The 144,179-nt window shown below is 42.9% G+C and overlaps 2 protein-coding genes and 1 pseudogene across 2 annotated transcripts; all 3 read left to right on the top strand.

Annotated features, from left to right (window-relative positions):
- The first annotated feature begins 24,428 nt into the window (after positions 1-24,428).
- Positions 24,429-75,896, top strand: LOC142853859 (mitochondrial adenyl nucleotide antiporter SLC25A24-like). The gene is made up of 10 exons (XM_075979012.1): positions 24,429-24,721; positions 34,716-34,842; positions 42,324-42,411; positions 49,240-49,351; positions 56,876-57,034; positions 61,067-61,219; positions 70,334-70,441; positions 71,287-71,454; positions 72,761-72,908; positions 74,112-75,896. The coding sequence occupies exons 1-10, from the start codon at positions 24,539-24,541 to the stop codon at positions 74,285-74,287; spliced, it is 1,422 nt and encodes a 473-aa protein (XP_075835127.1). The 5' UTR covers positions 24,429-24,538; the 3' UTR covers positions 74,288-75,896.
- LOC142853860 (transcriptional enhancer factor TEF-4 pseudogene) lies at positions 26,943-27,890 on the top strand (annotated as a pseudogene).
- Positions 75,897-83,157: 7,261 nt separating the features above from the next.
- Slc25a24 (solute carrier family 25 member 24) lies at positions 83,158-122,191 on the top strand. Its single transcript, XM_075981574.1, has 10 exons — positions 83,158-83,471; positions 98,823-98,949; positions 103,517-103,604; positions 108,446-108,557; positions 110,578-110,736; positions 112,214-112,360; positions 113,980-114,087; positions 116,278-116,445; positions 117,468-117,618; positions 120,097-122,191. Exons 1-10 carry the CDS (start codon positions 83,289-83,291, stop codon positions 120,279-120,281), a joined length of 1,428 nt encoding a protein of 475 aa, XP_075837689.1. The 5' UTR covers positions 83,158-83,288; the 3' UTR covers positions 120,282-122,191.
- The last annotated feature ends 21,988 nt before the right edge of the window (positions 122,192-144,179 follow it).

The following is a 144,179-nucleotide window of genomic DNA, read 5'->3' as shown; positions in this document are numbered from 1 at the left end:
GCCTTGAGTTAGACCTGGAGTCTTGAAAGAAGTGTGAGAGCTACAGAGGCAAGGAAGGAAGGAAGGCCGTTTCTGAGACAGGAAGACATGAAGTTTAGAGAGAAGAATTTATGTGAGAACACAAGAGAAATGACCTGTGAAACTAGAGGAAACAAAGATCGAGGCTTGGGGAATCCAGACTTTATTTGTCAGTTTTAAAGCATTCGAACAAAGAAGTGAACAAATTGTAGACTCTCATTGAGGACGTTAATCTGAGATGGAGCCCTTGTTTAGCATGCACAAAGCCTGGGGGTCTATTCTGTAGGTGCCTGTTTATAATCCCAGAATTTGGGAGGTGGAGGCCAGAGGCTGAGAAGCTGAAGGCCATCCTCAGCTACATAGTGAATTGGAGGCCAGTTTTGACAGTATTTAATATATGATGGGATGGGCAAAAGTTAAACATAGGGACCCATTATAAAGTTAGTTATCCCAACAGGGCAGGCAATCCTGCACTAGGAACTAGTAGAGACTCACAGAGAGGAATGGGCTCATGGAAGGTTATTGTAAAACTGCAACCAACAGGATCAAGGGGCCCATGTGTATAACGATGGAATAAGAGAAGGCAAAAATTGACCCAATTTTTATTATTTATTTATTTATTTTTACTAAGTCTTCTTGATAGAGTGTGGTGGCACTTCCAAATACAGAAGGAGAAACAGACTTCAACAGGCAAAATATATTCTTACAAGGAGGAAGCATATTTACATTGCATTCTGGGAGAGAGCGAGAGCGAGAGGGAGAGGGAGAGAGAGAAGTACACTGAGGACATCATCTTGGATCTTTGCATTCTAATAACAATGAGTGACGTGGTCACTTCTATTTAATGTTGTTTCTCTTATTACTTAAGCATATTTATGACCTCATATTGATGGGTTGGAGAATGCTTCCTGCAGCCTCTACTTGACCTTCCTTGTTAGACAGTGTTTGAAGTATATAGATTTTCTTACCTCATACAAGCTCTTTAACCAAGGAGATTCTCAAAATAGCACAAAAGACCTCTATTTTTAACTGCAAAAAATTCTCACCCCATGAAGGACTTAACGCTTTAGCTCAGAAGCTCTTTGAACGTTTAAAACGAAGTACTTTTTAGATTAATCTGATATTGTTAATAAGTTGAAGATCAATAGCTCAGAGGCAATTACTGTCATGAAGTGAAATACAGCTTCCCAGCTGGACTGTTTTTCTAAGAAGTATTGGTTTCAGAATGAAGAGAAACAAATGTAAAACAAGAGGTGTTTTTAAAATAGGTTTTCAAACAACAGTTTGCAAAAATGGCTATTTTACTCTGGGACTAAAGAGGTGAATGAAGAAGACTTGATTACAAGTGAGTGCATTTGCAACACAGAATGTCTCAGGCGATACTTTATGTCCTATTTATTATGGTTTACATTTTGAATCTGAAATTACAGCGGCAATATGCGGTTTAGAAGAGTATTTATAGAGTCACCATTAACTTCCCTAATTTTATTATTGTAATGCTAATTAATTAATTGAGTATGGCTGTTTTGCCTGCATGTGTTTTAATGCCATGTGCAAGCAGTGGCCCCAGAGGCCAGAGGAAGGCGTCAGATTCCCTGGGAATGAATATCCATGAGGCTTCTGGGAGTTAGGTCCTTGAAGACCAGCCAGGGCTCCTAACCCCTGAGCAATCTCTCCAGTCTCTAACTTGCCTAATTTCAAACTCTCGTTCAGATCTTAAGGGCTAGCTTGGTAAACAGCTAGCTGGGGACTGTTAGGTTGAGTGAGGGATGGGGAGAACCAGGCTTAAGGTAGATGGAGACCCAGAGCATCGGTTCCTTTCTTTGGCAAGTTTCAAAATGCTGACTGGGAAAAGTTGAGAGGTTGCGTGTGGGAACCAGGAGACTGAACACTTGGCAAGTCGGTTTGCTCAAAAGAGAATGTAGCAGGAAAGTGGTGGCCGAGTCGCGAAGCAAAAACAGAACGGCAAGATGGACAATTTTTGCCTGTCTGGAAAAAGAAGCACAAGTAAATAATTGATTTGGAAGCAAGTTTTGTCAAAAGCATGCAATGTTCGCTTCTACTTTTAGCTTTTTTTTTTTTTTTTTTTTGTGGCGTCTTTAGCTCGTCTCAGCTAACAAGTACCTTCATTTGAAGAGCCTCTTTCCGGGTTACATTTCCTGCCTTGCATTAGTGTGACAAGCATGGGTCAGAACAATGTCCCTGCTTCCAGATAAGTGTCAGTAGCAGGGGTGAGGGGCTGTGCACGCTAGAACATTTTCAACGTGGCCCGCTTGTCACCCCTTGCTTGTGCCATTTCTGTGTAGCCCTGGCTATGTAGGGCCTGGTTGGCTAAGATTTTAAGATTTCCTTTACAAGGGCGAGAAGGCTCCTTTCCTCTACCTCGTCAGTTTAAACTCTGGGAAGTCTAGTTCTGGGATGACATAACATTAGCAAGCGGTTGTCATACCGTGGGTCCCAGGCATGGACGTAGCCTAAATACTCCATGGAGCCATTGGCTTAGGCTTTCAATGAACTAGACATGAGGTCTTCCATCTTCCAGATGAATAAGATGAGAGACACAGAGGAGGTAACTCTACCAACATCACCCAGCCACTAAGTAACAGGAACTCTGGGGTTTCCTAAATTATGTTCAAAACTGTAATTAAGGCTTCATGCTCAGGTATTTACAAATTCATTTCATTTGTCTATTCATATAGATATGAATATATATGTACTATGGAGAGAAAGAGATCTTAGATAGAGTGTGTTAGTTCCCACTCACTGGCAACTCAAAGAAACAGGAGAGGACAAGGAAAGCTCCTGCACTAGTGAAGCTTCCGTCATGAGATGAGGTAAGGTTTAAACACACAAATAACAAACAGGAAGATAGCTGATCTCAAGGAGCGACAAGCACAATGAAGAAAAGTAAAATAGGGTAAACTGAGGGTCAAATGGTGTGTGTGTGTGTGTGTGTATGTGTGTGTGAGAGAGAGAGACAGAGAGAAAGAGAGAGAGAGAGAGAGGCAGAGGGAGAGAGAGCAAGGTCCTCTTTTAGATAGGTTGGTCTAGAACGCCTTCTCTCTCTCTCTCTCTCTTTTTTTTTTTTTGGAAATTTTGTCCTTATTAATAAATAGTACATTTTTTTTCTCCCAAGGGGCTTTAAAGGGGCAGTCAACATAAACAATGAGCAAATTATGCAAATCAATAACAAGAACAAATAGCATCAGAATAACAGAACCAAAGCCCAAACAACCAAAAACAAAAACCAAACAAAAACTTAAGCTAATCGGCATTCTCTCACTGCAGACTGAGTAGCACAGACAGACTACAGGCTGTGCACTGCCTTGGAGACATGGCAGCAAGGCAGTCACCAATTCAAACAGCTTTTTTTTCAAAAATTATTTTCAAAAAGAAAACAAACTATCTTTTTTCATTATACACACCAATCCAAGTTCCCACTCCTTCCCCTCCACCCATTCCCCCCACATACCCTCCTACCCCATCCCCATCCAATCCTCCTAGAGGGCAAAGCATGGTGTTTAGGGAGGGTCTAAGGCCCTCACCACTATAAATAGGCTGAGCAAGGTATCATCCAAAGAGAATCGGTTCCCCTAAAAGCCAGTAGCAAAGACCCTAAGCAATAGAGGAGAGGGGCCCTGATCTTGACTTGCCCTGTAGTTAGACTGATGAATATCTTATGGTGATCATAGAACCTTCATCCAGCAACTGATGGAAACAGAGGCAGAGACTCTCATTGGAGCACTGGACTGAGCTTCCAAAGTCCAGTTGAAGAGTGGGAGGAGTGAGAATATGAGCAAGGAGGTCAAGACCATGATGGGTACACCCCCTGAAACAGTTTACTGAGCTAATGGGAGCTCACCAACTCAAGCAGGACCGGGAAGGAACAAGCATAGAACCAAACTAGTCCCTCTGAATGTGGTTGACAGCTGCGTGGCTGGGACAGACTGGGGGGGCACTGGGGGGCACTAGAAAGCCTTCTAAGGAGTGCCAATGCTGAGGGCAGATGTGTTGGGAGAACATTCTGGGGAGGCACTCTGGGCCATGCAGTGGCAAGTGCTGACAGCAAGGCAGGAACCCTCTGATTGTTTTCAAGGAACAAAGGAGCAGAGGAAGCAATTGAGAGAGTGGTGGAAAGAAATGAAGTCAGAGAGACAATGTGAAACAAGTTTAAATTTTATTTTACATTTTAGGAAGCTGTGCAAGGGTTTTGAACAAGGCTGTGCCATTTTCTGATTGGTGTTTCATTTTTCACCTAATTTTAATTTTGGAACTAAATATGGTACTTAGGGAAGCCATGCCAGATGGTCTGGCACTGTTATGGTAAGCAAATATATGGTGTGGTAAGGGAGAGAGACACAATGGTTCATGTCCTCTGGAGAGAGGCAGTTCTGAAGAGGTGAAGGCAGTGAAGGATGGCCTGAGGTGGGCGACTTGTTTGCCGTTGGGGATATGGTGATGTCGAGCCTGGGCTGCTGCCAAGGGTCATGCCCTGCCGCATCCATGGTCTGTGTTAATGTCCCAGGCTCCTGATACCACCGAAGGCCCTGAGGCTAGGGCTGCACAGAGTCGGCCCCGCCCATCACTGGCCGCATCACTTGGGAGCGAGGGTCCTCGCACACCTTGTCTGGGCAGCACTGTAGAGCTGACTCTGTTCTCGGAGGCGTAGGCAAGCTGGCCCCCGAGGGTGCGAGAGTGGGAGAGCTGTCTTCCCCCTGCCCTGTCTGCCATGTGGTGGCATTTGTGAAAGAAATATGCCGTCCCCTCCTTCCTCCCCACCTGTGGCAGGCAGGGCGCTCTGACCCAGCCCCTCATCAACTGCAGCCAGCACTCAGGAGAACGGGGCAGCACAATAGAGCTGACCCTGTAGATTGAGGTGCGGGTGAGCCAGAGCCCAGAACATGAGTGTGGGAGATCTGGCCCTATCCGTTATCTGCCAAACAGCGAGCGGCATGGGTGAGGAAGAGATGCCCCTGTCCCTCAATGCCTGTGTCAGTTGGGAGAGCTGACCCGGAGGACGAGTGAGGGAGAGTGGGCTCTACCCCTCGCCAGCAGCAGCGCTTCTGAGAGTGTCCCCTGCACCTTGCCTGGACTACAGAGTAGAGCTTGCTCCAGGTGGTAGGAGTGGAAGAACCAGCGCTGAGGGCATCCAAGCAGGAGAACTGGCCCTGCCGCCTGTTGGGCAGGGTGAACTGGGAGGAGGGGGTGCAGGAGAGCTCATCCTGGTGGTGATGAGGATTGGAAAGAGCTGGCAGGTGGACTTTGAGTTGGCCCACCCCAACATCCACACCCTCTGGGATCTGCTGGAGCACACGAAGGGGCTGGTCCTGCAGATCTAAAGCTGCAGGATCTCCGTGACAGGGCAGCAACAGGATGTCCTAGAGGAGCCCCAGTGAGGGCCCAGGATGGATAGCAAAAGTCAGAGGCTTCGAATGAACCCTGTGACTCATCGCAGTGAACCCTTCCAAGTAAAGATGTGGACTAAAGGGTGTGCTGTGTGACTCACTGTGTCACACTGCAGCTTCCGCGATGAGATTTTTATCCGCCCCTCCCTTTCCATATTAAATGTTATTTTATTTTTTGGGGGAGATTGCAAGGGTAGAAGGCAGATACGAAGGGATGGGGAAATGAATGGAATCGAGATACATGATGTGAAAGCCACGAAAAATAAATAAAGTTTCTAAAAAATGCGGTGGCTGTAGTTGCCTGGGTTTTATCTGGGTTTCTATCTGGTCCTATTGATCTTCATGCCTTTGTTCTGTATCACACTATTTTTGTTATCATCTTGGCCCTGTTTTACTTCAAGACGAGGTCTCTGTAAGTTGGCCAACCAGCTTTGAACTTGTGATTCACTTGGCCTAACCCCAGGAGCAGCTGGGGTCACCGGTCTAAGTCATTAGTCCTGGCTTGAGGTCACCTCACTGTAGGAGACCAGAGGAGATTGTCTGGGTGAGAGATGGAGGTGGCTTAGACTCGGCTACTCAGGTATAGAAGAGAAAAGGAAATGGTTTTTCTGAAAGAAATTGTTCCCTTGTAGCATATTAATCTTTGAGATCCTTTATTAAGAGCCAAGTAGAGACTCTGTCAAGGTATTTGAAATGGAAATCTATAACTTTACAGGGATTATTGGAACTGGGGATAAAAATGGAAAGATAGCAATGTACTGATGCAATTAAAGGTCTGGGGCTGTGTAAGGTGTGACAGTGCACACCGGTAATCCCAGCATGCAGGAGACAGAGGCAGGTGACTGTGAGTTCCAGGCCAGCCTGGGCTACACAGTAAAAAAGAAAGAAACACAGAATGAAAGCAGGCAAGCCTAGGCTAAATACAATCATTTGGAGGCAAATGTAAATAGAAAATAGAGTTCATGACTTGGCGAAGCACTCAATATTCTCAGATCTTTCTTCCTATCACAAATAATTGTAATTGATGATCATTGTCTATCTTTATCAACTCATCAGTGTTTAAGATGGCATTAATCTAGTTCTGTAATTATTTCTTTAGTGTGCTGGTTGGAATAGTTCCTTTAAAAATATTTATTACTAGCCAGGTGGAAGTGGTGCATTCATTTAGTTCCAGCACCTGGGAGGTAGAGGCCGTTGGATCTCTAAGAGTTCGAGGCTAGCCTGGTATATAGAGCAAGGGCTACACAGAGGAACCTTGTCTCAAAAACTCCCCCACCCCATATTATTTCTGTACATGTGCCTGTGTGAGTTCATGGGTGTCAGGTCCCCTGGAACTGGGCTACAGAAGATTACTAGCTTCCATGTAGGTGCTGGGAACTGAACCCAGCTTCTTTGAAAGAGCAGTATGAACTCTTAACTTGCTGGTCCCAACCCTTTAGTCCCTAAAATAGTTCTCTAAAAAGAAGATTCAGTGGCTTAACACAGGAAGTGTTGGTTTTAACCAACAAGATTGTTTCTGGTACCTTGACTATGCCGGACACCCACCCCCTAACATTAACTCAGACCACTTCCCTTTTGTGATTATATACTCCTCTGAGTCCCCAGAATCCTCTTCATGAAGTTGATCAATGGAAAAGTTGAATGGAAGATTGTACATGGCAGGATTTAACAGTCCAGACCTGGAAGTTGTCTTTTTCTACCAAATTACCTTGGCTTAGAAAGGTTAAAAGGCTGCATCCAACTGCAAGGGATGCTGGGAAATGTGGTTCAGCTATATGCCCAGGAGGAAAATAGAACCTTCTAGCAAGTAGTTGACCACTCTTGGGCTATATGAGCACAAATTAGTAAGCACACAAATATTACTTGGATCAAAGTTTGTAAATTGAAATAGTATATATGAGTAAGAATGGGCAAGGCCAGGTAATGTTTAAACTGAGACTTCACAATAAGAAAACAGAAGGTAGTGAGCAGAGGATACTGTAGGAACATGTGAATATGTACACCTTGAGGTAGGAGAGAACATAAGGAATCCAAGAACCTACTAGAAGACCAGGATGGCAGTCTTAGTGTTTCTTTCTTTCTTTTTCTTTTTCTTTTTTTTGGTTTTTGGTTTTTTGAGACAGGGTTTCTCTGTAGCTTTGGTGCCTGTCCCGGAACTAGCTCTTGTAGACCAGGCTGGCCTAGAACTCACAGAGATCCGCCTGTCTCTGCCTCCTGAGTGCTGGGATTAAAGGCGTGCGCCACCACCGCCCGGCTAGTCTTAGTGTTTCTATTGCTGTGAAGAGACACCGTGACCACACTACCCCTTATAAGGAAAACATTTAATTGTGTCTGGCTTACAGTTCATATGTTAGTTCATTGTAATCATGGTGGAGAACTTAATGGCATGCAGGTATACATGGTGCTGGAGAAGTAGCTGAGAGTTCTACATCTGAATCCACAGGCAGCAGGAGGAGCGAGACACACTGGGCCTGGCTTGAACATCTGAAATCTCAAAGCCCACCCCATTGACACATTTCCTCCAACAAGGACACACCTCCTAACAGTGCCACTCCCTATGAACCCATGGGGGCCATTTTCATTCAAATCATCATAGTGGCCAAGTACAGGAAGAGTGGTATGAGAGGAACTGGACAGGCAGGCAGAGCCACACCTATTAAAGTGTTAGTCCTAATAGCAACAGCAAGATGCCTTATGACTCGTGTTTCTAAGAGGATATTGAAACAGGACTGCTTCTGGCCCAACTTCAGTGGGAGGCCTCAACTACCCCCATGTTCCACAGTGAGTGGTTGAGCCAGATTACCTGTTTGCTGGGCATGTAGCTCAGGGGCAGAGTTCTTACCTAGCCTATGGGTCTTGGTTTAGTGAGATACAAGATAATGAAGCAAACTCACAACCTAGGGCTGTTGGTCCTTGCTCCCATACCCCTCTTAAGGCTGCACACCTAGTGTGCTGAAGCTGAGGTAGGAGCAGACAGCTGAATTTGGGAAGACTTCTATGGAAAGAGTCTTTATAGGTCATGAGATTGGGGAAGGGCCACAAGTGCTTTTGTTTCGCCTCAGGCCTGGCCATGAAGCCTTTATTACAACCACGTGAAGGGTTTAACTAGTACCTTCTAAGTCACAGAGGTATGGGGGAAATAGTTTACTGGGACTCAAGTAAGGAACTGCTTGGAAAATAACAGCAACCTTTCACTGGAAGCTCAAAGGAATGAGATTCTTTGTAGCAGTGTACAGTTGGGGGCCTTTAAAGAGTGATCACACTTAAGAGGCCTTTGACCCACTGTGGACAGCCTTAGCAGAAAGTGCCCAGCTGTGCCTGAGGCTTTGCCACTTGGATGGAACTTGTCAGGGGACATTGCAGAGAAACCCCCAAACTGCTCCCAAACTGTCCTGAGGAGCTTTAGTTCACGTCTAGGGACCCAGGGCAGGGAGACTGAGTTCTAGTCCAGCCCAGGTTATCATAAACCCTGTCTAAGAAACAGGTTACCCCAAGAGCACGATTCCACTGCTTCTTCTGTGGCCAGAGTGCATCAAAGCTGTCAGATAGCTGTGCCTGTTCTGGGAGGCACCCCTGGCCCTTATCATTCCTTCCACCCCTTGCTGGTCAAAGGTCAGCAGAGAGAATGAAATGGATGAGAGCCAGAAGGGAGGAGATGGCTCCCACCACAAAAGCCACCAGTCCAAGCAAGTTTGGGTGGATATTGGAGAGGAAGCCTTGCTGAAAAGGAAGTTCAGAGTTTTGAGCAACATGCCAGGCTGGGCATTTTCACTATTGAAATGATACTACTTTAGGACAGGGTGGAGGGGGAGGGGCAAAGACTTGCCCTAGCTGCTGGGAAAGAACGTGTCTTAGTGCTGACTTGAACAGGCTAGGAGGAGCAAAGCTGTTTGCTGTCTTGCGTGAGCTTCTGCTCCCATATAGGAGTTACCTGTTTTAAGCAACCCCCAGGTTGTGGTGTGGGAATCAGTTTAGAAGACAGCAATGGTGAGTTAGGGGCTGACCACTGAATCCTCCACATTCTAGGAGGATTAGTCTCTCTTCTCTTGCCATGACAAATACCGACACAAGCAGGACAAGCAGGAAAGACTGATTTTGTCTCATCGTTCAGAAGGTCTGCGGTCGGCTGCCTCTGTTGTTTGTGGACTGTGATACACATCACGGCACAGGGGAACACAAGAGCAAAGTTGCTCACTCTCTGACCACTGAAGAGCAGACCCAGAGAGAATGACCCACAAAGGACTGGATGGTTCTTACACACTTGGGTCAGGTCTCCTTTAGTATAATCCTTGTAGAAAACACCCTCGCAGACAACCCAGAAGTGTTCTTTACCAATATCCTCAATGCTTCTCAATTAAATCAAGTGTACAATCATGACTAACCAAAACGCTCCCTGTGTGACTTGGGGCAAGTTACTTATCTTCTCTGTATGCTGTTTCATCAGCTTGAAGTGGGAATGGACTAGAATCTCTTACGGAGCTGTAAGAGGACTAAACGCAGCAAAACAGGTAAAGTACTTAAAGAGTTCCTGAGCCATAGCAAGAATTATGAGGTTTTCATTATTATTTTTATTACAAAAATTGCTGTATTACCAGATCAGATGTGAGATAAGATTGACGTGGACTACCTTTAAGCACAGAATGTGAAAGGTTCAGGACGTATTTCTGAGTCATAGTCAGCAGGAAGTGGAAGGGAAAGTGAGGGAGAGGGAGGATCAGAATCACTTCCAGGTTTCTGGCTGGGACACCAGGATGGACGGAATTGAGACTGAGGAGGATGGGAGCTGGATGCTGACCTCACAGAAACCCCAAGTTATGGATGCTTTATAAAGGCCTTGTTTCCACAACACTGCAAGAGTTGAGGGTCAAGTTCTAACATTTAAACTATGTAAGAGAAGTGATCTTTCCAAAAGTTGTTTCTCTGTTTTAGAAAATTGAGGGCCAGGCTTAAGTTTATATAGTTAAATTTATATATGACAAACAGACTTTTTTTTTTTCAAGAATCAAGAATGCCAGGGGATAATAATCCTTGAGGACTGAGCACTGTTAGAGAAAACAATGGTACAATATTAATTCTCAAACTGTGGCTGGAGAGCTGGCTCAGTTTGTAAGAACACAGGCTATTCTTGCAGAGGATCGTGTTTGGTTCCTGACGCTCATGTCAGGTGGCTCACAACCACCAGCAATTCCAGCTCCAGGAGATCTGGTACCTTCTTCTGCGTCTATGGGTGCACATGGAAGTCACACACATGGAAGTCACACACACACACACACACACACACACACATGGAAGTCACACACACACACACACACACTCACACACACAAAATAAAAAAATCTCTAAAAACCCTAACACTATAACATGCCTTCTCCTTCTTTCTTTTGTTCTCCTCTTCCTTGTTTCTTTTAGGTGCTGGGGATTGAACCCACAGCCCCTTGCATACCCGGGATCTACTACATCCTGCAAAGCACTCTTACAATTTGTTAGTTAATAAGCATAATAAACAACATCTTTAACCTATACATTGGGGTCTCTTATACAACCTTTAGGCCAATTTTCAAAATCCACAAATCTACAGTCCCGTACGATTCCACTTACAGGAAGTAGCTAAGCGGTCAAACCCATGGGTGCAGAGAGTAGAAAGGTAGTTTCTAGGGCTGGGGAAGAGGAAATGGGCAGGTGCTGTTCTCTGGGTAGAGAGTTTCATTTTCTGAGGTGAGTAAGCTCTAGCTATGGAAAATGTGTACTACAAACAGAATGTTTTGTTAATGAGATGGCTATCATGTTTATGTTCTTACCACAGTAATAAGAATTAATGATACAGCTTCTCGTGGGTGTGCTAACAACAGGCTGCTGAATCTCAGCACTTGAGGAGCTGAAAAAAGAGGACCAGAGCTGAAGGCCAGTCGGGGCCACATGAGACTGTCTCCAAAACCAAACCAAACCAAAATCAAAATCAAAACATTCTCAGTCTCTGGTATTCTAAAATTTCACGAGGGTAGGGGGTAGAGCTCAGAGCTGACTTGTTTGCAGAGTACACATGTGTCCTTGGTGTGATTCTCGGCACCACTGGAAGAAGGTTGGAAGAAAGTGCAAAGTTAAGCAGAAAGTGAGCGTTTATGTAGGAAGAGAAAGTAGCTCACAAGAAATATAAGTGGGACAAGGCTGGCCAGCAAAGCCCTGCGTATTAAAAACTTCATAGGATAGTCTGGAGAGATGGCTCAGAGATAAAGAGCACTGGCTGCTCTTCCAGAGGTCCTGAGTTCAATTCCCAGCACATGATGGTTCACAACCATCTGTAATGAGATCTGGTGCCCTCTTCCCATGTGCGGGAAACATGCAGGCAGCACACTGTATACATAATAAATAAATCTTCAAAAATAATTTCATAGGATTTCTGGAGGCATATCAATCCCTGACTTCAAACTCTACTACAGAGCTACAGTACTGAAAACAGCCTGGTATTGACATAAAAACAGATAGGAGGACCAATGAAACTGAATTGAATCCACACACCTTCTAACACCTAATATTTTACAAAGAAGCAAAATATATCAAATGGAAAAAAGAAAGCATATTTAACAAGTGGTGCTGGCATAACTGGATATCAATATGTAGAAGAATGAGAATAGATCCATATCTATCACCATGAAAAAAACTCAAGTCCAAATGGATCAAAGACCTCAACATAAAACCAAACACACTGAACTTCATAGAAGAGAAAGTGAGAAGTATACTTGAACACATTGGTACAGGATATCACTTCCTAAATATAACCTCAGTAGCACAGCCACTAAGAGAAACAATTAATAAATGGGACCTCCTGAAACTGAGAAGCTTCTGTAAAGCAAAGGACATGGTCAACAAGACAAAACAACAGCCTATAGAATGGGAAACGATCATCACTAAACCCCACATCAGACAGAGGTATGATCACCCGAATATACAAAGAACTCAAGAAATTGAACACCAAAAGAACACATAATCCAATTAAAAAAAATGGAGTACAGACCTAAACAGAGAACTCCCAACAGAGGAATCTAAAATGGCTGAAAGATATTTAAGGAAATCCTTAGTCATCAGAGAAATGCAAATCTAAACAACTCTGAGATTCCATCTTACACCTGTAAGAATGGCCAACATCAAAAACACTGATGACAGTTTATGCTGGAGAGGATGTGGGGTAAAGGGAACACTCCTGCGTTGCTGGTGGGAGTGCAAGCTGGCATAGCCCCTTTGGATATCAGTGTGGTGCTTTCTTAGAAAATTAGGAAACAACCTTCCTCAAGACCCAGCAATACCACTTTTGGGTATATATTCAAAGGATGCTCAACCATGCCACAAGGACATGTGCTCAATTATGTTCAAAGCAGCATTATTTGTCATAGCCAGAACCTGGAAACAACCTAAATGCTTCTCAACCGAAAAATAGATAAGAAAAATGTGGTACATTTACACAATGAAGTACAATACAGCAGAAAAACATAATGACATCTTGAATTTCGCAAGCAAATGGATGGAGCTAGAAAACATTATTTTGAGTGAGGTAACTCAGACCCAGAAAGACAATTATTATATGTACTCACTCATAAGTGGTTTTTAAACATAAAGCAAAGAAAGCCAGCCTACAAATCACAATCCCAGAGAACCTAGACAACAATAAGGACTCTAAGAGAGACACATATAGATCTAATCTACATGGAAAGTAGAAAGTAGAAAAAGATAAGATCTCCTGAGTAAATTGGGAGCATGGGGACCTTGGGAGAGCATTGAAGGGGAAGGGGAGAGGCAGGGAAAAGAGCAGAGAAAAATGTAGAGCTCAATAAAAATAGAAAAAAATAATTTCAGGACATGTAATGTGCTTTCATTTGTCTTGATTGTCATTCATTATTTTTATATTAAATGACATTATTCATGATAATGAATGGCATTATTCACTATAATGGATGGCTAGCCTAGGTCTCTGAGTGTCAAAACCCACCAGCCAAGCAGAAACACTAACATTAGACACAATATGGACGAGAAACAAACGCGTGTATTTTCAAATATTGAGACTTGGAGGCTTCTTTGGTAGTTAGCGTTGCCATGATCACCCTTCCCATGTACGTGGCTATTGGGATAGTTTTCCTGCTCCCATGAGAAAACAGACCTACAAACTTTTCCGGAGTCAGAAACTCTGGAAAGCTATGGATCAATCCTGTTAAAGATGATCCACAGTGAGATCTCAGGAAGTCAAGCAAGCAAAGGAGAGATTAAGATAAACAGTATTGATCTGTTTACCTTAATGGTAAATCATGGCATTCTGTAACTCGAGATTATTTGTCTGTCTGTCTATCTATGTATGTAGCATCTGCCTATCATTTGTCTATAATTTTTTTTATAAGAAGCTAGTTCATGGGTTGGGGATACAGCAAAGGCATGTGCCACCAAGCCTGATACCCGAGTTCAGTCCCCAGGACTGACATGGTGAAAGGAGAGAACCAATTCCGGCAAGTTGTCCTCTGACCTTCATATGAGCACTGTGACACCCACCCTTAGTATAAATGAATAAGCAATAAAAAAATTTTAAGTGTTAGATAGCACGCCTTATGTACTTATGCTTTTAAAAATTCTTCTGTGGGGTTTTGTCTGTTTATCTTTTGCTTTAATTTCTAGGGGAGAACACAGGCTGGACTGACTGTAAGCCTTCCTTTGACTTTTAAAATTTCAAGTCACATGCTGAAAAAATTTTTAGTTTTTTTAATGTGTATGGTTGTTTGCTTGCATGTATGTTAGTATACCACGTGAATATAATTCCTGGAGAGGTTGAAGAGGGCATCACACCTCCTGGGACTGGAGTTCTAGACAGTTGTGGGTTGACATGTGGGTGCTGGGAGTCAAACCTGAGTCCTCTGGGAGAGCAGATAATTGCTCTTAACTACAGAGCCATCTCTCCAGCCCCTCTAAGGTTTCTTCTTTTGGATTTTTGTTTTAATATGTGTAGTGAGGTCAGGATAAGGGGTAGTGTTATCTCATTCTAGTTTTATGGGCAGAAATAACTTTACAACCTTTTCGATGAACACTACCTAAAAGTGTTTAATGCTTATTTTAGATTTATTTACTTATTTTTGACAGAGGGTCTCACTGTGTCGACCAGGTTGACCTTAAACTAATAGAGACTAATCTGCTTCTGCCTCCTGAGTGCTGAGATTAAATGTGTGTGCTCAGCTTAATTTTTTTTTCTGACTCTGTGGATGACTTCTGATGTCTCTGGATCATACTGTTTACCTTAATCTCATGGTTAGTAGGAACACTACTATCCCTAGGAGCTGTGTACATGGGAAGGGTGATCATGCAACACTAATTACCTAAAGAAGCCTCCAAGTCTCAATGCTTTAAAATATATGCGCTTGTTTTTGGTTCCTATCATAGTCTAATGTGAGTGTTCCTGCTTGGCAGGTGGTTTCTGACATTCAGAGACCTAGGTTTCTCCCATGGGGACTGCTAGCTTCTCCTTGGGCCTTGGTGCCTTCTGCTTTTGGCTGGTCAAAAAGCAAACCGTAGTATAAAAAGGATCCTCCCTCCCTCCCTCCCTCCCTCCCTCCCTCCCTCCCTCCCTCCCTCCCTCCCTCCCTCCCTTCCTCCCTCTCTTCCTCCCTCCCTCCCTTCTTCTCTTCTGTCTTTTCTTCCCCTCTTCCCTACCTCCTTTGTTTTACACTGGGGATCGAACCTAGTACCTCACGTGCTAAGCATGAGTTCTATTACAGTTACTTCCCCGGCCCCACCCTTGCTTGTGATGTCATACATCACATCTACTCACATTCCATGTAGTTAGATGCTTCATGTGACAGAGACCAGAGAATGAAGGTCCTGCCCTGGTGGTCACCTCTCAGAAGCATCAGCACTAAGGAATGAGAAACACAAATTCTTGGTGGACAGCTAGCCTCTGCTTTCACAGAGACTAACTCTGCGCTGTCTGCACTTCAGAGCTAGAACACTGGAGCTTTAGTTTGTGGGGGTGGTGGTGGTGGTGGGGAGAGTTTTAGGACTCCAGAATGCAAGAATAGAGAGAATTTACTTGGGACATCTGTTCTCAGTACTTCCACATTTTCATTCAGGATGTTCAGTTTCTCTTTTGTTCTTCTTTAACCCCCTTCCCCCTTTCCCGTTCTTCTTGCCTCAGCCTCCCCAGTAGCTGGGAAGGCAGCAATGCACTGGCCACAGATGGCTCAGCTACCTAAAGACATTTGTTGTTGTGGATAAATTGGACTGTTGTCTTAGCTCTCTCCAGTTCCCCAAAATGCCTCCACTGAGTTTGCTTAAGCATTCTGGGCCTCATTTTAACAAAACAGTTGGCAAACAGCTCCCTGTTGTTGCCGTTATTTTAGGAATCTAAAAAAGACACTGTGTGCGATCTTCATCACTCAGTGGTATGTTTTAAAACAAATCATTACTGTAAAAAACTTTGCTCTCTTCAGGAAATGATGCACTGCTTCCTTTTTATGATAATAAGACATCCAACTGATTTCAGAGACATGTGTGGCATAATGTCTTGGTTAAGAGCAAACAGAGCTCATTCACTAAATATGACTAAGTGTGTAGTGGACTATAGCATCTAGGTTTCTGTGAGAACACTTTGATGTCTCCATGGCAACGATGCCCGATGATGCATTTTCAGAATGCTTTGCTTTCACTGCGTGTCCCGTGACTGCATTTTCCTCTATCGTCTGTATTTTCATGTCTTGACTCAGTTCTATCTAAGAATTGGGAAAATGTTTCTAGGGTAATATGAATCACGATTACATTGGAATTTGGCTCCCAAAACTTCCTTTGGATAAAATTCTTAAGTGGGGACTGACTGTGGTGTCTTCTACAGATGAAGAGTCAGGAAATGATTGTTTTGAGGTTACTTGGGTTATTTTCAGTTCAGTGTATGCTATAGGTTTTAACTTTATATAAATTTGCTCTATTTTTTTCTGTAGCTTATGAGACAAGGTAAAACACTCATTAGCTGGAAGCCTACTTGAGGTGTTCTCTGCAGCCCTTTCAGTAAGGTAAAGGTAAATTGTTACAGAAAAGACTTGTGGGACTCTACTTAGAGCAAGGATTTTTGCTGTCTCTTCCTCTTACAGAATCATGACTAATCCTCCAGGTTTAGTGAAAATATATACTATTTCTGACAACGGATAGCATTAATTTTATATTGTGCATGATGTATATTAATTATTTTGTAAGATGCTTGGAAACCTCTGTAAAACAGGAGCAAATACTATGAGCACAAGAATTTAAACTAGAGTAGAATCGGAGCGAGTGGAGGCACATGGCTTTCCTTCTGCCACTTGGGAGGCAGAGACAGGCAAATTTCGATGAATTTAGGACCAGCCTGGTCTACACTGCGAGCTTCAGGTCAGCTGGAGATAAACAGTGAAGACCCAGTCTCAATAAATAAGTATATGAATGTATAAACTACAAACCCACTCATTTGAGTTTATGTTTGGATGCATTTATTCTGAATATAAAATACTCATTTATCCTCATTATTTCCATCAAGGGAAGCATAGTTTTCCTATTTGTTATTTCTCTGAAGGAATATGAAAAACCTTTACTTCATGTACTAGGTTAAATAACGAGTTTCCTCAATGCCAATGAGCCAATAAAGCCAGGTTTGTGGAAACCAGAAAAGGTCTAGGGGTGCATTCGCCCTCAGAGACTCCAGCAGGAAGCAGTTCTCACAGCCTTCATTTTGATCTTCTGGCCTCTTTGAACCCTTAGAGTAAATTTCTGTTGCGTGCAATCACCCAGTTCCTGGTAATTTGTTGTAACAAATTACTCAGGAAACTGCCTTAACTCAAATTAAAAAAAAAAAAAACCAAAAAAAAAAAAAACCCCTCTTTCTCTGACTGTCCATAAATTCAGGAACAAGTGGGTGTTCCATAAACAACTTCAGCCAATAGCCTTCCAAACCAAAGGTAAGCAAGAGGGACTTCCGCACAACTCCAAATGACACACTCCGACAGGGAAAGGCCCTCCCCCCCAATGATTTAACACAAACACTTCGCTACAGTTGTGTTTTGAAACATTAGGGCCATGTGGATATTGTTTATCTGAAATATATCCAAAGGATCTGTTATAAGGGAGGGTTATCAAACTGCAAGCTGCAGAGAGACTCTGACCACAGATAACATGGGGCTATCCGTCTTTGAACAGCCGCAGGTGGCTTGGTGTTCCTGTCCCTTGGCTTTTACTTGATCATTAACTTGGAAAGGCACCAGAAAGACAGATAAACTACAACCTTTGTGAGAAAACTGACGCAGTGCATGTCCTCAGCCCATCAGCTTTTTAACACAGAGGGAAAATGTAAAAAAATAATAATAAATAAAATAGTAAAAAAAATTCAAAATGTGTTTTGGCAAATCATGAATGAATTTTAATAGAAACATATTTACATACTTTCTGTATTTATAGCTAAGATATGTCATTGATTCTGAGGGAAAAGTCATTGAATGAATTCTATGTACGGAAAAATGTCTGCATGGGGGGGCCACAAAGGAACTCTTAAGCTGTCCTGATGCTTTGCTGCCCTCTACTGTCAAAACTTCAAAATTACACCTAATCTCTATCCTAGGCTGTTTCTCTTTTCTTTTTCTAGTTTTTTCGAGACAAGGTTTCTTTGTAGTTTTGTTGGCCCTAGGCTGTTTCTAAAGGGCAATAAAGTTAAAAAATTAGGAAAGATTGCTCATTTGCTAAATCTATAGTGTTGGGAGCAGTGAACCCCCAAATCCTGAACAACTTGTCCCCTGCTCTGAGTACCTACAGCTGCTCTGAGCACGAGACCCTCAGGAGTTCCTGATGGCAGGAGAGTGGTTTCTGGTGCGTTTGGCTGGATGCTATCCCTATATAAGCGGCCCCTGAGCACAACAAAGGGGGCATTCTGGCTTCAAGGATGACCTGTGTCTCTGTGTGTCTGTGTGTGTTTCAATCTTCAGCCATTTGAACATGCTGTAGGGAATCATATTAGTTTACCCTGAAATACATACGTGTGAGTGTATGTGTATTTCATCTGCAGTAAATTGTATCTTCCATGTGTAACAGAGAAGCTGTACCCATAAACCCTCAACAATATGGTGATCTAAGAAAAGGCTTGAATAAAGACACTGTCAGTTGACATGCTGCTATGGACAATGGAAATCTCCTAAGGCCCAGCCCCTAGACGAAGATCTACAGGCAACTAATGACTGCCGAGACGAAGAGTCAGCTTTCCCCGATGATGAGCCCCTAATTAGATATCCAGTATCACGCTCAGACATAAAATAATGCACGTATAAGCAACACCAAAGGAACAAAGCATGTGGTATTTATTTAATAACTCATTATATATATGCAACAATAATAATGAATAAAGAAGAGTCAATGAGCTTGAGAAGGACTCAAGGGGGTATAGGAGGAGATGGAGGGAGGAAATGAAGTAAATGCAGTATCCATATGCAAAATTTAAGTCAAATGTCCAGAGTGTTAGAGTATTTATCATGTTTCACTACTTTTCTGTTAAACTGTGAGACTTATTATTATATCCAGGTAATAGGTAGGCATAATTGTATAAAAAGTAACATTTATTAAATAATGATATTTTAAAAAATGAACCTAAGGGTTGGGGATTTCAGCATAAGGCCCTCAGTTCAGTCCCAGAAAAGAAGAACAATTAAGTAGATGATGGATTCCTGTTATCTAAGTGGGAACAAAGAAGAAATGAGGACATAGTAATAAGACAATTACTGTTGCTATGTATAAATACTAATTTATAGGTTATGTGGGTCCCTATTTAGAGTCTTTGCCTATTTAATAAGTCATTTGTCTTTTCCTTACTAACCTATAGAATTCCTTATGCTTTCTGAACACCACTATTTTCTTAGTTGCAAGTAATTTTATTATGTTTGTGACCACCACCACCACCACCACCACCACCATCCATCATCATCATCATCATCATCATCATCATCATCATCATCATCATCATCTCATGGTCATCATCATCATCATCTCATGGTCATCATCAGTTCATGTAGCCCAGGCTGGCCTGGAACTCTTTGTGTAGCTGAGGATGATCGTGAACTCCTGATCTTCTTGCCCACATTCTCTAAGTGTTGAGATCATAGGCACGCATCATTACACCTAGTTTATGGGGCGTGGTTTGAATCCAGTGCTTTGCGCATGCTAGGCAAGCACTAACAACTGAGCCACTTCTCCAGCCTTTATTTTTCATTTCTAGAATGACTTAATTTACTGTACAGATACTATCAACTTCACCAAATCTTATTTTATGTTTTCTGCTTAAAACATTTTTGTTTATGATTTTTTAAAAACTCCCTTTTCACAGTGAGATCACAAAGCTATTCTAGATTTTCTTCAGAACATTTTAAAGTTTCATTATTCCATCCTTTATGTCTTCTGGAATTTACTTTTGTGCATAGTATGAACTAGAGTTTATTTAGTCTTTGACTTTCTACAACTGATTTCTGCCCCCCACCCTTTTCACAGAAAATGCGGGTTCATTTTTTTCCACATTCTAGGTACTGTACCCAGTCCTTATTTTCTGTTTTACCTGGGTTTTCATTAGCAGTTGGCATTTTTCTGCAGCTTTCTCATCCTAGAAGCAACTTGTCATGGTTTCTTTTTGTTTATTTATTTTACTTGTTCTTCTCTAATGCAATACCTATGATTGCAGCTTTCCCTACCTCACTCCTCCCAGTCCCCCATGCTACTTCTTCTCTCCTCCACTCCTCCAGAAAAGAGCAGGCATCCCAGTGATATCAACTGAATATGGCATAACAGTTACAATAGGACTAGACTCAAACCCTCATGTCAAGGCTGGACAAGTCGACCAAGTAGGAGGAAAGAGGTCTCAAGGACTGGCAAAAGAGCCAGAGACTCCTTCACTTCTGTTGTTAGGAGTCTCCTCAAAACCACCAAGATGAACATCCACAGCAGACGATAATCCACCCCAACCCCAGATAGGGTTTCTCTGTGTATCCCTGGCTGTCCTGGAGCTTTCTTTGTAGACCAGGCTGGCCCTGAACTCACAGAGATCTGCTTGCCTTTATCTCCCACCCCCAGTACTGGGATACTGGGATTAAAGGCATGTGTCCCCACTGTCCCAAGGTTTCCTTCCTTCCTTCCTTCCTTCCTTCCTTCCTTCCTTCCTTCCTTCCTTCCTTCCTTCCTTCCTTCCTTTTCTTATTTAAAATATTTTCTCATTTTACATACCAATCCCAGTTCCACTCCCTCTCCTCCTCCTGCTCCCTACACCTTCCACCTGCCCCACCCCCATCCACTCCTCAGAGAGGGTGAGGTTTCCCGTGGGGAATCAATAAAGTCCGGCACATCACTTGAGGCAGGACCAAGGCCCTCCTGTCCTATGTCTAGTCTGAGCAAGGTATCTCTCCAAAGAGAAAGGGCTCCAAAAAGCTAGTTCAAGCTCTAGGAGTAAGTCCTGGTCCCACTGCCAGTGACCCCACAGACAACCCAAGTCACACAACTGTCACCCATATTCAGAGGGCCTAGATTTGTCCTGTGCAGGTTACCCTGCTGTCAGTCTGGAGTCAGTGAGCTCCCACTAGCTCGTATCAGCTGTTTCTGTGGGTATCTCCATCAAAATCATGACCTCTTTGCTCCTCCCTGTCTTCAACTGGACTCTGGGAGATCAACCCAGTACTTAGCTGTGTATCTCTGCATCTGCTTCTATCAGTTTCTGGATGAAGGTTCTGTGATGACAATTAAGGTAATCATCAACCTGATTACAGGGGAAGGCCAGTTCAGGCTCTCCACTATTGCTTAGGATTTTAGCTGGGGTCATCCTTATGGATTCTTGGGAATTTCTCTAGTGTCAGGTTTTTTGCTAGCCCCATAATGGCTTCCTCAATCAAGATTATCTCTTTCCTTGATCTTACCTCTGTTCTTCCCCCATCTCAACATCCAGTTTCCTTATGTTCTCCTCCCCACTCCCCTTCTCCCCTTCCCTTCTGTCCCCTCTTTTCTTCCACCCCCATGGTGCCAATTTTCTCAGGAGATCTTGTCTATTTTCCCTTCCCAGGGGATCCATGTATGTTTCTTTTAGGGTTCTCCTTGTTACCTAACTTTTTTGGAGTTGTGGATTATATAGCTGGTTATCCTTTGGTTTATGTCTAATACCCACTATGAGTGAGTACATACTGTGTGTGTCTTTCTGGGTCTAGGTTACTTCTCCGAGCATGTTTTTTTCCTAGTTCCATGCATTTCCATGCAAATTTCAAGATGTCATTGCTTTTAAGCACTGAGTAGTACTCCATTGTATTAATGTATCACATTTTCTTTACCATTCTTTGGTTGAGGGGTATCTAGTTTGTTTCCAGTTTCTAGCTATTATGAATAATGCTCCTATGAACATAGTATGTGGTCCTTGTGGTATGAATGTGCATCCTTTGGGTTTATGCCCAAGACTGGTATTATTGGGTCTGAGAAACCTACATACTGATTTCCAAAATGGTTGTACAAGTTTACATTCCCACCAGCAATGGAGGAGTGTTCCCTTACACTGCATCCTCTACAGTATAAGTTATCATTGGTGTTTTTTAACCTTAGCCATTCTGACTGGTGTAAGATGATATCTCAAAGTCATTTTGATTTCCATTGCCCTGATGGTTAAGAATGTTGAACAATCCCATAAGTGTCTTTAGGACATTTGAGATTCTCCAGTTGAGAATTTTCTGTTTAGTTCTTACCCCATTTTTTAAACTTTTTTTTTTTTTTAGCATTTTAATGTCTAGTTTTTTTGAGTTCTTTATATACTTTGGAAATTAGTCCTCTGTCCGATCTTTTCCCATTCTGTAGGCTGCTATTTTGTCTTATTGACTGTATCTTTTGCCTTTAGAAGCATCTCAGTTTCAGGAGGTTCCATTTATTAATTGTTGCTCTCAGTGTCTGTGCTACTGGTGTTATATTTAGGAAGTGGTCTCTTGTAACCATGCGTTCAAGGCTATTTTGTTCTTCCTCTTCCATGAGGTTTTTTGTGACTGGATTTATGTTGAGGTCTTTGATCCATTTGGACTTGAGTTTTATGCATGGGGATAGAAATGAATCTATTTGCATTCTTTTACATGTTGACAGCCAGTTATGTCAGCACCATTTGTTGAAAATGCTTTCTTTTTTCCATTGTATAATTTTAGCTTCTTTGTCAAAAATCAGGTGTTATTAGGTGTGTGGAATAATATCAGTGTCTTTGATTTGATTCCACTGGTCCACATGTCTGTTTTTATGCCAATAGCAAGTTGTTTCCATTTCTATAGCTCTATAATTGAGCTTGAAGTCAGGAATGGTGATGCCTCTAGAAGTTTCTTTCTTGTACAGGATTGTTTTGGCTATCTTTTTTTTCCATATGAAGTTGAATATTGTTCTTTCAAGGTCTGTGAAGAATTGTGTTGGAATTTTGATGGGGATTGCATTGACTCTATAGATTGCTTTTGGTTAGATTGATATTATGTGGATCCTACCGATCCAAGAGCATTTTTTGATATCTTCTTCAATTTCTTTCTTTAGAGACTTAAAAAGTTCTTGTCGTTCAGGTCTTTACTTCTTTGGTTAGCATTACCCCAAGATATTTGTAACACGAGGGCCAGGCTGCTTGTTGGGGTTTCTGTCCCGCCGTTTAGTCCCAGAGAAAATCACACAGAGATCTCCACAAGTTATAAAACTGATTGGCCCATTAGCTCAGGCTTCTCGCTGCGTACATGCAGACACAAAGAAGAAAATAAAACTAAAACAAAGAACTGGACCTATTATACCCTGCTGCTAGCTTTCAAAGAACGTGATCAGAGGGCACAAAGCTTCACAGAAATAATGACTGAGCTATCTTTCGCTCAAGTGCATCTATGGCAATTCTTCAAGGCTTCATGTTTAGAAGATCTGGGCCTCACGAAGGAGTCTGCGAAGGGGGCATAAGAGAGAGAGAAAGAGGAGAGGCAGTATCCTGTAGTGTCCCAGAAGACAAAGGAGATGTTTCAGGATGAAGAGTATGGCCAGCACGGTATACACAAGACCTGGGTAAATAAACCCAAGCCTTTAAAGTGTTCACTGAGTTTTGTGATGAGGAAGTTCAATAAAGCAGGTGGTGGTGGCAATGGCTGAACGAGACCACAGTCTCTTTAAGAAGAAAGTGAGTGCCAGGCAGTATTGGCACAGGCCTTTAATCCCAGTACTTGGGAGGCAGGGGCAGGTGGATCTCTGTGAGTTCAAGGCCAGCGTGGTCTATAGAGCTAGTGCCAGGACAGGCTCCAAAGCTACACAGAGAAACCCTGTCTCGAAAAACCCCAAATAAATAAATAGATAAACAAGGAAGAGGAAATGGGTTAATAGGAAATCATTTCTTCGGGAGAGCAGAAGAGGACAGGTATGAGGACAGGCTCCTCCCTTCCTTCTTCAGACCAGGTAGAGCGTGTCTCCACCCAGTCCAGATGCCTACCTGCCGGTCTTCCTTGGAGTGCGGGGTGGCTTTAGGGCAGTAGATCCCAAACGGAGAAAGTCCCACGAAACACAGCAGCTTCCCTCAGTCTCCGCATCTGAGAAACAGTAAACAGCGAACGAACGGCCACAAACACAGTCATGGCTCCCAGGGCCAGGCAGCAGCTATGGTACTGCGCATAACGGTTATTTCGAAGAGGTTGACAACCTGTGTCGCTGGGCTGTATCGTTCTTCGTGAAGAAGCCCACAGGGGAGAATCGACCCTCACACCTCGACACTTTCTACACTCACTTTCCACACTTCCTGGGAACCGTGCTGCCCTTAGCGTCCTTTTGCAGGACTCCACACTCACAGCCTCTTCCCAAGGCGGCTTTAGGTCTGGGTGGTCACAGCCTCGGGCGCCCCAACGTCCAACTTCCGGCGAGGGAGGCGCGCGCACGCAGAGTTCAGGTTCCCACCCTGCACGCGGAGTCCAGGTTCCCACCTGCAGCGCTCCCGGTTCTCAAGGTTCCGGGGGTGGGGTGGGGGTGGGGGTGGGGAGAACCGTGGCGCTCGGGGCTCAGGCGGTTGCTGCTGGCGCGGCCCAGGTGCCGACCTGCGACTCTGTGCGGTGGCCCCAGCGGTCGTGGCGGCCGCAGCGGGGGTCATGCTGTGCTGGTTGCGGGGCTTCGTGCTGCCCTCTGCGGCCTGCCAGAGTGTCTATACCCAGTTGGCCTATGAGATCCTCTTCGAAGACCTGGACCGCAATGGGGATGGTGTGGTGGACATCGTGGAGCTCAGAGATGGGCTGAGGTACTGGAATTCCGCCTTTGATTCCAACTCAGAAAAGGTGAGCCACGGAGGGAGAGCATGTGGCCCTGCGCATGCTGGAAAGACTTTGTAGCACCGAGCGGACCCAACCTGCGACCCTGGCCCTTTCAGAATTTTCCAGAGCTTTCCTAAGCTTGTGGAGCAGGAGTGGAATCCCCTTTTGAAAGGATTCTTTTTTTAAAATATTTATTTATTTATTTATTTATTTATTTATTTATTTATTTATTTATTTATTTATTTATTTATTTATTATGTATACAATATTCTGGCTGTGTGTATGTCTGCAGGCCAGAAGAGGGCACCAGACCTCATTCCAGATGGTTGTGAGCCACCATGTGGTTGCCGGGAATTGAACTCAGGACCTTTGGAAGAGCAGGCAATGCTCTTAACCACGGAGCCATCTCTCCAGCCCTTTTGTTGGATTCTTCATACTGAATAACACAGCCACAGTGAAACGTCATCATTCTCAAAATAGTCGTTATCTGTAGTGACAAAACCGCCCTGGCATTTGAAGGAGATTCTGGGGTTCTGAACATTTCCTGTCCAGAAGGGTCAGGACTGTGCTAGCTTTTGTCCACAGTAAGCCTGTTGTTCTCAAGGGGCTTTCAGCCTATGGGAGCTTGTCTTAGGAACTGTATACAGATGAATATCCCAGAACTGGTGTCTTTGACTTAACAGTCCCCAAATCCAAGGCAAGCCAACAGACTTATATTTTATTAGTATCTTTCATAAACTAGGATTTTTATGAAAACTAGGTCCACCATCCCAGGGCCCATTTCTAGTCTCCTGGCCTACAGGTGCTCCAAGTTAAACACACTAGTCAAAAGATTTGTGGCGTCAATTGCGAGAGAGTAATCTTTCTGGGTCTGGGTTAACAAAGTAATTTTCTAAAAGACAGTTCCATCCATTTACCCGCAAAGTTCATGGGTTCGTTTTTCTTTATGACTGAACAAAATTTAGTTGTATATATGCGTCACATTTTCATTATCCATCCATCCATTGCTGGACATCTAGGCTGTTTTCATTTCCTAACTATTTTGAACAGAGAGGTGACGAACATGGCCCAACAAATGTTTCTGTGGTAGGACATAAAGTCCTTTGAGTATATACCTGTTGAGTAATATAACTGGCTCATATGGTAGATCTATTTATAGCCTTTTGAGGATTCTCCCCTGACACTGATTACCATCCTGGTGGCTTTAGTTTCCAGTCTCACCAGTAGCAAATGAGGGTTCCCCTTTCCACTCAATGTCACCAACAGTTGTTACTTGCTTTCTTGATGATAACCACATTGATTGGGGTGCAATGAAATCTCAATGCCATTTTAATTTCTATTAATTTGATAGTTCAAGATGTTTAACACTAATGATTTCTTAGCAATATGCATTTCTTCTTTTGAGAACTCTGTTCAGTTCATTGCCCTATTTTTAAATGGATTTGTTTGGTTTCTTGAGTTCTTTGTATATTTTAGACACTAATCTTCTATAAGATGTATAGCTGGCAAAGATGTTTTTTTTTCCTACTCAATAGCCTGCCCCTTTAGTTGCTTAACAGTTTGCATTACAGAAGCCTTTTAATTTCACAAAGACCCATTTGTCAATCATTGACCCTAGGTCCTTCTTGAGGGGTCCTATTCAGAAAGTCTTTATTCTAGCCTTAAGTGCACTCCCTAATCTGTCCTCTAGAAGGCTCACTTTCATGTCTAACATTGAGCTCTTTGATCCATTTGGAATGGCTTTTTGTGCAGGGGGAGAGATAAGGATCAAATTAAATTCTTCATGTATGTGTCTATGGGAAGAGCAGCGTTTATAAGACCTTGTTCTGGCCCTGCCCAGGCCGGGAGGCCCAGATGGGGAAACCGGACTAGGGCCCCCCTGGATGATGGTGGGGCCTGGATGGCCTGTGAGGAAGGCAGCGAGGAGGGCACTAGAGGCAGTGAGGGTGTTGGAGGTGATGTGGGCCCTAATGCAGAGGGTGTGTGGAGCCCAGACATTGAGCAGAGTTTTCAAGAGGCCCAGGCCATATACCCTCTGTGTGGCTGATGCAAGATCATCTTGTCAGATGAGGGTAAGATGTATGGCCAGAATGAACTCATTGCCCGTTACATCAAACTGAGGACAGGGATGACAAGAACTCACAAGCAGGTCTTGAGTCACATCCAGGTTTTGGCTAGAAGGAAATCGAGAGAAATTCAGTCCAAGCTGAAGGACCAAGTCTCCAAGGACAAGACCTTCCAGACGATGGCTACCATGTCTTCGGCACAGCTCATCTCTGCACCATCCCTCCAGGCCAAGCTGGGTCCTTTTAGCTTTTCCAGTTCTGGTCCAGGAACTCTGGGCCACCGTGGAATATTCCAGACGTGAAGCCATTCTTCCCAGACACCATTCTCTGTGTCACTGAATCCTCCATCCACTGACCTACCAGGGTATGAGCCGCCCCCAGCCCTCTCACCCCTGTGCCTGCCTGCTCCATCTCCCCTAGCCTGGCAGGCTTGGGCCCTGGGCATTGTGTGCCTGCAGCTGGTAGAGTTCTCAGCCTTTGTGGAACCACCGGGCGCAGTTGACTCGGTCCAGAGGCATCTGTTTGTCCATATCATTCAGCAGTGTCCCAGTCCTAGAGCGCCGCCCCCGGAGAGTGTGGACGTGCAACAGATCTATGACAAGTTCCCCAAGAAAAAGGGTGGCCTCCAGGAGCTGTATGACCGAGGGCCACCCCATGCATCCTTCCTGGTCAAGTTCTGGGCGGACCTGAATTGGGGCCCAAGTGGCGAAGAGGCAGGGACCAGTGGAGGCAGCGGTTGCTTCTATGGAGTGAGCAGCCAGTATGAGAGCTGGGAGCTCATGACACTTACCTGCTCCTCCAAGGTCTGTTCCTTTGGCAAGCAAGTGGTGGAGAAGGTGGAGACAGAGCGGGGGGGGGGGGGGGGGGGAGTGGCAGCTGGAGGATGGGCGCTTTGTGTACCCCCTGATGCGCTCCCCATGTGTGAGTACCTGGTTAACTTCCTGCACAAGCTGTGGCAGCTGCCCAAATGCTACATGATGAACAGTGTCTTGGAGAACTTCACCCTCCTCCAGGTGGTGATCAACAGGGACACTCAGGAATTGCTGCTGTGCACTGCCTACGTTTTTGATGTCTCCAACAGTGAACACAGAGCCCAAGACCACATCTACCTCCTGGTCAGGGACTGATGGGGCCCCCACTGTTGGTTGTCCTCAGAACACGCCTTCCCAGGAAGGATCCTTTGGCTCTCCCTGTACCCCTCATTTGGAGAGAGGGCCATGATAAAAAGGCCTGATTTCAAGATTGAGCAAGGGGGGCTGGCTCCTATTAGAGGTTAACCCCAAAACTTGTTGAGCTGAATGAGCTGACCTTATAGGGAGCATTTGACAGGGCATCAGGGATTGGGGACAGGTGAGCACTGGTCTCTCAGTTCTATAGAGCCCCTCTGTGCTCTTCTGCAGAAGGGAGCGGGGCAGTGTGGGAGACATTACTCATTGCCTTGTGCCCTTCCTGTTTTCCACCCGCCCCATGTCTGCCTCCCCCCCCCCCCACCCTTTCTCTGATCTGGGATGTCACAGACTGAAGATAACGGCTTCCCACCTGGGGGCAGAATGAAGTAGGACCTGAATTTTTTTTAATATAAGGAGATATTTATACACAGTGTTAAGATGTGTTATCTCAGCTAGGGCAAGCAGTGGGGTGGGACTTCTTAATCTCATCCCTATTTTAAGTGAGCCTCAGACCATTCTGCCACCTTCCTTTCCCCAAGAGTGATGGTAATGTTCCGAAGGAGAATAAAGCTATTAAAAAAAAAAAGACCTTGTTCTGCAGAGCTGAAAACCCTGTAAGCAGTGGATAACATTCCCCAGGTCTTGTAAACTGGCCACTTTTCAGTTTCAGTATCTTGGTACCATGATGTCAGCTTCTAAAAACTTAGTCTTCTGTACCCTAGCCCTAAAGTTTGCTATGTGGAATATTCCCAAGCCTCCAAACATGTCAGAACATGCTGGGCTGTTGCTTTTCTTTCTCAGTGATCTGAAATTAAGCTAAGTGCTCTTAATCAAGAAAGTTGCATTATGTCAGGGAAATTGAATCCTTCATGTGATCTTCAACCTAAAAGCTGTTTTGTCTTCTACTTGGTAATTCCTAAATGTCTGGTGAAGGCATTAATTTACAGTATCTCACTGTGCTAGGGCATTTCAGGATAATTTCGCATGCTTGGATAGCTCTGACTCAGTAGCTTTGGACCTGAGACTCAGAGACCAGAAGAGAACATAATGGAGACACTAGACAAGTACTGTGTGGTTTTCTGCTTGCTGCTAGGCCTGTTGACTATAATATACTTCTTTCTTTTGGGCTGGTTCCACTTCCTGTTAGCAGGTTTCCTCGGCAGGTACTCCATGATTCTGGTACCTCTAACATCTTGGATTCTCCAAGACAATCCAGGCTTCAACTTCACAGCTTCATGGAATGGCTTCTCTACTAGGTTTCCATTCAGGGACATTGCTGACACATGCCTGACTCAGTGGCTTTCCTTAGGGACAAATTCCATAACCCCTTTCTTCTATCCTTAACTCTCAGAACCATATGGCCAAAGCTGCCAAATTCTGCTACTTGCTGAAACTGAATCATGCCCCCTTGTTCAGTTACTCTTCACCAGCTTTCTGTCTTTCACTGCCTAAGCTTGGTTGTCCTGAAACTTGTGCTACAGACCAGACTGGCATCAAACTCGGGGATCTGCCAGCCTCTGTCTTTCCAGTGCTGGGATTAAAGGTGTGCACCACCACGCCAGCTCTAAACTTGTCTTTAGTTCCTTTTCAAAAGTTGGAAACTTGGCCTGGAGGGATGGCTCAGCCGTTAAAGGCTAGGCTCACAACCAAAAATATAAGAGTTCGGTTCCCAGCACCCACGGCTGTCCCTCCAGGTACCAAAAAAAAAAAAAAAAAAAAAAAAAAGTTGGAAACTTAACTGGCTCTTACCCTGGGGTCACTTCATTTTTTAAATCTATTTATCTCCTTGAACACAGGATTTAGCTCTCTTCTACTTCCTGGTGCCCCTTTCCTCCTCAGATTGTACATTTTCTGCTTTTCCCTTGCACCTTTTCATTATGAGTGAAAAGTAATAACAACCGATAGAGTTCATACTAGACTGTTTTGAGATTTCCTCTGCCAACACAACTAATCCAAAACTCTTCAATTTAGTCTCAGACAGATTTCTTCAGGCAAGGTAAAAAACCAGCCATCGTCTTCATCAAAATATCACAAGAACAGTCTCTAGGCTACATACTAAAGTTCTTCTTCTCCTTTGAAACTCAGCACTACTGTCTTCCATGGTCCTACTAGGATAGCTCATTAAGCCCTCACTTAACGCATTTAGCTGCTTTCCTGATTCAAAGTCCCAAAGTCCACATTCTTTCAAACAAAAGCATGGCTAGGTCTATCACAGCAATAGCCTGCTTCTGGTGCCAACTTCTGTCTTAGGATTTTATTGCTGTGAAGAGACATCATGAGCATGGCAACTCTTCTAAAGGAAACCACTTACCTGGGGCTGGCTGACAGTCAGTTATCATCACGGAGGGATGCATGGTGCTGGAGAAGGAGCTGCCAGTTCCACAAACTGGACTGGCAGGCAGCAGGAAGTGACTGAAACACACTTCTCCAACAAGGCCACACCTCCTAATAGTTCCACTCCCTATGGACCTATGTAGGTCATTTTAAATCAAACTACCACAGATTGTGTTTCTTAGAAATGTAACATTGAGTACTGCCTCTTTGTCAAATTGGAGCTGTAGGTTTGGGCTTTTGGCTTAGTATTTGTCTGATATGTTAGGTCGGGGAAATTGAGTTACTGTGCTTTTTCAAAATGCAGGTGTATTGGACTCTCCTTGTCTGGTGTCATTGGCAGGCATTTTGGATGAGTCGAGCTACTCCTTGACTTTCTGGATCGAACAATTCCAGTCTCCATGATTGTTTGTAATCAAGGGAGTTGAGCATTTCTTTTCTGGGTAATTATTGATGGAGTGTGCCCTGTGGCTGTGTGTATAAACTAGCATCTATGTAGAATCAGGTTACATTTGATGCTGTGTTTCTGAGGGCAGCCAGCTCAGTTTTAAAAGTGGGCATGGGGTTGACTGATGTTTCTAGTTGCCTATTAAACCTGGCAGGAACAGAGAGATGACATTAAGATTTACGTGCTCGTCCTTATACTCTTGGACCCAACTTCCCTTTTTTGGGTTTCTGTCTTACTGCAAGTAGTCAGCCATGTTGCTACTCCTTGTGGCCTATGTGCAGTTAGACTTGGATGGGCCTTCCAGCAACTATGTTAGAACGCTAGGGAAGCTAGGTGGCTACCTCTGGTTGTCTTTTGTCTTATAGGAGCTTGATGGGGGAGAGTCTTCTGTTTTGTGTTAATTTCATTGGTTAAATAAAGAGACTGCCTTGGCCCTTTAATAGGACAGAAAATTAGGTAGGCGGAGTAAACAGAACAGAATGCTGGGAAAAAGAAGTCGAGTCAGGCAGTCGCCATGATTCTCCCACCCGACACTGACACAGGTTAAGATCTTTCCTGGTAAGCCATACCTTGAGGTGCTACAAAGATTATTAAATATGGGTTAAAGCAAGATGTGAAAATTAGCCAATAAGAGGCTAGAACTAATGGGCCAAGCAGTGTTTAAAAGAATACAGTTTCCGTGTAATTATTTCGGGTAAAGCTAGCTGGGCAACGGGAAGCAGCCCGCTGCTGCCCTCATACTACAGGAGCTTGTCATGAAGAGATTCTATCTGGCCTTATTCTGACTTCAGTGAATTGGGAGCGACATCATGCTTTAAGTGAGACTGTTGTTCTAGTTCTTATCCTTCACTTCTGCCAATTATGTTTTAGACTTGCTTCTAAATCTTAGGGGTTTCAAAAAGATGTTCTGGTATGTATTGTCAATAGTTAAGTTTTCTGGTGTGTGTGCATGTGGTGGAGAGGAACCTAAAACTTTATTCTGTGATATTGTTAATATCACTCTCAAAGATTTATTTTTAAAGTAAAACTTTGCATTTCTGCCATACGTAGAAAGCTAGTAGATTACAAATAACCATAAAATGGACATTTTAAAAGTTGTATTTTAACATTTTGTTTAAATACCATATTACCTGGTGAAGTTGAGACGTTTACTCTGGTTTTAAGAAATTGGTAAGTTTTGAGGCATTTCTCATGATATAGTCAAGAGGGAATGGTACGTGAACGTCAGTGTTCTGTTTGGGTCAAGTCCAAGAAGCATTATCCAAGATAAAATTTAGGCTCTCTGCAGTAGGGAGGTCCAGCTTCTGATGGACTGAAACTTGCGGCTTTGCAAAAGCCTCCTTTTATTGTTACACAAATTTTTCCTCTAGCAAGTCAGTTTCTGCATACCAAAACTTTTTATCTGGAGTTGTTTGAATGATTTGCCTAAGCAATTCTCAGCTACAGATCTCCTGGTTTGCCAGGTCCTCTCAAGACTCAGTTTTGCAAAGGCTCTGAAATTCTTCAGGAAGAACTCAGAGAAGAATCACTGACTTTAAACAAAAGGTAGTTCAAAGCCTAGGTGGTGTGTCTCTAAAATTCAAGCCAGATGCAGTGGCTCTGTGGAGCAAAGACTAATTTTCTCAAGCTGTGATTGAATACTGTTTTCATGTGTGGTGGTTTGAAAGAAAATGGCCCCCAGAGGGTGGCACTATTAGAAGTATGGCCTTGTTGGAGGGAGTGTGCCACCATGGGGGTGGGCTCTGAGGTCTATGCTAAAGCTACATTCAGTGTAGACTCAATCTTCTTGTTGCCTTTGAATCAAGATGTAGAAATCTCAGCTCCTTCTTCAGCACCGTGTCTGCCTGCGTGCCGCCATGTTGCACTGTGATGATAATGGACTGAACCTCTGTAAATGTAAGCCACCCCAATTAAGTGTTTTTCCTTTATAAGAGTTGCTGTGGGCATGGTGTCTCTTCATAGCAGTAGAAATCCCAAGATATCATGTGAGCACCATATACATTCTGCTTAATGGAAACCACTAACCCGAAGCATTAATTTGAGATATTTCTTGTAGCATTTCTCCCCTCTTTATCTTTTCTTCCATTCATTTCGTTTTTAGCAAATTGTGTAGTGTAGGTGTTTTCCTGTGCTGGCAGCTGCTCTCAAATAACCACTCAGAGTCTTAATTATAAATGCTTGGCCAATGGCTCAGGCTTGACACTAGCTAACTCTTACATTTTCAGTTAACCCATATTTTTATCTACACTTTGTGACCTTTTCTCAGGACAGCATGCCCTTCTTTCTCCTCTCTGTCTCTGCTGGTAACTCCTGACTCCACCCTTCTTTCTCCCATCATTCTGTTTGTCTCTTCTGCCTAACCTTATTCTGTTCAGCTATTGGCCAGTCAGCTCCTTTATTAAACTAATCCCTATGACATATTTACAGTATACAGAAGATCATTCTACAGCAGGATATAGATGAAATAATCTTATAGCCATAACTTTCTTAGGACTAAATGATCAATACATTTTGAATGTTATTATCACCATTAATATTACTATATTTTTATAACTAACATCTATTTTATCTCCATGTAAATATTTCACATATTATAGAAATGTTTACTCCTATTTATCTGTTTAGCAAATGTTTTTCCTTGTGGATCTCAGCGCAAGCTGTCTTCCTTTCTGAAGGCTCTCTGGAGAGGCTCAGCACTCTCACTTCATTTACTGTCTCACACTTGAATTTCTCGCATTATTTTACCTAACATACTACCCGTGGTTATGTGAGTCAGCTTTACTAGTCTATAAGTTGCTTCAGACCAGAGACCGTAGCTTTTTGTCTTTTTATTACCAGTGGTGTATTGTGTGCAGTATGTGTGTGTGGTGTGTGATGTGCGGTGTGCTCAACATGCAGTGTGTGGTGTACAGTGTGCAGTGTGGCAAATTTGCACTGTGCAGCATATGGTGTGAGCAATGTAAGGTGTGTGTGGTGTTCAGTGTGTGCTGTGCAGTGTGATCTAGTTTTCAGCTCATAGCATTTATTTTCAAATTCAATAAATAATAAGTTTGAGATATGTAATCTATTAAAGGCCAATATTTCATACTTTATGCTAGACATTTGATGATACAAAGATGAATAATATATGGTCAGTGTGGTAAGAGTCTTCTGGGAATATACAGTTTTTGTAACATACTGTTTTTGAAAGATTTATTTATATTTACATGTATAAATCTTTTATGTGCATTTATGTTAAGTGTACTGTGTTTGTATCTGGTGCCTGTGGAGTCCAGAGAGGATGCTAGATCCCTTGGAACTGGAGTTACAGGAGGTTGAAAGTAACCATGTGGGTGCTAGGTACTGAACCCAGGTCCCTGGAAGAGCAGCAAGTGTTCTTAACTGCTGGGTCATCTATCCAGTCCTATAATGTTAACTTTTTTATTTTAAAAAGCTTAAGGACGAAGCTGGGCAGTGGTGGCACACACCTTTATTCCCAGCACTCAGGAGGCATAGACAGGCGAATCTCTGTGAGTTTGAGGCCAGCCTGGTCTACAAGAGCTAGTTCCAGGACAGACTTCAAAGCTACAATGAAACCATGTCTCGAAAAAAAAAAAGTAAGGACTTAGTGAGACTCGAACATACATGCTTACTTCACAAGGCTAGGTCTTAAACCATAATCTGAGGAACATCAGAGTTTCGTGTTTATCACAGATTTTATGTTGTCTCTGATGGCAAAGGCTCTATACCTTTGTATCCTTAAGCCATTGAGGTGTGTGTAATTGAAGTAAATATTTACTAATAAATTTCATATTGATTTGAGATGACATGATGGCTCTTGACTTCAGTACTGCATGAATCTAAAAAAACTGAATAATTGAATGTGTTTAGGCTTACATTAATGACTAAACACTAGGGACTGGACACTTATAATGGAAACCATATAGTGTGAGTGAAATGAACTAATGCTAGCATGGCATAATGGGGTCACATATACTTGTTGCAATGAGTTTCTTCTCTTGTAGACCATTTTTCAGGCTGCAGATTCCAATGCTGATGCAGGACTAGATTTTGAAGAATTTGTACAGTACCTTCAAGACCACGAGAAGAAAATGAAACTGGCATTTAAGAGTCTGGACAGAAATAATGATGGTGTGTGTATGTATTCCCCACAGTTAGCTTGATATGCATAAGTACTAGTGCTAATGAATAATTTTACTAGCCTTTTTAATTTCTTCCTACTGTCAGATCCAATTTATTATTTAGCAATAATTTTTATATTACATAGAATAATATAATTGATGTCTTTGGGTTTCTTTAGCTATGATAAAACACCAGAACCAAAAGCAACTTGAATTTCTTCTTTTTTGTAGGAAATTCTTGAGGTTGCAAATCTCACTGTATAGCCCTTGCTGGCCTGAAACTTGCTATATAGACCAAGCTGGCCTTGAACTGACAGAGATCTTCCTGCCTTTGCTTCCTGAGTGCTGAGTGCCTTGTCCAGCACATTCATATATATAAAACAATTCCTCATGTTGTGCTGACCCCCAACCAGAAATTTATTATTATTATTATTATTTTTTAAATATTTATTTATTATGTATACAATATTCTGTCTGTGCGTATGCCTGCAGGCCAGAAGAGGGCACCAGACCCCATTACAGATGGTTGTGAGCCACCATGTGGTTGCTGGGAATTGAACTCAGGACCTTTGGAAGAGCAAGCAATGCTCTTAACCTCTGAGCCATCTCTCCAGCCCCAGAAATTTATTATTATTATTTTGTCTGGTTTTTTTTTTTTGAGCTTGTCCTGGAACTTGCTTTATAGACCAGACTCCAGGCTGACCTCAAACTCAGAGATCCACCTGCCTCTGTCTCCTGAGGAATGCTGGGATTAAAGGTGTGTGCTACCACTGCTCAGTATAAGATTTATTGTTGCTACATCATAACTGTAATTTTACTGCCAATACGAACTGTAATGTAAATGTCTGTTTTCTTAGGCAGCCGCTGTCAAAGGGTTGTTCAACCACAAAGAGGTCACGGCCCACAGGTTGAGAACATTGCTATAGCCCTTCTTTTCAAGTTTAATTTATTTATTCTTTGAGACAGAGTTTCATTGTGTAGTCCTGGCTGGCCTTGCACTCACTATGTAGATAGAGATCCGCCCGCCTCTGTCTCCTGAATACTGGGATTGAAGGTGTGCTCCACCATACCTACCACATCTGATATCTTATATCTTTAATTAAGATAAGTCCGCTGTATACTCCCTCCAAGACTCAAGGGAACATGGAGGAAGAGAAAAGCAGAAAGAGCAGAAAGGCCGGAGGATGGGGAGATGTGTGGAATGACATGGCTGTTAGGCTCATGAACTCACAATCACTGGTTACCTGCGCAAGAGCTGCTCATGATTGGCCTGTCAGCCTTTCCTAGTGAGGCCCACCCCTCCTTAGGGTCGTTGAGCAGTTATGGTGGCTAGGGGAAGAGGCGTCACTTTTTTCAGTGATGTAATTCTTGATAAGCTGCTCATGACCTCCTACTCATGTCTCACAAACAACCCTAATTAAACTCAGTGGGTCACATGGAAAAAGACATGGAAATAGTGGAGAATTTCTTGGGAAGAGAAAAAAGGTTTCATTGGGAGAGGGGGGTTAGAGAGGGTGTGAAAATTGCTAAAATTTACTATGCACATATATGAAACTGCCAAAGAAGAACAAACTGACAAAAACAACAGAAGGGAGAAAAAGTTTATCTGTTGTACGGTTGAAGGGTACAGTCCATCCTGGTGGGAAGCCTGAGGGTGGGGCTTGAAGCAGCTGGTCGACAGAGATGAATGAATTCCACACACACACACACACACACACACACACACACACACACACACACACACCACACACCACACACACACATCACACACCACACACACATGTATGGATATGTAAGATCCATCTATGGAATGGTGCCACCCACAGTGGGCAAGGGTTCCCTTCTCAATTAATACAGTCAAGATTATCTCCCAGGTATGCCTAAAGGGTGATTCTAGGTTCTGTCAAGTTGACAGTTAACACTGCTATTTAGAGGTCAATTTTTACATTTTGATCAGTTTCTTAATTCCAAATAGACTTTGTTTCTTTCTTTGTTTCTTTTTTTCTTTACATGAACTTGCAGTCACATATGTATAGTTTGGTGTTCAGTGTTCCTTTTAATGTTATATTGTGTTTTCATTTCTTTAGCAAACATAATTTTTAGTGGCTGGGAAATATTCCAGTTGTGTGGCTGTCCTGGAAGGAATGAAGATATTCTAGAGACACCATGTCCCTACTCCCTTTGGTTATCAGATTGTGGAAATAATGAATCTCAGGACACAGGGTTTTCCAAAGGAGTGTTCTGCTGGGAGAAGGAAAAGACTGGCTCGTTGGTTCCCCCAGAAGGAACCTGGAAAGAGACTTCACACAGTTTCAACAGCCTTTCATGTTTATAAAAGAGAGGTGGAGCTGGGACCTGAGGATGGGTGACCTTGACCAGGACTGTTTCCTTCCTCAGACCTCTGGTGCTTTGTTTAAACCTGAACCATGTGTAAAGATGGACCTAGTGGGTGGTGGATCACTGGGCCTTCTTGTTCTTCCTAATATGGTCATACTTAAGTACCCCCTTTTTTCTGGTTTTCACCATTGTATCTTTTTGTTTTCTTATTTTAATTTATCTTTACTTTTTATGTGTACATATGTGTGCTTGTGTGGATATAAGTGTGTCTGTTCATGGGTACAGGTGCCCATGGAGGGCAGATGCTTCAGATCCCTGGAGCTAGAGTTCCAGGCAATTGTGAACAGCCTGACATGGGTCCCCTGTAAGAGCTGTATACACTCTTAATTGTTGAGTCATCTCTCCAACCTCATTTTGTTTTTAATTATCTTACTGAGGACAAGTGGCCCAGTGTGACTTACTAGCCTGGCTGTGACCCTAACAACTCTGGTAACAGGATGTGGATCATCCAGTCATTCTCATATTGTTATTTTTGATCATTTATAAACAGTAGTGCAGTCATTATCTATATAGGTTTTCAGACCTAGTTATATTCTGGTTAATTACAGCTGGTCATTTGCTGGCCTAAGATAGATAAACTCTAGTGTTGTTGTGGAATTTTATTCTGTTCTTGACTGCTATCACCATGATCATTTGTGAAGCTGAAAACCCTCAGATAATTAGTGAGGTTAAAATGCTTTTAGGAAAATATAGTATTTCTATTGTCCCTGTTATGATTAATCTTGGTTACCAACTTGAATTTTAATCTGCTAAGAGACATGCCTCTGGACAAGTCTGCGAGGGGACTTTTTGGAAGGATTAACTGTGGGAGTGATGTGTATGCGGTAGTATATGGGTTGGGTTGGTGATGGTAGAAGGCTTGGGGGGATACACTCCCTAGAGGGGGCAGCACTCTTCAGCAGTGTTCAAAGTATAAAGAGTCTGAGTAAAGGAAGTTCTATTTTTTTTTTTGCCTGTGAATTCATCTACTCTTGTTGTTACTGCTACTACCATCTTTTGCTGACATTGGAACACAACATTTGGTTTTAATGAGAATGACCCCTCTAAAGTACATATATGTAAAAAACCTGGTCCCCAGATGGTGGAAGTGTTTGGGAAGGATTAAGAGGTGCAGCCTAGTGAGAGAAGGTGTCTGGTGGTGGGCTTGAGTTTTCAAAAGACTTGCTTCATTCCCAGTGTGGCTTTCTGCCTCTTACTCGTGGATCAAGATGTGAGCTCTCAGATGTTCCTGCCGCCATGCTTTTGCTCCACCATCATGGACACTAACTGTCTGAAACCACATGCCTTATTAAACACTTTCTTTTGTAAGTTGCCTCAGTCATGGTGCTTTATTGCAGCAATAGAAAAAGTAAGGCAGCCCTTAAAACTGAACTGAAGACAGTTCAGACTCTGGGAATTTTCTAGCCCTAAGATGAGACTGATGAGCTATTCAGCCTCGTGGACTGAACACCTATGAAATTTTAAGCCTCTCCACCATACAGATAACCATTGTTGGACTACCCAACTTGCACAGACCAGTGTAATAAATGTTCATTTAATAAGTTTTGTTCATTTAGAGAACCTTGACTAATACGTCTGTTAATAAACCTTGGTAGTTGAAAATGCTCCTGAGGTAAAATAAATTTGACACCAAGAAGAAATTCTCAAGTTGATATATTAGTATCATGCTCTAAGTCTTGATAAGTCAAACTGGAATATTACAAATTAGCCCCCAAAGACCTTCAGAGATACCATTCTAGAAGCATTACTACTTGCCCTACTGCTTTTGAGGGTGAACTGTTACAGGGAACTGTGGGTGGGATCAACCCTTTCTGTCCTGAGTTGGTTTTTGATCATGATGCTTCATTATAGCAATAGTAACTCTAGTGAGGATGGTGGTTTACGTAGCAGATTATCAATCTAAAAAATCTAACAGATGAGCATAGTATTTGCAATTTGTTAAGTAAGGATTAGAGTTTATCATTTGAAGAAACTTCAGTTTGTATGCCAGTAAAATGCCTTGTTTGGGTCTTGGGAAATTTTATTTTTATGAAGAAAAATTGTGACTCTGTATGAAAAATGTCTTTGTTGGTGGATTAAATAATACCTCACATGTATATAGTTTCTCATGTATTATACAAATGAAAAGTATGAGTAGATTACTGGTAGCATTTTTGCTGTGCAAGAATGTTCTTGTATACTGTTAAATTTGTCACTTATATTGGTTTAATAAAATGCTGATTGGCTAGTAGCCAGGCAGGAAGTATAGGTGGGGCAAAGACTAATAAAATTATGGGAAGAGGAAAGGCAGAGGCAGTTACCAGCCAGACACAAATGAAGCAAGATGAGAATGCCTTACTGAAAAAAGGTATTGAGCAACACGACATAGACAAGACAACCAAAACAAGAATTATGGGTTAATTTAAGTTGTAAGAGTTAGTTAATAATAAACCTGAGCTAATAGGCCAAACAATTTATAATTAATATAAGCCTCTGCTTGTTTCTTTGGGACTGAATGGCTGCCGGACTGGGGTAGGAGGACAGAAACTTGTGTCTACAGATTTTGATGTTGTTGATATAAAGAATGATACATATATTCAAGAATTATTAGGGCCAGTGAGATGACTCTGTGAGAAAGGTGCTTGCTGTGCAAACCTGACAACCTGAATTTGACCCATGATTCCACAGTAGAAGAAGAAAACTGATTCTTGAACATTGTCTTTTGGTCTCCACATATATGCCGTGGCACTTGGACATGCCTATGAACCTCAACATTGACCAACATGGCACAGTAGCCCTAAGGGTGCAGTAGTGACACACAGACCTTGGCAGTAACCAACAGCTCTCTTATTGGACATATGCCCGCTCAACATGAGGGAGATCATGGCTGGTACTGAGACCCTAGCCAATTACACAGGGCTAGTGAAGTCATGGATCTTGGAGAACCTGCAACTGCTGCTTACTAAACCAGCATGATCCCTAACAACATTATAAATATTTGTCCTTATACCCACAGAGAAGTGTAGTCTTCATTCCTCATCAAGGAAATTTCTCTTTGCAACAGATGGAGACCATTACTGAAGATCACAACTGATCAAAATGCAGAGCTGGGAGTCAAGTCCCAAGTGATATCATCTACAAAACAACGTCTGCACCTAAGGTTCAGGGATCATTGCTGAATCAGAGGGGGCAGAAAGTTACACCTATGAAGTCTCAACATGGCTGCCTAAACAAGACCTGAAAAAGGACGACAGCAGTTTTATACCAATGTGGAAAGAGGAAAGCTCAAGAAACTTCTACCTTAGACAAAGAGCAACAGGCAACTAAGGAATTCGGAGAGCTAGACAAATAGTCTTCCCCAGAGAAGGGCATACCAATTGGTTATTCAGGAACAAATGTTTAGCCTTAAAACATACACATACATTTTTAGCTCCTTTATCGAAAATGAGGTGTTCATAGGTTTGTGGGATAAAGTCCGGGTCTTCTATACGATTCCATTGGTCGACTTCTCTGTTTTTATGCCAGTACCACCCTGTTTTCATTACTGTAGCTCGGTAATAGAGTTTGAAGTCAGGGATGGTAATGCCTCCAGAAGATCCTTTATTGTATAGGATTGTTTTGGCTATCCTGGGTTTTTTGTTTTTCCATATAAAGTTGATTATTGTCCTCTCCAGATCTGTGAAGAATTTTGATGGGATCTTGATGGGGATTGCATTGAATCTATAAATTGCCTTTGGTAGAATTGCCATTTTTACTATGTTGATCCTCCCAATCCAAGAGCAAGGGATGTCCATCCATTTTTTGGTATCCTCTTCAATTTCTTTCTTCAATGCCTTAAAGTTCTTGTCAAATAGATCTTTCACTTCCTTGGTTAGATTTACCCCAAGATATTTTATGCTGTTTGTGGCTATCGTGAATGGAGAAGCTTCTCTGATTTCCCTCTCTAAAAAAAAAAAAAAAAAAAAAAACATACACATACAGGTAACACTATGTGAACTAATGAGGCTGTATTTATATATTTAAGAATACATGCATATGTAAATTTATAGACATATACATACACAAATATATATTTATTATAACAATTAAAAAGAGGCCATATATTTGTGAGAAAGCAGGGGAGCGTATATGGGAGAGGTTGGAGGGAGGAAAAGGAAGGGAGAAATGATATAATTGTATTGCAATATTAAAATAGAAAGAGATATAATAAAAGTAAAAGAATCTGATTTTACTTTGGAAAATAATATGTGTTATATTTGTGTTCTATAGTTTGAGGAGAATATGGAATTTTTAATTTTCCCTTCACAGCTACTAGCAATGTGAAAATGAATTGCATATTAGGCATATTGTATACACACACACATATGACACCCATACATATACCTTGGTAAAACCAACAGCTCTCTTATTGGACTTAAGGCCTACTTAACAAGAGGGACAATTTAAATTATATATATATATATATATATATATATATGTATACATATATACACTTATTTATATACTTAATTACATATTATATATATAACTAAACTCTCTATATATACATACACATATTATTTGAGTTATTTAGCACAGTACATGTTTCTGTTAAAAGAGCTTGTTTCTATAAGGATCTTTTAAAATATTACTTTATAAATAATTATTTATTCTTGTCCCCGGAGTCAGGTCTTCAGCACCAACTTTTCTGTCCTTCATTTCAGTTCAAATAGGTGCAAGAGTCAAATGTGTTATGATATGTAATGTAGTCTTTGGGGCAGATGTGGTTTGGCGTTTAGAGTAACGCACTGCGCCTGGGATATGTGATGTCCCAAGTGATGTCTGTGCCACGAGCTAGTATGACAGTTATGACTATCAATGTTTTCTTCCTGAAACATGAATGTTCACACTTAATGAGATAAATCACTAAGTAGAACTTGTCTCAATTTAAAGAGACTTTTCTACCAAATGTAATCTTGGTGCCAACCTTTTGTAGTTTTTAGGCTTCGAGTTAAGGGTATGAGAGTAAAGATCCACCAAACTCAGGCTTCTAAATCAAAAACAGCTGCATTCTAAGGATATTTTGCTTTTGCCATCTTTTCAGATACTTAACCTGGTCTCTCTCACTTTTTCAAGGAGTTATAGACGCTTCAGAAATAGTCGCTGCGGTGCAGTCCTTGGGGATCTACATTTCTCTCTCTCAGGCAAAGGACATCCTGAAAAGGTATTGCTATACATGTGACATTTCAAGCTCCTTCTCTCATTTTATAGGGACAGTTTAAAATCAAATGAGTTTACTTTTATGAGATGATTGAACATGTGTTTCTTTAGTCTGTATGTGTGGTATATTGTTTAGTTTTCTCTACATTAATTCATCTGCTTTCATTCTTGTGGTAAACACATTGAATTTTTCTCTCATGGGGGTCTGTGGAGGGTACCCCAGTTGGCAAAGTGCTTGTTGTGAGGCATGGGACTTAAGTTCGATCCCAGCATCCACATAAAGTCTAGGTATGGTGACATGCTTGAGAGTGTGGAGACAAATTAATTCCTGTACCTCTTAGCCAGCCAGCCCAGCCTAGCCAACAAGTCCCATGGCCTGGTGTGTGGGTGTGTATGTGTGTGTTGTGTGTGTGTGTGTACTTGACAAAAGCTAAAGTTATCTGGGAAGAGGAGCCTCCACTGAGAAAGTACCTCCATCAGATTGTCTATAGGTAGGTCCCTGGGGACATTTCCTTGATTAATGATTAATGAGGGAGGGGTCAGCCTATTCAGGGGGTACCACCCCTGGGCAAGGTAGTTCTGGGTTATGTAAGAAACCAATGATCAAACCATGGTTTGTAGGTCAGTAAGCCAGTGTTCCTCCACGGCCTCTGCTTCAGTTCCCCACTCCATGTTCCTGTCCTTGAGTTGAGTTCCCTATATGATGGGCTATAAACTGTGTGATGAAATAACCCTTTTCTCCTCCAGTTGCTTTTGATCATGGCCTTATAACAGCAATAGATACCAAACCAAGATGCCCCAGATCTCAGTGAGGGATTCTATTTTAACACAAAGAAAGAAAGAAAAAGAAAAATGCCAATGAGGTAGATGACCCCTGAGGAATGACATCAGAGGTTGGCCTCTGGCCTTCAGATGCACATGAATTGAATGCTCATGCTCTCTCTCTCTCTCTCTCTCTCTCTCTCTCTCTCTCTCTCTCTCTTTCTCTCTCTCTCTCTCTCTCTCTCTCACACACACACACACACACACACTTTGATGCATGAAATCTGCTAAAATTTGTTCATAATTTTTGCAATTGTTTTCATAAGAGAGATAGTCCAGATCAGCCTTTCTTTGCTGACTCTCTTAATTTCACCTTTTTAGGTTATATTGACTGGAATGAGTTGGGGGTGTTTTTTGTCAAGCATAAAATAGAATTGAATTACTGTCCTAGTTAACTTTCCTGTTGCAGTGAGAGAATAGCTTGACAAAAGCAACTTAAAGGATTCCAGCAACCAATCACATTATATCCACAGTCAGGAGCAGAGAGCCATGAACTAATTCATTCATGCTTGTACTCAGCTCTCGGATCACTTGCCCAAGAATGGAGCTGCTCACAATGGGCAGGTCTTCCCACATCAATAGTCAAGATAATCCCTCCCAGACTTCTCAGAGGTTAACCTTATCCCAGACCGTCCCTCACAGGTGTGCCCGGAGGCTTGTCTCCTAGGTTGACAATTAATTGACAATTAATATTAATCATTACAGTTATTTATTTCTTAAAGGATTAAAAGAACTTACACAAAACTAGTTGAGCCTTGTGTTTTCTGTGTGGGAGGATTCTAATTAAATGTCATTAACATTAATAGAACCAACCATTCATACTTTCTAATCCTTCTTGAGTCAATTTTAAAAGTTGTGTTTTTAAAGCTGTATTTGTGTGTGTGTCCTGTGAAAATCAATGTACAAATTCAGCCCAATACCTGTGAAAAATACCGAATCCCATTTTCCATAGAAAGAAAAGCATATTAAAGTTTATGTAGAAGCACAAAAGACCCTGGGTAGCCAAAGCAATACTGGGCAAAAAGAACAGTGCTGGAGGTATCACTGTACCTAATTTCAAATTATAATACAGAGCCATAGTAATAAAAACAGCATGGCACTGGCACCAAAACACACAGGAGATCAACAAAATAGAACAGGGGACCTAGATATAAGTCCAGGCAGGTACAGCCATTTTTTTTTGACAAAGAAGCCAAAGTACACATTAGAGAGAAGACAGCCTGTTTGGGTGTTGGGCAAACTGGATGTGCTGAGAATGAAACCAGTTCCTTCTCTCTCACCCCGCACAATAATGAACTCCAAGTGGATCAAAGACCTTCTGAGACTGCTGGAGGAGAAAGCAGGGAAAGCACTCCAAGATAGAAGCGTAGGTAAAGACTTTGTAAATGGGACTCCAGGTGCTCAGTAAGCAAGGGCAGCGATCTACAATGAGACCATATGTAATGAACAGGCAAAGAGAAGAGATAAGCCAGAGGAGAATTGGAGAAAATCTTTGCCAACTGTACTCCAACCAAGGATTAAGATTCAAAAATGTATAGAGCTCAAACCATTAAACAATAAAACAAAGAACCCAATCAAACACTGTGGGGTTGGGGAGATGGCTCAGTGGGGACAGTGCCTGCTGCATGTCCTCAGAACTTGTGTGAAGCTAGTGGAATGGCTCAAGTCTGTAATCTAGTAGCAGGGTGGACAGTCAGCTCTTGGGTGTTTGCTGCCCACAATCTAGCTGAGACACTGAGCTTCAGGGCTAGAGTCTGTCTTAAAAAGTAAGCTGGAGGCTGGACTGAGGAAAGGCATTCTAGGTCAGCTGTAGGTCTCCACACATGCTGCACAGAAGAGCTCACCTGCACACACATGCTTGTGAGATCACGGGCCTCTGGTGAAGCTGCTGTTGTTTTGCTAAATGGGTATGATGTGTCTATCAGATCGCCTTTAGGTAACTGGTTTATGTCTAGCAAAGGGTTACTATTTCTGTCAGCTTTTGTCAGAGAAGCTTCTTTTTGCAGTGGTCAAAGGTAACTATCAAAGTGCTAGGAATAAGTGAGTGTTGGGTGCTCAGCCATAATTGGGACATCAATATCACCCCCTAAAAGGCCCAGGTAGCATCACGATAGAAGAAGAATGTAAGAGCCAGAGGAAGATGGGGAGAAGTTGTGTGGAACATGACTTAGGGCATGGTGTGGTCTGCACTTCTAACTTAGAGAATCCGTGATTCCCTACAAGATTGCACCATTTTAGGCTCATCAGGATCTTGGGGCCCCACCCCTGACGGTTTATACAAAGTTTCTGGTTGACAGGGAAGGGGAAGACCTTTTCTTCAGTGGTACAGCCCCTGTAAGGTGCCCATGCTCCATTAAACAAATCCTCACCCATGTTCCTGTAAGCAAACCTAATTAAGCACATTAGGTCTCTCTCCCCCCCCCCCCCTCACACACACACACACATGAACACTACACACACGACATGGAAGTGTAAGTTCCTCATTGGGAGGAAATCAGGAAGTTGGGAGGGGAACAAGAAAGTATAAAGGGGAAGTGAATTATGATCCAAAGACATGTACATGTATGTAAATTTCATAATGAAACCCATTATTATGAATAATTATGTACCAATAATAAATATATAAGAAGCATATAAATAAATAAATAAATAATATTTCCAGGAATTTATTAGTTTCACCTAAGTTTTCAAATATATTGACATGTTTGTTCATTGTCCTCTTTTTTTCTACAACTGAGATTTTATTGATTGAGGAACATTGCACAGACCAGACATTTCAGTTCTTAACACATGAGCCCCAACTCTGAAGTCATACACTGTGTTCATGTGCCCCAAACTCTGAAGAGCCATGTGCGTTTCTTTATGAACAGTTCAGTGATGTTCCAGCCTCAAACGTAAGATTTCCCATAACAAGGCAAATGCTCAGCATCTTCATTTCCACCAACTCACAGTTTTATATTATATGCGGCACATATTAAAAAAATCTCCATCTTGCAGAGCAACAGTTAGGAAAATGAACTGCCATTACCAGAGATGCTGTGGTCCTGACTGGGCCGTGAGTGACTAGTGGATTTCTAGGAAACGGTTCTGCTAGAAACGTGAGACCGGATGTAACTGAAACTGTCTCAGACATAAATGCACAGCCGAAACTCCCAATTGCAGTTTAGTATGCTTGGCATTGTAGGATGTAAAGCTAGCCCCTCCATGGGATGTTAACTGTCCCCGAGACTGTCACAGCCTCTCCTGATTCAGTACCCCGCTATCTTCTGTTGTAACAAAAAATAAACAACCCTGGAATGATTTCACCTCATAAAATATCATTTATGCTTACAAAAATGGGCTGATGTGGATCTCCCCCTTCCATTTAAAAATGTTGCCAGAGCTTCTAAAAAACTCACATTTGCTAAATAGTTGATAACAAAATATTCCTCTGGATTGAACAAGAAGAGAGGTGGGGATGTGTGTATGTATGTATGTATTATGTATGTGTGTATGTATGTGTGTGTATGTATGTATGTGTGTATGTATGTATGTGTGTATGTGTGTATGTATGTATGTATGTATGTGTGTGTATGTATGTATGTGTGTATGTATGCATGTGTGTATGTATGTGTGTATGTATGTATGTATGTGTGTATGTGTGTATGTGTGTATGTATATATGTGTATGGCACACGTGGCACCTGTGCATGTGGAGGTCCAAAGGAAACCTGCAGGAGTCTCTGTTGTACTTATGAGCTGTCACATGCATTTTTTGCTTACCATTATAAGTTAAATTTGCTTTAAGTAGTGTATGTGCTTTTTATTTGTGGTTTTCATTGTTAGTACAAATTGCTGCATTATATCATTAGTTCATCAATTTCCAGATTTCTGATATTGTAAGATTAGTTTTCGGTTTTGGTGGTAGCACCGGGTATTACACCTGTGACCTCACACATGTTGGGCAAACTCTCCCACCGCACTGTACCCAGGAACAAAAGTGCTATTGCAAGTGCCTTTTGTATGTTCTGCAAGAACTGGTGTGCCGACTGACGCTCTCACTCCTCCCTTCTTCCTAAGATAGCACAGCCACAGACTTGCCAGCAAGCACACAACCCTCAGCACTTTTCTTTTGGTTTGTTTGAGATGAGGTCTGGGTAGCCAGGCTGCCCTGGAACTCACTCTGTAGCTCAGAATGGCCCTTGAAACCATTGCTCTGTCTCAGCCTCAAGAACGCTGGAACTGCCAGTAGGAGCCACCGCAATCATTTTATGGTCAGGCCAATGGAGTCGTTGGGGCTTAGTTTTTGGCCAGTGATACAAAGGGGCGCATATATACAGAATTCCACTGTGAGTTCCTGCTCCCTGGGAGCTCTGAGTTGCACATCTGTTTGGTTCTACCCATCCATTCTCTACGTAGGCTCCTACTTCTCTGCATACTACTGCCTGGCACCTATCCCCAGCCAGAAACCAGTTTGGTGGGCGCTTGGCTCATCTGTTTCCCTTTTCTACACAGGACCCAGTTCTGCCCACTGTGCCTGCGGACACTCATTTCCTGCATCTTGTCAGAGCATGAATGCTCACAGAGGTTTTGCTGGTGCTGGACATTAGACAAAGCTACTTGTCAGGAGAATGAATTTTTTATTTTTACAAAATTTCCATTTAGAAAAATATCACTAAATTTCCCCCCACCTCACTCTACATTTTGCCCAGACACACTTAAAAAACATTTTGAAGATGAAGTTTTAATTTTTGTTATTGTGTGTGTGCAGACACACGTGTGCTGTGACACCTGTGTGGAGGGTGGAAGCCAACTCTCAGGAGTAGCCTCTCTCCTCCCACTGTGGGTTCCAAAGTGCGCTTTCCCCATTGAGCCATCCTCTCTGGAGACGCTTGAAGGCCAAGGGAACACTGAGTTTTAAATGGTGAAAATGGAGTACTAGGTATAAAAAATGAGCTTGTGTAGAAAAGCTTACTTTAAAGTTGATTTGAAAGCCAACAAGGAAAAAGAGGGATAAAGGCAAAAATAATCCTAGTAGATCCAAAAGATACAAGGTTATTCGGTCAGATTTATTGACTTAGTCATTCGATTGCTCAGTACTAGAGATATGCATATGGCTTTAAAATAATCTTTCTATCCAAGAAATATGAGGAAAATCTGAGAATTACATTCAAATAAACAAAAACAATATATAGTGGATTTTAGTGGAGGAGCAGTCTACAAAGCCTCTGCACTCGTGTGTGTGTGTGTGTGTGTGTGTGTGTGTGTGTGTGTGTGTGCTCTCCTGCTTATGTGTATATGTGCATGTGGAAGCCAGCCAGGTGCTGTTCCACAATGTTTCACAAGTTCCATCCACCTTTTTGTTTGTTTGCTTGTCTTTTGTTTTTGTTTACTTTTTGTTGAGATGGGAGTCTCCCAGTGGCTAGAACATTCTGGGTATGCAAGGCTGGCACACCTGGCTTGTTTTTGCATGGGTTCTGGGGACTGACTTTAGCTCTTGTGGTTGCAAGGCAAGCATTTTATATGCTGGGATGGCTCTCTAGCCCCTGATTATCAGTGCTCTTTGGGAATAGACAATTGTCAAAAACAAGAAAAGCCTGAAAACTGCTATAATCAAGAGGAGCTTACGGAGGAATGATAACTTGATAGAGTGTTATATCTCAGTGTGATACTGAGGCTAGAAGAACACTAGTTTAAAATGAAGGGCATCTGAATGAAGTATAAAATGTAGTTATAAATATTGTGCCAGGCATTAGTCATGAGTTAAAATAAACTACAATCGTGTAAGTGTAGCTAATAGAAGAGCATAGGGGTGGGGATACAGAGAGCGGTCTGTATTATCTTCTCAATTTTTCTTAAAGTCGGACATTGCTCTAAAAGGCAGTCTGTTCCTTAAAAAGGGAAAAGGAAAACACGTTGACATTGATAGAACCCCAAGGAATGACTTCAATAACAAACAGCCCAGGAGCGTTTGGGTACTGAGGAGCGGTGCTGCTGTAAGCCCTCTAAACCCATTTAAAATTGTGTTTCAGCATGGACAGCAACGGGTCAATGACAGTGGACTGGGATGAATGGAGAGACTTCTTCTTCCTCCACCCTGCAAAAAATATCAGCGAGATCATTCGTTTCTGGAAGCGTTCCACTGTAAGGTTACTCTGTTTTATTGTTTTTACTGTCATTTAAATGTTGTAGTTGTAAATATCATTACATAATCCCCATGATAGTTTTAGTCTCAATGACTAAAGATGTGTTATTTACTTTTAATGGTATTCTACTCATTTAGTAAGGGATGTTAGTATTTTATGTGCAAACACAGAAGCCATAATTTGCTTGTGTTACAATAGTGTTAATACATGTAGTTGCTTCATCCTAGAAAAGGGAAAAATATCTGTTTTCCTTTCTTTTTTACACAGAAATAGATTGCCTTTTAGAGCAATGTCCGACTTTAAGAGAAATTGAGAGGATAATATGGACCGCTCTCTGTATCCCCACCCCTATGCTCTCCTATTATTCATATGCTCAAGTGGGTCATTCGGCATGGGGAATATAAAATTACATATTAAGATTTCAGAATTTAGAATAAAAAAGGAACAAATATACAAACTGTCTGCTCTTTTAATTAATTGTTTGTTTTTTTTAAAGAAAACAAACTATCTTTTTTTCATTTTACATACCAATCCCAGTTCCCCCTCCCTCCCCCTCCTCCCATTCTCTCCACCTCCCCAATCCACCCCATCCACTCCTCAGAGAGTGTAAGGCACATTGCTTTGGAGAAGGTCTAAGGCCCTCCCTACTATATCTAGGCTGAGCAAGGTATCCATCCAAAGAGAATGGGTTTCCAAAAAGCCAGTACAAGCAGTAGGGATAAATCCTATTGCTGCTGCTAGTGGTCCTACAGTCTGCCCAGCTCTACAACTGTCACCCACATTCAGAGGGACTAGCTTGGTCCTATGCTGGTTCCTTCCCTGTCCGGCTGGAGTCGGTGAGCTCCCATTAGCTCAGGTAAACTGTTCTAGTGGATGATCCCTTCATGGTCTTGATCTCTTTGCTCATATTCTTACTCCTCCCACTCTTTAACTGGACCTTGGGAGCTCAGCCCAGTGCTCCACTGTGGGTTTCTGCCTCTGTTTCCATCAGTTGCTGGACAAAGGTTCTATGGTGACATTTAAGATAGTCATCAATCTGATTACAGGGCAAGGGCAGTTTGGGCATCCTCTTTTCTATTGCTTAGGGTCTTAGCTGGGATCATCCTTGTGGATTCCTGGAAATTTCTTTAGTGTCAGGTTTCTTGTTAGCCCCACAATGGCTCCTCAGTCAAAATATCTCTTGAGTTGCTCTCATCTCTGTTCTTTCTCCATCTCGACTATACTATTCTCTCAAGTTCTCCTACCCTCTTCCCTTCTCCCCTCTTCTTACCCTTCCAATCTCTCTTCTCCCCTCAACCCCATGCTCCCAATTTTGTCAGGCAATCTTGTCTATTTCCCCTTTCCAGGTGGATTTATATATGTTTTTCTTAGGGTTCACCTTGTTACTTAGCTTCTCTAGGATCATGGACTATAGGCTTGTTATCCTTTACTTTACAGCTAGTATCCACTTAGGAGTGAGTACGTATATACCATGCTCATCTCTCTGGGTCTGGGTTAACTCACTCAGGATATTTTTTCTAATTTCATCCATTTGCATGCAGATTTCAAGATGTCATTGTTTTCCCCTGCTGAGTAGTACTACAGTGTGTAAATGTACCACATTTTCTTTATCCATTCTTTCATTGCGGGGCATCTAGGTTGTTTTCAGGTTCTAGCTATTACAAATAATGCTACTATGAACAACATAGTTGAACAAATGCCCTTGTAGTATGATTGAACATCCTTTGGGTATTTGCCCAAGAGTGGTATTGCTGGGTCCTGAGGTAGGTTGATTCCCAGTTTTCTGGGAAGCCTCCATACTAATTTCTAGAGTGTGTGTACAAGTTTACATTCCCACAAGCAATGGTGGAGTGTTCCCCTTACTCTGCATTCTCTCCAGCATATGCTAACACTGGTGTTTTTGATCTTAGCCATTCTGACTGGTGCAATATGGTATCTCAGAGTCATTTTGATTTGCATTTCCCTGATGGCTAAGGATGTTGAACATTTCCTTACGTGTCTTTCAATCATTTGAGGTTTATGATGTCATCTAGTCCAGAATTTCTCTGTTTAGTTTTTGTCTGGACGACTTGTCTGCTGGTGAGAGTGGAGTATCAAATCCACCCACTACCACTATGTGAGGGTCAGTATGTGATTTAAACTGTAGTCGCATTTCTTTTATGAACTCGGGTGTCCTTGTGTTTCATGCATAGATGTTAAGAATTGCAATGTTCTCTTGGTGTACTTAGCCTTTGAATATGTGGTGTCCTTACCTATATTTCCTGATTTGTTTTGAAGTCTATTGTTGTTGTATTTTCTTTTCCTCTAGCCCCATGTTGGAATGCCAAAATGTTGTTAGATTTTACTCTTTTATTCTTTTGGCTTTTTGGGGGGCCTGCCACCCAGCTCCCAAATAAATCACACATGCACACGGAGTCTTATTCTTTCTTATAAGTGCCTGGCCTTAGCTTTGTTGTAGGAGGTAGCTTGTTTGTTTCCTGGCTGCCCGGCAGCTCAGACCCAAAATAATCACACAGAAACTATATTATTTAAATCACTGCTTGACCAATTAGCTCTAGCTTCTTATTTGCTCTTAATTTAACCCATCTCCATTAATCTGTGCATCACCACGAGGTCATGGCCTACCAGCAAAGTTTCAGCGCGTCTGTCTCTGACAGTGGCTCCATGGCTTCTCCCTGACTCCTCATCCTTTCTCCCAGCATTCAGTTTAGTTTTCCCCACCTAGCTAAGTTCTGTCCTATCAAGGCGGTTTCTTTATTCACCAATGGTATTCACAGCATACAAAAGGGAATCCTGTATCATAGCTTGACTTGTTTCTAACCAGCTTTTCTTAAATTATCCAGTATACCTTTTGCCTCTGGGATTTTTCCTTTCCTTACTTCTGTGTATCTCACTTTCACTCTTCCTCCATGGCTGGCTGGGTGTGTAGCTGGCCCTAACTTTTCCTCCCCTTGTTCTATCTTGATCCTTCTCTCTCTCTCCCATATTTCTCCTCCTACTTTTTCTCTCTGCCTGTCAGCCCTGCCTATCCTTTCTCCTGCCTTGCTTATTGGCTGTTCAGCTCTTTATTAGACCATCAGGTATTTTAGACAGGCAAGGAATTACAGCTTTACAGAGTAAAACAAATACAACATAAAAAATGCAACACATCTTTACATCAGTAAACAATTTTTTCAGAGCATAAGCACATGTAACACACTTTAAAATAATATTCTACAGCAGTCTATTTTGTCAAATATTAAGATGGTGACACCAGCTTGCTTCTTAGATCCATTTGCTTGGAATATATTTTTCCATCATTTTACCCTGAGGTCATGTCTATCCTTGATGCTAAGGTATATTTTTTGGATGCAGCTGAGAGAGGGATCCTATTTGTATCCATTCTGTTAGTCTGTGTGCTTTGCTGGGGAATTGAAGCCATTGATGTTATTTCATTGGTTAATAAAACAAGTGGGCCCTCTCCCTACAACAATGCTAAGGGAAGACTGCTTTTATATTTTATGTATTGAAGAATTTTTTCAACACAACCTAATCAGTCTATGGCTTCCATATTTATTCTTAATCCAGTACCACTTTGCTCAGATATCAAACTTCCATTGATAACTCAATATTCTCAGAGTTAGTATTGAACTGTTTTTGATGCTCATGGCTCTATAGTGTCACCAACCTGGTAAAGTAAACCACCCTTTTTACTTCTCATCTTTTTTTGTTTTTGTTTTTATGTTTGTTTTTCGAGACAAGGTTTCTCTGTAGCTTTGGAGCCTGTCCTGGAACTAGCTCTGTAGACCAGGCTGGCCTCACACTCACAGAGATCTGCCTGCCTCTACCTCTTGAGTGCTGGGATTAAAGGTATGTACTACCACCACCAGGCCACATAATTTACTTTTAAAAGCCCAATTAACTTGAGGGTTTTTTTTTCTGTTTCAAAAGGCTTTATTTCTACTTGGTCCAAGACTTGAGAGGGGCTCCAGGGCGTTACAAAGCTGCCTAGTGGCTTCTTGAGAGGTTCGGGTGAAGGTCCTGAGGCGGGCTGGTGCAGAGCAGAGGTGGGGGCCCCTCGGAAAGAGAGGCCTCCTAGTCATGCTTGAGAGTGAACCGCTCAAAGAGGTACTCGCCCAGAGACGCCTGGGGCCCAGCAGCCAACCTGTGGAGATCAGGTGATTGCCCATCTTCTTGATGACCTTCACCTCCTTATCCAGGAAGTGGTTTTCAAGGAAGTCACAGAGATGAGGATCTGTGCGGGCAGAGCCCAGGGAATGAAGATCCAAGAGGGCCTGGTTCAAGTTCTTTTCCAAAGCCAGGGCAGCTTCCATGGCCTCCTGGGTTTTACCCCACTTATCTTGAGATGGCTTCTGCACATCCTGAAAGAGTGCGCGGCCTCCGCGATCGTTCTGCAATTTGAGGAGATGCTCGGCACCCTTGTGCTTCTCCTCGGCCAATTCGCGGAAGAAGTGGCCTACACCCTCCAGAGCCACATCATCCCGGTCAAAATAGTAGCCCAGCGAGAAGTAGGTGTAGGAGGCCTGCAGGTGCAGGTTGACCAGGCGGTTCACGGCAGCCTCCACTTCGGTGGAATAATTCTGACGAATCTGGGAGGTCATGGTTGAGACGCAGTCTGGAGCTACCCACAAAGAGACGATGCTGGCTGGTCCTGGGAGCAGAAGGCGGCGAGGTGATGGTCCTGGAGGCTGCGGCTGCAGATGAGGAGCGGTGGAAGCTAACAAAGGGAGGCCCTGGGTCTGTTCCATCCAAACACTGTTGAAGCAAGACACAGATCCACGGGATCTCCGAAGGCTGCTCTTGAGTTTTTAATGATCTTTATTTTTCTACATAGATTTTATAGTTTCTTGATTCTGGCTATTTTAAAAATAAAAATTGATTGTGATTTTATTTGTCTTAATGTGGTCTGCTGTAACAAATGAACACCGGCGTGGTAGCTTAAGCAATGTATTTTCATCTCAGCTAGAGCCCTGAGCTAAAGGTGCATACTCTCATAGTCTGGTTTTTAGCAGAATCTTCTTCCTGGTTATAGAGGGATATTTTTTCCCTCACAGGTTGAAAAAAGATGTCTGGTAGTGCATAGGTGTCTTCTTAAGACATACATTTTATTCTTGAGGACCTTAGCTTTAAGATCTAGTTATGTTTCAGTGAACCCCAACTCTATTATCTAATTATCACACTGGGGTTAGGATTTAAGTGTATAAAACGGGGGGGGGGGGCACTAACATTCATCCTATTGCATTCTGCTCTTTAGTTCCAAATTTCACATTGTCACATGCAAAATAAATCCCACTCTTCCCACAGCTTCTGTTCTTAACCTGTTCCAACATCACCTTTAAAGCCCAAACAAAAGTGTTCTCTCAACAGCACCCAAACCGGGTATGGGCTCATGTTTCCAAGCATCCATCAAAGGCTAAGTGTTCTGTTTGGCTCAGATATTGCTTAAAACTAGAGGAATTTCATAGGTAAATCACAGTTTTCTGGGTTCATTAGAACCTGGACTCCAAAGGTGTTTAGGTTTGTGCTCCGTGGTCTATTATTTTGACACCTTCATTTTCTCTCTCTTTCAGTCATCTCTTACTTTCATTTCCTTTTCTAATTGGCTGGTCCGTGACATTAGGTCATCTCTAGATGGATCAACCCAATTTTCTACATGGAATGAAACACTATAAACTCAAAACTTGAGATTTAGTCCTTTCTTCTTTACAAACGACCTAAGAAATGATGGGTATTTCAAACTCTTGAACCCATCATCATTTTCTGCTTTCTAATCAGTAACTATCTAAACCCTTTAAAAAGATGTCAGATCTAGTGTAAGTATGTGTGCTCACACAGTTTTCTCTTTGTACTGGATAGGTTCTGGAAAATGTACTCAGATCGTCAGGCTTGGTGGCCATCATCTTTATCTGTAGAGCCATTTCACTGACCGTCACCCCTTTATTTTATTTTAATTAATTTATTTTATTTTTTGTTTTCTTTTAGTTATTTTATTTTTTTAAACATCTCTTTCTATGCCTACTTATAATCTTCTGGTTCTTAGAATAAGTAATATCTTCAAGCATACCAACATCCCTTTGGGTAATCCTTTCTTAAATAGAAAGATAGTATAATATGAATCCCTCTGAGATCTATAGAAAGATAGTATAATGTGATTGCCTCTGAGATCAGGATTCCTGGATTCAAGCTGGTGCTTTGGGGCTTCTAGTTACCCTGACTATAAGGAATTCTTTTCTTTCATCTTAAATTTATAGTTTTTTATTTTTAAAATGCTTTTTAACTTTTATTAGTTCTTTGATACTTTATGCAATGTGTAGTGATCGTATTTCCCCCTCACTGAACTCTTCCCGTGCCCACTCTGCTTTCCTTAACCACCCACCTCTGTCTCTGCTTTCTTAACCCATCAAGTCCAATTTGCACCTCCAGTGTTTCTGCAGGATTTCCTTAGGACACTTTTATTTGTCGCCATTGTTGTTGTAGTTATTGCTCTGTATTGTCCTTGATTGTATCTTTTCCTATCTCTCTTATTCTAGAAATAAAAATAACAGAGCTCCTTAAATGCTAGAGGCAGAAACCAACTTCTCCATGACTGTCACTAACACAAAGCCCAGGGCCTGTCTTGTTGACACTTACTTCAGCAATGTTTATTGAGCACACTTATCTTCAGGAGCTAAGATCTAGGTTTCCAGCAGTACACAAGAGAGACCAGATTGTTGACTTTGTTTGGATTACTTTGTAAAAGAGTAGCCAAGCAATAAACAGAAATAAGCTAATCAATCAAGATCATGCTGTATTAGACAGGAAGCTATTGAGTAAAGAAGAACTCTTTGGGGGCAGAGGAAGATAATTTGAGAAGATTCCCGAAAGAGCATTAATAGAATGAATAAATCCAAGTGGGGAGGCTAAGAAGAACAGTATCTTCTCTGTCACACCAATAGGATAGAATCTAAGTTTAGTTGGCATTCTTCACTGAAACATGGTGCCTTAACACTTTACAGTCTTTGGAAAGCAACATAAATTATGTTGCTAAAGGTAAAATTATTAAATATAAATTCATTGTAATACACATATTTAAAGAGAAAATTGATCCACAAAAGATCACTGAGAAAAGTAAGTCAGAGCATGTAAGATGTTAGTCCTGCCTCCTGACTTATTTATTCAAATTTATTCAGTATTTATTCCTCACCTAGTGTGTGGCAGACGCTGGGTAAGTGGCTCATTCCCCGCTCGCAGATTTACGTTGTTTTCATGGAAGGGATTATTCAAATGGTTTGAGAATTATTTTAAATTAATAGCTAACTTAATGAAAATTTTATTTTAAAACAAAATTTTATTTTATTCAAAATCATCTGAGTCTAAGCATTGAGTGGTAAGCAAATTATCAATCTTCAGTATAGGAGCTGATTTAAAAAACCAAAGTTGAAGTTTTTGGTCTGCATGAAAAGTTTTTCTTGATCTTTGTAGAAAATTAAACTTTTATTTCTCAAGTGTTTACAGTTCACTGTCTAATTCTTTTACTTATCAGATAATTGACATGGGAGAGAGTATAAGTATTCCAGATGAATTCACAGAGCAAGAAAAGAGGTCTGGAGTATGGTGGAAGCGGCTAGTGGCAGCTGGAATAGCAAGTGCGATAACACGGACATGCACGGCACCTCTGGACCGCCTGAAGGTCTTGATGCAGGTACTTCGTGTGCCTTGAAGGGACATGGAGCCCGGGATAACTAAGATGCTAATTTTAAATGTCTGTCAGATTTCATGGTATCTCTCATTGAATTTTATGCTTTTTTGACAATGTAAATTATTTTCTCTTTACTGTTAAAATATCTCTTTATTTTGTTCAAGAGGCTCCTATGGTGTTTGGAAAGATTAATCTTGAATGTCGGTTTTGGATTAAGCTGAGCCTAGCAGATTAGCAGAGCACTCACCCAGGTGGTCTCTCAGGGCATTTGCACAGGATTAACTGAGGAAGAGGAGTCACCTGATGGTGGGCAGCACCAGGGCATAGGCTGGGCCTCTGAGGAAGGGAAGGAAAAGGGGAGTAGCTGGCCAAGCAGACATTACCTCTCTCTGCTCCCTGCCACAGAATGGGAATTCCACTGCTTTGCTGCCATGAATGAAACCTCTGAAGATGTCTTTCTGTGTGTGTGGCTGCTTGCTCATAATGGGAAAACGCTACCTAATACAATACTTGAATTAATTTTAACTTAAAGTAACAATAGATCCACCCTATTAGACTGTTTTTCAGAAGTATAACTAATCTATTCTCTAGTAATTAAAATTCATAATTATAATTCAATACTTGCTGAATTCTTTGCTATAAGAATATAAAAATCAAGAAACAATATAGTGAATTTAAATTTGTAATTAAAATGATATATCTGGGTATTTTATTGCCCCTTGTTGTTTTGGTGATATTAGTAACCTTTGGTGATGAGTTGTAGATAGTTATTATAGTATACTATGATAATCGCATAAAATTGTAATGTTATCTAATTAATAACTTTGCAATTTATTCTTTAATTTTTAAAAATCCACTACTGTGCTTAAATGTTAAATTTATATGCCATTTTTAGAAAGTACAATGTGTTAGGAGGATATTATTTTGGATTATGGGAGCTTTATTTATTCATCCCATATCTATTTAGCAGAATATGTTATGTATTGGGTCTTTAATGGGCATTAAGTACTGTACACAGTTAGATACACTTTTTAACATTAGAGAAATTACAATACATCAGGGAAATATTTAATTAGATAATAAATACTGAAATGCCATTATATAACAACACAGAAAACACACTAGTACTATGGGAATACCAAGGGGGAATAGATACTATTTTATTTTTCCTTATTATTTCTCTGTAGTAAGATTTTATTTGTATTTTAATAAATAATCCTTGCCTAAAGACCAGAACGCAAAACAGCCACACTAGTTCAGCTGTACAGATCAGGCAGTGGTGACACATATCTTTAATCCTAGCAGCCACCCTAGAGGTCAGGTGGTGGGGTGCACACCGCAGGATGAGACAGGAACTCGCTCTCTTTCAGTCTGAAGATTCTATAGAGGTAAGAGCTCTCTACTGGCTTGGCTGCTTTGCTTCTCTGATCTTAGGAACACCGATATCTGTCTCTGGGTTTTTATTATTTGTGCTACATTTCTCATATAGATCTAAAACAATATCTTGGTTAATTTATCCAATAGAAATAAAGGCTTTAGTTTAATCATCTAAGTATGGGGAATATAGTTTAGTACGTGGTAATAGGACAAGTAACCCATTATCCTTCTGCGTCCTTGATTCCATAGCCAGGAAACTAAGTTTGGACAATTGTTAGGAAAGACAGAATTGAAAATGTTCTGTTACACATTAAAGTAGAAAACCCAGTTTCTCCAGTACCTGGGTCTGAAAGAAAATTTTAAAAATTACGTGTAAAGGAAAAAATATGGACATGCGCAGTGCAACACAGAGGAGACATGGTTGATCTGTGACAGAGATGGGAATAGGGCCAAGGGGGAAAATTAAGAAGAAAATGGTCTTGTGTGCTTATTACATGTTAGGTGCTAGAAATGCAAAGACGAAAGAGCATAGTTCTTATTTTCTGAACATTACAGACCTATAACTCTGTGATGATAAGATATTGAAAATAGCAGTTGTCACTTGAGAGGTTTTGCTTCATACACCATGGGAAAGAATATTGTAGGTACACCCAGGGAGGGGTGATTAGATCTCTAAGGCTCATTGGGTTAGGAGGGTGGAAAAGCATGCGGCCACATTTGCAGTGAAAGTGTTTGCTGGACATGGTGGGCTGCTGCACAAGACCTGCCTAAGATCAAGCCAGCCCAAACCATAGCATGGGCGGGCAGGCTCCTACCTCTGAGGAGTCGTTGGCAATTGATGGCTGCTGCGAGGGGAACAGCCAGCTTTCTCCAAGGAAGGGGCCCTGAGAGGAGGTGGTCCTAGACCCATGGGCACACATGCAGCGTCAAGTGGACATGGTGGATTAGAAATCACAGGAAGTTGAGAGGGAAGGTAATCCAGGGAATGGGGAGGAGGAGAAGGGGCTGAAATGATCAGAACACATTATGCATGCATTATTATCAAACAAAGAAATCTCAGATTAAAAATATAGATCAAATGTGGGATAATGGAAAGAATAAAAAAGGGAAGAAATAAAGCCGAGAGTAGGAAAAGGAAGTGAAAAAGGAAGAATAGAGACTATGGAGGGAGAGTAGGTAAGAAGTGAATTAAAGTCAGGTGTGATGACATGTGCCTGTAGTCTCAGCGCTTAGGAAGTGGAGGCAGGAGAGGCAGGAGTCTAAGGTCACCCTCAGTTACATAGCAAAGTTCAGGCCAGACCCTGTCTTTCTATCTCTCTGTCTCTCTCATGCACACATATTTTTTTAAACCATAAAATGACAGGAACATTGAAGGCAGACATACAATTTCTGACCTGTAATTTCCACAACTCCCTTTGTTAGGAATTGAGTAACAAAGTGCCACGACCTGGCATGAAATCAGAAACGTATTGTTGTAGTTCTTAAGGAGGGTGCTCAGGAAGTGCTCCTGGTGCCTCTCCTTGACTTGGATTAGGCCATCTTCCCCGTCACTTCATATTGCCTTCCTTCTTGGTGTGCTATGTCTCTATGTCCAAATTTTCCTTTTATAAGGATAAAGGTCTTATTAGATCAGCCTGATTAATCTGCAAAGGCCCCCTCCAAGTAGGACCAGAACTTGAAGGAATAAGAGTTAGGGCGTCAACATATTTGAGAGCTACAATCCAATCCACAATGCCCTGAAGCCTCCATGTATTCACCACTGGAAGTTTGATGTATTTTTCATCCAATTCTGTTTTCAATGCACATTTCAATGTGCTCTTTAATAATCTCAGGGTATTTTTGGTAACAGGCACATACTTTGCTCATGCTAAGGGTCTCTGATAATTGAATTAGAATTCTGTCTTCCATAAATTGTCTTTATTTTTCTTTGATGTTTTAGATTATAGTAGTTCCTGTCTCTGGGGGAAGTTTTCCCATCGGTTAAACCCTAGAATACTGTATTTTATCCTATACATATATACACATAATAAAGTTTAATTTATAAATTAAGCATAAGAAGAGATTACCAGCATCAATACTAAAGTGTAACAATCATAATACTATACCCTAATGCAAGTTATAGGACGTTCATCCTCTCACTGAAGAAAGCACTTTGTGCTGCCTCTGGCATATGCACATTGCAAACATCATGACTGCCTAGAGTTGGAGCCTTACTGGAGTGAAATAAGGGATACTTGAATATATGCACTATGGTAATACTGTAGCTGTAGTCTGATAACGGAGATAGCTCCTAACTGATTATTGGGTAGTTCGAATACACCCCATGCATAACACTGCGCAGATACAGAAGAGGTGTATCTGCAAGGCAAGGTGGAGTTAAATTGTGGGTGATTTCATCATCTATGCTGAGCAGCCTGCAATTTAAAACGCGTGAAATGTTTGTTTTTGTGATTTTACTTTCTTCAAAACATAAGATGTAAAACATTGGATGTGTGATTGGGGGCAAGAAAAACAGTAACATTGCTTTTATGTGACTGCAGAAAAATTAAACTGCTCTTGAAAGTTACGAATTCTATAGATTTAGTTATTTCACCAGCAATGAAGTAATTTTATATTAGCAGCAAAATAAATGTAAATAACCTTGCCACTTATTTCTAGGTTCGTCATTCAAAAGTCAGTAAAATGGGATTGGTGAATGAGTTCAAGCAGATGATAAAGGAAGGTGGCCTTTTCTCTCTGTGGCAAGGAAACGGTGTGAATGTCTTTAAAATCGCACCGGAGACAGCACTCAAGATCGGGGCCTATGAACAGGTGAGGTGTTATTGACTATGGGGTTTTTAAATGATCATGTTTGAAATTTGGTTTTTGAAAAGTTTAGACTTTTGTGAAAGAGAACACAAGTGTATGTAAGCAATAGTTGTTGGTGCAAATATTACTGATTTTTATTTCCATTTGGTCACCTTTGTGCTTTCTGATTACTATCAGAGTGCCTCTGTAGGCTGCATTGTGTTATTTTAGCAGGCCTGTGACTAGTTCTTTCAAGTTAATTGTCACAGCATAAGAGGCTCATAATTTTTTTCTTAGAACAATTTGAATGTTTTTCAGAGATTTCAGTCCATTTGTTAATGAATCAAAAATTAATCTTCCTATTTAGTGAAGACAAAGTTGAGAAACATGCACTGAATTTCAAAATTTTTTAATCTTATTTAGACTTTTGCTTTTCATTAAATAATTTACTTTGAGACAGGACAATATCAGTTTTCAGATATTGAAGTTTACTTGGGTTTCATAAGAGTCTAAGGATGCTTTCTGTGCCTCTCAAGCTTTTCCTCTTTATTGTAAATTTTAGAATAATTCTCTCCTCTTTTAAGTAAATGTTTAGCTATAGGATGAAAGTGCTTCTTTTGTAGGGCCTTTTCTTCATGGTCTGTGTGAAAACACAAAAGATTGGTGCTGTCCTTTCTTAGGGCGGATGGCTGAAGAGCAAGCAATACATGAGAAGGACACTGGACTGGTTTGATGCTTGTCGTTAGAACACACAGCTCTTCCTAGAAGGGGATTTGCTGATCCATCCGACGATACTGTTTTTATCAGCTAGTGTACACCTCATCTGTTAAAGACCTTTTCTAGGTGATAGAAATGTAACAAACAAAAACTAACACAAAGGATTCCATCTATCTTTGTGGATTTAAAAACAACAACAATCAATGAATGAATGAATGTACGTCAGGTGTTATCAGTGGTTACTAGGAAAATAGAGGAGCAAGGCTGGGAACTCTTTCAAGGAGTTTGGCCATGAAAAGTAGAAGGGGAATGGAGTGGGAACCAGAGGGATAATGAGCCCAAAGAGGGGGGGTTCCTATCACTGGAAAAAGCCGGTGCTTCTAAAGAGACCCAGTGAGGAGGACACTACAGAGCCCAGAGCGGGTATGCGAAGTGATTGTCCTCAGAAGGAGCAGAACTGTGGTAAGAGACTGGAGCTGGTGCTCAGGAAGACTTGGAGTTGCCAGACCCTTCAACCGCAGTCCCGGGAGAAGCACAGCTGAGCAGGTCCAACTACACGCGGGTTTCTCCTAACTTTCTTCTCAATGCTTCAGTTTCTTTGGTTAAAAGGGGGAGGAAAGGCACATTGGAGGCTTGAAGGAAGAAGAGGAAATATCAAATACTAAGAGAGTCACAGTATAGGAACAAGGAAATGAAACAAGACTGTTGGTAGCAAAGTTCAGTTGAACAGTCATGAGTATAAATTTATTTGTATCAGGCAGCAGAGAGACCCAGGAAGTCTGAGTTACAGTATCTTTTGAATTTTGGCAATTTCTTGTATTTCAGTATTTGTCATGTGCCTACACATGAGCTAGGTTACACTGGAGTCTGGGGGTAGATGAGAAAATAAATATATATTAACTCTCTGCCCTTCCAGATCCACATTCTATTAAAAGTCCATGTTGAAATTCAGGGATGCTTCATCTAAATAAAAGTACCAATTTAAGAGACAAAAATACTGTGTTGCAAACATAAAAAAGTCATGTCCGGTGTGTGTTCATGACTGTTCCTGGGAATGTCTATGCTGTCATTTATGAATAAAAAGAATGTTCTGGACTCTGTGTCATCAGCATACCACCATCACTTCTTAAGGGGGCGCACAGTGACACACAGGACACTCCAGGTAATGGTGTTACTACCCAGGCCTTTGACTTCAGATGTCTAGTCTGTAGCCCTGATGAGCTGGAAAGAATCACAGAGAAGCAGAAAAGGGCATCCTTTTCCTCTTTGGTGCCAACTTCTGCTGAGTGACAGACAACAGCCTACTTGGTGCTTCCTCTCTTTAGGCCCCATCCTGCCTCCTGCTGGCCTGTCCAGGGACTCATTGCCTTCTAGAGATGATAAGAATGAAGGGGATGCCACTGAAGGTGTGGAACACGTTAGCTAGTCCTGTTCTCTTGTACTGAAAATCTTGTTTTCTTGCTGTTGAGAAGCCCTGTCTGTCCCCCAGCTAACCCTCATCCATCTCCAGGTTCTCTAGGAGGCCCCCTTTTCTCTTGAGCTTCATTGGAGGATGAGTGTGGAGTGAGGCTGGGCCAAGTGAGGTGCAGTGATTTTCCAGAGACTATATTTTACATTTTGCACTCTGTGTGAAGTCCTTAAGCCAACATTAAGCCTTCTATAATTTCTCCCCATTTAACATGTCCTGGACACTTACTGTTGGCCACTTGACAATATACAGTTTCTTTATTCGTTAACTATTAAAAGCAACACATAGACAGAAGGACCTCCCACGCCAGTTGTTCACATTTTCTCTCCTTCTTATGTTAAATCTTTCTAGAATCCATATCCTGCATTTACTTTTTTTTTTCTTTCTGCTCTATTCTGCTGGTTGCTTTCACCACTTAATATAAGTCGGAGTTAGGTTCAGTGGTGTGTGACTGAAATCCTCCCACATTTTAAGGCAGAAATTCATCACTTTACTCACACATAGAAATCCGAGGAAAGTCAGTTTACAGAGAGTCAAAGATGCTCTATAAGCAAAAAGAACTTCAGTCACTCTGGTTCCCTATGTTGTATTGTGTCTTCTGTGTTGTAGTCTCCTTCGTCATGAGTCTGAGATGGAGCTCCAGTGGGCACATCTAACTTCCAGGCAGTAACTAGGGAAGGGATCAAAGATGGATACATCCTTCCCTTCTAGGACACTTTCCTAAAGTAATGCGGAGTACTTCTGCTTTCATGCCCTTAGCTTAAACGGAGACAAACGAATTGGTGTAGCTGGAAAGGGATTTGGGAGTGTAGTCTTCAGTTGTGGAATGGCTAGCTGCAAATGAGCTTATTCTTAGGACGAAGGGGAGAGTGGATATTAGGATACAACAACAATCACTGTCAGTCAAGTTCTGTCTTTTCCTTTAAGAGTTCTTTTAAAATATTTGTTCAGGAAAAACTGCTTCTTTAGAATACGGTGCACAAGCTCATTTCCAGAGCAGTGCCTATTTGTTTCTGAATGCCAGTGGGTGAGCTACACAGTGTCCTTCTGTAGATGTGAAAACATAGGCCAGTAAAGAGTCACTTCTTACTGAAGTAATATTTAAAAGAGTCAGAATTAGAACCCATGTCTTCATGTTTCAGTTTCTTTATCACAATTACTGTGTATTAAAGAGGTGAATTGAGGTTCAATGTAAATTAAATTAGATACCATCATTTGTCCGTAATTAAAATGAGACTATGTAGAACAGTAGGTCATGAACTTTTAATGTAGAATTTGAGTTAAAGAAGTTAATTGATTAATTAATTTGTGTGTGTGTGTGTGTGCACGCGCGCGTGCGCGTGTGCAGGTTTGCAAGGCCAGGGCATGTGTGTGGAGGTCAGAGAACAGCTGTCAGGAATCAGTTCTCTCTTACTCCCTTGTAGGATCTGGAGCACTAACTTGGGTTGTCGGCCTATAAGCAAGTGCTCTACCCACTGAACCATCATGCCCAGTTTGAAGTCACACTTTCTACTTTCAATTTCTAGCTCTACGGCTTTCTAGTTATGCAAAGTAAGCTAAACTATCTCACCTGTCTGTGCTTTCATTTTCGGAAGCAGAATTTGTGTGTCTCCCTACTTTGAGTTGTGCTAGTGAAGGGTCGCTAGATGCCTGAGTTATTGTAAGCAGTGTTGGCACTGTTGGATTCCTTGGGTTGCGATTTTCCTTCTATTACTTTCTGTAGGGCTGGATTCGTGGCTACGTATTGTTTAAATTTGTTTTTATCCTGGAATGTCTTGATTTCTCCATTTATAGTGAACGAAAGCTTGGCTGGGTATAGTAGTCTGGGCTTGCATCCATGGTCTCTTAGCTTCTGCAGTACTTCTATCCAGGACCTTCTGGCTTTCATTGTTTCCATAGAGAAATCAGGTGTAAGTCTGATCGGTTTACCTTTATAAGTTACTTGGCCTTTTTCCTTTGCAGCTCTTAGTATTCTTTCTTTAACCTGTATATTTTGTGTTTTGATTATTATACGGCGAGGGGATGTTTTCCTTTGATCCAGTCTGTTTGGTGTTCTATATGCTTCTTGAATATTCAAAGGAATATCTTTCTTTATGTTGGGAAAGTTTTCTTCCATAATTTTGTTCAAAATATTTTCTGGGCCTTTGAGCTGTGACTCTTCTCCTTCTTCTATTCCTATTATTCTTAGATTTGGTCTTTTTATTGTGTCCCATATTTCCTGAATGTTTTGTGATGAGAATTTGTTGGCTTTGCAGTTTTCTTTGATCAGAGCGTTTATTTTCTCTATGTTGTCCTCAGAATCTGAGATTCTTTCTTCTATTTCTTGTATTCTATTGATTATGCTTGTTTCTGTAGGCTCTGCTCGTTCACCTAGATTTTCCATATCCAGCTGGTCCTCAGTTTGTGTTTTCTTCCTTGCTTCCATTTCAGTTTTCAATTCTTGAACTGTTTCCATTACCTGTTTGATCGTTCTTTCTTGGTTTCCCAGGGTATTATGTACGTATTTACTCATTTCTTCAAATTTTTGGTTATACTTCTCATCCATTTCTATAAGGGCATTTTTCACATGTTGCTTAAGGGACTCTACAGCTTTCATAAAGTCAATTTTTTCCACTTCTTCTGTGTTATGGTGTTGGAGACCTTCTGTTGTAAGATCGTTGGGTTCTGGTGTTTTCATGTTGTTTTTCAGATTATTGGGTGAATTCTTTCCTTGGCGCCTGCCCATCTCCTCCTATCGATGCTATCTAAGGGGTCTTTTAAAACTGGTTCAGGTTCCCCTGCTGGCCAGGGGCTCCTCTTACAAAATGCCCTTGCTCTGTTTCCTGGTTCCTGCCGGGGGCCAAGATCCCTCTCACCCCTCAGAAAGGTCTTCAGGAATAGGACCTGGCTCCTCCTTTGCCAGGGACCTCCCCAACCGAAGGCCTACCTCTTTGGTTTAATTGTAGTGGGGCGATCTGTTCTTGGTGTTGCGCGCGGTCCCTGCAGCCTGCTTCTGCTGCTGGGACGGTTCCCGCCGCCAGCAGCCTGTGTCCTCTGCTGCCGCTCTGGTCCCAGTGGGTCCCCGCCGGCTGTGCTGGGCGTCCTCCGGCCGCGCTCCGCCGCCCGGTGTTCCGGCCGCGCTCCGCCGCCCGGTGTTCCGGCCGCGCTCCGCCGCCCGGTGTTCCGGCCGCGCTCCGCCGCCCGGTGTTCCGGCCGCGCTCCGCCGCCCGGTGTTCCGGCCGCGCTCCGCCGCCCGGTGTTCCGGCCGCGCTCCGCCGCCCGGTGTTCCGGCCGCGCTCCGCCGCCCGGTGTTCCGGCCGCGCTCCGCCGCCCGGTGTTCCGGCCGCGCTCCGCCGCCCGGTGTTCCGGCCGCGCTCCGCCGCCCGGTGTTCCGGCCGCGCTCCGCCGCCCGGTGTTCCGGCCGCGCTCCGCCGCCCGGTGTTCCGGCCGCGCTCCGCCGCCCGGTGTTCCGGCCGCGCTCCGCCGCCCGGTGTTCCGGCCGCGCTCCGCCGCCCGGTGTTCCGGCCGCGCTCCGCCGCCCGGTGTTCCGGCCGCGCTCCGCCGCCCGGTGTTCCGGCCGCGCTCCGCCGCCCGGTGTTCCGGCCGCGCTCCGCCGCCCGGTGTTCCGGCCGCGCTCCGCCGCCCGGTGTTCCGGCCGCGCTCCGCCGCCCGGTGTTCCGGCCGCGCTCCGCCGCCCGGTGTTCCGGCCGCGCTCCGCCGCCCGGTGTTCCGGCCGCGCTCCGCCGCCCGGTGTTCCGGCCGCGCTCCGCCGCCCGGTGTTCCGGCCGCGCCTGTGCTTTCATTTTCATAAATGTTCCTTCACTTAAAATATAAAGGATAAGGATGTGACCGTGAAACCTGATGGATTATTGGGTGCATAACCTGCTCATACCAGTGTCTGACACAAACGTTAGTGAGCATTTGCTATTTTAATCCATCCCGAGTTGTTTCTTTAACAACTATAGTTTAACTTATTTGTCACTGAGGAAGACAGAAAGACCATATGACAACCATAGAAAGAAATGTGTATGACACAGACACATAAAACATGGAGCAAATGTGCTGCCATGTCTTCATCATGCCAGGAAATGGTTGAGAAATGTCTAAATAAAATATTATTAGGTTCTCTCTCCCCAGGTTTAGTAAACTTGACTAGGAGGTCGTAGACGTCAGCATGTACTCCAGTCCTCATGCCTATGATCTGTTACAACAAAAACACCCACCGGATATTGGCGAAAGTAATAGACTGGGTAACTTATAAAGAAAAGAGATTGGCCTTGGAGTCCAAGATCAAGGGGAAAGCTTCTGGAAACCTTCAGGTTGTACACATTTGTGTAGTTTCTCTGATTAGAACCTGCAATACTACACTGAGCAGAAATGTCAAGAATGGGTGTTTTTTGTCTTGTCCTGGATCTTGGAGGGGATGTTTTTACTTCCCCCATTGATTAAGAGGTTGTCTCAGTCTGTCTACATCCATTGTAGGCTGCTATAACAAGCGTAGACACTGGGTTACTTATAAAGAAAAGAGATTTGTTTCTAACACTCTCGAGGCTGTGCAGTCCAGGGCTACTAACCCTTTGAAAACCTTCAAGCTACACAGTCCTGTGTTGGAAGATGGGAGGTCAGAAGATGCATGCGAAAGAGAAAGGCAAGAGAGAAGCTACCTAGCTTCATTCCAGGTCACTTTAGCCATCTTTGGTCGACTCTGGTTATAACTGGGTTCTCTTATCAAGCCATTGATAAGAGCGGGATACCTGTTGCCCTGTCACTTCTTAGAGGGCCTGCCTTTCTGTTAATAATGCTGCCGTGGGGTGATGGTTAGTTCTAATGGGCAACTTGTCACAGTTTAGAATCATCTGAGAAGGTCTCAATGAGAGATTGTCCAGATTGGGCTGTCTATGGTAGCCTATGTGTCTTGATCTCCTTCGTCAGTGTGGGAAGACTCAGCCTGAGACTAGACTGAGCACTAGGCATACATGCATTTCCCCCTCTCTTTCTGATCTTTACTGTGGATGGTACTGGCCGCTTCAAGCTCCTGCTGTTTTGACTTCCCTGCCATGATGGACGTATCCTGAAACCGTGAGCTGAAATGAACTTGCTCCATTCGGCTGCTCCTTATCACACCAACAGAAACCAAACTAGAACAAATGGCAATTAAATTCCACCATGAGCTGAGGAGAGACCACTCAAGTCAGAGTTAGCTGACAGCTTTTTCTGTTTGACCTTTATTGAATGGAGAAAAGTTCCTCCTATACCTATTTGAAAAAAATGTTACCCCAGAGTTTTAATCATGAATGAATGCAACTGTGTTCAGTGCTTTTTCTATCTATTTAGATGATAATGTATTTTTTCTTTTAAATATTGTACCACATTGATATATGTGCGTATGCTAAACCTTTGTCTTTGATAAATACCACTCCCTCCTAGTATCTGATCTTTTAAGTGTGCTCTTAAGTTTGGTTTGCTAGTGTTTTATTGAGGATTTTCTCATCTTTATTCATTTGGGATACTGCCCTCTTGTTTTGTTTTATTATGTGCTTGACTTGGATCAGTGTGATGCTGGCCTCCAAAAGTGAACTTAGGAGTATTAGTTTATTTTATTTATTTATTTTAAGAGTGGAGAAAGAGTGACATCAGTTCTTCAAATTAAAGCCTTCTGACAATTGGTTTTCTTTTGCTCAGAGAATTTTGAGTGGTGATCCTGTTTTCTATTTTGATATTGGTCTGCTCGGGTTTCCCATTTCTTCTTATTTCAGGCATGACTTTATTTTGGGGATAAGGTTTTGTAGTTTATTGGTACTAGTTCTTCCTACTAGTGTCTTATAATTATTTTTACTTCTGTGATGCCAACTGTAATGTTCCCTTTTAAGTTTGATTTTAGTTTTATTTTAAAGGCTTTTACCACCCTCCTCATTGTTTAAAAACTCAAGATGCAATCTTGCTGTGTTTTGAAGCTGCCCCAGCATGCCTGTAGCTGGGATTCCAGGTGCACATTGCTGCATTTAGCTGCATGGCTCCTTTTCAATGGCACTGATCTCTTAGCACCTTTCCCACGTTCCCCCCTTTTCTCGACAGTCTGTAGATTTTCTTAATCTTCCCACTCTTCTTACCACCCTCACCTCTCCCACCCCAGTTCTTATGGCATATTTGGCTAAAAGTGGCTAATGCACACTGCAGCCTAAATGCTACTGCTTTGGAATTTTCTCTGCCAAATAAAGTACTCTGTCTCTTTTAAAGTCTGACTGGCAAAAATCCCAGGGCATCCTAATATTTTTTACATGTGTATGCCTGCATGTATGGATGTATGGATGTATGTGCATCGTGTGTATGTCTGCTGTATGCAGTGGTCAGAAGAGAGTGCTAGATTGCTTGGAAGTAGAGTTAAGAAAGGTCTTAAGCACCCAAGTGGTTCCTGGGAACTGAGCCCAGGTCCTCTGCAAGAACAGCAAGTGCTCTTAACCACTGAACCATCTCTCCACTTCCACCCTAATTCTTATATCTGGTTAACACGGGTGGTCTGTAGGCTAACTCCCAAGAGTCCTTATACGCTTTCCTGTCCTAGTCTTCCTTACTACACTCCTTGTAACAAAATGGCCTATTATGTTGTTCTATTATCTAGTCAGCAAACACACTGTCTTCTGCGTATAAAGCAGAGTGCTAAAAAGAAATAGAAACACAACTTCTGTTTATGTTATTTGCATGCTCCTTATGATATAACACATTCAGGAATAGACTTAGGTAATTTAATGTAGCTATTGAACTATTCCATAGGAAAAAATAAGAGAGCTGAATAGAGGGCTTTAACTTTAACTTTAGTTAAACAGAAACTAAAATTTAGTATTGTACTAGGTTGTGTTAATATTCAGCACCTGATGTATATTCTAATGTAATTTTATACTTTTAAATACTGTTGTAAAACTTGAAAGGCATATATTTCAGTAACACTATATATTTCAACATTTTTATTTATACAGTATAAGAAACTTCTTAGTTTTGATGATACTAATTTAGGAGTTCTTCAAAGATTTATAGCTGGCTCCATGGCTGGTGCAACTTCCCAAACCTGTATTTATCCCATAGAGGTATGTATTATTATAACATTTTAATAAAAATCATGCTTTTAATGCAACTAACAATCAGAAATGACTTCCAGTTCATTATAATAACTTTGTAAGATTTGAATCCTGTATAAAGTATCAGTCTCAATATACTTTGCTTTCTTTAAGACAAATGGTATTATAGATAGACCAAGAAAATACATTTATCTGTTTATCACTTAGTAGGCAAATATGAATTGTATGCATGCTAAACTTGTGATATTTTGCTACGTGCCATGTAGGATCCAAGGGAGAATCAGATGGGGATTTTGATCATGTATTCCATGATATATAAGGGAAAATTAAACATATAAATTCATATCAATGATCCAAATTGAAAAAAGTTGTAGAAGACAGCTCAATTTATAGTGCTATGGGAACTCAAAGGGGAGAATTTATTTATTTCTAGTTAAGAATTCCTTGAGAGACATGAAGAGAAAGTGTGACCACAGCATCGGCTTTGAACATGAGGTTAGGAAGAAAGTAACTCATTTAACAAAGGAAAGGAAGTTTTAATAAACAGACACTTAGCCTTAGACTGTTCATTTGTTTGGAGTGTTTTTTATCATTGTTGTTTGTGTTTGGTTATTTGATACAGTATCTCACTCTATAGCCCAAGTTGTCCTGGACATCACTATTCAGCCCAGGCTAACATGGAGTTTATGGCAATTCCCTTGTCCTTGTCTCCTGAGTGTTGAGATTACAGGAATAAGCCACCAGGGATTCTATGATTTCTGTAAAATTTGTGTGATATAACAGACCTCACAAGATTGCTACACAAGTCCAGCGAATCTAATCAATACACCTTTATTATATTCTTTCCCACCCAGGTGATAAAGACCAGGCTGATTTTAGGTAAAACTGGCGAATATTCTGGGGTTGTTGATTGCTGCAGGAAGCTTCTGAAGACAGAGGGCATTCAGGCCTTTGGCAAAGGCTATGTTCCCAACCTGATAGCTATCATACCATATGCAGGCTTAGATCTTGCCATCTTTGAGGTGAGTTCATTTTTGACATATGTCATTATGCATTGTATTTGATAATGTTACACAAGATTTTTATTCTGAAATATAGATATGGTGTTGAATGAAATAGCTTCTGATTAAGAATCAAATTGAGTGTTTTTATTTGCTTTTCTCTTAGACATCTGGTAATCTAGTCATTTTTGCTTTTTTTTATTTCCAATAAAATGGTAGTTTTAAGCCTTGGGTGTGCATCAGAATCACTTACTTGTAGATCTTTAAAAGAATAGACCCCCTTGGTCACATCCTGAGGTATTCTGATTTAATTATCGCAAGAAGGCCTGGTGTAGTTGGAATTTACTTTGGGCCGCCAACCAGCTCACAAATAAAGATATGGAGACTTATTAATTGTGAATGCTGGGCCTTAACTTAGGCTTGTCTCACTAGATCTTTTAACTTAATTTAACCTGTTGATTTAATTAGTTTAACTACATTTATTTATATTTTTCCTCAGAGATTTTTTTTTAACCTTTCATTCTGTATATCCTGCTCTTCTGCTTGCTCCATGTCTGTCTGTCTGGCCCCAGGCATTTCCCTGGCATCTCTTTTTCTTTCTTCCTTCCCAAGCCTAAATTCCTCCTCCTACTTACTCTCCTTGCCTGTAAGTCCCACCTATAGTTCCTTCCTTGGTATTGGCTATTCAGCTTTTTATTAAACCAATCAGGTGCCTTAGGCAGGCAGGTAGAACAGCAACACATCTTTCCATAATTAAACAAACGCAACACATCTTCTTGACATCACTAAACAAATACTCCACAGCTTAAACAAATGTAACACATCTTTCCATAGCCATACAAATGCACCACATCTTTGCATAGTTAAACAGATAATCCATAATAGCCTGGGATTTGGATTTCCTAACTGCCCAGAAGAATCTGATGCACAGGTAAGGTTGAGAAAACAGAACTATTCTTGCATGGTTGTAAAGATTAGAATCAAGGAAGAAAATAAACATGGGTTAAACATGAGAGCCAGCCTAGAAGTGAAACCCTGACCCTGGTACAGTGTTACCAGGCAGGGTCACGGGCATTTCATGGTCAAGCCCATGCATCTGTCTCAGGACAGATCTGACAATGGCATAAATACAGTATTGTGTTAGTTCCTGTGAGAATATCCAGAATTTTTGCTCTGGTCTTTAAAACCAAAACAATCAAAGGAAAACAAAAGCAAAGCCAGGCAAAACCGCATAAGAAACATAGCCATCCAAATGCAGAGCAAGCTCAGCTGCTAAACTTTATTCTACTCAGAGCTGCAAGGTCAAAGGTCCTCTCTTCTTCACCAGCTTCTGAAGAATTACTGGCTGGAGCACTGCTCAGAAAACTCTGTGAACCCTGGCATCGCCATCGTGCTGGGCTGCAGCACGATGTCCCACACTTGTGGCCAGTTAGCCAGTTTCCCCCTGAACCTCCTCAGAACTCGCATGCAGGCAGGTGAGTTTTCTATTGTTTTAGATTAGTGAAGTCATCACTAAGGTAAGAGATCTGTTTGAAATAAGTTTGAGTTGATGATTTTAAAGGCAGAAAACCCATAGAATTGACGAATAAAGGAAAAGCTAGCCGATTTAAAAGACTAGATCTGAATTTATTATTATTTTAAAGATTTATTTGTTTTATTTTATGTGTATGAGTGTGTTGCTTACATGTATCTACATATACTACGTAAGTGCAGTGGCTGAAGCAGCCAGAAGAGGGCAATAGAGCTCCAGGAGCTGGAGTTGTAGCTGCGTGCAGCCATGTGGGTCCTGGGCACTGAACCTGGGTTCTCTGGAAGAGCAGAAAGTGCTCTTAACCATTGAGCCATCTCTCTTGGAACCTTTTGTAAGTTTCAGTTATTTTTTTCCCTTCGAAGTTCTGTCTGGGGCCCTCCACATCTGCTCCAGTTACTGATGGTCTCTTTAAGACTTTACTTAGGAAGTGCCCTGTGGAACAATGGAAAGGGTTTCTTTGTCCACAGAGGCAGTCGCTCTCCTTGGGTTGCTGCCACTGCTGTAAGTTGGTTTTGAACTCTGTACTTCAGTCTGCTCAGGGAGTTGATATTAAGCACTGTGTGTTTTCTTTTTCTTGATGAAATGTTAGAGATTTAGATTTTAACAAATAAAAATCACTTTTTGAAAGATGAAAAGGCAGCACAATGCTATTACCTTCTTGAGTGTATTAAGGGGTCTCGCAGTGGGTAATATGCTTTGACTTTTTCCTTCTCCCCATCTTTCGCAGTGAGGCTTTGGGTACAACTTATATTGCATTTGAGATGGAGAATTTCTCTGTCCAGTATCACTCATGCCTTTTTCTATTAAACTGCCCTTCAGTCCCCTTTCCAATTGAATCTGTGAAATGTCTCATAGAAGATTTTCAAGTTGTTGTAGGGACCTTCTGTAGTGATGAAATCATCTACATCTCCGCTGCCCAGATGTAGTGACTACCAGACATGGGAAATGTACTAATATGACCGAGCAGAAATTTAAGTTTACTTAAATAGCCACGTGTGTAGTTACTACCCTATTGAGCAACATTGGATCATTCTATATATGAGTATCCTCTGAAATGATCGCAATTTCTATAAATTCCCATTACCTTTGGGCTAGGTTACTATGTAAATATTAAATATTGAATTATACTGTGCTTTAAAATTTATAGCTATCATGGAAAAGGAAAAAATACCTATGTTTCAGCTCATTCAAGAAATATACACTAAAGAAGGAAAGAGGGGATTTTTCCGTGGTTTCACCCCTAACATCATCAAGCTGCTTCCTGCAGTGGGCATCGGCTGCGTGGCTAATGAACTGGTGAAACTGTTCTTTGGACTAACCTAGAAGTGCAAGGTCAAGCTGCTGCCGTGCTGTAAGCCCTACGGTATAAGATAATCCTGGGCTGTAAGGTGACCTTACTTTTTCCTGAAAGGAAAGAAATATTAACTAATTGTAAAATTGCCTTGTCTTTATTTATTATAAAATATACAAATTAAATAACAACTTTGATAGAGTTCTTTAATAACTTAAACTCCTTTATTATCCACAGAATTCTTATTTTATACTTCCTGTTACATTGTCCTTAATTCTAAAACCAGGTTTTGAATGGGTGCTAATATATCATACGGTCACATAGGAAACATTTGGTAAGCTATGAGAATTTTCACTAGCATTCTCTTTTTAAGTTAAGCTTGAACATGTTTTACACAGTAAAGCAAAAATCAGTGCATCTAAATCTGACATTACAATTAATCCCCTCAGCAGAATGGATAATCCACTTCATAATTCCTTCTAGATTGTTGTCGATTTGTTGCTTCCCTTGCTAGCCCTTTGTCCCTTGAGCTTCTGCACATCCCATCCCACTCACCCCCCTGGAGATGGTTTTATCCTTCTAGACATCTTTGTAGACAGAACTGCCTCCCTTACCTAGCCTGGGGGATCCCTGTCTATGTGGGTTCCATAAACCTTGAGGATGAAAAGCTGGCTAGCATTTCTTAATTGTACCCGTTTGTGTCCTCAAAAGTCCCCACTCACTTCAGCCATCTCAGGCGATCCAACTGAACCAGTTGCTGGAACTGGAGAGGGGTGGGGCCTAAGTGTAAGACTCAGAGCTTTATCCCCAAAGTTCCTTTTCTGAGTCATTGCTTTTTATTTGCACAGTGAGTGGGAGCACCAGGGGTCATAAAATTGACTGAGCAACAATGCTATTATGAGCTTACATTTCAATTTTAAATAAGCTGTCTACTGATGGAACTCTGTTAATAGTTGGTTAGTTCTGGTTTCACTTTTAACTTCACTAGCAAATATCAATTGTATAGAATGCCCGGGTTTACTGTTTCAGTTTCCTACATCATGCTATGTGCTCTGATCACATTCAACAATAAACTCGGGTAAAAAGTGAGCAAAGGTCTTGAGTAGACATTTTCCCAAAGAAATTATTATAGAAATGACGCAATTATTTTGTGCAAAGAAAAGCAACTTGACATTCCTGACCACAGGGAAAGCAAATTAAAACCTAAATGAAATTCCATTTTACACCACCGTGATGGCTGTTATTGAGAAAATCTAAGAGAACAGCAAGTTCTGGTGAGGATGCGGAGAAACTGGAGCCCTGTGCACTGTTGGTGGAGCACAGTGCCATTGCCGTGGAGGACGGTTCCTCAGGAGATCTTATCCCCCAAAAGAAGGATGGTTGTGTCATCTAGCAGCTTATCCTGTTTCAAAACAGTTCAAAGCAGGGGCTCAAGGACCTGCTTGCTTATCTATACTCAGAGCAGCATTGCTTGCAATAATGTGCAGGCAACCTGGAAGTCATGTACGGCTGAATAAACTATGGCACATGCATGTAATGGAATGCTATTTCTCTCTTTAAAAGAAAATCTTGATACACATTTCAGTATGGATGAACCTGGAGGATATTATACTAAGTGAAATAAATTTGTTACAAAGTATAAACACTGTGTGTTCACTTACATAAGGTACCAAGAGTGATTAGGTTCATGGAGGCAGGTGGAATGGTGGCTACCCGTGGCTTGGGAGAGAGAGGTGGCAACTGGACTTACAGATGGCTGTGAGCTGCCACACCCAGGTGCTCTGGAAGAGCAAACAGTGCTCTCAACTGCTAAGCTGTATTTCCAGCCTCTGACCCAAATTGCTGATAGTGTTAAACTCCTTTAGGGATGAGCACATTGCTTTCTGTCTCTCTGGACTAGCTCCCTGGGCAGGGACTTTGGCTAGGTTTCTTCTTTGTTGTCTCTCCTATTTGGAGGTCTTTGGGTGATACTTAGCAGACATTCAGTGAATGAGCAACATACCCTGGAAGGGACATCTGCTTACACCGGTTTTATATTCGGTTGAAGGCAAGGGTTATTATTCCATCTCTTGTTAGCAGCCTTTTTCCAACCTTAACTACAGCTTTTCTTCTTAGAATGTTGATTATTATTACAATAGTACCTAACTCTAAGATGATTCAGGGAAGTTGTTCATATAAAATAATTAATGTTATTGTACTTCTTTCTCTTACCTTTTATGTGTTCTTGCATGTGTGTTTACATGTGTGGGTGTGCATGTGGAGGCCAAAAGGCAACATTAGGTATCTTCCTTAATCATTCCCCACCTTATTGAAATTTTTATTAGATTGTGTGTGTGTGTACACGTGTGCGTGCCCAAATGACAAGGCATGTGTCACTTGCTGGGGGTCAGTTCTTTCTTCTCATCCTATGGGTCCCAAGGAACGAACTCAGGTCACCAGGATTAACAACAGGTGTCTTTACTTGCTGAGCCATCGCCAGGACTCTCCACCATATTTTTTTTGAGACAGAGTCTCTCATAACCTGGAGCTAGCCTATTCATGCAAGATTGGCAGGTAGCAAGCCGAGAGATGCCCTGTCTCTCTGCCTTACAGCACTGGGTTATAGGTGTGCTCTGCCATTTATTTATTTATTTATTTACTAACTAGTCAATGCGGGTGCCTGGGGATTGAACTCAGCTCCTCATGCTTAGAAGGCAAGCATTTTACTGACTGGGACATCCTCCCAGCTCTCCTCACCCCTAATCCTGTATTACCTTGTAACTTAATGTGCTATTAATTTACCTTCTAAAGCAGCAACACTTCCTAGGAGCTTACCCTGCATCACTGTCCTGGACTGTGATGAAACTCTAGCCAAGAGTTGCCTTTTCCCTCTTCTGTCATTGTTTCTGGCTCAAGCATAGTCAGGCCAAGTCCTGGCTACTCCCAGTGACTCTTTGAACCTTCTCTCCCTCTGGAGAGAAGGGGGGCAGGCTTGAGAGTTAGGCAGTAAACACAGCTGAGCGTGTCTCTGAATAAGAAGATGATGGTTACAGTTCCCCGTGTCTGCAGAGTCATCTCATACACTGGGTGTTGCTCCCGGGTCTTCAAGGAGAAAGGCAACAACTAGCTTGGTCAAAGTGCAGGGTGTCTTAGAGAGTGTTTTATACGGGGCAAGGCTGGAACCTGTGTGAGCTTTTTCAGTAGAAAATATTCCACAGGTGGGTAAGAAAATATCAATCATTGTATGTCCACTCTGTACATCAAGCCTTGCCTTCAATGCTTGTGTGGAATATTTCTAACATAAAAATGAAGAAATGTATTTGGAAAGTTGAGTTTATTCTTCATGACTGATAGAAGATTCAGGAAAGTTAACTTATACAGAGGCTTAGTGAAACCAGCTTAATTCAGCCTGTGATATTAGGCGAAGGATGGATCACGTGGCACACCCTCAGGTGCCCCATCCTTTTCCCGCACAGACTCTGGGTGTATGTATAGAACAGCCTCTGCCTTCGCTCACCCCTTCCTGCCAGCTTCCCAGTCAAATCCCAGCCTCCTTGCTACGATGCCAGCAGCATCACTGGAGACTGTCATGGGGGGAATGCAGAAGTTCTCTGCTGTAACCTCATTCCTGGCCACCAACTGAACATCAGCGACAGTGTTTCTTCCTTCCCCATTGGCTGGGTGGCTTTTCCTATATCACACTGCTGACCTCGTGAAAGTGTTATGTAAATCATGGGTTGTTTCTGTTCTGCTCACTAGGATTTGGTTTTACCTAGTTTGCTCCTGAGAAGGAAAATGTGTTACAAGGAAACCCATTTTAGAAGGAAAGGAACTTTTTTTTTTTTAAAAAAAAAAAAGAATATTGGGACTTTCTTTGTTTCATAAGCCAGTTTGCAAGCCCATGTAACATAGTAAAGAAACAGCCTATGTATTCTCATGAACAGATTCCATCTGGATTTCACCTGCTCTCCAAATGACAGCCTTTCTGGCCACACGCTGAACTTCTCCTATTTCTGGTCTTCTTCAGCCAAGAACATTGTTTCAGCCATCCCCCAGCTTTCACTGTCTTTGCAGATCTAAAGGTTACAGACTGTAGAATATTCTGTTTTGATTTTATCTGACGTGTCCTCGTGACGGCATTCTCCAGGTTGTTCTCCTGTATGGAGCCACTCACTCAATCCAACCAGGCATCCTGCGCAGGCCCCTTTGATTCCTGCCACACAGCTTGTGCCACTCAGACCTGCCTGGCCGCTCCTCACTTATAAGGAAGATAGGAAAGGAAAAGGAAGGAGGGGGTGGAGAGAGGGAAGTAAAGACAGAGGCATGGATGAATAGAGATGGCGAGAGGAGGGGAGGAAGCACAGAGGGAAGAGGGACCATCCGTGTTTATATATGAAGTAGAAATATACAAAACTGGTCAATTGTCTGTAATACTGTTATTAAAAAGGTTCAAATAATTTACACTAAATGTATAGTTCTCAGGACATAGTTCAAATGAATGTTGAAACACTGAGGTTTTAGCAAAGCCATTACAATTCTATTATTTAAAACAATTACAGTTATTTTAAAATGTGAAGTATTCACATGATTTAGTAACGGTGGTGATTTTAGTAATTTAGTGCCATCTTTGCATAATTGGGACTTGTTGGCATTTCTTTTGGGCATGGCATGGGTTGGTAGATAGTTTGGACAAGAGAGAGAATTCATTTATCTTTTAACCTGGAATTCTGACTTCTAAATGACTTAGAGAATACAATAGATTTCCCATTAGCTCAATGTGATATGAAAGAGCCTAAACCTAAAGTGATTATCTCCTCGCTGCATTGCCAGGACATCCAGGCTCATGTTTTGCTGCATATAAAAATCACCTTTCCCATGATGTAGCTGTGTGGTGAAGCTGCGAACACATGATAGAATGGGTCCTCCTGGAGCGGCTGATGATTTGTCTTTATCAGGGCAATCAGTAGCTATTAATAAGAACAAACATGTTTACCTGCACAAACTGTGAGGCTCTAGAGTGGTTACCACTCCAAGGAATTCAAGATAGATGCTGAAGTCTTCAAGGACCAAAATTGATGAAATAAAAAAAAAGACTGCTGTTTCTATGGAAATAAAAGACATGGGCAGGCCAGCGCCTTTTAAAGCAGAAGTGCTGAATTAGGCTGAATGCTAAACTCTCTTCCTGACCACAGAAATGGGCAGAGTAAAACAAATATGAGCCCAGGGATTTCTGTGTGGCCTTCATGGGAGTCTTTGGCTCATGAGCCTTACCGACAGACACAGGAAAGGAAGCCCTCTTGTGGAGAGGTCTCAAGTCTATGAACGTTTCCTTCTCCTGAAAAACTGAAACTGGCTATGATTGTTATCTGTGTGTTAGCTCTCCTTCGCCATCATAGCTAACAGCGGAGATGGTCAGTTTGTAAGTAGGGAAAGGTTCTCCTGGGGTTAAGGTTTCAGAAGTTCCAGTCCATAGTCACCCGACCCCACTAATAGGCCACTGTGGGGGTGAGGAACATGGAGGGTGGAGAGCGGGGTGGGGGATGAAGTGTGTGTGTGTGTGTAGGTGACAATAGTGGAGAGTGCAGGGTGGTTGTTGTTGTTGTTGGTGTGTGTGTGTGTGCCTGTGTGTAGGTGACAGTAGTGGAGAGTGCAGGGTTGTTGTTGTTGTTGGTGTGTGTGTGTGTGTGCCTGTGTGTAGGTGACAGTAGTGGAGAGTGCAGGGTGGTTGTTGTTGTTGTTGGTGTGTGTGTGTGTGCCTGTGTGTAGGTGACAGTAGTGGAGAGTGCAGGGTTGTTGTTGTTGTTGGTGGTGTGTATGTGTGTGTAGGTGACAATAGTGGAGAGTGCAGGGTGGTTGGTGGTATGTGTGTAGTGGAAAGTACAGGGTTGTTGTTGTTGGTGGTGGTGGTGTGTGTGTGTGTGTGTGTGCGTGCCTGTGTGTGTAGGTGACAGTAGTGGAAGAGTACAGGGTTGTTGTTGTTGTTGTTGGTGTGTGTGTGTGTGTGTGTGCGTGCCTGTGTGTGTAGGTGACAGTAGTGGAGAGTGCAGGGTTGTTGTTGTTGTTGTTGGTGGTGTGTGTGTGTGTGTGTGTGTAGGTGACAGTAGTGGAGAGTGCAGGGTTGTTGTTGTTGTTGTTGTTGTTGGTGGTGTGTGTGTGCCTGTGTGTGTAGGTGACAGTAGTGGAGAGTGCAGGGTTGTTGTTGTTGTTGTTGGTGTGTGTGTGTGTGTGTGTGTGTAGGTTACAGTAGTGGAGAGTGTAGGGTTGTTGTTGTTGTTGTTGGTGTGTGTAGGTGACAGTAGTGGAGAGTACAGGGTGGAATAAAACCTCTCACTGTTGGGACTATTATTTTCAGGTGTGTTACTTTTGTTTATGGCATTTCTTTAACTCTGTGAAGCTGTGATTCTTTGCCTGTCGGGAACACCTGACGATCTAATAAAGCTCTGAACAGCCAATAGTGAGGCAGGAGAAAGAATAGGCAAGGCTAGCAGGTAGAAAGAATATATAGAAAGAAATCTGTGAGAAAGGGGTTCTGAATAGGAGCCCGAGGAGAAGAAAGACATCAGGAGCCAGTCACCCAGCTACACAGCAATCCACGGAGTCAGAGTAAGATTTACAGAAGCGAGAGAACAGGAAAAGCCCAGAGACAAAGGTGGATGGGATAATATAAGTTAAGGAAAGCAGGCAAGAAACAAGCTGAGCTAAGTCTGGACGTTTATAATTAAGAATAAGACTCCATGTGTGGTTCATTTGGGAGCTGGGTGGCGGGTGCCCCCCAAAAGAGTCCTAAGAGCATAACATCATACAACTACATCTCACCTCCCAGCTAGTAAGCTAGAACCAGAGTCTGGGGTTCTACAGTCTCCACGGTACAGTTCTCCCCCACTGGCCTGAAGACCTCACAGTAGGCCGGACCCCTAAAAGTCTCTCCCCCCTCTCCACAGTGCTAAGCTTAGGACCAAGGCTTTAACACAGGCCTTTCTGGGAGCATCCATATCCGGACTACAGCAATTGTGTTCGGTGTTTCTCAATCCACTGAACAATACATTTGTAAAACATATTTCCAGATGATTAGAAGATTACCTTAAGTTTTTTTAAAATTAGATTCAACAAACAAAAAGATGATAGGATTTCTAAATCTTCCCAATGTCTTACTGAGGCACACACTTATTTTCTTCTTCCCTGAAGCATCCACTGCTCTTGTTCAGTGTGATTTCTTTGCAGGAAGCCTGGACAGACCTGAGGTTTGTTTCTGAGCCGTTCAGAACACTGCAGGCCAATGGCTCCCAGTATTCTTGATAGCAAAGCTTAAAATTTAAGCACTTCACAAACTTATTTTTGATTTTCTCGGTGCTTGTTTAAGAATTATATATTTTTTCTTTTTTTTCTTTTTTTGGTTTTTCAAGATAGAGTTTCTCTGTAGCTTTGGAGCCTCTCCTGGAACTAAGTATGTAGACCAGGCTGGCCTCGAACTCACAAGATTCACCTGTCTCTGCCTCCCGAGCACTTTGTTCATGTTTAAGACTAATTTTAAAGTCTGCTTTATTGCGAATCTTCACACAGAACAAAACAAATGCTTGAAAGTTTCTGATGAGCACATTTTGTGTAACCACCCTCATAACCAAGGTCTCGGGAAGTCCCATCACCCCATCCTTATGCTGCCCTTTGACCTTTAATATCACACCCCTCAATAAAAATAACTTGCAACTCCACAGCTCCTGATCTGTTTCTGTTCCTATATGTATAGTTTTGTTCTTTCCAGAACGTTCAATCATGAGAGCTGCTTGCCAGAGATTACATTTCAGTACTGAGAGGCATTTCGGCGTGTGAACGCAGCACTGACTGTTCTGTAGCTCGTCCACTCAGGAACCTTTCGGTTGTTTCTCTGTTGGCAAGTGTCGTCCCAAGATGAGCGGGTTTCCAGGGAGGGCCTTAGGAGCCTTTTCCAAGGAGAGGTAACAAGAGCAGATGGTGTCTGAGGGCTTTTCCTGAGGAAGGGGCTAATTCCCAAGACTACAATGTGGACACAATAGAAGCACAGGAACGGGTTTCAGGATAATTTTTATTAACAGCAGGCAGTCCTTATCTACAGACTTAATATTCATACAGTATGTTTTAAACAGACTGGTGGGGAAGGAGGTAAATTCAAGATGTTAGACCCCGGCTTTTGAAGAAACAAGTGATTTTAGTTTCTGTTCTAAATTCCCGAAGACAGCAGGATAGAACCAGTTTCTCCTAAGTAGAGCGATTGAAGGGAGACGATTGATTCCAAGAAGGGCATCCCACTTAATGGCGAGACAGCTGTTCATATTCTCATTTTACTGACGAAAGGCTATGCAGGGAATCAGGACTCGAATTTTCTCTCTGCAGATCCAATGTAGTTATCCTAGGAACTCTCTCACTTGAACAATAAATGCTAAACCTCAAGGGAGGGAGGTAAAGTTTCTCTGGTGTGGGAAGGTACCCACTGTGCGCCGTCTCCCCGTCCTCTCTCCAAAGTCTCCTGGGCTAGGGAAGCTCTTCCCTGAAAACAGATCTCTAGCAGGTCCCTCTGCTCCTTTTTGTCTGTTAGGCCTTTTCACATTTGACTCATTGTCCCAGTTAACCACCCGTAGCCATCTTCTGGTGAACACAAGCAGCAGTTCTCCAACGCTTCCAGTCCAATGGGCCTTTTGAGGCTGAGCAACCTGCCCTTCAAAACACCTCCTCCCCGCAGGCTTTAATATGCTGGCGGCGAAGCTTGCAGCTTCGAGGGGCTTCGGACAGAACAGAAACCGGTATCAGAGTCCCTAGCAACCCATCCCTCCCTCCTGCCCGCACGTTTTGGGGGCTGGAATCTGGCCCAGCCTGTCCCAGCAGCCAAGTCAGGCCTGGGCCAGCTCCGCCCCGAGCAGCAGCTGGGCGGCCACACCCTGTGCCGAGCTGGGTTCCTGTGAGCCAGAAGCCTCGCCCCCCGACGACGTTCCGGAGTCTCTGCGGCTGCCGCCCCACCCAGCCAGGCCTCGCCACCCGGGTCGCGCTCGGCCCCCCGCAGCCCGCGGTGACTTCCCCGGGACCATGCTGCGCTGGCTGCGGTCCTTCGTGCTGCCTACGGCCGCCTGCCTGGACGCGGAGCCGCCCACGCGCTACGAGACGCTCTTCCGGGTGCTGGACCGCAATGGGGACGGCGTGGTGGACATCGGAGAGTTGCAGCAGGGGCTGCAGAGCCTGGGCATCCCACTGGGCCAGGACGCTGAGGAGGTGGGTCGCCAGGGGCCTGGGGAGGCTGCCGGTGCTCCGGGACCGAGCCAGGTACCGGGAGGGCTGTGGCCTGAGGCCAGGCAAAGAGGCGGAACTATGCCCGCCAGCGGCTGGAAGAGCTCCCGAGAGTTGAATCTGGAAGGCGGCGGGTATTTTTCCAGATAAGTTAGTGTTACACACTTAAAACTGCCAAGGCTTTCGTTCTGAGAGCATCTCTAGTTCTTGGTTCTTCACTTGTCCTGACCTTTGCAAACAATGCATGGCTGTTCCCCTGTCAGACTTCTTTTAAGTTAGGTGAAAGAGACACTTTGTGGCCCTTGGAAGTAGCTTTGTTACAACTACCAACTAGAGTTTTGTTTCAAAAACGGGTTAAAACCAGCAGTGCTTCCCGCCGCTGGTCGAGGTAGAAATGCCACATTCCCATTTTATGACATTCTAAGTTAGTGCCCTAAGTACACACATTGATCTGAAGGGTTGACCTGTTGTAAAGTAATTGTTCTTTCTCTGAGTCATGTATATTGTGCCCCTGACATCCAGGCCCTTTGGCAGGGTGGACACACTGAACCTGGAACTTGTCCAGCCTGTTGCTGTGCAAAAGGACACTGGCTTTCCTAGCCCAAGAGGAACGTGCTTGAGTTACTGCGGGAGCCACCAACTGTTCTGTATCTATATTTAAAACTCTTTCACCGTCAATTCCTTAATAAGAGGCCTCTTCACTTTACTACAGCCTCTTAGTAAGTTAAACTTTTTAATTTTTTTTGGGGGGGAAGTACTCATTTTGCCCAAAGTATTATTATATATCTCATTTCTGATCTCTGTTCCTTCCCCTTCTTCACACTGACCATAGGTTTGCCTATTTAATACACATTCTGAAAGAACCAACTTTGGGTACTTTTTGCGGAGTGTGTCTATTCTACTTAATCTGGGTTGACTCATTTCCTCCTATTTCTTGAATCAAAGGTCTGACTTGCTAATCTTGAGTGATAGCATCTCTTAGCCTCTCCATAGCTGAATCTCACAGGTATGTTGAGGGTTATTTATTTATTTACTTATTTGTTTGTTTGTTTATTTATTTTTTGAGGCAGGGTTTCTCTGTGTAACAGCTCTGGCTGTCCTGGAACTCACTCTGTAGACCAACCTGGCCTCGAACTTATAGAGATCCTCCTGCCTCTGCGTCCTAAGTGCTGGGATTAAAGGCTTGTGCCACCACCGCCCTGAGGGTTAGTTGTTTTTATTATTCTCCTCCAGGTGATTTCTAGCCGCTGGTATGATTTCTTTGACTCAGGTTTCATTTTAAGTGTGCTTTAAGTTTCCTAATACGTTTTTTTGAAAATATGAACAAAGTCGACAAAGCGTCTGGTGAGATTTTAAAAAGAGAGGGATTAGCCAGGGATGATGGGGCATGCCTATAATCCCAGAACTCTGGAAGCTGAGGCAGGAGAATTGCTGCAAGTTCCTGGTCAGCTTGGGCTCTATCCTCCTCTCTTCTAAGTCAAACTCGAGTGAACTGAAACACACAGCAACGACAAAAGCTCAAAACCCTGGACCCCACAATAATAATAAATCATGAGATAGTCTTTAATTTTTCAAAATTTATTATATATAAAACAAATTATGTAAAAATGATGTGCATTTAAATATATAGAAGAGGGCAGCTCATGTTTATCACTGGCAAGTGTATATATTTTGTGCATATGTAAATTATATTTTGTTCAGATGTGTAGTGTCACTATTGATGTCGTGCCTGGCGTATGATCAAACTATTCCCAGCACTAATGCACTCCTCTGCAGAAGGCTAGTAATAGCTATTTCTCAATGATAAAAAAAAAAAAACAAGCAATTTTCTACTTTTCCTTTACAACATTTGTAAGTTTAGGAACTGTTATTTTTATAGTTAAGGGGGAAGTTAGTTTTATTTTGAATAACTGGCACCTTCTCTGTGGTGTGTCTTCCTGGGCCACCTTCCAGGGATGAGCTGACTGTGTACTGCTGTGTGTGGCTCCCTTACCTCACGTGTCACCACTTTTATGATTGCTAGTGGTATTACGTATTAATCAGTATGACCTCCGGTAAGACCAGCACTTAGGACTGACAATTCTGTCTCTCTCACTGGATCAAAGGGATAGCAAAGGGTTTAGGGCTCGCACCTGAAATACACTGACATGGCAGTGACCTGTCTTTTAATAATTACAAAATTAAACTTTAAATCAAGTTGTGTTGCTTTTATATACACATTTATTTGTATGTGCGTGCACACGTGCTTGCGTGGGAAGCGTTGCATGTCTGTGGAGGTCAGAGGACAGCTCATTGAGTCACTTCTCCCCTTTACAGAGTGAACTCCAGGGTGGAGCTCAGGCCTTGGTGGCAAGTGCCTTTACCCCCTGTGTTGTCCTGCAGGCCCTACTCGTTAGTTTCCGTTTTCATCATAAGTAGGACCAGCTAATCAAAACCGTGCCGGGGAAAACTGGATCAACATGTAGTATGTGATACGGCAGGCGGATTCCTAGGCCGTGGGCTGACTTGTATGCCCTATTTGCTGTGATCTGGACACACATAACTTGTCTGTGTTTCCACTTCATGCCATTTCTCCTCACAAATGCAGTGAATAGCACCCTAGACACATACTAGGACGATTCTTCTTCTCTTGTTTCCCAAGGCTCCTTCCCCCGTGCTGCAGGATGGCGGTTCTGGTTGGTCTGTGCTCACTCAGGGGTCCTCAGCTGACCAGGCTTCAGCTGTCCCTCCTCATTCACAAAGGAGTGGGATTTGGATAAGAGCTTCATTCAACACAGGAGTTCCTAAAACGTCTAGGCCAGGCTGATAGGGAACTAGCCAATGGTATTGAAGAGAGGACGAGAGGAAACTTGTGTTGGGGAGAAGTGGCCCCAGCTCCAGTTCCCCACAGAATCCTGTCACTGCCTGGAGCAGCCCAGGGACAGGACAGCTTTTCGGTGTATCAGAAGGTGCCATGGCTGGAGACCGGAGGATGCCAGTCACCTGTGTCTCCCATGCAGAATCCCTTGAAGGGGAATAATCGCTCCATCCATGGGCCATGATTCCTACAATACGCAAGAACTTTCCGCAGCCCTCAATAATTTTCAAGGATTCTAAAAGGATCTGGAGACCAAAGAGGTTGTTCAATGTTTCTGTGCGGAATTTTTAACAATTGTGTGGTATACTACTTTATATTTATATAATATTATTGCCAATACTCTGATTGCTATTTAGCTTATTGATAGTTTCAAAACTGTGTCAAATAAAATTACATCAGAATCCATTTGTTTTTATTTTTTGTCTCATTTGGTCCAGTTATTTTCATAAGATACATTTTTTAACTTTTTGAGCTTATACTATAGTTACAATGTTTATTCCCTCCTTTTCTCCCTTCAGATCTTCTATGCATTCCTCCTTGCTTTCCTCCAAATGTGTGTGTGTGTGTGTGTGTGTATGCATGCACACACACGTATGTAGAAATATAACCCACTCAGTCTGTACAGTGCTACTTACTTGCTTGTTTTTTAGGGCTGACCATTTGGTATTGTGTGCTCTCCTTGGAGAAGACCATTTCTCCCCCTTTTAGCATTCCTAATTTGCCTGTGTAGGGTTGAGGCCTCGTGGCCTTTTCTCCATTCACTTAAGCCTGTCTATTATCCTTGTTCAGCTCATATTTGGACAGCCATTTTCACTTTATAGATGAGATTTTGGTGAGGCTTTGTGGATGTCATTTCTCCTAGCACACGCCCTGATCTTCTGGCTCTTACAGTCTTTGCTCCCCATCTTCTGCACTGAACCTTAGGTGTGGGAGTGTATTGTAGATGTATCTGTTAGGACTGGGCTCCACAACTCTGCAGTTTGTTTATGGTTTTCTGTAGTGGTCTCTGTCTGTTGCAAGGAGACGTTTCCTTGTTGAGGGGTGAACACTAACAACCACACCTATCTGTAGGTAAGTATAAGGACAGATGTTTAAACTGTCAATAGGGATTATGCCGGTTTAGTAAATTAGCGCTTGCAGATTCTCCTCAGATATCCATGGCTTCACTAGCACTGAGTAGTAAACTACATTTCCTGTTCCAGACATGTTTGCCGTCTTGTTGAGCGGGTCTTAAATCCAGTCAGAGAGTTGTTGGTTAGCACCAAGGTAGGCGTGCATGCATCTACTGCACCCATAGGACAATTGTGCCATTCTGGTTGTTGCTGTGGTTCACAGTAAGATTGGGCGGTTGGTGGCTTCTCTCCTTTGGGAGATTGAGCGACATCTTCTGGCAGAATGAAGCCCAATCTTCAGAGAAGAGGCTTTCAGGCCAGGCCCAGTTCCTGGGCCCTGTTTCTGAAGTGCATGGTGTCTTCTGTGATAGGGATTTATCTCCACCCCTTGGAGGGAGCCAAGGGCAATAGCGATAGACTGTATTTTTTTTTTTTTTGAGTCTCTTGGCCATCACTGGCCAACTACTCAGAAGAGGCCTTCTCATGTCCAGCTAAGTGGTCCTTGGTTCTTGGAGGGAGCATTGTCATCCCAGATGAGAAAAGTTCACTGAACATATAATTGTGGATCTCTGTGAGTTCCTGGTCAGCCAGGTTTACAAACTGAGTTGCAGGACAGCCAGGGTGGCTATACAGAGAAACTCAGCTTTGAAAAACCAAAAAAAAAAAAAAAAAAAAAGAGAAAGAAAACCTATCAGACAAAACAAAAGCTCCAAAACACGCCCCCAAACTATAAATGCATATTTATACACAGAATTTCATGCTTTAGTACTAGTTTTAGGTAAATAGTTAATGGTACGATTTCATGGCTTTTCAGACATCCTTACTGTTATTTTACCTCCTTCTGTCTTTACCTTCCCACCTCTCTCAAAGCCCCTTTTCGTCTCTCCCCGTCAGAGCCCATGTATCCTACCATTTCTTTTACCCTCTTCTGTCCTTCTGTATTTGCTTCCCTTCCCCTCCCTGAAGAGCCCCCTTTCCCTTTCCCTCATCAGGTCACTAGCACACTGCTATTCCCCTCTCTAGGCTCCACCACAGCCCTATCCTGGCAATGATCCCGTTTTACTCTTCGTTTTAGTTACTCCAGGCTATGTACTCATATCTGAAGATTTGAAGGTACGAGCCCCCAACGAGAGAAAACATGATGTTTGTCTTCCTGGGTCTGGGTTTCCTCAGTATGATTGTTTTTAGTTCTATCCATTTACCTGCAAAATCCATGTGTACCAGGCTTTTTTGGGGGGCCACCAACAAGCTCCTAAATCATGATGCTGAGACTTACTATTAGTTTTGAATGCTCAACCTAGCTTGGGCTCACTTCTGACTAGCTCTTTTAACTTAACTTAAATATTAACCTGTTTCTATTTATGGTTTTTTTCCCCCTTCAAGACAGGGTTTTTCTGTAGCTTTGGAGCCTGTCCTGGAACTCGCTCTGTAGACCAGGCTGGCCTCAAACTCATAGAGATCCGCCTGCCTCTGCCTCCCAAGTGCTGGAATTAAAGGCGTGCACCACCACTGCCCGGCTTTATCTACATTTTTAACCCCAGGGCTTTTTACCTTTTTTTCTGTATCTCTCACTTTCCTGTGGTCTCTCTGTCTGTCTGGAAGCTGTCTGGCTTCTGACCCCAGTCATGTCCCCCTCTTTCTTCTCATTCTCTTATCCTTTTTTTCTCCCTTTTCTGTCTCTTTGGTGGAATCCTGGAAGCCACTCCCTCCACAGCGCCCCAACTAAAAACAAAGGAACGAACAAACAAAAAACACAAGCTAAACTCTTCCCTGCTACTTCTTGTCAGCCAGTTGCTAACCCTGCTTCTCTGAGCCCGGGTTAATTTTATTTAACGAACACACATGCAACATGTCTTTGCATAGTTAACAAATGCAGCTTAAACAAATGTAACACAACTTTGCCTGGTTAAACAAATATCCCACAACACTCATTTTTCTACTTTATACTACTTCACCAGTATTCCGTGGTGTATATGTAGCGTATTTTCATCATCATAGGACATATTTTGAAAAATGGAAATTGAGTTGTATATTGCTTTGAGAAAATATTGTTTTCATTGTACTCCTTGCTGAGCGACAGTCTGTGCAGTTCCAATTCCATCTGGTTAGGATGCCAGTTTTTATGAGCACTCCCAGCCTGAGAGCTGCCTTCATATTTCCACTGTTTTATTCTGTTCCTTGGGTTGACATGTGCCCTCGCACACGGCCTGCCGATTCTCATGCCAATCTCTTCCAAAATCACCCACAGACACACCCAGAAATGTTATTGGTTACCTGGTGTGTACTAATCCACTTGGTATATAAAGTTCACCAGTATATCTGGGAAACTGGAGCCCATAAAATTCTTTAATTTGATGAAATACTTGACTGAGGCATAGTCAAGTGTTGGTATACTGTCAAGAACTGAGGAGAGGGTTGATTTGAGTACACAGGGGTAAGAACTATGCATGACTCCGAGTTTCAAGAAACAGTTTGTCCCTAAGACAAGTATTTACTTTGAGTGGAAAGCCCTATAGAGTTTCACCAAATTTTACCTCTTTGTTACAATAAATTTAGCATTTTGAAGAGAGAAAATATCTGTTTAAGCTTTTTAGATTATACTATTTCTCACATTTATTGATTATTTGTGTACATATACCCATATAGCATGGTGCACAGGGTGGAGTCATGTTCTCTCTCTGGGGATTGAACTCAGGTCATGAGAATTGATGGCAAGCACCTTTGCCTGCTGAGCCATTTTGCCAGTTCCAGGCTTCATTATTTTTTTTTTCAATTTTTGATACAACAAATATCCGAGCAGAATGTAGGAGAGAGGCACAAAGTGCGCAATGGTTAATCATTGGTAAGTATTCCAACATTACTAAGGGGAGAGAAAGGACTTTATGGCAGGCAATCCTGAGGCAAATGTGAAATTGTCATGCTACACTTTTGATGCTATGACCTCTGTTTTCTCTTTTAATAATTTATTCACTGAGTATGTCCTACAGGGATACAATGCATCTTAATCATATTCACCTCCACACCCTCTCTTCAACTTCCCTTAGCCTTCTCCTCAATATATTTCCCTTTCAGCTCCAACTCCTCCTTTGTTTAATTAACTAATAAATGCAGCCATATATGAATGGGTGTGGGGTCATCCCACTGACATGGGCAACCTCCCTGTGGCCACCCCCTAAAGAAAAGTGATTCTGCCTCCATCAGCAGCTGTTACCTGTCAATAGCTCCTCAGCTAGGGGTGGAGCCTCAGGAACCCCTCCTACTCCATGCTTGTATTTCTAATGGGCTTGTTATTATGCAGGCCTTGTGCAGGTAACCACAGCTGCTGAATTAATGTTGGGAGATTGGCATTTCCCAGCACTCCCTACTACCTCCAGCTCTTATATTCTTTGTGCCCCTGCTTCCATGATGTTCCTTGAGCCCCTGACTATGAGTTACAAGAGAAACCTCATGTAAGTTCTCCTAAGACTTGGGGTTACCAGGATATGGACCTGAGTCCCCTACAAAAGCAATAAGTGCTCTTAACTGCTCTCTCCAGCCCCACAAAAGCAGGTTTTGTTGGCTGTGGGGAATGGGCCTCCTTTGTGTGCTGTAGAGAACACAGAGTCACAACTGACATATTTGAGTAGAGAATACACCTCTATAGGAGGTACCACATGACCACATGAAAAAGACCAAAGTTATGACCAAGATAATAAGGAAAGCCAACTGACAGCATTTTCAAGATTAATGGAAGAATAAACAAGGTTGATAGTATCATGCTATAATTAGCAAGTATTTTATCAAATATCTCTTCACTTTTGAAAATTGCTTTGGTTATTATTTGTTTGTTGGTTTTTATGTATTTAACCAACTAATATACAGCAATGATGGATACGGTGATGGCTTGTTCCTCTTGGCCTTGTCCACTGCTGCTTCTCCAGCTTAAATGGACATTTTCTTACACTGTTCAGTAACACCAACTAAATAAAAATCTGTGCACCAGGGTTTGGGGTGATTTTTAATAATTTCCACCTTATATTTGAACTTTCTAGGAATTAAATAACTTGACTAAAACCCTGAAGTTAGCAACTGGTAAAAGTGTTTAACTCTGTCTAATCAATTCCAGAGCCCATACCATGACTAAGCTAACACATGATAAACAATGATCCTTATTTAACAGTGAACCTCATTCAATCTTTAAAACCAGAAAATCCTTTTGCTGTTTTCATAAATCCAATCAGTGACCTCTACTTCACTATTTGAAAGGTAAGACTTTGAACTCAGAGTGGAGAAGAGAGGTTAAGTAACATTTTACAGAATGTTGCTTTGTGGAAGTTTATTTATCTACATGTGTAATATCTAGAAAAATAAATAAATGATTCTGAATTTTTTAGGGTAAGAGTGAGAAGATATTTCATTCAACAATCATGATAATTAACCAGGAAGAATGGGAGAAATCCAAGGCAGAAAAGTAAAATAAAAAGATAAACATACGCTGGACAGTAGTGGTGCATGCCTTTAATCCCAGCACTCAGTAGGCAAAGGCAGGTGGATCTCTGTGAGTTTGATGCCAGCCTGGTCTACAGAGCAAGTTCTAGGACAGGTTCCAAAGCTACACCGAGAAACCCTGTCTCGAAAACAAACCAAACGAAACCAAAACAAAGAGATGAGCATAATTGCTGTGGCAAAATCAGGGAACACAGGCTGTTGGGAATTTGGGAACTGACTAGGCTTTGAATACTCCCCTGGAGAAGGCCGTATTAGACTATAAAGGAGTCTTCCTCTTCATTTTTCTCTTTCAGAGGATTTATTTCTACAAAAGAGGTAACATTAGCTTTTAGAATATAAACTTGGGGACACAAGATACTGATTTTGTATATTAGAACGTTAGATGTGAGCGTTGCTAGAATTCCCCTGTTTTTCTTATTCCATAACCTCTGTGCCATGATGCCCTCAAAAGTACCTTTCTATTATAAAGTTTCAGATAGTTGAATATTAGTGGAGCCTGAAGCTTAGTAGGCCAACATTTGTATAGTGTGTGTGAAGGCTTGGGCTAGGTCCCTAACACTACAAAAAGGGAGAAATACTAATCTAGCATCTCCATTATTCAGAGAGAAATTATAATTATCCCAGTGGAGTTAAAACCTGAGGGAAAAAAAATCAAAGCAAAGCAATGGACTTTGATAAACTGTTGTTTTGCATTCAATTCTATTCCATATGTGATTGTGAAAGCATAAAATGTCCTTTTGAAAAGAAAAGAATGAAAAATTACAGACTAGAGAACCTGGATTATCCCTGAGCTCAGTTTACCCCATTGAACCATTCTTGTTATCGAGTCCCCAAGACGTTCATCATCTAGTGCATGTAACACTACATCTTTAGTATATGTGAAGGCATGTGTGCACGTGTATATGGAGGCCAGAGGTCAGTGTGGGCTGTCTTCCTCTATTGCTCTTCACCATATCCTGACCCAGGAGCTCATTGCTTGACTAGACTACTGGGCACCGAGACCTGGAATCTTCTGTTTTTGAATTTCCAGTACTGCTATTACAGGAGTGTGCTACCATGCCCAGCTTTCTATGTGATGCTGGGGGTCCAAACACAGATCTCCACACTTCTACAGCAAGCACTGAGCCCTTGGCCTTATGGCATATCTTAAAGGTATCCTTACCTAAGCCCGTAGCCATCCACATGTGCTTATATGGAGAGCTCCGCCTATTAGCCATCTTCACACGGTAGAAGAAGCAAGTGAGGTCACTGGCTATTACGAGGGCCCTGATCCCATTCACAACGGCTCCACTTTTGTGAACTAACTACTCACAAAAGCCCTACTTCTGGATCCCATACATAAGGTGAGTTAGCATCTGCGTGGAAGCTGAGTGATACAAGCATTTTGTCCATACTGCGATCTTCTCAGCTTCAAGGTCCCAGGCTCCTATGAATCCAAATGTCTCCTAAGAAATTCACAGTAGGAGCTCTGCCTGTGAAATTATGGCAAAAAGCTTAGTCTTAAAATTGCCTGGAGCTTCTCAAGCTAACTGAGCACATTTATTCAAATTGCTAGCATGAACCTGGGTTCAGGAACACCTGGTTCTCTCCAGCCCCAAACCATCTCTGTCTTCCATACACTCATAAAATATAGCCACAGAAATAGTGTGGATCAAAGAAAGACCCCTCCCAATGTAAATTCATCCTGGGTATGCTTCCTTTTATTGTTTTATTATTTTATATTTCAGAAGTAGAGGATGCTGTACTGTTTCAACGTCTTCTAAGCCTAAGTTAGATTTCCTTGACTCTTCTTCTGCATTGAGCTATGTTAATCATGACTTCCACGTCAAGACATTAAATTTCAGATGATTTCCTCCATCTCCAGTGTCCTAACTGTTCTGATGTCCAGCAGAGTATTTCAGAGAATATTTTGGGACTATCTTTTAAAATGTTCTAGTCTAATCTTTGACTTAAAGACAAAACAAAAAGCTAGAAAGAAGGTGCAGAAGGAGAGATGGGTGAGGGCAGAGGAGAATACAACGATGTTCAATGCGGAAAATTGAGAAATCTGTGGGAAATTAATAGTGACAACACATTGTCCCCTGTTCCTCAGACCAGCACGACTCCCAGCCATCTGTAACACCAGGTCCAGGGGACTCGGACACTGGTTCCGGGGGACTCGGTGCCCATTCTTGAAATGCTCCAGCACCAGCACACATGAAAGGCACACAAATGCACAAGCACATCCCCATCAAATAAATACATCCAAAAGTTCAAATCCTCTTTTGTGAGACAATTCATTTACAATTGGGCCACAGGTTTTGTGAAACAGCCTTCTGTGTGAGCCCCTGCTCAACAGCTCTTGGGAAATACCTGTTGCAGAGCTTACAGCAATACCTATGTTTAACTGTGGTGCGCCCTCCTCCTTGAGGGAATCTGTCTAGGCTTTGTGATGCTCTTTGTCTTGCTCTCAGCACTTGGTATGATGAGAAGTATAGAGCTAATGGAGGATGGCAGAATTAAATTTTCTATTTTAATATCTAATTAAAATACTTATTTTTGAGTGAAGGTCTCATTACGCGTTATCTCAGGCTGGCCTAGCGTTGAGGAGCCTTCCGTCTGGGGCTCAGGCATCCGGTGCCGTCTCACAGCACATTTGTGTTTTCATTTGAAAAAGTATTCAGTTTGAAAAACAAGCCGTGTAAAAGCAGGGAGTCTTTCCGCGGAACTGCATTTCCGCACTTTTCCTGGAGCTGGACGAGGGGCCGCAGATGTGTGAACCGGTCTTCAGGGCTTCCCATGGCTCAGGACGGTGGGCATTGAAAAGCCACAGATAGTACTAACAGTCTCTCCTGCCTTCTCGTTGGAGTCCAGCTGCCTTAACCCCTGGCCATTTGTGGATTATCCTCTGGGTCTCAACTGGTGCCCAGATGGAGAAATTTTGCCCCCAGAATCACTATAGATTTTGTGTAAAAATAAAAGATAAACAATTGCAGTGGGTTTTTGATCCTACTGCACGTACTGGCTTTGGGGGAGCCTAGGCAGTTTGGATGCTCACCTTAGGAGACCTGGATAGAGGTGGGCGGTCCTTGGGCTTCCCACAGGTCAGGGAACCCTGATTGCTCTTCCAGCAGATGAGGGAGGGTGACTTGATCGGGGGAGGGGGAGGGAAATGGGAGGCGGTTGCGGGGAGGAGGCAGAAATCCTTAATAAATAAATAAATTAAAAAAAATCAGGGGTGGGAAGTGGAGATGGAGGGGGGAACACAGAAGAAAAGATCCACACGGGCCAATTTTTCTTTATTTTCAGTTTTTTAATTCATAATTTTTTTAAAAATTTATTTTACACACCAACCACAATTTCCCCTCCCTCCTCTCCTCTTGTTTCCTCCCCCTGCCTCTCTTCTATCGTCCCCCCATCCATTCCTCCTTCCTCTCCATTCAGATGGGGTAAGGCCTCCCATGGGAGTCAACAAAGCAAGGCATATCAGGTTGAGGCAGGACCAAGCTCCACCCCCTTGCATCAAGGCTGAACAAGGCATCCCCACCATAGGGAATAAATTCCAAAGAGCCAGCTCATGCATCACGGACAGATCCTGGTCTCGCTGCTACAGTCCCCACAAAAGATCAAGCTTGTATACTGTCACCCCAATGCAGAGGGCCTCGGTCGGTCCCATGCTGGCTTCCTAGCTGTCCGTTTTCAGTCTTTATGACCGTCAGCCTGGTGCACTTCACCCCTAAAAATAATCCTCTTCTTAGGACAACCTGCTTATAACTAAAAATATAGACCCTACCTGAAGCTCAGTGGTGGAGCAGTTAGCGATTTTCTAGCATGTGCATGTTCGAACACATTCCTTCCCCAGCACCCCAGAAAACAATAACAAGTCGCAAACCACACACAGTTTTCCAAAAGTGGTCGGGTGACCTCTACGACTGTCCGCAGATCACAGAGCAATAGCCCAGTTCCACTCTATTCTCGCATTTGTCTTTTTTTTTTTTCAAAACAGACCAAACAAAGCAAGACAAAATACAAACTTCTCTTTTAGATGGTCTTGCGCTGGGGTCTCTGAAAGTGGTGGCAGGGCATGGCTGGTTCTGTCTTGGCTCCTGTAGAACGTGGAGGCAGGACCTCCTGCCCATGGACTCGGGGGCGGAACTTGGTTCCGGAGTAGCCCACTGGTTCTTGCCCTGCGCATGCCCCGGCAATCTCGGGACGGTTAGGATGAGGCTTTCTCCTTCTGATGCGGTAACCCCTGCAGATGCTTTGCCTTCGTCCTTCTCTCTCACTGTGGGCAGACATACTCTTTGTCCTATCCCAGGGACCTCAGCCCCTGGGGGACTCAGAGGGCCATAGCAGGGGTTACCCGGGCCGCAGGAGACATTGCACATGGATTCCCTCTACGAAGATCTTTTTTGGTATCTGGACCGTGATGAAGATGGAGCTGTGGACCTCTTTGAATTTCAGGAAGGCCTGCAGGATTTAGGGGCCAATGTTTCTCTGGAGGATGACGAGGTGGGCTTCATGAAGCTCAGATTGATATGGGGTCAGGACCTCTGGAGAGGAGGCAGAATGGAGTCATAGTTTAGACGTTCTCAAACTTGACCTGGTCCTTTGAGGTGCCGCTGGACTAGTATTGCTTCTGTTTATTAAGAATCCTCCAGGGGCTAGGGATGTAGCGGGCAGGTAGAGGGCTTGATTCGATCACCAGTACCTTATACGCCATTGAGGTGGTGCCAGCCTCCACCCAACACCGAGGATGGGGAGGCAGGATGATTAGAAAAAGTTCAAGGTCATCCTCGCAGCGAATCTCTTCAAGAGTATTTCTCAGTTTTCCTTGTGGCTATAATAAAATTTCCAGCTTCTGATTGCTTTTGCTATTGGGCTACAGTTCTGTTTTATGGGGACTACTCGTTCTGTGTTCTCCCGTCATCAGAGGCCTGGGTTAGTAGCTTTGGCACCTCTTAGTTACTTTTCTACTGCTGTGAAGAGACCCTGTGAGTCAGAAAACTTATAAAAGCATTTAGTTGGGGACTTGCTTACAGTCTCCGGGCGAAACAATGACCAGTGTGATGGGGAGCCTGGCTGCAGGCAGATAGGCAGGAACTGGAGAAGTAGCCGAGAGTTTACATCTCATCCAAAATTGGGAGGCAGGAGAAAGAACTGCCTGGGAATTACATAAGCTCCTAGAACTTCAAAGCCCACCCTCAGGGATGCACCTCCAACACGGCCACACCTCCTAGTCCTTCCCAAACAGGTGGACCAAGCATCCAAATATATGAGGTTATGGAGGCCATCCTTCTTCAAACCACCAGAGCAGAAGGGACCAAGATGTGCCTTGGTTTAGAAGACCGGAACATTCACTCCACATGTGTTTGGGGGCTCAGTGGCGGTTGGGAGCAATTTTGTTTTGTTTCTCTTCCTAAGTAAGACCCATCCATATCCTAATAGCTGTGCAGATGGTTGGAGTCTTTCTTTTACGCTTCCGTATGTCGGCCAGCTGTCTTTGAAGTTGACTCCGTATGCCCATCACTACACTGTGGTTTCTTTGTCTTTTGCTGTGACTGGGATAAACGTTTCTCAAAGGTGTTCCTTTTAATGACCTGGCACTCAGCCAGTGATTCTATTGGGGGCTGGTGCTGGAACTTCTAAGAGGTGTGTCTTAAAGGTGGCAACTTCAAGAGTTGGAAATCTCCCATATGGAGGTGGATCTTGGGACCCTGGTCCCTCTTCTTCCAAAATGTGATGTGTATTTGTTTATTTGATACCAATTAACCTTTTAGAAGGAATCCAGGATCTCATCATAAATAGCTTAAGTTCTTCGAAACCCACTTATTCCTTTTTAACATTTTATTTTTCTGCAAATCTTTTTTGGCAAAAGGTGTGAGGCTTAGCATGTCCATTGATTCTGGGTGCACATTCATTTCAAAGCCAAGGGAGAGCCGTTCCCAGGGCTCCGGACCAACCACATGGAACATTATTTTAAAAGAATTCCTGGGTTTCTCCTCAGGTAAAGGCCACATCAAAGAAGTTCTAATGTGTGGGTTCTCATATGTCTGCAGAAGAAATATCATTCATATGGACTGAGAATTCAATTATCTTTTTAAGATAGAAGTTTACATTGTATAGTGTGAGGTGCAAAAGATACTTTTTTATTAGAAAAATAAGAAATCCGAAGGGATAATTTTCTTTTGTCATTCTACAAGTAGGGGAGACAGAATATGCAAGCAGATCACGGTAGGGTCATAAATAAAAATAGACATTGATTCAGAATCTACAGCCAGGAAACCTTGACCTTACAACTGTCAGGCTTGGAGGAAGATGCTTGATGTCTGTCTCCAGTGATAGTCCAGGAAGCTGCACAATAGCATCGGTAAAAGCCTCTCCTCTCCCCCAATGGCCAGGACTTGATTAATCTAAGGGACAGTTCTCTTAATTTTTGGTTCCCATTTTCAATTTGGGATTCATTAAGAACAGCTATGCCTTCCCATAGATCCACACTGGATCCCGCTGCTGGCTTGCCAGCCTGTGCCCACCTCTTCACATGCCAAATCTCCCCTTTTCTGTTACAGAGCTTCCTGTAGGGGAAGCCCCGTCTTTGGGTCCATAGAAAACACGGATGAAGCAAGCTCAGAAGACATGGCTCTGGGCTTTGCCTTTATTTCCACAGAGGGAATTAAAAGGCAATTCAAAAGAGAAGCCTTGTCTTCGTGTAATTATTAAATTGGCACCATCCGCTGCCTGTGAAACCCTGGGAATCTTAACCACAGGAAAGGTTGCGGAGCTATGCCATATTGGATACTAACACAGCTGGCCCAAACTGGAAGTCAATACACAGTTAGTCTTTACTTTAGCCCATGCTAACAATAAGATTTCTTTCTCTCTCTCTGTTTTTTCCTGTAGAAAATTTTTGTTACTGGGGACATCAACAAAGATGGACAGCTGGATTTTGAAGAATTTATGAAATACCTGAAAGACCATGAGAAGAAAATGAAGTTGGCATTTAGAAGTTTGGACAAGAATAATGATGGTGTGTCCCATTGTCAGTTCTTATGCAAAGTTGCCTTTACGCTTTCCACGTCTAAGATATAATCTTTCCAGATGACTGTTATTCGTGTTAGCGTTTATTTTGTTAATGTGATTGAGAGATCATGTTTTTATTCATTTATTTTTTTTAAGATTTTATTTTAGTTGTACGTGTGTGTGCGCGCGCGCGTGTGCGCGCGCGCATGCATAGAGTTATTGCACATGAGTGCCTGCAGACCCTCTGGAGATGTAGTTATGGGTAGTTCTGAGCCAGCCAGCATGTGTGCTGGGGACTGAACTTGGGTCCTCTGTAAGAGCACTAATTTCTCTTAATCACCGAGATATATCTCTCCAGCCTTGAGACCATATTTTTCATGAAGAAAATTTATAGTTTTTTTTCTGTTGAATTAAAAATTGCCATACAGTGTTAACCATTGAGATCATGCTCATTTCACTTAAAATAATAATTATTTACATAATAGTATTATTAAATAAAATAATAATAGTTTAAAATAATAATTATTTACTTGTTCTTCCAATAAGAGGTATTTATTTTTCCATATACAGGCATGACTGTGTATTGTAAAATAATAAGTTCATATCTTACATTTTATAATCTCTTTGGAAGAGTTATTTAGATAGTCTCTGATCCTAAAAATGAGACTAGCTCAGCATTAGTCTTTACCTTCTGGCCAGGATGGCATTGCCTTGCTTAAAGTAGTAGTTTGGGAATAGAGTCCCAGGTAAGTAGGAAGAAAATCAGCAGTGGAAAAACACCAGACCCATGTCCAGAGGCAACCATTGACAGGAAGGATGAATTCAAAAAGATTATAATGCAACTCTAAACCTTTCCCAACCCCTAATGAATGGTTCAATTCACAGACTTGTTATTCAAGAAAGAAGTTGAATAATAGATTGAAAAAAAGTATCATTCTCTTCAAGGGTTGGTATAAAACATTTCAATAAAATTCTAGGTTATAGATATTTTAACTATGTGAGTTATGTAGTCTGAGTTGTGGCTGTGTCTCAGCCAAAGACAATATGTAGGCAAATTATATGGTTGTGTTCAAATAAAACTTCGTTTGGAAAGTCAACAGACCTTATTTGGATCGACAGTTATAATGTACTAGCTAATGATTTAGACTGAACATTAACTTAAAATCAAATTCCTTCAAATAACCAAACCTTACAGATGGTTTTGTTGACGGCTCACAACAGCTATGAGCTCAGTGTGTGGTGGAGGTGGGGGCTGTAGCCGCCAGTAAACCTTGCATTATGTATATTGCCCTCAAGCCCGAGGTCAATCCTCAGGCAAATCCAGTTTTTTATTTTTATTTTTTATTTTTTTTGTTTTTCGAGACAGGGTTTCTCTGTAGCTTTGGTGCCTGTCCCGGAACTAGCTCTTGTAGACCAGGCTGGCCTCGAACTCCCAGAGATCCGCCTGCCTCTGCCTCCTGAGTGCTGGGATTAAAGGTGTGTGCCACCACTGCCCGGCTAAATCCAGTTTTTTAAAATGAACTCTCTTTTCTGCATGTAAACTTCTATCCTGACCTGGATCCTCTGCAGTCCAGTTGCAGAGACAGTGTTGTCTGTGTGTTATTAACAGTCTCAGGACCAGCTACTATGTGACAGGTGCTCAGCCACCTGTAGACGGAGACTGCTCATTTGTCTCCTGGCTGCCCAGACCCGAATAATCACACAGAAACTATATTGATTACAACACTGCTTGGCCAATAGCTTCAGTGTCTTTATAGCTAGCTCTTACATCTTAAATTAACCCATTTCTTTTAATCTATGTATGGCCACGGGACTGTGGCTTCCAGTAAGTTTCCAGCCTAGCATCTTTCTCCTTTGGCAGCTAAATGGCATCTCTCTGACTCCACCTACTCTCTCTATATATCCCTTCCAGCCTGGCTATATTCTGTTCTACCATTGGCCAAAGCAGCTTTATTCATTAACCAATTAAGGCAACACATACACAGAAGGACATCCCACATCAGCCACCTAGTACATAAATTGTCCTCCCCAGAAAACTAGAATTAAACCATAGGAAATAGAGGTGAAATTTTAACAATACATATTTTATAAATGTAGACTGCCCCCCCCTCCACTTATGACTTCATATATATTTTCAAACAATTTACCATTATAGGCTCATGTTTTTGTTTATAAGGATCCCTTAACATTAACATATGTAGTCTATTTTCTCATTATTTGTGGATTTTGTACTGGTGAATATTACTACTTGCTAAAATTTAGCCTCAGAATTAATCCAAAGATGTGTATTCCAGTTGTTCATGGCCATGCAGAGAAGAGCAAAAACTTTGAATCATTGAACATAGATATTTTTAGTTGAGACATAATAAGGATAAAGTGATATTCTTGATTCTTAAAACATAGGTGACATTCTTCTTTATTTTAACTCTCAGACTGTAAGCAACTGTCTCTTTCAAGATCTGTTTTGTGCATTTTGTTTGCATCTTTGTACATTGTTTGGTGGATAATTTTACTTTATAAAATGTTCCCCATACATGGTGCTAGTCCAAGTCCAAGAGTGCCATGGGGTATACCATGCAGAATGTAGATTTCTTAGAACCATTTTCCAAGGGTTCGATGCCAGTGAATGAACAGCACACAGTCATGAGGTGTCCGGACAAACACGAGGCAACCTTAGGTCAGTGGATGACAATGCTGTGATAGAGTCTCTCAGGAACCTGCACCCAAATCCCCTGCAGGATCAGTGGTTTTGCGTTTGCTAATTCAGTGCCTGCAGTAACTTTACAGAACACAGCCGCTGTGCAGTGGACCACTGAGTCTTTTAAGAGTGCAGCCCAGGTTAGCCTCAGATTCTTGGCTATCCTCCTGCTTTCACCTCCTCAACGCAGGGATTGCAGGTGAGCCACTTCCCCCTGGCGAGACCATTGCTTGGTGTGATTTGCCTTTGGATGGATTAAACCAACTTAATCTATAACCCTTAGGTAGAGAGAAGCAATTGTGGGGCCTTCTGTCTGAAAACCAGAAAAGGAAATATGAGTGTATAAGTCAGGTCACTCAGGAATTTAATACCGGTACAAGAAGCTTGTCAAAGCGGCCACGAGATGGTTACTAGGAGGCGTACAGATGTAACTCTATGTTTACTGCTAAAAACTAAAGCTTTGCGAGAAGTCTTGAATTTATGGGGCGGGGGGGTGGGAGTCTGTCCTTTCCCCGATCCCTACTCTGTCCTGAACTGCAGGAGACTGAACCTCCTTGGGCTTTGGTGATTCCACCACTGGGGTGTTTATTTCATGGTTGATTTTTAGTGTACCTGAGTACTTATATTCCTATTGTATAATCATTTTGTAAGAGTGCTGATTTTCCCTTCCCTTCTTCCCTGGGAGAATAAAAACTTATGGGTACTCAAAATAAGAAGATAAAAGGGAAAGAGAGAGAGAAAGAGAGAGAGAGAGAGAGAGAGAGAGAGAGAGAGAGAGAGAGAGAAAGAAAGAGAAAGAGAGAGAGAGGAGAAGGAGGAGAAGGAGGAGGAGGAGGAGGAGGAGGAGGAGGAGGAGGAGGAGAAGGAGAACAGAAGAAGAAGAAGAAGAAGAAGAAGAAGAAGAAGAAGAAGAAGAAGAAGAAGAAGAAGAAGAAGAAGAAGAAGAAGAAGAAGAAGAAGACAACGACGATGACTACTATATGGCCTAGGAGATTGCTGGGAGGGATACGAAGCACTTCACTGTTGAAATGATGTCCCCTCTGCCCCCCTCCCACCATTGTCCAGAGTCTCCTGCCATTGTCCTTTCTCTGAGTGGTCTCCTTCAGCATCCTGTCACTTCTTTAGGTTCCTCACTCAGAAGGTGTCTTCCTTTCCCCTGTCCCTGTGTGTCCCTTTTCCCTGAGGAGCTTGCCGTCCACACTGCGTGGTTGCAGAACCTCTTACTGTGCATGGTCCCAGCCATGCCAGGCCTCACAAGTATGTGAGCCCCTTGAGGGGAAAGCAGGGGCGCTTGTGTTCATGGTGCGTTCTGTTTCCTCTCTTCCGCTTTTCCCTAATTTGTTCCATCTGCAGGGTCTTCAGACTCCCCTTGTATTATTTTTCTATCTTCCATTGCTTTTCTCTCCTCATTGTCTTTTTTTCACTGAGATTTCTCAGAAGTCTGTGTTCTTTTGTTCAGTTCCTTATTTCTTGCTCTCTTTTACTTGGTCACATGTGACTCCTCATTAATTAAATGCCCCTTTACTTATTAAAATGCAGATATGGGCATTTTTAAATGAGCAGTTCCTGGTTTAATGGCGTTTGTCTTGTAGACGGTCAGGATTTAGATCCCCCTCCTACTGCTCCTCACTCTCATCACCCAGCAAGGATGGGAGCTTTTGGCCTACACTTGGAGGAATATCACTGTTTATCCACTAGGCTTATGAATCAAATAGTATGTGTGCATTTTAAGGTATCTGTGAACAATTTGAGTACCGATGCCACAATATGCATTTAAGAAGATCGCTGGCTTGCCTGAATGCTTTGCTTCGCTGGCATGGTTCAGAAGTGTTCTCAGATTCCGAGCCTGACCTGACACTGTTTTCATTGTTTGAAGGGAAAATCGAGTCTTCCGAAATTGTCCAGTCTCTCCAGATGCTGGGTTTGCATATTTCTGAAAAGCAAGCGGAGCTGATTCTCCAAAGGTGAGCTCTCCGTCAAACTGACAAACTTCTTTAACATCTCGTCTTCCATGCTGGTCTCTAAGGGCCCTATCAACTGCCTTCCTGCATCTCAGTGTACCTCGTTACCTTCACGTACTGTCTTTCCCTCCTCCCTTCCCATTTTGTTCCTATGTAAACACACTATCTGCAGGGCAGGGATGGCAGAGGGGTGCTTAAACTGGACTAGCTGGTTGTTGCAAGGCTTCGGGAGCACGGGGACAGCAGGGATTCTTGTGTCTAGAGATAGGAGCTAAGGGGTTTTGGTGTTGCTTTAAAACATTTACTTTATGTGTAATTGGTGTTTTGTCTGCCTGTGTGTGTGTGTGTGTGTGTGTGTGTGTGTGACTTGCATATCTTGTGCCTGTGGAGTACAGAAAGGTGTCAGGTCCCCTGGAACAGGCCGAGAGGGGAAAGAGGCAGATGGGGAACAGAAAGCTTTGTCAGCCCATGAGCATGAATGGAGACAGCCCTCCGGGAGACAGATTTCAGTGACTCAGCTCAATTTCATCCCAGAATCTAAGGACTATGTGGAATTTGTAGACAACTCCTAATTTGCATTAGTGGCACACTCCTCTCACAAGGCCTCCTGTGTGGCGGCAGGGTCCTAAGGCAGAGCCCCTAGCACAGGTCTCAGCAGGGATCTCTCTGCCAGAGATCAAGCTAATCAGGCGGCTGGTTTAGAGACAGCTTTTAGATAAGCCAGTCCTCCAGGCCTGGGTACATTCTCCAGATAAGGGCAGGTAGAAAGCAGGAAGCAGGGCGGGTTCCTGGTTGCTGAGCTGTTGAGATAAGCTGCTGCTAAGCCACCGGGAGGCTGCGACCTCTGACCAGCCAGCGATGCTCAATGCTGTGAGCCACCTGGTGTGGGCTGGGTCCTGAGCCCAGGTCCTCTGGAAGAACACGGTGCTTTTAACCACTGAACTATCTCCCCAACCTCAGGCTAATAGTTTTTAAATCAAGTTGGTTTCTTTCTTGTTTTCTTTTTTTTAAAGTATTAGCATGTGTTAACTCTCTCTTCCTTCAGAGTGTCTCAGTCATATTAGTCTTTCTCTCCCGCCTGTTCTCATCCCGATTCCCTCCCGCTGGCCTCCTTCACCCAAATAGCACCCCTTCTACTTACATCTTTAAAATGGATTTTGATTCTACATGAAAGAAAACTTACAATATTTGTTTTTCTAAGCCTGCCGTACTTCTTATCACGACCGACTCCAGTTCCATCCACTTCCCTGCAAACGACAGAATTTCTTTTTTATGGTGGTCGGTTCTGGTGTGTGCGTGTGTGTGTGTGTGTGTGTGTGTGTGTGCCCCTTCACCTGTTGACGGGCATCTAGGCTGATTCCATGTCTTGGCATCTGTGAGTAGAGCAGCAGTAGACACACGTACCTCTGAGGTGTGCAGGCGTAGAGTCCTTGGGGTGCATTCCCAGAAGTGGACCGGTAGAGGCTCATGTGCCGGTTCTAGTTTTGGTGTCTGGAGGGATCTCGGTGCTGATTTCCACGGCGGCTGCACTAATTTCCACTCTCATCAATAGTGTAAAGTTTCCCTTTCCCTCCTGCACCCGCTGTTCCTGCTTTCTGGACGTGAGCCATTTGGAATGGGGTCAGATGGGACATCAGAGCACTTTTAATCCTTACTTCCCCGATGGCTAGGAACTGTTTAACAATTTTCACATGTTTACCGCCCATTTATGCCTCTCTTGAGAACTGTACAACTCGTTTGTCCACTTAATGATCAGATTATTTGTGGAGGTTTTATGGAGGGTGTTTAATTCTCTCTCATTTATTTATTTTGTTGAGGAGGTGGCCTTTTGAGAAGAATCTGGCGTCTGTGGTCGAGTGGGCTTATTTCTGGGCACTCTGCTCTAGTGCCTTGATTTAAGCGTCTGTGTTTGAGTTAGTCCTCTGCTACTGTTGTTGCTATGGCTTCGTAGTATAATTAAAATCAGGTTATGGGGGTACCTCCAGCATTACTCTGCTCAGAATTGGCTTAGCTATTTGGGGGTCTTCTCTGCTTTTATATGAATTTTAAGATTGTTTCCTCTAGTTCTGGGAGGAATGTCATTAGAATTTTGCAAAGGGATTACACTGAATCCGTAGATTGTTTTTAGTAACATGGTCATTTGAGCAATAGTAATTCTGTCAATCAATCCCCAAGCCTGGAAGCTCTCTCCATCTTTTACTGTCATCTATTTCTTTTTCCAGTATTTTATATTTACAACTTTCATTAGGAAGATTTTTCACTTTCTTGATTAGGCTTGTTCCTAATATTTATTATTTATTCAGTTGCGGCTGCTGTGAACAAGATGGTTTTCCTCCTGAGTATGCTTGTTATTGGTCTGTAGAAAAGCTGCTGGCTGTTACATGCCAGTTTTGTATCCCACTAATCCATTAAAAGTGTCCCCAGACCTAAGAGTTTTCTGCTAGAATCTTTAGGGTCTTTTAAATATAGGATCCTATTATCTGAAAACAAGGGTAATTTGATCTGTTCCCTTTTTTATTCGTATCTCTTTGATTTCTTTCTTTTGTCTTATGACTCATCCTAAGACTTCAGACATTGTATGTATTAAACAAGAGTGGAAATATTGGACACCTTAGACTGCTCCAAATTTTAGAGGCAATTCTTTCATTTTACCCCACTCAACATATAGCTATATGTTTTTCACTTGTAGCTTTTGTAGTGTTGACATATGACCCTTCTGCCACCGGCTTTTTCAGGACTTTTAACATAGAGAGATATAAAATTTATCAAACTTTTTTTTTCTGTATCTATTGAGATGATCATGTGATTTCTGTCCTTGGTTCTAATTCTATTATGTGCTGTATTACTTTATTTTCTTGTGTGCGTTGAACAGTTTTGTTTAAACATTATTTTACGTGTATGGGTGTTTTGTTGGCATGTGTGTGTGTGTGTGTGTATTCCATGTGCATGCAGTACCTATAGAGGCGAGAACAGGGCATCAGATCCCCTGGAACTGCAGTTACATACAGTTATGAGTTGCCACATAGGTGCTGGGTTGAACTCAGAGCTTTTATAAGAGCAGCCAGTGCTTTTAACTCCCGAGTCTTCTGTCCAGCCTGCTTCTTACATCTTTGAAACAAAACTCACTCCATCAGTGCAAAATCTCTCAAATGTGTTATCACCCCCAGTTTCCATGAAATAGTTCATGGGAAATTTTTGTGTCGTAATGAAACAAAGAGTTAATTCTTTGAAAAGACAAAGAAAACTGACACACTCTTAACAAAGTGTAGATTTTATCTTCTCTCATTTAAGGCCCCAAATCATTTTTTCTTGTATTTCCTTTGAGAGCATTAGGAATAAAGCAACTTGTCAGCCCAAGTCTACACGAGATGCAAATGCACCAACACTCATCTTGTGTGCTGCACAACAGAGCACCTCCCGTGGACACGTGCCTTCCCACAGCGTGGGGCAGAGTGGAAATTCAGTAAAGCTGTAGGATGACAGCAGTGTTGGTGCACACCCTTTATCCCAGCACTTGGGAAGCAGAGGCAGGGGGATCTCTGAGGGTTCGTAGCCAGCCTGGTCTACAGAGTGCATTCCAGGACAGCCAGGGCTACACTATCTCAAAACACAAAACAGAACAAAAATGGTGCAATGTTTCTAAGGTGACACTTGCCGCATAGAGCATGCTCATGAGAGGGAAGTTAGGGGTTATGGTTAAGTGCTAAATCACTGCCCAAAACCAGAAACTATAGATAAAATGAGAGCTGCTAATACTGCAACCCAGAACGCAGTTTAAACCCAGCGGTGACTAGGATTCCTAGTGACATCGACACCTCTGCACTGGGGCAAGGAAGCTGAAGTATAATCTCACAGAGACAAATGGGAATTAACATTAGCACTGAGAACATAATAATAAATATCAGAAAATTGTATTTTATTTGTAGGCTGCTTGCATGTGTCACTGTCATATAAATTATAGCATCATATCTGAGGAAACACTAAAATATTTTTTCAGACATGTTAGTTCAATACATAAAGAAGCGCCTTGCACCTACCACTTTAGTAACTATCTGTATTGAACAACGCAATAACGAAATAAAGCCCAGTATGATTTCATATTGTTCTTAGGAAAATCTCATAGAATGGGCTTTCTGCCCAGAAGCTTTAAACACACACACACACACACACACACACACACACACACACACACCCCACACCCCACAAAGTATTACCGCTTACACATGTAAGATGACAGAATGCTGAGTTTAGAATTGATGAGATACCAGGATTTCTGAAAACTCAAATAACCAGGAATAAGATTTTGGTTTCTTAGAACCACTGCTAATTTTCTTACACTGATGAAAATTGGAGAAGAAAATTGAAAGCTATTTCAAAATTGCACCCAAGTGTTTCAGTCTTAGGGTATTAAGAAATAATTCCCTGAGCTTGTGAGAGGAAAAAAATGGCCCCCAAATTTATTCATTCATACTCCTTAATATTTCATTACCCATTTTGTGTCTTTTAGCCTGATGCCTTGAGTCTGACAGAGTGCTAAGTGTGGTCTGTAGTGGGCTCTCCATAATGTTTGGATCTGCTTTTCTCCAAGTAGTGAAAATGGTCAGAAATATCATAATCTATCATAATGTATGCATATGAGTCACTGTGAGTGGTGTGGTTTTCTTTTTCCAGGGCTGCATGCCTGCTAATCGAATGGTCTTTTGCTAAACCCTTTAAACCTGCCAACACGTTTTTAAAATTCTTTAAGAATATTAATCTGGGAGGTAAAATTTCACTCTGTAAAATGAGCAGTCATGTTAGCGGTGTCCATGTCTTGATCTTTAACCACCTGTTTAAACCTTCAGCATTGACTCTGATGGGACCATGACAGTGGACTGGAATGAATGGAGAGACTACTTCTTATTTAACCCTGTTACAGACATCGAAGAAATTATCCGTTTCTGGAAACACTCTACTGTAAGTTTGCTTTCTGTTTCTGTAGCTTCTTAGAGCACAGGTATAAGCATAAGTTTAATGTCAATGCAGGAAACACAGCTCCACCTTAAAAGAGACAAAGAGATAATTTATTTTGTATCTAATTGAGGGACCCTGGTCTGGGAACATAGACTCAGGTTACCCTAAATTCAGTGCTCTAACACGGAAATAGTTTCATGAGGTTTTTCTAGTAACACAGCAGAAAATCATAAATAAAGATTTATGATTTATGATTTCAAATACTTTGGCGGAAACATCAGACAGAGGGCTTATAGCAAAGTAGGGAACTTTCTGCTATGGTCCTCAGAGGCCGTGTGATCCTAGCCTTGAGCTGGTAGAATCTAGGAGGTCTGTCCAAGCCTTCCAAAGGGTCTACCTAATACACAGGATGTTAGGTCACACACAGAGGTGGGCAAAGACACATATTCAGGGGGATAAAGGTAGTTGAGATAGGTTGACCCTGCTCACTAAGTTCTATGCAGCCCGTCAGTCTTTGTAGCCCCTTATGCTTAACGGAGCTCTGGTTCCCAACAGTTACTACCCCCAAACACTGTAATACCCTGGAAAGGCCGGCCAAGTCCAAGAAAGTCCCAGTCGATATTTAACTTCTAGATCTGTTTATTCTATTAGGCACAGATTAATGGAGCATCTTTAAAGCCCCCAAGGTGGCATAAATACAGCTCTTCTCAAAACTTGGAAGAAGTCCCATCTCGATGAGCTAGCTGCTCTTACTTCATTGGCATTTAATGCTTCTGCCACAGGGAAGTCTTAAAGTCAGAAAACATGTATAACCCAACCATCTCTGTACTTCTATATTGCTAAAGATGACATGGCTTCAGGTCCCTCCCGAAACTGCTTGTTTAGTCAGGCTGCCTAGATTTATGGCTGTCCCAAGGGACTGCATTGCTCATTGAATGCTGGAGAATCATATTGACTCGCATGCCTGGCATTTCCTGCCAGTGCACACTCCACAAAATTCCCCTGTGATTGTTTCATTCACAATCCGATAAAATGTATTGGTGTAAATTAGCTTCTGTTGTACAGTCTGCTCCTCAAAGCCCTTGGGGAACCTTCTGCAGGATCTCCCACCCTTTAACCCGTGGACTTGTCTTCTGTACTTGGGGAGAAGTAGCTTTGACTCTCACTCAGTACACCTAGGGTTCACATTGTCACCACTAACAATGCCTAAGCTTACGCAGAGCATTATAAAACCAGTTATGAGTATACATTTTATGCTGTGTGAACTTTGTATTATATCTTTGGGGATAGTTGATCATTTGACACTCTAATCATAAATAAATTTTATTGGTAACGAGGAAGAGAGTATTACTCCCAAAGTACGGCTCATTACCTTTCATTCTTGCCCGTAAAGTTTTATGTCAAAGTCATGTTTTGTGTGTGATGCTGGAGCCTGGAGCATGCTAAGAAAGTGCTCTATGACCTAGTTATACCCACCGCAGCATTTAGATAATTAAGTTAAAAGTATCATAGTGATAAAACTGTCCTCAAGCTATATAGATGATGAGCGTAGAGCTATTTATGTGCAAAGTTTAATTGTAAAATTTTCATGTTTAAATTATATATACTCCACGGCCCAGAGTGTAATGGGACTTAAGACAAATAGTGTCTGAAGTACGGGCTAAGTAGTTTTTCAAAGCTGCCACCAACTGTGTGGCTTTCTAGCATTGCGACAAGTGACTGACAAGGACCAACTGTGGTAAAACATTCCCCTTTCATTGCCATTCATTCCAATGAAAGTCACCTGATCTGAAAAAAGGAGGAAGTTGTGACTTTGCAACTGACAGTTCCCAGGGTCTTGTGTGTCGGATTCTGCGTGACATTCCGTGTGACTAGATGCTCACGCGTGCATGTTCCGATTGGTTCACTGTCAATCCCCAGGGAAAACCTTGATCAATACAGTAATAGCTCCTACACAAAAAGAAAGTTCTGGGCTTATCTGTTTGTGTCTGAAGAACTGTGGGATCTCTTTCCATTTTACCAGGGCATTGACATAGGGGATAGCTTAACTATTCCGGATGAATTCACAGAAGATGAGAAAAAATCAGGACAGTGGTGGCGGCAGCTGCTGGCAGGAGGCGTGGCTGGCGCAGTCTCTAGAACTAGCACAGCACCTTTGGATCGTCTCAAGGTCATGATGCAGGTGAGTCATGCCACGTGCCAGCCTGTATCCAAAGCATACTGTGTGTAGTCACAGTTCTTCATATCTTAAAAAATGATATTCTTCTACCATTAACCTTCATATTAGCCACTTGTCTAAGTATTTGGTACTGTTCCATTACATTGTAAATTGTTAGTACTTGTGTGTAATGAAATCTTAGTCTTTGGTATTCTGCGACTTCAAATGTTTAACTAAAAACCAAAAACAAAACCTCGATGCTATTATAGGGTTCTCATCAAATTATATTTTCTTTGATTTTAAGACTTGAGAAAGAGGATTTCTCAAGTCCTGAATCTTGGTGATGAGAATATAATTTCAGAAGTGATTCTAGAGCTAAGGTTAGCAGAAAAGACCTGGGTTTCTAGACAGGCCTGGCTGCTCGCTGGTGTCGGAGAGAGAAGGAAGAATATCTGTTTGTGCACACCATGGCAACCCATTCCATATTCATGGAGCTCGGGAAAGCAGCTGGTTTACTTCCACGTACATGTAAGGAAGCTGAGACTGCAAAAACCAGTTTCCTTTATGAAGAAGAGTAGATGAGGCAGGAAGTAGCTTCACCTCCAGAGCCTTCCTTTGGTTCTTACCCTGCATTTGACTTCTGAGATCTCATGTTTTCTCCATTCCGTAACGGTAGTCAGAGTATCTACCAAGGACGGCTCTAAAGTTTAACTTACGTAAACACCGGCATATGGGAATAGTGTAGAAGATATTAGCAGTTGCTTAAATACGTTTTTATTTTATGTGTATGGATGTTTTGCCTGGATCTATGCATGTGTGTCGCGTGCATGCAGAGCCCACAGATCCCAGAAGAATGTGCCAGATTCCCTGGAACCGGCGTTACTCACGGTTGTAAGCTCTGTTGGAGATACTGGGGATCAAACCTGTGTCCACTGCAAGAGCAGCCTGTGCTCTTAGGCACTGAGCCATTTCTGCAGTTCCTTAAAAATGTTTTTAAAGTTGTGCTTTTTATGATTGACTATATATAGTCAACACTTTCTTATTTTTAAATTGTTTGGATAAAAGAGATTTTTTTTTATTGAGAAAGCTTGAATGGGCACACATGTTTTCCTTTGTCATATGTTATTATGAAGTTTGTTATTTAAAATAAAGTGGCTTTGTTAAGATTGTTAAGATTCTACACATTTGAAGGTCCCTCCAAAGTCTCCTTCAGGTTTGATAGTAGATGGTCTCATAAAAATACAGACTCATGGTCGTGGTTTATTACAGGGAAGAAATACGGATTCAAATTAACCAAGGGAAGGAAGTGCAGAGGGCTGAGCCCAGCAAAGTTCCCAGTGTAGATCTGCTTCTGTCTGTGCCCTGTGCATCTCGAATGCAGCCCATCAGAGATGCTCTCTGGAGGAGGCTTTAGCATCCAGGATCCGGTGTTTGCACTCAGCTCAGACCTACTTTCAACAATATGCAGAACTATCCCATGACGCTTTGCTTTTATTTCTAGGTTCATGGTTCCAAATCAATGAATATATTAGGAGGCTTTCGGCAGATGGTAAAGGAAGGAGGACTCCGTTCCCTTTGGAGAGGAAATGGCACAAATGTCATTAAAATCGCTCCTGAGACAGCTGTTAAGTTCTGGGCTTATGAACAGGTAATTGCTATTACCTGTGGAGATCATCAACAAAAGAAGTTAGCTATCTGATTCAGTTAAAGATCAGCACGCAGCGCTCTGGGACTTTATTCCTAATATTCCATGAGAAAATTCCTTCTGGGAGACTAGGACTCAATAAACTCAATGCTTCCCCAGAGCCGAATTCTGGAATCTTGGATTCCAGAATACCATTTATGGAGGGAGGCTCCCCCGCCCCCGCCCCTCTTTTCTAAGTAGTTCTTCAAAGCGTGACTTTAGCTGACTCATCTTGAGTGCTTGGACACAGGGCACTTCATCCAAGCTTTACAAAAATGGCCCTGGAAAGAAAACTGTTCAGATGAATTCCTTTGTGTCAATGGAATTGTACTTAGCTTGAAAATTCCATGGAGGCAGGGGTCGGGCTTCTCCCTGCCCTCCAGCACCCAGGCAGAGCCCAGCACAGGCGAAGTGCTGAGTGTTTGTTGAGTGGATGCAGGAGACAGCAAATGAAGCATTTGCCTCCCTCTCTGTGGGCTGGATTGAAGCACAGCAATGGGTTTGGAGGTCGGCTTCTGTGGCTATTAGCAGGATCACTGAAACGGCTGCACAATATTTTTCTTCTGTCATTTCTTCTGTTATGGTTTACTATGGCCTATATGAACCTTAGAGTTTAATACCACACCCTGGTTTCTTGTTTGAGTAAGTTCAATTCTATTCCCGTTTGAAATGACCAGGGCTTGTGGTGTCCATTCCTTGACTTTTGAAATAGAGAAAGCAAAGAGCAACTGACCTCAGGTTTTTACGTGGAGCCCATTCAGGGGAAAGAGATTTTCCTAATTCAAATGCCTGAACATTCAAATTATGATTAATTTTATGATAGGAAAGCCAGAGCCTAACATGCATATTCAAAAATAATGCTGTTATTTCAATATGAGGAAGTTCGGTGTGTCTGAAAGCCCCCACACAAGCATACTTGGTACCATTCATCCGACTCTTAACCTGGCTGCTCCAACAGGCTCACCCCTCCCTTCCCTTCCCCTCTTTCTTTATAATGATGCTGGAATTTGAACTTAGGGCTGCTACACATGTCAGGCAAGAACTCGGCCGCTGAGCTATAGCGTCACCTGTGTGGTGATCTAATTTGAAACCCTGCTTCCCGGGAAGCAGAATCAGCAATTTAAGCCCCACATTTCTGCTAGGATTGTTAACGTAGAGGATGCGTCTCTAGGCATCTCATCGCACTGTAAGTGAATTGATTTCTAGGATCTGATTTGTGCCTCACCACCGTAAAATACCATCTAAGGTGTGGTTTAACAACAGAAGTGTGTTTCTCACAGCTCTCAACTTTAAGCACTATCGGATCAAGGGCCAGGCAGCGGAGTTGCTCTTCCTGCCTTCTTGCTCCATAGTCATATGGCCTTGGTGCTTGGTTTGGCAGAGCGTGAGCTGTCAGCTGTCCCTTCTGAGAAGGATGCTATTCTATCCTGAGGTCTCAGAATCTCTTTCTAACCAAAATCGTCCCCAAAGTCCCCGTCTCCTAACACTATCACAGTGGAGGTTTGGGTTCAATAGAAGAATTTGGAAGGGGGAGTTACCGTAAAGTCGCTATTAGTGCTCATCTTAAAACTTCCTTTTTACAGTACAAGAAGTTGCTGACCGAGGAAGGACAAAAGTTAGGAACCTTTGAGCGGTTCGTTTCTGGTTCCATGGCTGGAGCAACTGCGCAGACTTTTATTTATCCCATGGAGGCAAGTACCGCTGAGGCCCGGCTGCTTGATGGTGTTTGCACTGGCTAGCTATAGTCATGTACTAAGTCAATGCAAACCTAACAGTTTAAAACAAGCCTTTAGCATCTCACAGTTCTGGCGATTAGAAGTCTGAGAAGAACACAGCTAGGTTTTCCTGGCCCCAGGTGTTTTAGCGCCTTCTGTGAAGGTGTCAGTCAGCACTGTGGTCATCTAGAGGGTGACCTGGGGTGGAGCTGCTTTCAGGCTTACTCAGGTGGCTGCTGCCAGGCCTCACTGGCTGCTGGCTGTAAACATCAATCTCTTTTAGGCAAGCCTCTGTAGATGGTCTGTGGATCTTTGCAGCATGCCAACCTGATCTCCTTTACCGTTAATGGCGTGAGCGAGACGAGAGCAAGCCATTGTGTGGGATTAAGCTGCTGTCTGTTGTCACTTTCGCTGTACCCTATTGGCTACACAGACTGACCCTGGTACTGTGTGCGAGGGGCATCCTGCAAAGCAGAGCATCCCTGGAAACAGGATCCTCATCTCAGAGGCTGGCTGCCAGGGTGCTGATGAGGGCTAAACCTCTCATTCCTCTCCAGTGAGCTTTTGTACCATAACCCCAGTAGTGGAAGCTGAGACTTTGGTCGTAGGACGATAATAACAACTAGACATCCTTCCGGAAGAGCGCCGGCTGGCTAGCAAACCGTGGACCACCTGTGGTCAGTGTGTACAGCCTCAGTGAAGAATCGTTGTTACGCCTGAAAGAGGCAGGGAGAAAGCAAAGAATATGTAACAGAGACCATGCACGAGAGGCTAGCAGAGACTAAAATACTTACTGTTTGGCCTTTGCAAAAAGTGTTTGCCAACTCACACTTTATAGCAAAACTAATAGAGTAGATATGGATAATTTTTATGGCTACAGCTAGGGTTTCTCAATAGTTTATAATACCTAAGTAAAATATACCTTTAACTTGAACCTCTTTGTGATATGCATGGGAATAGATGTGTGCACGTGTGTGCACAAGAGCAGGCGTGTGTGTGTGTGTGCCTGCCTGTGGAGGCCAGAGGTCAACCCTGGGTGTCATTGATCAGGAGGCACTGTGTACCTTGTGCTGAGACTGTGTCTCTCACTGGCCTGAGTTTACCATTATAGGCTTGGCTGGCTAGCCAGCAAGCCCCAGAGAGCTGTCTGTCTTCCCTCCCCAGGGGCCACAGGCATCCACTCCCGTGCCAGACTCTTATGTGGGGTTTGCGAGTGTCAGACTCAAGTCCACATGCTTGTGCCCTCAGTGCTTTGTAGATTGCCCTACTTCTGAGCCTCTACCCACATCCCTCATTTCAACTAATACTGTCACCTTCTCCACCCTCCATCTCCCCAGCCTGTGCTCCATTGAAGACAATGGAATTGTCCCCTATGCCGCCACTTTTTCACCTTCCTTGCCAATTAATTTTATTATGACATCAAAAAGATTATCTGACAAAGAGCTAAATGGCCTGTAGCTAGACAGGAGACAATAGGTAGAACCTTCCTGGGGGGGGGGAGGAACTCAGGGCTAGAAACTAGGCACCAGCAAGACACTGAGGAGTCAGACAGACAGATGGAGAAGAGGTCAAAAGCCACGTGGCCGAATGTAGATTAATAGAAACAGGTTAATTTAAGTTCTAAGAGCTAGTTGGAAACAAGCCTAAGCTTTCATAATTAATAATAAAAAATTATCTGGTCTACATTTTTAAAATGTTTATATCTATCTATCTATCTATCTATCTATCTATCTATCTATCTATCTATCCATCCATCCATCTATCCACCCACCCACCCACCCACCACCCACTCATCTATCTATCTATCTATCTATCTATCTATCTATCTATCTATCCATCCATCCATCCTCTATCTTTCTATCTACCCATCCACTATCTATCTATCTATCTATCTATCTATCTATCTATCTATCTATCTATCTATCTATCTATCTATCTATCTATCTATCTATCTGCAAAGCCCTCGTTCAGACTCTCTTTGAAATAACTGGCCCTTCCTGGCTCTTATTTTAGCTTCTCAGTGGAAGTAACACACGAGGGAGAATCTATCAATGAACTGGACATTCTCTTGAGAGAGAGAATTTGCTAGTGCTTCATGAAATCAGTACTTTTGAATTGTCCCGTGTTAAATGTGAGTTAAATTGTGTTGCATTCTTTGGTCTCTAGGTTCTGAAAACCCGGCTAGCGGTAGCCAAAACCGGACAATACTCTGGAATACATGGATGTGCTAAGAAGATTTTGAAACAGGAAGGCTTTGGGGCTTTCTACAAAGGCTATGTTCCCAACTTACTGGGCATCATTCCTTATGCAGGCATCGATCTCGCTGTGTATGAGGTGAGTGAGGGCACAGCATGCTTCGGGCTGCAGGGTAGGTAGTCTGCAAGGTGGCTGGCCAGTGGCCAGCAGAACTGTTTGTGACTGGACTCCCATCTTTCCAGCACCCCGATTGTGAGATCACAAATGTGTTGAGCCTCTTTTTGTTGTATTAGATTTCCTTGCATATTTACTTTTGTTAATGAAGAGTCTGTGCTCAAATGCAGCTTAGAAGATGGCCCGAGGGATGGGGAGGCACAGAGAAAAATAAGCAGAAATTTATTAGAATTACTACCACCTGGCATTGACGAAGCCAGCGGAGTGATGTGGATCCCACAGCTTTGTCCCTTGTCATTTAACAGCCCCTAGGGCTGGAGGTAGGGGCTGGGGAAGGCAGCTCAGTCTATAAAGTGAAGCTTGCCTGTAGAGACTTGAGCTCAAGACAACTCAGACAGCTCAGGCAATATATGAATACGAACCACCTGCCATTCAGGTCAACAAATTTGGTCATCCCTGCCACATGGGTCACTTAATACCTTAGGAATCTGAGAAACATGTACTGAACACACACCATATTCAAGCCATTGCATTAGATGCTGGGTTGAAAGAAGGACTTGGGACTTTTAAGAACTCAAGAGTTTGGTGAGGCAGACACAGTGCTAGAGAAGGAGCTGAGAGTTCTACGTTTGATACACAGGCATAGGAGGAGACTAAAGAGCTTCTGAGATCTCCGAGCCCATCACCAACAGTGAAACACTTCTTCCAGCTCAAGGCCACACCTTCCAATAGTGCCACTACCTGGGGGCCAAGCATTCTAACACACAAGTCTATGGGGGCCATCCCTATTCAAACCACCCCAGGGGCATTCTCATTCAAACCAGCACAACTAGGTACGTAGGGCTTTTATGTATTAGCATGTATATTCTGCTTAAAATATTTTACTTTTAGAGTTGACTATATGAAACAGACCTGAAGACGATAATGTTGAGCGAGCGATGCCTGAGTATCTCCTTTGTTGATTGTTTTCTTTGTTTTGGGGGCAGCTTTTGAAGACTTATTGGCTGGATAACTTTGCCAAAGACTCTGTCAACCCTGGTGTGGTGGTACTGCTAAGCTGTGGGGCTCTGTCCAGCACCTGCGGGCAGCTGGCCAGTTACCCCCTGGCTTTGGTGAGGACTCGCATGCAGGCACAAGGTGAGTCTGGGGTCCAGAATGGCTTTGATGACATTTCATGTCACTCACATGCTCAGATCTCTCCCTCCCTCCCTCCCTCCCTCCCTCCCTTCTTCCTTCCCTCTTTCTCTCTCTCTCCCTCCCTCCCTTCCTCCCCCTCTCCCTCTGTGTGTCTGTTATTGCTCCTTCTTTACAGAAATAATCCATATTTTAAGAGCATAAACTTTGACATCTAGCAGATTTGGGCTCAGGTCTTTGTCCCACCTCTCTCTCTCTCTCTCTCTCTCTCTCTCTCTCTCTCTCTCTCTTTCTCTCTCTCTTAGTAATAGTATGTGTAAAGGATTTGGCGGTGAGCCTTCTCTCTATGGCACTCTCTCCGCTGGCTCCTCGGCTGCACTAGCCTGACTCTTCTGTCACTCAGTGACTACTGTCTTCTTGCTGTTTGCTGGTATTTATTGCTACCTACTCTTTGAAAGCATGCAATACTCTTTGTCTTTCTTTTCTGTTCTTCTTTTTCCCTGGTCACCTTCATTGACTGTACTTTTTCTTAGGAGTACTGGGCAGCCATGGTCCCATTCCTAACCACTCCTTCAACCAGACAGTCAGTCACTTGTCAACATGTTGTTTGGCATCACTGGGACCAGGCACACTGTCAGATGGGTGCTTGGGTTAGAGACTGCAACAAGTCAGGTGTGAATCAGGTCACTGTAGAGTGGAAAAGACATGGATCCAACCAGAAGACAGCCCTTTAAAACACCTCATGGCATGGGGTCTAGCCTAAGTCCAGACGAAGCCCAGGAATGCAGTGGGAGCTAGCTGGGAACAGGCCCCACAGAGCGGTGTATTTGAGGGGCTGAGGGAGCAATCATGGCTGCAGAAAGGAATGCAAAATAGCAAACTAAGTGTGCACAGTCTCTCATTATGACCATTTTGGGAGCTTGATACTAACATCATCCACATTTGGCAAATGACTAGCAGGCAAAACCAGTTAAGGAATGTCTGTAAAGGTTACACATGTGACAGGCAGTGGAGCTGGAGTTCAGAGCCACTCAGGGGTTTACCCTGCTGTGCGGTGAGCCTTCCTTCCTCTTAGCTCCAGTCCTGACCAGCACAGCTGCCAAGATCTGCCATTTTCCATCAAGGCCCACTCATTTCTTATCTCTTCAGACATTTTTGTAACTCTTCAGAGTTTCCAGTGTCAATTCCCAAGTTCTCGGCGGGAATTCCGAGGTCTTTAGCAATCGTATCTTGCCTCCGTGTTAGCTTCATCTCTGTTCCCTACCCCCACTATGCAGCTGTGTGACTTTCCCTGTGGAGGCTGAAGTGAGTTGACATCTGTCTGTTCCCCTACATAGGGCAAGGACAGACCAAAGAAACGGGTCCACCCATGGCTAGCGTTATGTGTCAGTGAGTTTGCTGGGGTTCTGACGGTGTGTGGGTGATGGCTACACACAGGGGCTTGAGTGGCTCAAAGACAGCTGCGCCACCAACACACCACCCCACCCCTGCAACCAATGCCCCACCCCACCCCTGCAACCTGTGCATGTGATCACCCACAGAAGCCGAATCTCTGGAGCTCCCTGGATAACCAGCAAGAAACCTGTGCTGGAACCTCTTGTCCGCAGTAGTTATAACTGCTCATATAACCTTGGGAAGTGGGGAGGACTTCTGGGAATTCTAGTTTCAGAAGCTGACTGAGCTGGGCAGGTCTTGTTTACTTCCTGAGTCTTGGGGGTTGTCTAGGTTCCAAATGGGATGCTTCAGTTTGAAGGAAACAGCTGCTCAACAATGTGGGCATCTCCAGCCCCTTAGTACCCTATAGGAAATCATCACATCTAAAAACCACCATGGTCCTCCCCCCATGCCCGTCCCTGTCTTTGCCCTTTGTTGTACCAGCAATACAGAGCTGGCTCCTCTCCCTCTTCCTCCTCCACCCCCTCCTCTTTCTCCTCCTCTTTTCTTCATCTCTCCCCTCATGAGATAATTACAAGGCCCAGGTCCCTATACCCTTTCTAAACTTCTCCAACTCCCCCCTCCCCTATTATCTAAAATGTAAGCATTCTAGCCAGTGCTTGGGGAGAGTGCTGGGATAGAAGGATGTGGCTTTAATTAAAAGTGTCGGGCTCGAGCTCCAGCCACAGCTTTTTGGTTTTGCTACCAGCTAGCTAACTAGGGTTTCAGGACAGGGCTCACTATCATTCCAACTTTCTAATTCCTCAGTTATGAAATGTACATTTTTATCCTGAAGGGTTAGCATGGCAAGTAATTAATCTAGTACCTAGCACAGCAGTTCCTAAAGAGCTGTGCCCTCACTGGTGGGTGCTGCATCAGGAAGGTTGTTTTCGAAATTGATTTTTATCGGTCCATTGTATTCGAGACACCATTCTGAATCCCCAGTCGTCTTTTGTGATAACAATGAGGCATGCTTGAATATTGGATTAGCCTGGTTCCCGCTTTTTATTTATCTTTTTTTTGTTGGTTTGTCTGTCTGTCTGCTAGCCATGGTGGAAGGGGCCCCGCAGCTGAGCGTGGTTGGCCTTTTTCAGCGAATCATCTCCAAAGAAGGAGTGCCAGGACTCTACAGAGGCATCACCCCAAACTTCATGAAGGTGCTCCCTGCTGTTGGCATCAGCTATGTGGTGTATGAAAATATGAAGCAGACACTAGGAGTAGCTCAGAAGTGACATGGCCAAGTCTTCTTTCCCGTGTTGACCAGAGCTGTGAGTGCTCTCCGCTGACTTCCAGGGCGGCAGCAAGTCCATTGCGAAAGAAGCTGTTGTTCCCCCAGCCAAAGGGAAAAGAATCTGCAGCCACTTCAAGCATTTGGGCTCGGTTTTGTATCCTCAGTAATGCTCAAAATCATAGGTTCAAGAAGTGTTGCAAAAGCCACAAAATTGTACTTTATGTTTGCTGATAAAAGACCTGTGCCTTGCACCCTAAATCTGAAAATGTACTTGCTTAAGATGAAATCATTTGGTGTAGTAGAATTATAAATCACCAATCTTTGTTCTAATTGGTTCAGGTTTATTTCAGTTTGTTTATGCTCATTTTTTTTAAACAAAGTGATCAGAAAGCCTTGGGACTTAAATTGTTATATACATTTTGGAAGTCTTTATAGATGTAAAATTCCCCTATAGGAACATTAGTAGAAAAAATCACCATATTTAAAATCAATCTTGCACAGTTTATATCCTCATTTGTAAGCAGAATAAGAATGAATTATAGTAGCCAAATTTGTGTATAGAGGGGCAGTGAGATAGTATTTATTACAGTATACACTCTTTCTGTTCTACTTGCATTGCTATTTGGTCCCCAGTTTTAGAAATTGATTGTCATCTGTTGTTAAATTACTGATTCAAGTTATTTGGTAGACCCTGTGTGTTCCCCCATTGCTTTCTAAAGCATCAGTGAACAAAACTGTTGACTTGTACCATTTTCCAGAGAGTGTCTTGGTTTTGTTCATTTTTTAGAAACTCTTTGAATCAAGTTCTCTAAATCAAGAAGGCTCCCTGGGACCTTCATAGAAATCTGAAATTGTTCTTTTCATGACTCAAGTGTTGATTTCAGGTAAATGACACCTTCGTCCCACTCTTATTGAAGTCTGTGGAACCTGTGCTTCCCAGAAGGGGTGGGGCGAAGCTAAGACACCAGCATGTTCCGACAGTACTATATGTCCATCTTCTGTACGTGAATGAGAGGCACAGTCTGTAAGCATACGCGCCCATCCGCCTTTTCACTTGCCTCAAGGTTCAGGATGAGGCCAGGAAGTTTATAATATCACAGCACTCACAACTTCCACTAAAGCTGATTTTGTAGTCAATTCTCTCTTAGGATTTGTTTTATTAGAGCTTAGAAAAATGTTATTTCTTATATAAGAAGATATTTTTAGCTATGCGGTGGTGGCACACACCAGATGTGGGTGGATCTCTGAGTTCAAGGCCAGACTGGTTTATAGAGAGAGTGAGTTCCAGGACAGCCATGGCTACCCAGAGAAACCCTGTCTCAAAAAATCACATATTCTTACATTTTAAGCTTTAGTCCATAGACTCACTTGGTTTCTGATCATTTCTGTTATAATTGCTTTCTAAAAAAATCCAGTGAAATGGGAATTTTTGACTTTAGCCTACCTCTTGTATTTTTTGAACCAAAGAGAAAAGATGGATTTGTGTTTATGAAACTTACTCTACAGTGCAGTTTGGTTTGTATTGCTGACGCCTGCTGTAGTATCAGCATTTTTATACTATGTGAGGAGAGGAGGACGCTCTCCTTTATCTTCAGGGATGTTGTACTTTTGAATAATACATAGAAGGACAATATTATGGTACAGGAGTCATTCCTTTTTAACTCATAACAATTATGAAATGAATAATTCTGTTAATGTCTTTGGAATTTCAAGCTGATGAAAACGATGAAAATATTCACAGCTCGTTATGAAATTAAAGTGCCCCCCACTGAACATGTGCAAAGTGTCACTGATTTATCTGTGCATCTTGTATCTTTTGGGAGAAAGGCCTCTCCCTGAAGACAGCTTATTTCTGACTTCGCTACATAGTTACTGCTCATTTGTATTAAAGGTATCTGTCTGTTTGTAAAATGGCTTGTTTCCTAATAGTCCTAGTTTCTTCTCTATCGCTGGGACAAAACACTTGGAATCAAAGCAACAAAGGGAGGAAAGGGTTATTTCTCCTTACAGGAGAGAAGTCAGGGTAGGACATCTGGAACCATCCTGGGCTGTTCCTTCCTACAACCGATGGTGAAGACAATCGCTCACAGACACACCCACGGACACGCCCACAGACCAGTCTGATGTGAGCAATCCCTCAATCGAGACTCCCATCTGGTAGACAGTTGACAGAACTAAGGACACTCATTTTGGGAAGAATTTATGAATAATACATTTTTTTATTGTCATACCGTTGACAGTGGTTCAAACAATGCTTTTCACACCTGGCTCTCTAGTCTTTCTAAGCTTCTGCCTTCCCTGCGCAGCTGTGGTAGCTCACATTTGGGCACAGGCCATGCTTCACATGGTACTCAGTCTACATTATGAGTGAGGGTCATGGCCCAAGGGGTTTCCAGGACCAAGAAGACTCCAAGGTTGCAGGGTTAGCATGGTGCATCTTGGTGGGGAGTGTTTTTAATCTTCAAACTGTGTGAAACCGGCAAGTCTGAGAATAAGTAATTAAGAAATTTTCTAATGGAAATTAGATATAAGTATAGAATCTGACTCATAAAAATGAAACGAGCCTAGAGATGGATGGGCACAAGGCTTGCTAATGTTGAGTGGAGCATACAGGCAAGGGCAGTGGCCACAGGAAGGGTATGAAGGAGGTCAGGCCAATGTACAGGGCTGTGGGAAGTGAGCCCATTGGAGGGTGGTCATGGAAGACACAGACAGGGCTTCAGGAGGGCTCTTGGCTGTTCGGTTCTCCTTTCCTGCTTCCTAGTTCTGCAGTAGCAGCGGTTCCTTGGTGATATTCCTTAAACAAGATCCAGATGTCTTTACTCTGGGGTTTTGTCTTTGGAAACCGAGGGTGAAGGCCTGTTTCAGACAAACATTTCTGTTGCAGGTAGGATAGACCCCCTGCCCCTGCCCTGCTGCCAGCCCATTCCCTGGGTAGCCTCTCCATCCCCAGGAAGAAGGTCATTTTTAAAAGAGAGTTAATTTAGAGACATCTAAAATCTACATCCCCATGGGTCACAGAGACTTTCCCATTTAGAATGCTCATGGTGCCATACAGCTGTCCCCACCAACTGCTTTGTATCCCCCCTCACTTTGGTTTTTCTTCACACAAACTTTACTGTTACGGAATGTCAGTTTAAGATGTGTTACATTCTTTTACGCTGTGGAACATTTGTTTAATGATGCAAAGATGTGTTGCATTCTTTTATGTTGTATTTGTTTAACTCTGTAAAGCTGTGCTACTTTGCCTGTCTAAAATACCTGATTGGTCTAATAAAGAACTGAACAGCCAATAGCTAGGCAGGAGAGAGAAATAGGCAGGGCTTCCAGGCAGAGGGAATAAATAGGAGGAGAAATCTAGGCTCAAAATAAAGGAAGAAAAGGGGGAGGAGTGAGAAAAGGAGGAGAGGAGGATGCTGGGGGCCGGCTACCCAGCCACACAACCAGCCAAGGAGTAAGAAGGGAAGAAACATATATAGAATAAAGAAAGGCAAAAAGGGCAGAGGCAAAATACAGTTAAAGAGAAACAGGATAATTAAAGTTAGAAAAGCTGGTTAGAAACAAGCCAAGCCAAGGCCAGATATTCATAAATAAGAATAAATCTCCAGCCGGGCGGTGGTGGTGCATGCCTTTAATCCCAGCACTTGGGAGGCAGAGGCAGGCGGATCTCTGGGAGTTCGAGGCCAGCCTGGTCTACAAGAGCTAGTTCCGGGACAGGCACCAAAGCTACAGAGAAACCCTGTCTCGAAAAACAAAACAAAACAAAACAAAAAAGAGAGAATAAATCTCCATGTGTTTATTTGGGAGCTGGGTGGCAGGCCCCCCAAAAAGTAAGAAAACCAACTATGGTTTGCAATATTGGAAACAACCTTTTTATTTGCTTATTCTCCATTTGTTATTGTCCTGCTTTGAATTGACTTCCACAAAGACAACAATAATGAGCAAGTGGTTTGTGTAGCTAGGGTGGAATCATTCAGAGATTTTTTTTTATTGCTTTATAAATGATACCATTCAAAATTTCTGCTTCCTCCCCTCCTCCCATTTCCCTCCCACTCCCCTACTTATCCTCCTCCCTCCCCCTGCAGTCCTAAGAAGGGCAGGGTACTCTGCCCTGTGGGAAGTCCAAGGCCCTCCCCCATCCATCCAGGCCTAGGAAGGTGTGCATCCAAACAGACTAGGATCCCAAAAAGCCAGTACATGCAGTAGAGACAAATCTCAGTGCCATTATCTTTGGCTTCTCGTTCAGGGACTTTGATGCATTCTGAAGTACCCTTCAAACCAAGCCTGTCCTAGACTTTGGGCACTCCCTCGACATCCATGTCTTCCAATGAGTTTCTACTAATCTCATTACATAGTCTTTACAAAGCAGGCACAGCCATGGCTCGGGGCAGATGAGTTTGAATCCTACCAACTGTAAATGTCCCCTGAAGACATGCAGCTCCCAGCCCATCTGTCATCTTGAAGCAGGTGCCCACATGAATGCCCATGTGTGACATTGTCATGCAAGCGATTGATATCTATCAGAAAACCCCCATCACAGAACGACCAGGCAGTGATGTGGGACTCTTGGCCCCTCTGAGTCAATGACCATATCAGTCAATGCCATGAGGCCGTTAGTACCAGTCTTCATGGATCTGATCCCAGCCACTGTGCATGCTTGGAATGGGCTTAGTTGGGAAGACGTAGGACTGAAACCTGGCAATCTGTCTCCTTTCCAACCACTGGGCTCACCCTTTCCCTCTGTGACATTGAAAGAACTCTGCCCACTTCTCTAGGACCCCTGGAGTCTACTCTACAGGCAACGTGGGTGTTCCCAAAGACAGAAAAGCCTTTCTGTAGTAATATGGGGCGGCGGCGGGGCTGGGTCCCCAAAACCCCAGCCGCCTGGCTCGGCTAGCCTATGCCCCGAAATAATTACACAGATACTGTATTCTTTTAAACACTGCTTTGGCCCATTTCTAATCATCTGTGTAGCGCCCCTAGGTGCGCTTACCGGGAAGATTCTAGCCTAAGTCCATCCTGGGTCGGAGCTTCATAGCGTGCGTCTTCCCTGGAGCAGGTAGCATGGCGTCTCTCTGAAGGCGTCTGCTCCGGAGAGGAGAGCTGTCGAGTCTGACCTCACTTCCTCTTCCTCCCGGCATTCTGTTCTGTTTACTCCTCCCACCTATCTCCTAACCAATGAGAGCCAAGCAGCTTCTTTTATTTTAACCAATGACCTTCCTCCATCATTTCCCCTTTTTCGGTTTAAACAAAAAAAGGCTTTAACTTTAACATAGCAAAATTACATATAACAAAAGTTATCAAGTAAAAGTTACATCAGAAACATTTATACATATAACAAAATTGACCTTAAATCTCTATCAATGCAAATTATTCATACCTATATCATTTCCCCCTTTAAATGTAAAAGAACATTTATAAACAATATTTGGGAACATGGGCGCAGTTTTTTCTCTCCAAACTGCTTCCTGCTGAATGGGGGCGTCGTTAATTAGGTCTTTCATGGTATAACCTGTGTGCTAGTTTCATCTCAGTTGGCAGTTGAGCGAAGCAATTTTCTGAAGATGTTCACAGCAACCCTTCAGGAGGACGTGGTCCATCATACCAAATCGGGATAAATGCAATCCACAAGGTCTGATCCTCTGTGAAAACAAAAGCAGAATCTCTTTTCCAAAGTATCATATCCTTAGATCCAAATTCTGAAATCGTAATACCCTTATATCCGTTCGGTTTAGCTTGGCAGCCCATATAATGAAATGTCTCTCTGTACTTAGCTCCTTCACAGTCAAAAATTTTAAAGAAAACACAATGTACATAATCCAGACTCTCTGTGAATTTTTCATTTTTACGCGGCTTATTTTTCTTTATTTCTTTTAATCTCTTAACTATCTGTACTCTGTCTCTTTAAAGACTTTACCTTTTTTTTTTAACCATTAACTTTATTCTCTATATTCCTTTTCTTCTCTCTCTCTCTCTCTCAAGCCTACGTACATTCATCCAACAGTGTGACTCATTTAGTGGTCTGAATCTGCCCTATTGTGAATCTGCAATTTTTTACTATCCAGGAGCACTTTTGATTTGCGCCTTTAAATCATTAGGCACTTAAGAATCTAAGCTGAGGCATTCCTAAGTTAACTTTTTGCTTTTTGAGCGTATATCTGAAAACCAGGCTGTCTTTGAACTCTCAGAGATCCGCCTGTCTCTGCCTTCCAGGCATTGGGATTAAAGGTGTTTGCTACTACACCTTGAACTCACAGAGATCTGTTCGTCTCTGCCTTCTAGGCACTGGGATTAAAGGCGTGTGCTACCACACCTTGAAGTCACAGAGGTCTATCTCCCTCTGCCTCCCAAGTGTTGGGATTAAAGGTGTGTACTAGGACACACAACAACTCTCTTCCTTTTTTTTTTTAAGAACTTCAACTTTTAGCTTGCATATATTTTTAACACACAGTAAACCATTTAGAAATTTTCTTTGTCTCTGAATCTCTCTTTACTGTATATCTCTCTGTTTTTTGACCACATGAGTCTTTAGTTTACCAAGCAATCTCACTCAGTAGGACTAAAGGCGTGGCTTTGACGGCTAGATGTAGCCCATTCCTTAGCTTTTCAGCCTCATGGCTGAGGTACTGGCTGCAAGGTCCCTGCCAGCCAGCAAGCTACAACAGACAACACTCAAGTCCTCTCTCAGTAGCCAGACCTCCTGCCTCAAACAGTCAGAGTTTGCCCTGGCAGGATGGCCCAGAAAGCCGGCATTTTTAAATGGCACAGCTTTTTTCCTGCTACGGCTGAAAACCGAAAAGCATGTGTTCAGCTTTTCATCAACACTGTTTAAGTGTTTTGTGGCAGGACCTCTTAATGAGCCGCAGGGTTTTGCAGCTAAAGCTGAGTCAGGAAGCCTCTTGGGGCTACCAGGTAGGAGCGGCACTCAGCACTTTAATTCTGAGACTGAGCGTGCAGCACAGAAATTCTTTTCATCCAAGTTACATCCAAATCTGACACGCAGAGCACTGCGCAGTCTGAAAACACGTCCCTGTATGGCGGCAGGAATCCGCCATGCTCTTCCGCCTGCCTAAGCCTGATTCTGCCTTCTGCCCAGGAGCAGGCGGGGAGCTCTGAGTCATCGTCACGGTCTCAGAGCACTCTCCTTCCGATCCCAAGCGGGAACACAAACATAAAGCCAGAGTTTGCACTGGCGGCACAGCCCCAGGAAGCCACGCTTTGAAATGACACAGCGTTTTTTCTGCTGCTGTTGCCGAATCAGGAAATCTCTCTACAGCACGCCACCAACAAACAGCAAAAATCTGTGTTAAACTCTCTCTCCCTTATTTTTAAGCCTTCTCAAGTTTTTTGTGGACTCAGTTAGCCACACATCTGGGCGTCATTTGTAGTAATATGGAGCGGCGGCTGGGCTACGTTCCCAACACCCCAGCTGCCTGCCCGGCTAGCTTTTGCCCCGAAATAATTACACAGATACTGTATTCTTTTAAACACTGCTTTGGCCCATTTCTAATCATCTGTGTAGCGCCCCTAGGTGCGCTTACCGGGAAGATTCTAGCCTAAGTCCATCCTGGGTCGGAGCTTCATAGCGTGCGTCTTCCCTGGAGCAGGTAGCATGGCGTCTCTCTGAAGGCGTCTGCTCCGGAGAGGAGAGCTGACGAGTCTGACCTCACTTCCTCTTCCTCCCGGCATTCTGTTCTGTTTACTCCTCCCACCTATCTCCTAACTAATGAGAGCCAAGCAGCTTCTTTTATTTTAACCAATGACCTTCCTCCATCACCTTTCACTGAAAATGACTTCTGTTTCCACATTTAAGCATCACAGGGAAGGCAATGCTAGCTCATGGCTGGAGATGAGATGAAGGGAAAGTAGAGAGGCTGAATCCCCAGCTATCTCTAGCTTGGTACTCTGTGCCTCGGGGTGAAGTTTCTGGTGACAGGTGGCGTGAAGCTCCGTACCCAGAAGAGGAGGTTACTTTCATTTGTTTACCATAAACAACAGATTTTATCCTCGGAACGTCCAGCTCCCCAAGTGTCACTGATGTGTGGCAGTGTGGTTTCACAGCAGACAGCCTTCGATAGACAGTATCCAGGTAGAAGAAGCCAAGAAGCCAAGAGAGGGAAATGGCACCCCTGCCCACAACCCATCTATTAGAGCCACAGCTAGAAAGTAAACAGAGTTGTGAATGGGAGGGTCTGAGCTACGCTATCGAATATACATGGTGCCTGTACCTCTTTAATAGCAATTAGCTAGTGTAACCCGGAAGAAATGTGACAAATGACGGAAGAGAAGAAAGCAGGGGGAGAGTCAGCCTGGGCTCTAGCTCTGATCGTATCAGTTTCACACGACTCCATCCGTTATTTCCAAAAGACTGCGAATGAGTTGTTACATGGATGTAACGAGTTAGAAGATGCTCTTTGCACCGGCGCTTACGTCGTGCTGTGTGACTTTCATCATGGAGACACAGGCTAAGAATACTTCACACTCACTGTAGAGGAAAAAAAAAACACCCAGGACACACAGGTTGCTGTCAACATGAGAGGGTTGTTAAATAAAAGCACTCCACTGTACACGACACTGTTTTATGAGGCGACTTCTTGTACGTGGTGGTAGCGCGCAGTTTCCATTAAGCAGAGAGGAACATTTTATTTCTTAGCTTTATTGAATGTCACCAGCACCTGGTAGTGTACTATTTATTGTATTAATCTACCCGGCACTAACAGAAGCTTTGGACCGTGAAACTTTGCTACATTTGTCTGCAGAAACGCTTACCTTTTCAACTTATTATTTTAAAATAACACACAGTCACTGTACATGTTTATGGGGTCCAATGTGGTTTTTCCACACGGTTAGGGTTACAAGCAGCGTCAGTGGCCTCTATGTCCCACTAGGTGGCAGACGTCTCCCAGCGAGCGGCGGAGCCTGTTGGTACCTGGGAGAGGACTACAAAGCTTCCTAACTTTGCTTTCTTTCTCTGCCTTGACCTGGAAAATCACTGGGCTACCTCGAAGGCCAGATTTAGATTTCCTGCTCAAACCACCGTTACCCTATTTAGAGGAGCGAAATTAGGGTCAGCCTGTTACCATTTCAGGAGAGGAGGCGACAGAGAAGCCTTTCAAGTGCTCCACTGAAGAGAAGGGCTTGTTCCTGCTTTTAAAGACATTTTTCCAAAACCAGAAAAATGCTGTATTTTAAAAGTAAAATTAGACACGTTTGAAAGCACAAACAAGGCTGTTGATGTAGCGAGCCGTAGGTACATGTTCACAGCTGTGGAAAATATTCCCAGGAATATTCATGTGGGTAAATATTTTTTCCGATTTCCCGAAGTCATTTGAGAAGTGCCGTTGTAACTCAAGCTTATGACACAAACAGGGACATAGTAACAAAATAAGCAATTAACAAAATGCTCCCCAAACTTACTTTTCTCAGATCCGTTTTTTTTCCCTTGTGTTGTCTTCATTGATTTTTGGGGAGTGCTCTGGTTGATATGTTTTAAAAGAAATAAAAATCAGAGGTCTGGGGGCTCAGTCGGCAAGCATGAAACCCGAGTTCAGGTCCCCAGCACTCCAGCACAGCTTGGTGCATCTGTAACCCCAGTGTCAGAGACGGGCAGGACGCTGGGGCTTGCTGACCTGCCCCTTCAGCTGAATGCTTGAGCTCCAGGTTCAGAGACCCCACCTCACAAACTAAGAGAGATTGAGGAAGATGCCCAGTGTTAATGTCTGGCTTCCACACGCATGCGCGCACACACGCAAGGACGCCCACACGCCCGTGCTCCCCAACCAGAGGAATAGAAGTTTCTCGTTAATAGACGCTTGCTCTTCAGTTGGAGCAGCAAGCTTGGCGGAAGACTTTAGTAGGAAAAGTCACACAACTTGTATTGTTTCACGGGATTATCTTAGATTTCCTTTTGGCTCAAGAAACAAGCAGAAATAGAAATTCTGGTAGCTAGGTGTGGAAGGACAGGGCTGTAAACTCAGCACGTGAGAACTGGAGAGAGAGGGATCAAGAATTCAAGGTCATTTTTGGCTGCACAGTATGTTTGAGGCCAGCCTGTGATATGTGGGACCCGTCTCAAAACAAGACAGTAACAATAAACAACAACAGCAAACAAACACCCAATAAATCCTTGAGCCACCACCACATAGAAGTTTTGACCAAGGGGGGAAAACACAGAAATTAGGACATGGAAGAGAAACGTCAGGTTCTGACATGGTGATGTATATGACACTCAGCAGGTTGAGCACCCATGGGTCTCTTCCCCAACTCCCTTCCACAGACAGGAATGGAGGAGGGTGTAGATGCTTCTCATCCTCCTCCCTCTTGCTTTCCTGCCATTTTTGACTTTTATTTTTAAAGACTGGGGCTTAGACCTAGGTCCTTGTGCACGCCAGGCAAGCCCTCTACCACTGAACTACACGCCCAGTACCAATTTTCTCTTTTCTTTTTGTTCTTTCTCTTTTTTTGTGGCAGGGTTCCACACTACAGAGATCAGGCTGGCCTTGAGCTCTCCATTCTGTCTCAGCTTTCCAAGGGCTAGAATGAAGTGTCAGCCTCTCTCCCAAAAGTCTCTTTCCACTGTCTATTAACTAACCATTGCAGCTTTTAAAGCGACCTCCCCATAAAAATGCCAGAGCCCGAATGCCTCTGGAGGAAAAGGAAAGCGCTAGGAAATTCAGAAAGAGAGTCAAGGTGATGAAACTGGCCTTGGTCAATTGTTAAACTCTGTCAACCCTGCCAGCGGTGGCCATGTTTTCAGTTTCATTTCTTTGCAGCTCATTTCCTCCAAATTCACAGAAAAATAAAATCCGTGATTGAAATGGAAATCCACAGAAAAGCAAGAACTGAGAACAGGTGATCTGTGGTGGGAAGATATTCTCAGCAAAAAAAATCGACGTTTAGAAGCCAGAAAAGATTTTAATCAAACTGAGAGATGAAAGATTGCAAAGACTAAAATGTTGCTGCAAAGAGGCTAGGGCATATTTACACAGCATTCCAGTTTTAATTATTATTTATTTTAATACTTGGAATATTGTCCTTGTGTATGATACCCAAATCTGCTTAGCATTTACATGTTTATCAATACTAATTATTTTTACTTTTTTTTTTAAAAAAATATTTTATATTAAAAAAAAAAACCAGAAGTGGAGTAGACCACCATGCCACCCTCTGTGCTGGGAAAGCCAAATAGCAATGAACAGTTTGGTGCTAACACCGCCCATGGTGTGTGCCTAAAAAAGCTTTGGGAGGAGGATACTGAGAATGCGTAAATGGACACCACCAACTTCATCTGCACACTTCCGTGAACTGAACGCTGTTTCTCTCCAGTGATACTTAAACACTATGTGGCCAAACAGGAGATGGCTATGGGCTGAATCTTTCAAGGGAACTGCTCCCCCTCCCATGGCAGCCTGGGAAGAACTAGTCATCCCCAAGTCCTCATCCCCTCCCCCTTCTGTTTGTGTGTGTGGTGGGTGCACAAACGTATGTGGGCGCATGCGCACCTGTGTGTGGAGGCCCAAGGTTGACGTCAGGAATCTTTCACATTTTTCTTTAAGGCATGATCCCTAGATCAAACCCAGAACTCATCGATAAGGATGCTCTCTAAGCAACAATGGAGAGGACACCTAAATTGGCCTTCCCCAACCAGCAACTGATGGAAGCAGATACAGAGATCTACAACGAAGCTCTGGGCCGAGCTACCAGAGACCGGTCCAAGAGAGGGAGGAGCGATATTATGAGCAAAGGGGTCAAGACCATGATACCCACAGAATCAGCTGACCTGAGCTAGTGAGAACTCACTGACTCTGGACTGACAGCGGGCAGACCTGCATAGGACCAAACCAGGCCCACTGAACGTGGGGGACAGTTGTGAGGCTTGAACAGTCTGTGGGGCCACTGGCAGTGGGACCAGGATTTATCCCTAGTGTTTGAACTGCCATCTAGGAACATTGTTTTTGGAGGGGTACCTTGCTCAGCCTAGATATAGGGGCAAGGACCTTGGACTTGCCTTGAAGTGAAGTGCCAGACTTGGTTGACTCCCCATGGGAAGTGTTACCCTTTTTGAGGGGTGGATGGGGAGGGTAGGTGGGAGAAAGGTGGAGGAAGTGGGAGGAGGTGGAGGGAATGGGAACAAGGATTAGCTGTGTAAAATAAGAAAAGATTGTATTATAAAAAATTCTTAATTTTTTTTTACATCCCAGCACACTGGCTTGAAAATTTGGCCACACAAGAACTACCTGGACTGGTTTTAAAAACAACAGCAGCACAGCAGTGATGGTGTCTAGCTAAGTAGCCTAGATTGGGGGAGGAATGCTCAGTTGAACACCCAGTCCAGCACTAGGCTTGGGGGAAGGCTCAATCAAACACCCAGTCCAGCACTAGGCTCAAACACCAACACACAATCAGATGCTCAATCCTCCTCTTTCAGCACCCCCATTTCCAAAGTTCCATGATTATTGGCAAGTGACCTCACATCCAGCTGGAAGCAGGTGGCTTTTAAAACTCTCCACTCGTGTCCTAGAGCTGGAACAACAGCTTCTGGGGGTGGGACACAGGCTGGGACCTCACAGGCAATTACAGTGTTTAGTTTAGGGTGAGGACCCCTGCAAACAGCGTTCGCTCTGACTGTTGTGTGCGCGCATGAGTCATTTGGATCAAACAACTGTTGATGGAGCTCAGTGTTCTCCACTGCTCTTCTAGGCAGAGCAGACTGGTTAGACAGCGGATGAGAAATCGTTGGGTTAAGGATGACTTTGGGCCCAAGAAAGAATGATAAAGTTGTCTATGCAGGTGGAGAGGCAGTATGGATAGCAAGGTGGTTAGAGCAGAGAGCTGGAGAATTGGTTTTGGAGACAGGAAAATTTGAGCCTGAAATAGGAACATTGAAACCAATCTGAGCTACACAGATAGATCTCCTCCTCCTCTTCCTTCTTCTTCTTTCTCCTCCTCTTCTTTCTCTTCCTCCTTCTCCTTTACGCCAGCCACCTCCAGGTGGTTCTTATGCAATCAAGTCTGGAGCCAGTGTGTTAGGGATTATAAAAAGAAGAAGGAGCCAGTGAAAATCATTAGACATTCAGGTCAAAATTTCAGGTAGGCAGTTGTGAAATTCTGAACGCACCAGTTGGCAGTCATGAGCATCTGGATGCTGTTGAAAGCCATGACATCGGTGATAACCTAAGGAGCGAGTAGAGGTAAGGGGTAAGGGTGAAGACTGGTCTCTAATGGGAGGTGAGAGAGGGGAAGGAGAAGCAGTTAGGTGAAGAGGAGCAGCTAGCAAGTGAAGCGGTGCTCCCTCCAGGTGAAGACAGAAAGAAACCCTGGCCTTGCACCCTATGGAGGCCACCGGGAGAAGATTGGGAGAATGGGTAAGGAAGATTTTCTGCACAAAGAGTTGGGCTTACCCAGGGTTTCACTGCTGGAGAAGAAAGGACATTGGAACGCTGGGAAGGGAGTATGAAGTGTGATCCAGTGAATCAGAGTGGTGGTGGTGGGGAACCAGTAACATGCATGTGTGTGGGTCCATGAATCGGAGATCCCAAAGAATTCAAGAACAAGGATAGATGGCAGGTAAATTGGAAGGAACAAGTTGGGTCAGGCAGAAGAGTTTGAGTTATAAATTTAACAGAGAAATGGTTTGGGGAGAAGCGGTTTTGGAGGAGTGGTATTGTTAGGGATGGAGTTCAGGGCTTTGTGAAGAGTAGGTAAGTGCTCCGCCATTGAGCTACACCCTTTGCCGCAACTCTAACAGTGGCTATTGATCCAGGTGTCTAACATCTTTCATGAAGCCGAGGAGGTGGGCAGGTAATCTGGAGGGGCAGTGTTGACAGCAGGGCAATGCACAGTAGGATGGCAGAACCTCTGTTGGCGCAGGGATTTTAAAGGAGGGAACCTGTGGGCTAAGAGGAGAGTGGGCACTGGGAGCACCCACATCCCACCTTCTACTTCCTATGGGGAAAGTGTATTTCCCCCAGAGGTAACTGTTAGAATAGGAGAGGCACACTGTGCAGACTGTTATGAAGCAAAGACTTGATGAGAAAAAAAACCGATGAAGGAGAATTTGAAACACCTGAGGGACCAATTACATCTGAAATGCGGGACAGCATTCTAGGCCTGGGCTTCTTAAGGCTCCATCCCTAGATGTTTCTCTGAGGCTCAAACAGGACACTGGTGGCCAGCAGGCACTGGGTGAGCAGCAAGAGGTAGCTCTGAATACCCATCCCAGGGGAACTCAGGCCGGCTGCTGGTGAGTCCTCCACATTACCAGGAGACCAGAGGAACCTTACACAGGTCCAAACATGAGAGACGCGTGGAGTCTCAAAAACCAAGTGGGGCAGGCAAGCAGCAGGAACCTCTAAGTATCCTGGAGGCAAACTGATGCCCTATATTTCTTTGTGTCGACTTTAACTCAGTCTCAATGAAGACTGGTGTGGGTAGGCATGGCTCTTTTCAAATGACAGGAATAGGGAGAGCGGAAGGCATGGTTTTTGAAAAGCGCTGTGTAGAAATCACTGTACAATGACATGCTTGGGAAGAGTGAAAGGAAGTTCAACATCACAGAACACAGAGGTTGTGCCTTCTGAATGAAGAATAGCCAATTAAATGGTTACATAACATCTCATTAGTTCTTGAATTACCTCTGCTTGTGTATATTGTTTCCCTAAAGTTAATCTCTATCTCGTTATGAAGGAATGAATCAAATTTCATGAAAAGAAATCTGGCCTCTTTATTTAAATGCGCTGGAGGAGGAGTCTGGACAAAAAGTCTTTCTGCGACTTCGTATTTTCAGTTTCAACTTAATAAAGAGGAGCCTGAGGGATGAAAAAAGGAGGTCAGGATTTTTTTCTTTTCCATTTGAGGTCCATAAATAGACTGGAAAAGTGGCAAGAGGTAGAGAAGACATCAACCCAGAAAGCCCTCAGTGTTGCTGAGGACACACTGGAGCAAGCGCTCATGGTCCCAACAAAAATATAGTCATCAATTCAACAAATGATCGTATCAGAGCCTCTGCAGGGATCAGCATGTGCAGAGTTAAATATCACATGGGTTTGTTCTTAGAGATTATCTCATAGGAAGGCTGACAGAAAAAGAAAAGACCAATTAAATATAAGGGAGCTATCACAGGTTGATGAGCTGTGGAGACAGGATGCAGGGGTGTGCAGGAGATGTTGCACGAGAGATGGACATTCCACTTAGTCTTTGAAAGAAGCAGAACATGTTACTATACACAGAAGGTAGGGGGGGGGCGACAGTGTGTGTACACACAGGGAGGCATGAGAGTGTACATTCTGGAAAATCACGGTTGTTCCGTGATGCTCACTTAAGGCAACAGCAACAGCTTTGAATAGACAGATAGACTAAGGGGCTGGATTGGTGGCTCAGTGCTTAAAAGCCTATACTATTCTTGGAGAGGACCTGAGTTCAGGTCCTCTCATTCATGTTCTGTAGTTCACAATCACATGTAACTTCAGCTCCAGGGGTATGACCTTCTCTTCTGGCTTCCATGGGCACCAATATTCATGTGTACTCACCCACACACATATACATAATTAAAATAAAATAAAATTTAAAAGAAAAATAGAATGTGATCAGCTATCCGCCATGCTCATGGAAATGTCTCCAAAAGAATCACAGATGGAGTTGAGTCAGAAGGAACCACGTGATCTGTTCCTTCTTCGTAAGAGAAGGAGAAGGTATAGGTGGGTGACTCGAGGCAGGGCAGAGGCAGGCAGCTTCTGTACTTTCCTCTCTCATATCGGTGTCCTTAGCTTGCCAAGCACATTGCTTGGTACCTTATTTCTGTTTGACAAATGGGAACTGAATGAATAAGTAAAAGAAGAACCTATGTGATTTCAGCATTGGGAGCATGGCCGCAGGATGTGGGTAGGTTCAGGTGCTTTTCTTTTGTTTCTCTTTAGATAGCCGACTGGGTGATTGTGGCTTTAATGCCCATGGCTCATAAATTCAAAGAGCCAGCTATGGAGACTGAGCAGAAAAGACACATCAAATGGTATCTCAGTGCCAAGAAATAAGAGTTAGCAAATATGTCCTCAAAAGGACAGGTTCTTTGGTTTTTCCAGGGCTGAGATCTTGGGTGACTTCCAAAAGAAGAGCTCACTGGAGTGGCAGCCATGGGCTCCAGATGGCAATGGGCCGAGGAATAAAGGGAAGGAAGAAAGAGGGGATGGTGAGGGAGATACTGTTTTGAAAATTTGGGCTATGAAGTGTCGGCGGGGAAGAGGAAGCTTGAGAGAGAGGCATGATCAAAGGTCAGTGGCAGATTTATAAACTTGAGAAAAACAGATAGAGGGGGGAAGGTAAAGCCACGGAGAGGAAAAGAGGCTTGAAGATAGAGAGTTAAAATTTAGAGACAACGAAAGTCTTCGGAGGAGGACGGAGGGATGGATGAAAGAGTGTCGGTCCCTGTGGTCCTTGCGCTGCTACTAACGACGCTCAGATCAGTGAGGGTCCTTGAAATGATTCCACTCAGCTGTAAAATTCTTTGATTTGAAGTGCTGTAAGTTTGGCAATGAACATACATAACTGAGACTCTTCCCAAGGCACACTTTGCCTTGAATATAGCTTAGTTTTTCGACCCCTTTCTCACATCATGTTATCTCTAATAATAAAAGAGATTAGCATGCAAGAAAGAAAGTTATGTAAGAAGTGAAGTAATATGAAAGCCATCTTCCTGTTCATTAATAATCACAGTGAGATTCTTGACCTAGAGATTGTGCATGTTTTCCGTATTTTGTATATATTACCCCAGAGTAAGAAATCTTAGCTTGAGGGGAACCAAAATTAAATTAGTTCCTTATCTAAGGCTTTTAGATGCTATGGTACAAACCCCTCAAGGATAAAACACTGATCATTTCCCCGTGAATGGTGAAATTATAGTTTGCATAATTATTTCCTCATGATTTAATTGAAAACATTGGAGATTAAGCACACGGATGCCAGAGACTCTAATGCAGGGCAACACATTTCCCCTTTGTCTCTGCAACGCTTTCAGTCTGTGGAGTTTAAATGGAGGTGCTTGTGGACCATAGCATGGGTTTGGGTGTGGGGTGGGGCCACCGTATGGTGTACTTCGGCACTGGTCTCTGAGGTGGGTGCTTTAGGGAGAGCAGGGGCTAGTCATCATTGCCCTTTCTTACTTCTTAATTCTGTACCCCAGTGTCATTTGACAGGTGCTGGCAAGTACCCTCCTTCTTTTCTTTTACTTTTCTTTTCTTTTCTTTTCTTTTCTTTTCTTTCCTTTCCTTTCCTTTCTTTTCCTTTTCTTTTTTCCTTTCCGTTTTCCTTTCTTTTTTCTTTCCTATAATCCTATCTATCTATCTATCTATCTATCTATCTATCTATCTATCTATCTATCTATCATCTATCTATCTATCATCTATCTATCATCTATCTATCTATCTATCTATCTATCTATCTATCTATCTATCTATCTATCTATCTATCTATCTATCTCTTGTTTTCAAACTCTCACTCTGGCAGCTCAGAACTGCAGGCTTTGATTACCTGGGCCTCATGAATACCCGCTCCCCCCCGGCTCTTCCTTCCACCCCACATCACCCCTCCACCTCCTGAACATAGCCTGTACATTCTGGGGACCTGCTGACTGTCCTTGGTACCGTCTCTTCTTTCTTTTCTGTCACCTGTTACTTTGGAACTTGTCACCAGCATGACCACCATTTTCTTTCTGTCCTCATTGCTCTGAGCCAGTGACAGCCACTGTCTCCTCTGCTCCCTTCCCCCGTACTCCTTTATCCCTGCACCAGGCTGAAGCTGCAGAACAGAGCATCCGAGGCCCTTCCAGGTCTGTCCACTTATGGCTTCTGGAGTCTTTTCTCTTGTCTCTTCTAACCCTATGTCTAGATTCCTGGCAAAGAGCCAGGTCTCTGTAGCATCTGTGTTGGTGCCTGCCTGTTCTGCCCTTGCACACCAGCCTTTCCTGATAAATGCCCCTCCGCTTCCTAGCTAGCCTCTCCCATCAGAGAAGGAAGTAATTTCACTTCCTGTGGTACGGATTAGAGGTTTGACTTCAGCTGTCTTCACAATGAGATTCTGGGCTACTGAAGGTTTGTAGACTAGCAGGTCTTACTCAAGCTTGTGTCTTGGTGTCTAACAAATATCTTCTTAATATGTTTCCTGGCTAGTTTTATGTCAAATTGGCACAAGCTAGAGTCATCTGAAAGGAGGGAATCCTTAATTGTGAAAATGCCTCCATAAGATCTGGCTGGACATGTTCTTAATTAGTGATTGATGGGAGAGAGGGCCCAGTCCCTTGTGGGTGGTGCCATCCCTGAGCTGTTTGTCCTGGGTTCTATAGAAAAAGCAAGCTGAGCAATCCACGAGGAGCAAGCTAGTGAGTAGCACCCCTCCGTGGCCTCTGCATCAGTTCCTGCTTCCAGGCTCCTGCCCTGTTTGAGTTCCTGTCCTGGCTCCCTTCAATGATGGACTACAATGTATGGGTATAGGTCAAATAAACAAACTCTTTCCTCCCCAACTTTTTTTTTTGGTCATGGTGTTTCATCGCAACAATTGAAACAAACCCCGACTAAGATGGTATACGTATATTAAATGGAACTGTTTCTTATCTTTCTTTACCAATGGACCCTTTCATTTCTATTCCCCCACATTCCTAGTAGGAGAGAACACTTTTGCTTTGTGTTCTACACACATTATGATGATGGTAGTAGTGAGGATGGAATGTTTCTGTTTATCGAGTATTTTCCCAATATCAAACACCATGTTCTGGAACCTCACATGTATAATTTCCTGCGTTCCTCATGCTTAGGTGCTTTTCTATTGCTGCTCATGTGTGGAGGTCAGAGGACAAACTGTGGGAGAGAACCAGTCAGTTCTCTCCTACTTTGTGGAATCTTGGGGCTGAACCCAGGGCATCAGGCTTGAAGGCAAGCATGTCTATGTGCTGAGCCACCTCTCTGGCCCCAGGATGTTTAATCAGAGATGTTAAATTGTCATAGTAATAGACAAGTAAAAATACAGGAAAAGATAGCAAAGAGGGACTCGCATCAAGGAAATATGGCTGGATGCCTCACAACACTGCTCTGTTCGCTTAAAAAAAATGACTGGAGACAAGCTGGTGCCTGAGGGGTTGGAGCAGATGTTGGGTCCCTCTCAGATATCAGGAGGTTCTGCTCACACAGTGTGAGGCTTCCCAATTCAAGCTCACACATGTGTCCATGAGCTTGTCTCTTAGTTGATTCCAGGTTGGTAACCTAGATGATTCATCACAGGCTGTGACGGCATAGCTAGAATGTGTGAAGACTCAGAAGCATGATTCTACTTCATTGAAAAAAAATAGCCAATCTGGATCATTATTCTAGCCATTCCATACCCTGAGGGAGATGGGAAGCAGAAATTGTATCTGAACGCTAAGCCTCCTGGCCCCAGTGAAAAGAGTTTGGCAGACTTACCCACAGGAAAAGTCTGTAGCTCTTGTAACCCTTAAATTCATTGGCAGGTTTTGGTGAGACAGTGACACCTTTGGTGGGTAGGGTCAACAATAGAGAGAAGCACTCCATTTTGGCATTCCTCCTGGCTTGGCTGGTTGTGGTCAGATGTCATCTTGAGAGGAAATCTATCTGAAATGTAGCTACCCCGGGAGCTGAGAGCCATCACAAGTTAGGGAACATAAAGTCAACCTACCCCAAGTGTTGGGGGAGAGAGTAATGGAAAAAAAAATCACGAAGACTGTGAGAGCCAGATGTAGACAAACGCAAAAGTATAAGCAGCTGGAGGCTCAGATTAGACTCTGAAGGGTACAGGGAGAGGTAACCCCATCTTCAGTGGCTAGGAGTTGTCCCCATGGGCTGAAAGTAACTTTGGAGTTTGATGACAATAAATTTGGGGTCAGCAGAAGATCAAGACCCATGATCACCTATCTGCCAGAAGTTCAGTGTTGCAGAGGACAAGGTCTTTGAAGGTCCAGAAAGTCACGTGACATCCTCAGGCACGTGCTACAACAAGGTGTTTGGTGCTTAGATGATTTTGAAAGTGGAGATGCATCCAGGTATGAAGATCTCAGTACTGTGGTGTTTCCACCACACTTTGGATTCACCTCTAGTTAGAACATTAGCCACCTCAGGGTATGCAAACTGTGGAGTCTTAGACAGCGGCAGAATCTGCCCATCTCAGGCTGGAAAGCCAAGTGCGGTCAACAGGGACACCTGGTGTGTGAAGAAGGTGGATACCAAAGTGAAGACAGCTCTGGTGGACTTGTACGCCTACCTGAAAGATTTCAATTTTGGAAGACCCTGAAAGAAATTTTTCTAACACTTCATCTTTTCTATTTTTCCAATTAAGTTTACACTTAGTGTACAAGTAATTGGCTCATTATGAGATTTCTGTTTGTATGCATCATTGTAGATTTGGAGCTATTATTGGGATAGGTTTTTTCTTAAAGTTTTGTAGGCAATTTTTTTTTTCTGGTTGGTTGGACTATAGCTTGTTCTTCCTTATTTTCTGTCTGATGGTTTACTGTTCCTGACAAGATGAATTCTTTTCTAGTTCTTTTAAATCTATTCTGGTGACAGTTACTATTTCCTCCCCATTCTGGATTGAGACTATCATACTCCTTTGTGTTTAAGGTGACCTTTATTTAGGTATATTCTGCATGGCTGGCTTGGTGGTTGGTCATGAACTGCTGCTTTAGTTGGTGCTTGTCTTAAAATTTCTCTATCTTTCCACTTCTTTAAAAGTCAGTATTGCTAGTTGCACAAAACTTGTACAGCTGCTTACTGTCACAGCTGATATAAGTTGTTCTGTGCTTTCTTGGACTTCATGGCTTCTGTTAAAAAATGACATGCTGTTTCAATGTGTTTGCCTTTTTAAGAAGGTTTTTCTCTTATGAATTTTTCTTTTTCTCTTTTATGTGTCATGTGTGCATGTATGTACACATACATATGGTATATGCTCACCTGTGTATGTTGGGCAGAGCTTGACTTTGGATGTCTTCTATTGTTTCCCACATATTTTTCTTAGAGTCTCTTACTGAAGCTGGGGCTCACTGCTTTGGCTAGGCTGACTAGCAAGCAAGCCTTGTCTCTGTCCCCCCCCCAACCCCAACCCTGCACTAGGGTTACAGATATGAGCTGCTGCTCTTAGCTATTACATGGATGCTGGAGATCTTAACTTAGGTCCCCATGCTTTTCAACAGGTACTTTATATACTGAGGCATCTATCCAGACCTATGGCTTTTAATTTTATTTCTTCGTTTTGTAGTTTTGGCATCTTGACTCTAACGTATCTTAGATGGTTACTTATTTAATCATGTATATTTACATTCTTTATATACAAGCAGAAGGTGGAGGACAGAGAGAGAGAGAGAGAGAGAGAGAGAGAGAGAGAGAGAGAGAGAGAGCGAGAGCGCACTGACTTGGAATGGAGTGAGTTTTTGAAATGTCTCTTGTGGTTGGATGCCCATTATTTTCCCTGTTTTGCACATTTTTTTTGCTATAATTTCATTCAGCAGAGCTTTTAATGCTTTTATTTTTATCTCAGTTTCTTCTTCTATTCCATGAATTCTTAGGTTTTTTTCTCTTATCTTAAAATTACATCTCTCTCTCTTCCTCTCTCTCTTTCTCTGTCCATGTGTGTAATGTGTGTGTGTGTGTGCGTGCGTGTGTGTGTGTATGTGTGTGTGTGTGTGTGTACGTATTTAGGTCAGGGAACAACTTCCAAGTGTTGGCTCTCTTCTTCTATCACGTGGGTCCTGAGGATCAAACTCAGATCGTGATCGTCAGGCTTGTTTGTAAGACTTGCTGAGGCATCTTGCAGACCCAGATTTGGTCTCTTGATCATATCTCAGAGTTGTGAAAAGTTATACCCATATTCTTTTTTTCCGATCACTCACACTGAAATTCAATATTACCTCAATTTTGATAAAAGGAAATTCATATTTAGTATTACACAGAACTAAAACCTTTAAGCACACAAAAACATCTAATCAATAAAGAAATGCACAAACAGTTCTTAGAAATACAAATGGCTAATAATATATAATATATATTTGGAAAAGTATAAAGCATCCTTAGCCACCTGAAAGACACAGAGAGTAAAGCTACACTGAGATGTGTCTCATTTTGGTCAGTATGGCTGCCATGAAACAGCAGTGCTGACAAGTGTGTACGTGGGAAAGAGCTTTGTACATATCTGTGTTAATTATGATGCTAGTCACACTAGCCAAGATATGGAACCAGACCAGAAGCCTGTAAACAACTGAGTAGATAAAGAAAACATGCTACACACACAGCAGGGTTTTGTTCAGCTTTAAATGAATGAAATGATTGGTTTTTCAGAAAAAGAGAATGGTACTGGAGACAATTATGTTAAAGGAAACAAACCATATTCAGAAAAACAATTATCATATATAAAAGCTAGATTTAAGTAAGCACATAAACATGTGTATGTGTCTGTGTGTGTGAGAGAGAGTGGGGGGAGGAAGAAGGGTCTAAAGGGAGGGGTAGGGTAGCAAGAGAAGATAATTGGGGAAAGAAAAATTATATTTATATCTAGACTTAAATAGCTATATGTATGTTTATATTTCTCTGCATGACACAAAGAGGGGTGACTATTTGGGGGAGAAAGGGGCAGCACACAGAGGTAAGGAGGTATAAAAAGAGGGTAGCTTGAGGGGAGAATATGCATAAGATGAAAAGTTATATGTTTGTGAAATGTCACAATGAAACCCATTTGTCTTATTTACTTTTCTATTGCTGTGAAGAGACAGCATGACCAAGGCAACTTATAGAAGAGTTTATTAGGGTTTACTGTTTTAGAAGGTGAGTCTATGGCCGTAATGGTGAGAAGTGTGGCAGCAGGCAGGCATGGTGCTGTAGCAGTAGCTGAGAGCTGACAGTCTTTGTATACAAGCAGAAGGTGAAGGGGGGAGAGAGAGAGAAAGGGGGGAGAGAGAGAGAGAGAGAGAGAGAGAGCACTGACTTGGAATGGAGTGAGGTTTTGAAACCTCAAAGCCTCATAATGTACTTCTTCCAACAACCTCCTAATCCCTCCCAAACAGTTCCGCTAACTGGAGACCAAGTGTGCAGACATACGAGCCTATGGGGACCATTGTCATCCAAACCGCCTCATCACTATGTTGTAAACTAATTGTTGCTGTTGCCTGTATTAGCGACTCATCTCTCATCTTCCTCTTTGCTCTGACTATGCCTCTTCACTGACTCCGGAGAGAAAGCTCATGCTCTGTCATGCTACTCAAGTCCAGTAAAAGAATTAGGAACTCTGCCCCCCCCCCCCAAATCTTGCTTGGTGTAGATACAAGCTAAATGGCAAGAATGATGTTGGGATATTCTCTGAGATTTTAGTGTTTTAACTACCAGTGTTTCCTGCAAATATAATTAGGTATGCTAATAAGACATTAAGTGAAAGCCAAGCTGGGATGAATGCTGTCAAAGGGTTCTGCTGATAACTTCATTAAAGATACCTGAGGAAGTGAGCCAACCGTTCAGATGAGAAGAAATCCAGTCGACAGTGGGCGGAAGTGAAGGCACACCATCAGGGCTTAGAGTATGTGAATATGGGAACTACAGCTCTGAAGATGAGAATCGTTGCCTTTGGCTTAGATGAGTACCATTATAGAGAATTAATGAGGTTTGTTTATTCATTCATTTTTCCTGTTTCATGTACTTCTACAAGACCATGGAACGGGATGTGGAACAACACCCAGGGCCCAACAGCCTAGTCATTACAAATCTAAGAAGCCACATTAATCAGGGATTTTCAAGACAACCATAGGCTAATTGACAGTTTGAGAAAATCAGTTACTATTATTATTATTTTTTAAAAATCTCTTATTTTTTTTCTCCCTTCTTTTTTCTCCCTTCTGTCATGTTAGGAACTGGACTTAGGTCTC

Source organism: Microtus pennsylvanicus, chromosome 7 (assembly GCF_037038515.1).
Source record: "Microtus pennsylvanicus isolate mMicPen1 chromosome 7, mMicPen1.hap1, whole genome shotgun sequence".
Lineage (NCBI taxonomy): Eukaryota > Metazoa > Chordata > Mammalia > Rodentia > Cricetidae > Microtus > Microtus pennsylvanicus.
This window is presented reverse-complemented; position numbering and strand designations above follow the sequence as displayed.

Coding starts and splice junctions, on each gene's coding strand:
- Slc25a24 (XM_075981574.1), top strand. CDS start 83,289: ATGCTGCGCTGGCTGCGGTCCTTCGTGCTGCCTACGGCCGCCTGCCTG. Junction 114,088..116,277: donor CTTTTATTTATCCCATGGAG/GCAAGTACCGCT, acceptor TTTGGTCTCTAG/GTTCTGAAAACCCGGCTAGC. Junction 116,446..117,467: donor TCGATCTCGCTGTGTATGAG/GTGAGTGAGGGC, acceptor TTTTGGGGGCAG/CTTTTGAAGACTTATTGGCT.
- LOC142853859 (XM_075979012.1), top strand. CDS start 24,539: ATGCTGTGCTGGTTGCGGGGCTTCGTGCTGCCCTCTGCGGCCTGCCAG. Junction 42,412..49,239: donor GCAAAGGACATCCTGAAAAG/GTATTGCTATAC, acceptor ATTGTGTTTCAG/CATGGACAGCAACGGGTCAA. Junction 70,442..71,286: donor CCTGTATTTATCCCATAGAG/GTATGTATTATT, acceptor TTTCCCACCCAG/GTGATAAAGACCAGGCTGAT.